We start from the raw sequence: 124728 nt of genomic DNA on the forward strand, positions 1-124728 counted from the left end.
ATTTTTAATCCCAGGTCACCTGACCCCAGAACTTCTGGATGAACCTTTGAAACTCTGGTCAGTTTCACAAAACAAAATGTATTAAAGTTGTATCTGAAACAACAATTACTCTTCTGAATATTGTTTTTACTTTTCTAGACTAGTCATTAGCATCCATAGGTTTAAGCAGGTTTTAAGGAACTGAAAGCTTTTCACTATATTGTAATCATTAAAAAAAATAAGGTTTGGGACTTCCCTGGTGGCGCAGTGGTTAAGAATCTGCCTGCCAATGCAGGGGACACGGGTTCGAGCCCTGGTCCGGGAAGATCCCACATGCCGCAGAGCAACTAAGCCTGTGCGCCACAACTACTGAGCCTGCGCTCTAGAGCCCGCAAGCCATAACTACTGAGCCCGTGTGCCACAACTACTGAGGCCCTCACGCCTAGAGCCCATGCTCCACAACAGGAGAAGCCACCGGAATGAGAAGCCCGCGCACCACAGCGAAGAATAGTCCCTGCTCGCCACAACTAGAGAAAGCCCACGCGTGGCAACAAAGACCCAATGCAGCCAATGAATAAATAAATAAAATTAAAGAAAAAAGTTTACAAGAGAGCTTGCTAGTGAGCAGTAGAGAAAAAATAGAAGTGAACTCTCCCAGGTCAGAGGCTATTCTTTGCACTGTGAGTCCATGTTTGTTTTCATTTTAGTTTCCAGCTTTGAAATTCCCTGTTTTCGCTCTAGTTTTCCTTCTTTTTCTCTGTGCTAATGATTTAATTATGGTTTTGCGTCCATAAAACAATGTCTGAGCATTGTGACAATTTTGCTGCAGTCAGCATTCTTTGTCTGAGTCTGAGTTCCCTGGAAATTAGAGCCTGCGGCAAATTTTACATTCTGAAGTTTTACTGGAAGAATGCAAACCCAGGGAAGCAAGAGTGAAGGGGAACAGGGCATTGAGGCAGGAGGAAGGGGAAGCAGACAGAAGGTGACCTTTGGCTGAGCTGGCCCCCCACACTTCACTAGAAGGCACAGTTGGTTGCTCAGTCATGTAGGAAATTTCCAGAGACCACATTGAATCATTTCTTAGAAGACTCCTTTGGGGAGAGGATGGAGAAAAATCATCCACGGATTCTTTTCCATCCTCTCAGTGGTTGAAATGTTTTTTGATTTGTTTATTGAAGTGTAATTGATGTACAATATTATCTAAGTTACAGGTGTACAGTATAGTGATCCACAATTTTTAAAGCTTATACTCCACTTACAGTTATTATAAAATATTAGCTGTATTCCCTGTGTTGTACAATATATCCTTGTAGCTTATTTTATACATAATAGTGTGTACCTCTTAATCCCCTACCCTTATATTGCCCCTCCCCGCTTCCCTCTCCCCACTGGTAACCAATAGTTTGTTCTCTATAAGATGTGGTATATATACACACACACACACGCACACACATACAATGGAATACTACTCAGCCATCAAAAAGAATGAAATTTTGCCATTTGCAACAATATGGATGGACTTGGAGGGTTTTATGCTAAGTGAAATATGTCAGACAGAGAAAGACAAATACTGTATGATATCACTTATATGTGGAATTTAAAAAATAATGCTAGTGTATACTAACACTAAATATAACAACAAAGAATCAGTGGTTAACACTTACTTCATTGGGTATTAATATCCTGCACTTCCGGGCGTTGTTTGCAGGCTCCTCCTGGCAGCCATGAAGAAACAGCCCTGGCATCTGCCTCCTGTGAGCAGGCACAAGCCAGGGACACCCCCTTTCTGCCCGCAGCCTGCAGCATCTGGGCCCCCTCAAGCCAGTGTGCCTCCGGTGGTTCTGTTGTATCTTGTACCTCCGTGGTGACAGGTAGGGTCCAAGGTGGGAAAGAAGGGGCTGCAGTGCGAGGTTTGAGGCAGGGTGATAACTGGGCTGTACCACGGTGACCTGGGAGACCCGGAGCAGCTATATGATGGGCCCAGCTGGCTGAGCAGGAAGAAAGTGACGACGGCATGGCTTCTGCAGAGGTGGAGACTCATGAGCTTCCCTACCACAATGGTCAAAACGACCTCTCTGTGGCTCCAAAGAAGGTGATTTTCCAGGGGGGTCTTGAGAAAACCGCGGCTGAGCCTAAGAAACTCAGTCTGTCCGAAACATCCTGACACGTCTTGTTGTGCGCATACAGGAGATTTCCCTGGGGTGTATATTTAGAAGTGAACGGCTAATTTAAAAAAACAAAACAAAATTTTGCCATTTGTAAACATGGATGGACTTTGGAGGGCATTATGCTAAGGAAAATAAGTCAGACAGAGAAAGACAAATACTCTATGATATCACTTATATGTGGAACCTAAAAAAATATGACAAACTAGTGAATATAACAAAAAAGAAGCAGACTCACAGTTACAGAGAACAAAGTCGTGGTTACCGGTGGGGAGGAGGGGGAGGGGAATGCAGAAATGGAGGAGGGGGAGGGGCAAGCTACTGGGTGTAAGATAGGCTGCAGGGATGTATTGTACAACACGGGGAAAATAGCCAATAATTTGTAATAACTGTAAATAGAGTGTAACCTTTAAAATTGTATAAAAATAATTTTTTTTAAAAAGAGAAGTGAATGGCTGCATCATTGGGAATGTCTATCTTCAACTGTACCAGGTATTGTCATATTACACTCCGAAATAATTACTTCTTACTGATTTGGTCTCATTCTTTTCCTTTCCTATGTATATGCCTAAAACTCATCTACCGTTTAATAAATTCACCCTGGAGTGAGGGGAATCACTGAATATACCTTCCACAATTTCCCCCTGCTTACAGAAATCTCTTGCCAAACTCAGAGGGAAACTGAAAATATGAATTAAATGATGTCTGTGAGGTATTTTGGACTCGGAGAAGCTGTTTAAATCCACATTAATTTTCAAACCAAAATTTCCCATTGTTTCCAGGAGAGGGCACAAATTCGTTTTATGTTTATTCTTAGTGCTTTTCACCAGCCTCTCTAACCTCACATCACAGGCAAACATGCCCGTCTGCAAGCATACACACCCTAACTCCTATTTCGCACTCACCCAATAGACACACAGCCTCTGCTGTCATTTCAGAGTCTATGATAGGCAGCCTTGAGCAGGCGCCTCACCCGGCTGCAAGATCCAGAGGGTGTGCAGGGGCTTCTTGAGGCTCCCACGGCTGGGAACTGGCCTGGAACAGAGAGGCAGGGAGGGTCTTACCTATTAAATACAGGTGGCTTTAAGTTATAGTTCCTATATTAATTTTCCTCACTTCCTCTGCCATTGGTGTTCCAAGAGTAGTCACATGAATCGTCCCAGGCAATAAGGGAGTGAACAGTCTGTAGAGAGATTTAAAACAATAATAAAACAGACTAAGTTGGTCTGCGTTTACATACTCCCACACTGGCAATTCTATACTATGTCAGATACAATGTGAAATACTCTTCCTCTCTCCAAATCTTTTGTTTGTCTAAATTCTGCAAAAGTTCTGTGGTAACTATTCAACTTTGTAATACGTAAAATTAGCTCATTTTGTCACTTATTGTTCAATAAACATTGTATTCTGCATGGAAGTTAACTCACAGAAGCCTTCGCGTAACTAGACTAATCTACACGAGTTTGTTTGATAGCTTAGTTCCTGATGGTTTGGAATCATTCATGCTTGCTTTGGGCACGTTTCATGTCTCCAGTTCTGGTGGAGTTCTCTGCTTTTGCATTTACACACTAGATTTGAAATAAGAGGCAGTCTTGAGTATAACAGAACTTGAGCTACTTCAGTTCTCTCATTCAATGTAATTATCTCATTTTTCTGCGACCACTTGGAGCTTTAATTTGTGATTAAAATTTTAAAGTGAAACAGTGCAAACTGCAAGGTGGAACATTTTTGTCTGATAAAAATAGAAATTAGTTTATACGTGAAATTTAACAGCATTTGAACAATACCTTTAAAAATTGAAACTGGTGCTTCCCTGGTGGTGCAGTGGTTGAGAGTCCGCCTGCCGATGCAGGGGACACGAGTTCGTGCCCCGGTCCAGGAGGATCCCACATGCCGCGGAGCGGCTGGGCCCGTGAGCCATGGCCGCTGAGCCTGTGCATCTGGAGCCTGTGCTCCGCAACGGGAGAGGCCACAACGGTGAGAGGCCCGCGTACCACAAAAAAACAAAAAAAATGAAATTGATTCCTTTTTAGTTGTCATTTTCCTTATTTGCTGTTTAATTACTATTCACCTGCCATGTTATTAGTTTCTGTGGCAGATTAATATGTAGGTATATTTTCCCCCTCCGTTTGAAAAATAGTAATGTAATTAAAAAGTAGTAATCCATTACTTTTCCCCATTTTTTAATCCTGGAATCCTTTATTTTATTACTTATTTATTTTCATTGGCATGATTATACATACAAAGTTCAATAAAAGAAAAATGTCACGGTGGGTTTTTTTCTGTTCATATTATTTTTCTCATTTTATTACTATTACTGAAAATAAGGTATAAAGGAGGATCTGTAAACCAATGCCATGCTCTGTGTGTCAGATACACAGGGCACACCACTGCCCCCCAGAGCTAAGAGCCAGGGTTGGGGGAGAGCTGCCAGGGGTGGGGGAGAGCTGCCCTGGCTGACAAGGCTTTCCCCTGCCGCTGGGCTGTGAATCTGCCCACAAGGGTGATGGACGTTAACCCTCACTTTTCCCTCAATCTACTTCTTTGATTCAGAGATATATAGTCAACTGAAATGATAACTCCATAAGGACCAGAACTTTGTCTTGTTAGCACTGATCCCAAAGAACAGAGCGGGCAGTCAACACATTCTTGTTAAATGAAGGAAGGAACGTGGTGTCACTTTGCACACATGTGAGTGTGCGCGTGTTGCTGTTTCTGAGCGTTTAGCTTGAGCGTTCCCAGCATAAGATGGGACCCCATCGAGAGCAGACATCGTGTATTTTGCTTCTTTTGCATCCTCCCCATGGCTACCCCCAGCAGTACCAGCGTCTCCACAGTGGCAGACTGACCAATTGACTACAAGGTCAAGACTCAAAACACTAGTCTGAGGAAATTTAAAATGGCCAAGGAGTTAAAATTCAATAAAACAAAATAGCATTTTTTATTCTCTTCTTACCCTCTTTCTGATTTCTTTTGGTAGGGAGGGCTACTCATTAGAAAATAAAATGCTTAACTTATCAAAAGATACTATACCTGATACTAATCTTTGCCAAATTTTAATAATGTATGGCTCATTTATATAACTGATGGAAGGGGGGTGGGGAATACATCTAACTATGTATTAGAATTACCAAAGGTTCTATTCAAAGTAGGAAAAGAGGGAAAATGTAACTTTTAAAGGGTCTGAGCGGCTCAGATAAGATGTTCTTTCATCTAAAGATTACATAATCCAGACTCGGTCTGTAAATAAAGGCTTCAGAGCCCAGAGAACACAAGACTTCTGTCCAGTGTCACAGAAGGGCGAGAGCCAGGACAAGAAGTCAGCAACACTGACTTTTATCCCAGCCTCTTCTTCTATATGACTGAGCTTCTAAAGTACAAGAAAATGGCTCTTTACCTGTTTATTGTATCAACTTGCTTAAAGTAAGATAGGTGCTCCAGAATTATAGCTGTTTATGGTAGCCACTGACTAAACAATGAAAAAGAAACTTATAATGACATCCTTACATTGGCAAATAACAAGACACTGATTAAAGAAGATTTGAGGATACTTTTAAGAACCACTTATTATAGCACATAACATTTACGAAGTAGAATTAATAAATATTTATTGATCATCCACCACGTACATGACCTGAATTATTTCCTATAGAGACTACTGAATGAATAAATAATAGACACACTTGCATAACACTCACCATATGCCAGCCTCTGCTTTAAATGCTTTACGTTCATTAACACATCAATCTTCACAGCAGCCTGCTATTATTATCACCCATTCTACAGATGAGGAAATTGAGACACAGAACTTCACCAAGATCAAGCAGCTAGTAAGTAGATCCTCTATTAATCTGATCACCTGGCACCATAGACTGTACAAACTGTGATCCGCTTCTTGCCTCAAGGGACATAAATATAGGAAAGGTGAAGGGCAGTGCAGATTTAAAGAACAGTTAAGGAAGACTCTGATGTGCCCCAGGCAGTACACAGAGCTGAGGGAATGGTCAATCAGAGCTCTTTGGGTCCAAGTGGCAGAAACTAATAGAAATAGCTTTTAAAGAACGAAATAATGCCATTTGCAGCAACATGGATGCAACTAGAGATTGTCATACTATAAAGTCAGAAAGAGAAAGACAAATACCATATGATATTACTTATATGTGGAATCTAAACTATGACACAAATGAACTTACCTTGAAACAGAAACAGAATCACGGACATAGAGAAAGACTGGTGGTTGCCAAGGGGGAGGGGGCTTGGGGAGGGATGGAGTGAGAGATTGGGGTTAGCAGCTGTAAGCTTTTATATATAGAATGGATAAACAACAAGGTCCTACTGTATAGCACAGAGAACTATATTCAATATGCTATGACAGGGACTTTCCTGGTGGCGCAGTGGTTAAGAATCCGTCTGCCAATGCAGGGGACACGGGTTCGAGCCCTGGTCCAGGAAGATCCCACATGCTGCGGAGCAACTAAGTCCGTGCGCCACAACTACTGAGCCTGCTCTCTAGAGCCCGCAAGCCACAACTACTGAAGCCTTTGCGCCTAGAGCCCGTGCTCCGCAACAAGAGAAGCCACCGCAATGAGAAGCCCGTGCACGGCAACGAAGAGTAGCCCCCGCTCGCAGCAACTAGAGGAAGCCCACGTGCAGCAACGAAGACCCAACACAGCCAAAAATAAATAAAAATAAATAAATTAAAAAAAAACTCTATGACAAACTGTAATGGAAAAGAATATATTTAAAAGAAGAATATACATATATACCTGAATCACTGCTGTACAGCAGTAATTAATACAACATTGTAAATCAACTATACTTCAATTTAAAAAAGAGAAAGGAATAGCTTTTATAAAAAGGAAGAAAGAAAAGGAAATGCTATTTATTCAATACTTGCTGTCCATTCATGTTGTTATGGGCTAAATCTGGGGTCCCTACCCCACCCCAAAATTCATATATTGAAGACTTAACACCAGTACCTCAGAATGTGACTGTGTCTGAAGAGAGGGGCTTTAAAGAGGTAATTAAGGTAAAATGAGGCCATTAGGGTAGGCCTTCATCCAATCTGACTGGTGTCCTTATAAGAAGAGGAGATTCTGACACAGACAGACACAGAGGGAAGACCACATGAAGACACTGGAAGAAGACAGCCAAGGAGAGAGGCTTCCGAAGGAACCAACTCTGCTGACATCTTTAGCTCAGACTTTCTAGGCTCCAGAACCATGAGGAAATAAATTTCTGATGTTTAAGCTAGGTACTTTTTTATGGCAGCCATAGCTAACTAATATAGAAGGATACTGGGTAGCGTATAGAATTGAAGGAAGAGGTACCGGAACCAGTCAAAGCCAGTAACCTCCAGGACTAGATCCAGGGCCTCAACACACACACACACACACACACACACACACACACACACACAATCTCTCTCATCTGTGTTTGACTTCATTCTTTTCTTCTAACTACTTTTCTCTCCCAGCTTCAGAATATAAAAGTGTCAAGGATGGACACACCTGACCCAATTTGGGTTGCGTGTCTAACACTAGACCAATCAGTTAATTCTCCTCTTTCAGTGAGGAGTCTCTGTACACCCCTGGCTGGTCCATATCCTTGAGTCTGGAGCCTCCTCTAGTTCGCTTTCCCCAAAGAGTAAACCTGCTTTCTGCCGGGGTGGGGGAAGGCAGTCATTTGGCTGTGGAGAGAAGGAATTTGGGGATCTGACTGCCCCTTCAAAAGACTTTCCATGAACCTCCTGTTTGCAGCCCTGCCTCCTACCCTCTCTTTCAGAAGATCTGTGCCCCCAATCCCAGGGCCTTTCTGGGGTGCGGCGCCATGAACGGGCTTCCTTCTTAGCAGTTCCCCATCTGCAGATGCCGGGGTTGCCATTTTCTCAGCTCTGCTGGGCTACTCACCATTTACCTGGTCCCTGTTCCTGTTCCCATAGAGCTGACATTGACCCCACCTCTTCCCTCTGTCCTTGTGGACTTGGGCCATTTTAGCTTGCTTGCTGTCATTTTAGTGGCGTTTTGGAAGGGATCAAAGAAAAGTGCATGTTTTTAAACGGCAATGTTTAACCAGAAGTCTATTCTGGGGATTTTCAAATAATCCTCTCTGAACATGCCACAGTGGCTGGCTGCCTTCAGGCTTGGGAGTAGGGGTGGAGGTGGTGGGATAGAGGACAGAGAGGAGGAGGGAAGCGTGGGCAGGCTCTGGACCCCACTCCTGTATCAAGCGGAAAATCTCTGCCTTTTTCTGTTTTATATTTCGGGGCTTCTCAGATTTCATTTGGACAAAAAGCCTTTAACTAAAAATAGAAAACCTTTAAAACCACTGCACAAAACAAGGCCGTCTCCTACATATTTTACAGAGTTGTAATCATAGTGTACACCCAGTTTGGTATTCCAGTTTTGTTTATTTATTTATTTCACATTATATTGCATTATAAACATGTATTCATATTTCTGTAGCTTTTTCATTACCAGTTTCTTAACCCAGTGCCAGGCACGTGATAAATCCTTAGTAAATAGTGATTGAATGAGTGAATGAATGAATGGTAATATTTAATAGCTGCTGTTTCTAATTTTTTCGTTATTGTACTAATAACTTCTGCTGAGTTCATGCATTCATTCACCTAACACGTATTTGTTGAATACCTACTATGTGCCATGCACTGGCGAATGGTGCTGGGAATAAGGCAATGAATAAGATAGACATGGTCCTTTCCACACCAAGCTTACAGTCCAAAAGAGGAACATGGCAAGTGAGTTGACAATCACAGTACAGAAGCATAAACAATATAGCAAACGAAAAGGACTAACCAAAAACTGGAGCACTTAATAGGGGCCACTAACCTAGACTTGAAAGCCTGAGAAGGTTCCCTGGAGGAAGAGACCCAGGAAAATCATTTAAAAAGCAAGCAGGGGCTTCCCTGGTGGCACAGTGGTTGAGAGTCCACCTGCCGATGCAGGGGACACGGGTTCGTGTCCCGGTCCGGGAAGATCCCACATGCCGCGGAGCGGCTGGGCCCGTGAGCCATGGCCGCTGAGCCTGCAAGTCCGGAGCCTGTGCTCTGCAACAGGAGAGGCCACAACAGTGAGAGGCACACGTGCTGCAAAAAAAAAAAAAAAAAAAAAAGCAAACAGGACGTGACAGGTGCAGAAGGGACGATAAATGCTCCATGCAGAGGAAGCAGCAGGTGCATGGCTGGGCACACAGGAGACCATGGCACATCCCAGAACCTGGAAGAGGTTCAAGGTGACGGGAGGGCAGGGTGCACGTAAGTGAAAGCCCAGGGATGAAAGGAAAGGCAGACAGCAGCCAGAGAATGAAAGATCTGATGGACTCCCTGCATTTGGCCTGCATCCCGAGGCATTAAGCACTCTTAGGGTAAAACCCACTTGCTGTTTCAGGGTCATATCTGCAGATCCTGTAGGGCCTATAAGCTGTGATGAGTCTGCAACTCATCCCTAAGAGTAATGGGTACCATTATGGGGACAATATTTTCACTGCAAAACAAAAAAACCCAATATGATGGCAACATGAAGAATGGACACAGGGAAAAGGAAGACCACTTAGGACTAGCAGAGAATATAAGAAAACGGCAATGGGGACGAAGAGAGGTAGATGGGTTGAAGGAACAGGCACAGGTAGAAGCAATAAGCCTTGGTGGCAGAATGTGGGACATAAAGAAGAGAAAAGAGGCTCAGATGACGCCGGATTTCCGGCTTCGGTAACGTGTGGGTTGAGGCGCCATTTATTAAGACAGAGATCACAGGATAGGGGTAACCAATGAGTTCAGTTGGGCACATTGGGATTAAGGTGCCTGAAGAGCCTCCAAGAGGAGCTGTCTGTAAAGTAAGTGGAAATGTAGCTCAGAAGCAGATGCGGATCTGGGTACCCATCCTCAGCACGGAAGTGGTAAGGGGTGTGGAAATGGAGAGGAGCGGTGAGATCCCTCAGGAAGAGACGCGGAGGAGAAGGGAGGAGGCATGTGGTCAGATCCCCAAGGTGTCCTGATAGTTCGGGATGGGCAGAGGGAGATGAGCCTGCTAAGGAGCTGAGAAAGAGCAGCTCGAGGTGTTAGATGAAATCCAAGGAGGTGCTGGTTTATGGAGGCCGAGCGAAGACAGTGCAGGAGGAAGGGTCAGTGTGTCGACGCCATAGGGACTGCAAAATGGCATCAAGAATGTCACTGGTAGCACAGGGAATGATAGTCAATATCCTGAGATAAACCATAATGGAAAAGAATATGAAAAAGAATGTATATGTATGTATAACTGACTCACTGTGCAGCTGTGAGCTTTGTGTGCAGCAGAAATTGACACGATGTTGTAGATCAACTATACTTCAATAAAAAAAAAAAAAAAGGATGTCACTGGTGCACTCAATAAGGCAGTTCCAAGCAGAATGACAGGACAGAAGCCAGGCTGCAGTGGTTCAGAGCATCTGAATTTCAGACAAAGTATTTAGGCAAGACTTTCAAGAAATATGGCTGAAAGGGAGAAGAGAGAGATAAGACCTATCTGGAGGGGAAAAGAAGGTAAAAGAGACAAGCATGTTTGAATGCTACCATTGGCTCCCTATTACTATCTATTTAAAACCAAAACGAACCAACCAACCACCAAGACTCCCTCATCTACTTGCTATTCAGGGCTCTCCAAAGTTTGATTCCAACCAGCTTTATTTGCTACTATCCCCTCACCATCACCCAGTGCTTCAGCCAAATAGGTTAGTTCCCCAAACGAATTGCACAATTCACCACCTCTTTTTCTTGCTTTATATTGTTTCCTCCCCTGAAATGTCCCTGTCACCTGGTCCAACCCTACCCCCCTGTACCGCCTACCCCTGGCTCTCAGGAAAGCCACGATGCTCCACCCTGAGACGCTCCACCCTGAGACTCTCCACAGCTCACACTGCTTGTCCCACACTCAAGTCCCTTCTTTTCTTCTGTCCCTAAGTTGTTTGGATATTTCCCTCAGGCCCCAGCTTGACTATAAATTTCTTGAAAGCATGGGTTGTAGCTTACTTAGCACTTTGTAAGCTCTTTTTTATACAGTAGGGGTTCAACAAATATGAATGAGTAAAAGTTCCAGTGAACTTCATGGAAGTGTTTCTCATACACAGTTGACGCCCTACCAAGAGGTAACCCTCACTCCAATCCTGTTCTGAGCCCCTGCATTTTCATTAAATAGTAACGCCCTGGGCATACACGATGTGCCGGGCATATCATCTGTTTTACTCATCAATCCTATGAGGTGGCCACTATCATCACCCCATGTTATAGATGAGGAAATTAAGGCTCAGAGAGGTTAGGTAACTTGCCCAAAGGTCACACAGCTAGTGAATGGCTGAAGCTAAACTCCAAATTCTGATCTCTTGACCCTTGGAGCTTGTGATCTTATCCAGGACAGCACATTGACCTTGCTGTGTTCTCTCTGCTGACTTGAAGAACGGAGAAAGACAATTTTAAGAAATGTTTTAAAAGTGCTCTCAGTGAGACTTCCGGGAAGATGGCGGAAGAGTAAGACGCGGAGATCACCTTCCTCTCCACAGATACACCAGAAATACATCTACGCGTGGAACAACTCCTACGGAGCACCTACTGAACGCTGGCAGAAGACCTCAGACCTCCCAAAAGGCAAGGAACCCCCCACGTACCTGGTTAGGGCAAAAGAAAAAACTAAACAGAGACAAAAGGATAGGGACGGGTCCTGCACCAGCAGGAGAGAGCTGTGAAGGAGGAAAAGTGTCCACACACTAGGAAGCCCCTTCGCGGGTGGAGACTTCGGGAGGCGGAGTGGGGGAGCTTGGGAGCCGCGGAGGAGAGCACAGCAACAGGGGTGCGGAGGGCAAAGCGGACAGATTCCAGCGCAGAGGATCGGGCCGACCAGCACTCACCAGCCGAGAGGCTTGTCTGCTCGCCCGCTGGGGCGGGCGGGGCTGGGAGCTGAGGCTCCGGCTTTTGTCGGACCGCCGGGAGGGGACTGGGGTTGGCGGCGTGAACACAGCCTGCAGGGCGTTGGTGCGCCGCGGCTGGCCGGGAGAGAGTCCGGGGAGGGGTCTGGACCTGCCGAAGAGGCAAGAGACTTTTACGTCCCTCTTTGTTACCTGGTGCACGAGGAGAGGGGATTAAGAACGCTGCTTGAGAGAGCTCCAGGGACGGGCGCGATCCGCGGCTAAGAGTGCGGAGCCCAGAGACGGACATGGGACGCTAAGGCCGCTGCTGCCGCCGCCAGGAGGCCTGTGTGCGAACACAGGTCACTAGCCACACGCCCTTCCGGGGAGCCTGTGCAGCCCGCCACTGCCAGGGTCCCGGGATCCAGGGACGGCTCCCCCGGGAGAACGCACGGCGCGCCTCAGGCTGCAACGTCATGCCGGCCTCTGCCGCTGCAGGCCCACCCCGCACTCCGTGACCCTCCCTACCCCCCGGCCTGGGTGAGCCAGAGCCTCCGAATCAGCGGCTCCTTTAACCCCGTCCTGTCTGAGCAAAGAACAGACGCCCTCCGGCGACCTACACGCACAGGCGGGGCCAAATCCAAAGCTGAGCCCCTGGGAACTGTGAGAACAAAGAAGAGAAAGGGAAATCTCTCCCAGCAGCCTCAGAAGCAGCGGATTAAAGCTCCACAATCAACTTGATATACCCTGCATCTGTGGAATACCTGAATAGACAACGAATCATCCCAAATTAAGGAGCCCTGTGGATGAAAGGCTCTTGGTGCTGCAGCCAGGAGTCAGTGCTGTGCCTCTGAGGTGGGAGAGCCAACTTCAGGACACTGGTCCACAAGAGGCCTCCCAGCTGCACATAATATCAAACAGCAAAAATCTCCGAGAGATCTCCATCTCAACGCCAGCACCCAGCTTCACTCAACGACCAGCAAGCTACAGTGCTGGACATCCTATGCCAAACAATTAGCAAGACAGGAACACAACCCCACCCATTAGCAGAGAGGCTGCCCAAAATCATAATAAGTCTACAGACACCCCAAAACACACCACCAGACGTGGACCTGCCCACCAGAAAGACAAGATCCAGCCTCATCCACCAGAACACAGGCACTAGTACCCTCCACCAGGAAGCCTACACAACCCACTGAACCAACCTTAGCCACTGGGGACAGACACAAAAAACAACAGGAACTACGAACCTTCAGCCTGCAAAAAAGGAGACCCCAAACACAGTAAGATAAGCAAAATGAAGAGACAGAAAAACACACAGCAGATAAAGGAGCAAGATAAAAACCCACCAGACCTAACAGATGAAGAGGAAATAGGCAGTCTACCTGAAAAAGAATTCAGAATAATGATAGTAAGGTTGATCCGAAATCTTGGAGATAGAATGGACAATAGAATGGACAAATTGCAAGAATCAGTTAACAAGGACCTAGAAGAACTAAAGATGAAACAAGCAACGATGAACAACACAATAAATGAAATTAAAAATACTCTAGATGGGATCAATAGCAGAATAACTGAGGCAGAAGAACGGATAAGTGACCTGGAAGATAAAATAGTGGAAATAACTACTGCAGAGCAGAATAAAGAAAAAAGAATGAAACGAACTGAGGACAGTCTCAGAGACCTCTGGGACAACATTAAATGCACCAACATTCGAATTATAGGGGTTCCAGAAGAAGAAGAGAAAAAGAAAGGGACTGAGAAAATATTTGAAGAGATTATAGTTGAAAACTTCCCTAATATGGGAAAGGAAATAGTTAATCAAGTCCAGGAAGCACAGAGAGTCCCATACAGGATAAATCCAAGGAGAAATACGCCAAGACACATATTAATCAAACTGTCAAAAATTAAATACAAAGAAAACATATTAAAAGCAGCAAGGGAAAAACAACAAATAACACACAAGGGAATCCCCATAAGGTTAACAGCTGATCTTTCAGCAGAAACTCTGCAAGCCAGAAGGGAGTGGCAGGACATATTGAAAGTGTTGAAGGAGAAAAACCTGCAACGAAGATTACTCTACCCAGCAAGGATCTCATTCAGATTTGATGGAGAAATTAAAACCTTTACAGACAAGCAAAAGCTGAGAGAGTTCAGCACCACCAAACCAGCTCTACAACAACTGCTAAAGGAACTTCTCTAGGCAAGAAACACAAAAGAAGGAAAGGACCTACAATAACGAACCCAAAACAATTAAGAAAATGGGAATAGGAACACACATATCGATAATTACCTTAAATGTAAATGGACTAAATGCTCCCACCAAAAGACACAGATTGGCTGAATGGATACAAATCCTTACATCCAAAATTCCAAAGGAGAATTCTTAAATTTCTTCTTGGCTATTTAGTATAGAATAAACTTAAAATGTCATTTCTTCTTAAGAGTAGAAAAATTCTGGAATGTATGAGAGAGTGAGTCTGCTGGACCATCCTGTCTGTATACACATGGTTCAGAGCCAAGGCAGGAAGCACCCTTCCACTCTCACTACCTCTGTTCCAGCCTGTCTACCTCATAGATGCAAGGGACCACACGCCCATGTGAACTGGACTTAGAGAAGGGCCTCAAATCAGGCCTAATGAATTGAGAAGCATGAAATATTTCTGTGCTCTAACTCTATATTCAGCCCATCTTTATACCATCCCTCAAATGAAGTGGCAACTTTAGAAAAGTATTGTTTTTAAAACTAGCAAATTCCAACAAAAGTTACACTGTATGTTTTTGTCAATTTAAAAATCTTTTGCTTTAGTTTTTTGTTGGACATGTAAGGCTATTAACACAGATGTTCTTTATTAGTTCTGTAATTTCAAAATAATCTGCAATATGAAATCAGGACTTCAAATGGTACACCAGAGTCAGAAACCACAAATTAAAGACATTTTGAAAGTATATCTCTTCTTTAGAGACATGGGCAAAAATAAATTTCTCTTTTGTAGTTAGTTCTCAAGATCGTATGGAGAATTCAGTGTACACAAACCTATACTAAGCATCTCATTCAGTCTATAATCTAAGATTTTAAGCTATGTTTTTATTTTTCCATGTAAAAAAAAGTTGAAAACAATTAACTTCTTAAATACTGGTAATCATAGTAGGTTGCACTAGTTGACTCTAAACTGTCATTATTTTAGCTAGCAAAACAGATAGCATCTTTGATCTGATCTGCATTAAAAATTCTCAATTTCAGAAAACTTACCCATTTTCTTTAGCCAGGCTTTTATTCTGGATACCTATCTGTCAATTCTTTAAATCCAAGATTAAATGCCACACCCCCTTACTCATCACTTCAAAGTCCAGAACAAATTCTCTTAAAACTACTTTAGCCTACATTGGCTTCTCTGTTCTTGATACTTCAGAGTTTGTCTCACACAATTTTTCACTCAGTTTCATCCTCCCTATATTTTTCTCTTGTTTCAGAAATGCAGTCTTTTCCTTTAAATTTCTAGCTCTTTGAGGTCAGAGACCCTATCTTATGTCTTCCTTAGTCTCCACAGTGTCTTATACAGTTCTAGACGTATATTAAGTGCTCAATAAAGACTTGAATTTTAAAAAAAAAAAAAAAAGTGCTCTCAGTAACAGTCATATAAAAGATTGTAAAATATGTTACTTTAGAAAGCCCTTTCAGACTGGTAGAAAAGTCCGTGGATTTTGTCATTTTTTCCTTCTTTAAAATTTGGTAATGAGTAAATAGCATAAACAGTAGGAACCTCCAAAAAATAGCCAAGTAGAATATAGTCGGTGAGAAAGCAAGATATTGGAATATTAGAAAGAAGGGAAGTAGCTAGATAGGAGAAATATTCACTTATCTTGGCTTTTATCTGGCAACACTTAATATTTAATAAATTCTGAATGTTCACCTCCCTGGTATGATTCTGAAAACAATTTTTTTATAAAAAATATATTTGTCAGTGAATTTCCTAGGAACATTCTTTGGTGATGACACAAAATTTTGTGGCTTTAGTTTTCCAAACTTGTAAAAATGACTCTTTGCTTACATGATTTTGTTTTTCTAGTAGAGAAACATCAAACATAACAACTTATCACTGCCTGGAATGAGAACCCTGCCCTCATTCCTAGGTAGTGATCCAGAAGTTGGATTGTATTTTCTGTTTTCACCAACATGTTGAGGTCAGCCTTTTCCATTCATCTAGTAACATTACTCATTATTTCTTGACAATAATTATTTAACAACTCATTTGTTTTTCTTTGAGGTACCATTTCTAATTAGATATTCATTATAATAAAATTAAAACGTTGTTCAATTTCTGCTAATGGACTGTGGCATTCTTCATATTAGGAAAAAGCTTCTATCTCTATGGCGTTATAAAGATATTGAGTCCCAGGAATATTCTGAACAAAGTCAGAAACAGCCAGTAATAGTTCCTCCTTTGGCCAGATTCCCAGGAATGTCACTGTGTCTTTTCCCCAAATAATCCATTAGAATGCTGGTTCCTCATCTTTTAAAGATGTGCAGTCCATCCTTGTTTGATGTGAAAGATTTCTCTTTCGGTCTAGCTCCCTTTCTTCTTTCTGACCACCTGTCCTCCATCAAAAAGTGCTTCAGAAACACTTCTAAAAATAAAAGTGAAATTAAAATAGCTGTGTTTTGAGAATTTTTTTCCCCACAAAATTCTAGGTCAGGCTTAGAGAATCAGTTTCGGTCAAGATAATTTTATAACCCTTAGTGAATCCTTTTAGATTCACTAGCATCTAAAATTTTTATAACTGATTTGCTATTTATCCCTGTTCACTTAATGAGAAATTTAGAAGTTGGTCAAAATAATTTTTTTTAAATACAGAATTTTAGTGAGGCACTCAATGTCCCGTGTTTAGCCATGCAGCAGCTGGACTTTATTCTCAGTTCCAGGCCCCAGGGTAGTGGGTGGAGTACATCCCATCACGCAACTGGGTGAGGCCAAGGCAGGGATGAAAATCTGAGGGTGACCTGGAGTGGGTGCAACGTGGCTTACTTTAGCTGTGTCATATCATGTAGAATATGCCACTGCAGTGCCGGCCAAAGGCAGACCAGGATTCAAACCCCAAAGAACCACTCTGTGACCTTGGGAAATTCCTTAACCAACACGAACCCCTGTTTCCTCATGCATAAAATGGAAAAGCTGCTATATCCATCACGGTCCAGTCAGGAGACGAGAAACCGTACCAGTTATCTGAACAGTGAGAATTTAATATCTACACATATATAAAAAAGCTGTTAAGTAGGTATAATGTTGTTAACTAGGAGACTGAAAAGGTAGAAAGAAGACACTAAGAAATCACAGCAGAAGCAACTATGGGGAAACATCCACCTCCCCTAGAGGTGGGGAAGAGAGGAGGAGGGTGCAGGTGGGACCTAGGACCTCTGAGGATAGCGCACGAGGATGGGGCGGGTGTCTCCAAGGGGGTGTGATGAGGCTGCTTCTGCAAGTGAGGGGGGAAGTGCAACCTGGATTCAGACTGCCCCTGGAAGGGATGAATAAGCATTGCTGATGTGAGCCGCACAGGAACAGGAAGTAGATCCCAGCCCCCAGGGGAGGAGCACGTTCCTTCTCCCTCCTGCAGCCTTGTAGTCTCCCTCTGGTTTCCCCATGGGCGGAGCCCAACAAGGAATAGCGGGTAAACAGAACTGTGGTCTGCAGAGTCCCAGACCCTCAAAGCAGAGCAGACAGCGGTAGGTTTAGAACTGAGAGACAAAAGCCAAGTAACTGGCACAAATATCACATATGCAGCACTCACTTCATGCCACGCACAATGCCAAGTGCTTTACACGCATTACCTTATTTATCTTAACAACTTAGTGAAGTATCCCCATTTTACAGATGGGATGTTAGGAGGCTGGGTTTATCTGACTTCGTAACTCCTCTGCTGTACACAACGAGATATTGTCTGGATCGTATCTCAGGAAGCAGAGGTCCCTCCCACGTTACCCTCCCTCCCTGTCCTAATATATTCAATCTTCTCAGAGCTTGCTGGTTCCTGGGGAGAGGCAAGGGGTATGGACAGTCAGAATTTACAGAGGAGCCAGGGGGAGGAATTGGACCCATTTCCATTTCGTGCTTCAGGTGTGCATAATGTGGTCCTGACAATAGGCAGATGGAAAAAGGAAGAGCAAGAGACTCCAAGGAAATTCACCTGGCAGGAAGGAGAAGACCGAACGCATGGCCATCGGTTCACTGGGGAACAGTGGTGCTAGTAAGTGATGCCTTGGCGGCTGGTCTGACCCAAGAGGGTTGCCAGGGTGGAGGGTTCATAGGAAGGTCTGTGAAGCTGGGGTGGAGCTCCTGAGAGAATCTCCAAGGGTAGAAGCTTTCTTCCTTGTGTCTTGAGCTATCACTGTGGCCTGGGGCACTGAGGCAAGAGAGCCATCTCTGGGCTCATCAGGGCTGAACAAAGAGTTCCAGCTTCAGTGAGAGCAGCTGTGATGAGAGGTGGCATCTTCCTGAACTGTGACAGTTTCAGGGAGGAAGGCAGAGGCTTTTGCAGCGCCCATGGCCATGTCACCTCAAACAGCTCTAGAAAAAGAGCCAGTCTCTAGAGAGGATTGTTGAGGTGAGAGCCACAAGGCTGAGCGAAGGACACATTCCATCCGCCTTGGATCAAGCTGCCTGGAGAAAAACTCAGAGATTTGCATGCAGGTGGTTCACTGAGGGGTGTAGTCGACAATAACAGCCATAAAGAAGTGAGGAAAGCGAGCAATTATACTCCAATAAAGGTGTTAAAAAAAAAAAAAGAAGCGAGGAAAGCAAGACTGGGTAGAGAGAGAGACTGAACTGCAATGGAGATGCAGCAGAGGCCTAACTGATTCCATCTGCAGCAGGGCCTGGGACGGCCCTTCAAATCGGGACTGATCTTTTAACTCCCACATAGACCAGCCACTGGGTGCCATCCTTGGGGGAGGGGCTGTAAATCTTGTCCTGTGGGAAATTCCTAGACATGTGCCAATTGGAAGGTGTTAGCAGCTGACAGTCAGCAACTGGGGGAATGAACGCCTTGGTCCTAAATGAGAGATCAAGGAGGCCCACCACAGCATCCCCTGCATATCCATCAATTTTAAAAGTATTTGTTGAATAACTCCTCTAAGTCAGGCACTGTGCTGAGCACCGGAAACACAACAGTGACCAAGACAGACAGATATCCAATTCAAGATATAGGTGCATCTACTAAAGCTTTCTTTGCCTCGATGCCCTCATCTATAAACTGTGGATTATAATAATTCCTAACTCAGGGGATTGTTGTTACGAGCGAGGAAGGTAGCACACACAGAGCCCTGCCTGGTACATAGCAAGCTCTCAATTAGTATTAGATGTTGTTATCATTATGTATAATGCCCACTCTACAGTGTTTGAGGACTGCCGGGAGGACCAGCAGGGCCATCAACTCCACTGCTATACCATCCTTTGCAGGCATGGATTTGCATGAAGAAGAGGACATACCTTAAGGGAGAAAGAGTTGGAACCCTGGGATTGGTCCAAGTGCAATAGTAAGCAACTCCTGCAGAAAAAGTATGGTTCTCAGTAATCTACCCTGTCGACTGATGGCCAGCCCAGCCCCCAGGGAATCACAGTGGGAGAGGACTGCAGGGAAGAGTAAGTGATAACATACAGGGTGGTTTGACTAATCTCTGTGGCCGAATAAGCAGAGTCTAGCCCAGCCAGCAACTCTGGGAGAGGGGATGCTCATCAGGCAATCAACTCAAGCTCAAGTCCATTTCTCCACGTCGGTGCTCCTCAGCTATCTGCCCACCTGTGTCCCTGGACTTGGGCTCTGAACTGGGACTTGAACAGGGCACTGCATCCAGGAATTTCCCTGGGCTCCATTCCCTTGGCTTTATAACCACAAATAGTTGTGTTCCAGCTCCATCCTCTGGCTTACCTGTTGGCTGGGCACGCACCACCTGAGCCCTGTCTGCCAGGTAAGAGGGGCTGAATGGCAAAAATAGGAGTGAAGGGTATTGTCTTCACATGGCGTCCCTGTTGGAGAAGTGAGAAGAGGCACCAGTTTTTAAAGGGTTTGATCCTTTCAGCAACATGCACACCATTTCTGCTGCCCCTGGAGGGCATTGTGCACTGCAGAAGCAACACTGTGCTTTGCATACCTTGGCCTTGGCAGCCACAGAAAACATCACAAGAGGCCACAGCAAAGGGGGAAGAGGTTACAGGTCCTGAGCAATACCCAGAAGAACTCTTTCACAAGTGTACATGGGACTCCTTGCTAAAGTCTCCAGGGACTCCTTAAATAATAGGGGAGGAAGCTGAGGGTCTGGAGTTCTCACAAAGCAGGTGGGGATAAAAACCAGAGAAATTCTAGTTTGTATGCCCTTGTGACCCCCTTTGTCCCTCCCGTCTGCCTCAAGCTGCTATCACCACTCCTGTGTGGCCTGAGGTCTTAAGAGTTACACATGGGTAATTGACATCTGTTGTCTTGTCACTTAACCTCCGTGCTCCCTACTGGTAACCACAGCACAATTTCCCTTAGGGGATCACCAACTCTTCCTCTCTCAGTTCATGAAATAAGGGTGGGGTTGATTGTAGCCTTGGCTCAAGGTATGGGCATGTGACTCAGCCTCACCAATCAGAAAAAATATGATATTTCTTTAGGTCACAATGATTGGTTTGGGGATGGGCACATGATCCAAACAGTCACTAAAACTCAATGACATTTTTACCGGGACTCTTAAGGAAAGGATAATTACTCCTTTCCAACAGACTTGAATGAGGTCTGCTGCTCCTGGAAGCATCTTGTGACCACAAGGGACAGTAATATTTGGAAACTGAGCCAACACGGAGGAGAACAGAGGTGAGAGAGATTGGTTGGGTTCCAGTGATGCCATTGGAGCCCAGATCTCTCTGGGGATCTTTCAGTTATGAGTGTCAGTGTCTCTTGTTTTCGCTTAAGGCTGTTTGGCTTGTTTTTCTCTGTCACTTGTCACCAAGAAAATCAAGACAGATGCAGTCTGTAATATGTGCAGTATAGGATAGGGAACTTCAAAGGCGTCCAATCTCACTTCAGTTTCCGTTTCTCCCTTCGTTTAATCCTCATTTCAACTATGAGAGGTAGGTAGGGGTGATGGTTTTATTGTCCCACTGAAAAGGTGATAAAATTACACCCTTGATATGCTGAATGACTGGCCCAAGGTTTTCTAGCTAGTAGATTACAGAGCTTGGGGTTGGTGACCTTCTGATTTGGGAAACAGGAAATGTCAACAAGATCAGTACACCAAACGAGTGGTGATCGGACCTACTTACTGATAGTAATGTCTTGAGGATACGTTTGGTGCTTTAAATGATGCTTCAAACATTTTCTGTTTACATTCACTAATGTCATTTTTTTATTTTGCCATTGGTCATATTTGCACCTCCAAGTGGCTTCTCATATTAATGGGGACAAAAGAAGTTCCTATAGTAAACGAATTCAATGGAGCAATAAGAACTTATTAAATGCTTCAAAACTGTTCTATCACCTTCCACCTCATTCCCTCAGCTTTTGTGCCCTTGGTTCTCCAGAGCTGCTCACCAAGATGCCCACCTGAGAGAGAGAGAGCAGAGTTGGGCAAGGATTGCCACAAAAATCAGTGCTGGGCATAGGTGACATTTAAACAGCCCTGAATTTCCTATTCCCAAGCATGAGTCACTGCCCCAGCCTGGGAACCCCAGTTGTGAGTGATGCCTAAGGAGATTCAGATAGATAGACAGACTGACTGAATGACTGACCAATGGACAGATTGGTTCCTTCCATTGTGTATCCCAAATTCTCCATGGCCTTACTCTGTCCACCTGCTGAGACGTGAATATCACTTATAGGAAAACTTGGGTGCAGACTTTTGCGCTATGCACTCATTCATTCATTCACGTAACAAATGCTAGTTAGGTACCTACTCTGTGTCCAACACTGGGCTAGACTCTGAGGATACAAAGCCCACAGATAGACAGTTCCTGCCCTCGACAGCTTTACAGCCTCATCGAGAGAGAGCCACAATGATAAGAATAAGTGTTCTAAGGCAATTTAGGTGCGATGATACAAATGTGTACAGTGTACAGTGGAGGAAAATAAAGGAAGGGTCAGTTCCCCCTGAGGCAGGAGAGCCAGAAGAGGCTCACAGATGATTGGTGTATAAACTGAGTCTTGAAAGAGAAGGAGATAGTTGCCAGTCGATGGGGGTGGGTGGAGGTATTCCTGGCAGGGGAAGCAGCAGGAGTTTGCCATTCCAGTTGCATGAGACAGAAAACCTGAGCCCATCTGGTTTAAAGAAGGAGGGAATTTACTAGGGAACTGAGTGAGCAAACAAAAAGGCCAAGGATGGACTCATCAGGCATGGCCGGATTCCGGGCCCAACCACTGTCTCCAGGACTTGTTCTCTATCTGTATCTCATCTGATTTGCTCTGAGATGGCTCCGGAAGTATCAAGATGGTGACAGCAGATCCGACCCTACATCCTCTCAGGTTTCAGCTTCAAAGCAAAAAGACTGCACATCTCACGCTTCTCAGAAATGTCTCCTTCTCCAAAAATGTTTCATGGCAACCCATGGGCTCTGGGGAGGAAGCAATCCTAGGCCCATCCCTGAAGTGAGCGCTGCGGCTAGGGGAGTGTGAAGCTCTGATTTACTGCGGTCTGAGTCACTGCTTTCCCCAGAGAGTCAGGGTGGAGCCGTCCTCATCAGGACAACTTGGACTAAGAGTGGGGAAGGGGCTTCCCTGGTGGTGCAGTGGTTGAGAGCCCGCCTGCAGATGCAGGGGACACGGGTTCGTGCCCCGGTCCGGGAAGATCCCACATGCCGCGGAGCGGCTGGGCCCGTGAGCCATGGCCGCTGAGCCTGCGCGTCCGGAGCCTGCGCGTCCGGAGCCTGTGCTCCGCGATGGGAGAGGTCACAACAGAAAGAGGCCCGTGTACCGCAAAAAAAAAATAAATAGAAAGAAAAAAAGAGTGGGGAAGGACAATCCAGGCACTATGATCACAGGAATGGGGAGCTGACCACGAGCGTCCGTTTCAGCTCTAGTCCTGCCGACCTCCACGGCTCCATGTCATTCTGACCAGGAACCTGGAACCAAGCAATTCAACACCACAGAGTCCCAGGTGACTAGCACCAAGTCACAGTCTCCAAAAGGACCAATTTCTGGTCATCTCTTTTGTAAGCATTGTCTTCTCTGGAGCCCACACTTTGGGAAAGGTTTTTATTTCCTTCCCACCAGAGACCCCCAGCCCCTGGGGGGAGCCAGAGAGCAGCTGCAGTCTGGAGAGACCCCTGGAGTCTCAGGGGAGCCCTGGCTGCCCGCCAGGACCTACCAAGGCCAGGCCACAGGTAGTGCCATGTCAGTTTTCTACTTTTTTTTTTTTTAGTTTTAAAAAAACTAAAGTGAATGAATGTTTTTACTCATGTAAAGATTACTCTATTCAAAGTTAGTGTCTGATTTGATAGGCAAGATTTTATTTGATAGGCAAGATTTTTACTAGTTGACACGAGTAAACTAAATAAATAAACTTAAATAGCCATATGTGGCTAGTGGCTGTCTTACTGAACAGCACAGATCTAGATACTTAGCTAAATTATACCGTGTTTTCATTTACTGTTTCTTAGAATAACATTAAAGACATCATAGTTATGTTTCAAAATTAGCTAATGTAAGGAGCTAGTATCTTGGATAAGTGGAGATCCAACCACAAAAATGTCGAGGAGCAGCAATAATTAGAGACGATCTCCCAATCACCTTCTCATTGTGTCTAATGTTCTCATATTTCCTTTTTTGGAAGCCAAGAAACAAGTCTCTCCTGTTTCTCTAGTGCTTGTTGCAGAGATAAAAAAAAAAAAAAAAAAGTCCAACCACCAGATATTCATCTGAAATACTACCCATCTGGACACTTACTATTCGGCTGTTTGTTTTTGCCCTGAAGTGTCCAGATGACTGCTGATTTTGGTATTTCAAATTTTCCTTGGTGCTAATCTTTTTGAAGGCGGAGAGTTGTTGGCCTGGTATGTTGTTGGTTAAAATCCTTTGGGCTGCCTAAGTTTTCAGACCCACTAGAGCTATCTGATGAGAGGGCAAGCTGGAGGAGGGTTCAACTGAAGTGTAGTTGGGTATAATTATTCTGGATATAATCATGTCGTTTTGTAGCTTTTCTTTCTTTCTTTCTTTCTTTTTTTTCTTTTGCGGTACGCGGGCCTCTCACTGCCGTGGCCTCTCCCGTTGCGGAGTACAGGCTCCGGACGCGCAGGCTCAGCGGCCATGGCTCACGGGCCCAGCTGCTCCGCGGCATGTGGGATCCTCCCGGACCAGGGCACGAACCCGTGTCCCCTGCATCGGCAGGCGGACTCTCAACCACTGCGCCACCAGGGAAGCCCTGTAGCTTTTCTTTTTTCATCGATTTTTCTTGTTTGGTCTTTCTTTTCCTCAGCTACAAGTGTTTTGGTGGTGGTGATGGTATGGGATGGTGTGGTTTGGGCTTTAAGGCAATCCAAGATGTCCTCGATTTGTAGGTGACACAAGCAATCTAGAAGAGATAAGTGTTACAGGATGCCTTCTGTGTATCTAATTCTACACCTTACTGCTGGTAGGTGTCTGTTGTGGGACAAGAGTGAAATACAGGATTTGGAGCCCTAGGCATCTGAAGAAATGCACCTTTACAAAATAGCCCTATATGTATTTTCAATGGAGTTGGACCATATAATGACCTCTCTGCTAAAACTGGGAAGGACACAGGTATGTCCTTGTTTGGGTGTCACAAAGTTGAATTCTTTCTTTTTTTCACACAAAACTATTTTTATTAAATTTCACCTTTTAAATTTTGTACCATCATTGCCAATTCATAATCTGAACTTTTAATTCATATTATTTCTTCTTCTTTTTAAAAAAAATTTTATTGAAGTATAGTTGATTTACAATGTGTTAATTTCTACTGTACAGCAAAGTGACTCAGTTATACATATATAGATTCTTTTTCATATTCTTTTCCATTGTGGTTTATCACAGGATATTGAATATAGGTCCCTGTGCTATACAGTAGGACCTTGTTGCTACAAAGTTAAATTCTTGATATCACAATCTTTACATGGAGGCAGCAGTGAAATGTTTCTTCTGCTCGCACTCCCACCTCTTCCAAGAACTTGAAAATAAAGTTGCCTCTGCATATAAAACCCTAAAATGCACCCATGTGGTAGCCATGGAGTACACCATATAGATGTCCCTTCGGGAGAGAACCTGACGTAAGGACTGTCATTAGTTGTCAGCCTCCAGCTCCTGAGCCAACACAGGTCTCCTCTGACAGGCTCCTTGCTAGAGGTCCTTGTTGCCCTGGCCCAGCTTTTACTCAGGGCTGCACTGTCACCTAAAGTTCCTCCAACCCAATCCCACTTCTTTCCCTAACTCCTTTCACAGGTGCCAGACCTGCACTGCAGTCTGAGGCTCCCTACCTACTCATGCCTCCTTATCCCTTTATCCTCCACAGGTGTTTCCCTCAATATATCTGTGGACATCTAAGTCTGTACTAGTGACTGTCTCTCAGAGGACCCGAACCAACACAATACAAAATGAATGAGATTAATTACTTACAGAACTAAACTTGAAGGACATTCTCAACGGTGAGGATACAAACTGGGTCTGTTCTATTCAACACTATATCTGCAGGGCCTAGTGAAGCAGTTGGCATAAAGCATAAAGTAGCCTCTCAAAAACTTATGAAAGGAAGAGAGGGAGAGAAGAAGGGAAGATTTTGGATGAGCTGAGATTAAAAGTCTAACTAAGCTTTAGTGAATGTTAAAAAAAAAAAACCCGCAGCATTAGAAGGAAAAGCATGTAGACAGGAGAGGATGGTCGGTTTTGAATTTAGAAAAGGGAACGTCAAAGAGTAAAAATTTGTTATTACTTCCTCAGCACTGTCTGGAGAAGATACACACACACACAGATGCATACACACATTCCAACCTGCATCCATCTCTATATATGCATGAATAATAATGTGTAGGAAATAATGGATATATTATACATCTATTCATATACCTATTACCTTGCTCAGAATTCTCAATATATACCAAGAATATACCACAAGGGTCAAAGGAAAATGGAACAAACAAAAAAATCTCCTCGAGATACTGCCAATGGAAACATTACCAATTGAGAAAACGGACAGTCGCCAGCTTCAGGCACAGTCACAGCACTTCTGTTGCTACAACTTCCCATTTGTGCAATTAGTTCCTCACAGCAGGCCAGAGTACTCCTGTCATTAGCGTCTGGCAAACATCGCTCAGTTAAGATGTGGAAATTGCAGTGTCCCTGAGAAAAGGCTCTGGACTCCATCAAGAGCTGTAATCCTATTAAATTCCATCAAACAAGTCTCAGGCTAATTTTTAAAATTAATAACCGTTTAATGTCCACAATAAATATATGTTGATGTTCAAGCATTTTGGCTTTATTTAAATTTACCGAAAGTGATGTTTTCCCACATATATCTTCTTTTGCAATTATCTTAGTGGAAAAATGTGAATGCAGAGTTTGACTTGTTTCTTAGGAAAAATGAAGTTTTTGTTTGGATTATTCAAAAGTGTTTACAAGACAATAAAGTGTTTTTAGAACTCTGAGGGCAAAGGACTCAGGACACATACTTGAAACAGTTTTATTAATATCATGGATTTAGGACTGTGTTCATAGCCATAATTTCATGTTTATTTATATATAAACATATATTCATATACTACAGTATATATAAATCCTTGACATATAATTTTTTATATTTATAAATTCTTTATATATAAAGCTTTTAGAGAAATTCTTAAATTTTAATTTCGTTTAATTTTAGTTAATTCTTAAATTGCAAATTCTCTACAGAAACTCTTAAAAGAAAACCAACTGCAAAATTCACAGAACTCTGAAGAATCTCGTAATGATTCAGTCTCATAGTTTTAATGTCTTTGTTCGCATATAATATTTATTTGGATAATGCCTTTTAGGTAGCTATCTTACCTTTTCAAAAGCAATAACATTTAGCAATCTTGAAACTCATAACAAACCAGACTCAAATTGGAAATACAAATTCTTTTATTCCAGATGTTTAATGAGCAATGAATGTGAATCTTTTCCTTGAGGAACAAATAAAAGGCAATTGAATTGAGGTAGATTTGTTGGTTCTGCCTGTGTTTAGAATCGGTTTCTCCAGACCGTAGTTTAGAAGACCAATGAGTGCAGGAAGTGACTTGTGAATGGAGAACATAGAAAAAGATCCACTACCATTCCTCTCAGGAAATCATGTTCAGTCTGTCACTGCAATAATGTTGGCACTATAAGATCATTATCATTGATTATCTTTATTGGTAACTTTCCCAAAATCGAAGAAGGACTGGAATGAAAACAAACTCTTTAAATCCCTAGATATAATTTCATAGTAGAAGAGGCACATCAGAAAGGACGGGAAACTAAAGGGACACTAGTGTCATCTTTGGTGGCAAAGTTAATGGTGATTTTCTTCTTTCTCTTTTAAAATATTTTCCAGAGTTTATATAATGAGTATGTATTTCCTTTCTACTCAGGGACATTTTTTCTTAAAAAATAAAAAGAACAAGAGATGGTGACCAAAGATGGAAACCCACGCAGCTTAAGAGACAGCTTCAGTTTTCATTCCTTGGTGTTGGTTAGGGTTGGGTGCTGACACCAAATGCTTGCCTCGAGCTTTGAGAATCAGTGAGGAGGACACAGGAAACGCAGGGTCGTCTGGGGCAAAGGGATCTGGGCTAATATGCTCTGGTGCTTTGGCATTTCTTGTTCCAGACTCCTGGTTCCTTGTTAGTGGGCAGTCATGGCGGCATTCCTCTCACCATTGGGGTCCCAGCACTTTCCTCCAAGTAACCCCATCTTCCTTGAAGACAGCTACCATCTTGGCACGACTCATGATTATGAGTAATATTGAGTCTTGGTGAGAGAACCAGATGGGTTAATTGCAAAAAGCACCCATATCTGGATCAATTTATTGAGGTTATTTAATTATGGGAAGTATACCTAACAAACAAAATTAAGATATTTCTTACCTACAGTTAATACTAATCTATCTTATAGACAAAGACTTATCCCCCGAAGTCAACATAATAAAGTAATTCCAAGGTGTTTTGGTTTGATTTGATGGTGTTAATTATACTCTTCACTTCAAGGCCCCCATTATCATCAATGGTCCACACACTGAGGATATTTTAGGATCAAGTTCGTTTTTTTGTTAACACTGGTGCTTACATCTTTTCTCATGGCCAGGTCTCCATAGTATGTGGTAGAATCCTGTGTTCTCAACAGAATCTTTTTCGAATTCTCGGAGGGCCATCTTCACGTGGAAGTTGGGTGTCCAGTTGTTCTGAATCATTCACCTCAGGCTCGCTCTTCCTTTCCCGTAATGTTTGCTTACACGCTGCTTCCAGAGGAAGAAACAGGGTAGCAGAACCTTTTCCTCAATACCAACGATAGAAAAGTCCTGGGAGAGCTCTCTGATTGGACAGTCCTAGGTCACATGCCCCACAGGGCAGGTGAGGCGGGGGCCGGTAGGAGCAGTGAATGGAATCGGTGATCCTTGGTGCACACACAGCTTAAATCCATCCACTCCAGGCACCATCTCCATCTACACTGAACTCATGGGTCCCAAATGAGGCTCTGCTGGATTGGCGTGCAGTATTGATGAAGAGCTTGGGTTTTCCAGTCAACCAGGGTTCAAATCCCAGCATTTCATTTACGTATGGCAGGTTTGGGATTAGCGGTTAACCTCTATAAATCTCAGAATCTTCACCTGTAAAATAGTGATTATCACTCTTACCTTATAGGGTTTTTGGCAGAGTTAAATGAAATATTATTGTAAAGCATTTATATCACAGTTCCTGGTGTATAATAAGTGCTCAGTAAAAGTTAGGGATGATGATTTAACGCGAAGTGCTTCCATTGGACAAAGTTTCATCCCAAACCAGCAAAGGGCTGCTGACTTTTGTCCAGCGTTGGCAGATGAGTGGAGTTGGTTTCATTCAACACACATTACGTTGCCTTGGGACCCTTATACATAAAGACTACCTTGGAGCCGTTTTCCTCAACAGAGACAGGCTAATTGAACTTTGTATATCCCTGTCATGGACATTAATCATACTTGTGCCTGCCATTATTTTTTGAGTAGCTCTTTAATATTTGGGGAAATTTCTACAGCATGCAGACCTTATTCCCCACAAAGAGTTGTGTTCCTAGCCTCTGTTGCAGCTGAGATGCCGGCATGTGACACAGACATTACCATATGCACTTGCATGAGACTGATTCAAGAGATCCATCTGAGCAAAGAGGGTCAGTGATGAGCTTTCATTCTGTAGGTGGCAGCAGAGCTGTCTGGCCTTTGGGGTACTGGTATTGAGAGATTGAATTTCTCGGGGCAGAAATGCATCTGCTGTGCTCACAGGTGTCACAGTGTCGGCAAGTTGAAGTACCTGCGTTTAGTACTTAGCCTTGGTGGCAGTAGTGGCAACAGATTTCTCACGGGGACATTTCTGAAGCAAGGTTTTGGCCACTATTCTGGGAAAAATAGCCTTGGAATAAGTTTCTCCAGTTCTCTTAATGGTAATGTGAACTACCTTGTGTTTTAAAATACATCCCTTATACTGCTTGAATCAGCCAGTGTGGACTCAATTGCTTGTAGCTAAGAAGCCTAACCAGTACAATTTCCCTCCAATGTTCTATTCTCAGGAGGAATAGTATGCTTCCAAACATCAAAAAAATTGAACTAGGGCTTCCCTGGTGGCACAGTGGTTAAGAATCCGCCTGCCAATGCAGGGGACATGGGTTCAAGCCCTGGTCCAGGAATATCCCACATGCCACAGGGCAACTAAGCCCGTGCGCCACAACTACTGAGCCTGGGCTCTAGAGCCAGCGAGCCACAACTACTGAGCCCACGTGCTACAACTACTGAAGCCCGCATGCCTAGAGCCTGTGCTTCACAGCAAGAGAAGCCACCGCAATGAGAAGCCCGTGCACCGCAACGAACAGTAGCCCCAGCTCGCCGCAAATAGAGAAAGGCCGCGCGCAGCAACGAAGACCCAACTCAGCCAAAAATAAATAAATAAAGTTATAAAAAAAATTGAACTTTTTTTTTCGAACTAACTTCTAATTCTAAAAATCCTTGTTCACAAGAGTATCTACTGATAGACCTGTGCACAAGAATTCAAAGACTACAGAGTTCCTAAAAGTTGATAGTATCTGAAAAGCTGAATTCAGAAAAGACACTTCATCAGTAAAGCATTAATATCATAACTCTACACTATTATATTTTCCTAGGTAAAAGAATATGGGGATATTCCAGTTTGATAGTTTTGCAGAATGACAGATGTTATGGAAATGTCACGAACAGTATTGTCACTAAGTTGGGCTGCATAAAAGAATTTCCACACTATTTGCTTTCCAGATACTTTTCATTCCTTTTATACATTTGGAGCATTTATAAATCTAGAGACCCATGTGGTGCAGCTGGAGCAGTGTCACGTTCAAGGAAGCACAGACCACACCTGAGTTCCAGATATGGCTCATGCCTCTAAAAGAACAATGGGAGGGATCCAGGGATAGAGCCCAGCCCGCCATTATGTCCTCTCCCGGCCTCTCCCCCTCAACCTGATGCAGTCCCCTGGATTGTTGCTCAGGTACTTTTCAAGATAGTTGGAAAAATTATCTGAGATTTTGAATGAATCCATACCTGAGATTTACTGTACTGGAAAAGGCCACTTACTTAAAACAGGTTGCAAAGTTTCATAGCAGATATTAAAAAAGTGTTTAGGGTTTTACCTTCAAAAATGAAGCTGAAATTTTTTAAGTTAAATTTATTTTGTATTTAACAAAATTTCATCTATATTTGCAGCTATGTGCCAATTCTCATAATACACAAAGAATGAATCAAATCTGGAATTTTTAGCACAATTTTCCCTACGAAATTACAGTCGAGCAAAATATAAGCATTCTTCCCTTCACCTTTGATTTTCACAACATCATAAAGTAGAATGTTACTTTTGAAAAAGTAGCATAGGGAATCAATTGTTCGCGTGGGCATCTCTTGAATATTTTTGGCATTAAAAATCATTCTTTTTTGGTCAGCGACCTTTAGTTTTTTTCCTTCAGTTGTTCACTGGAGTAATTCATCCAGGTGTTCATTTGTCAAAGAAGTCCATCATTCCTCCACTTCTTTCAATATCACTTGCATCCATCTTACGAGATTCTGCATCTTTTACAAGATCAGTACTGCACCATGGATTAAATGTGCATTGTATTTCTGTTGCACTTTCAGATGTTTACAAGGTTGATGAATTGACCAGTGACTAACCAACAAAGATGTTGACATACTGGGCCCAGCTAGGTGCTAATATTATGCAACAAAGTACTATGAGCGGGGTCTAATTTTATAAGTGGTCAGTTCATTGGTGAGTATTCTTGTATTCCCATGATTTTGAGTCTCTGTGCAACTTGGTTAACTGCAGAGACTGGGTAATATATACTTTGGACAACAAGGATCACTTCACCAAACACTCTGCACTCGCAGGGGTTTGGTTCTCTCCACCTCTCTCCTTTCCTAGTGCCTGGAGTTTTAGCGGCTCCCTACCATTATACCAACGCTGCATCTCTGAAGTCCAGAAATCGGTCTCACAGAAATGGACCTTACACAAACCTTCAGAGTCCACTTGGGTGTGTCTCAATTTTGACACATTAAGCTTCTCAGGACATTTAAGCTTTATAATTTTGGTCAGAACTGTACCAAAATGTTCAATGCAGCTCTATTTACAATAGCCAGGACATGGAAGCAACCTAAGTGTCCATCAACAGATGAATGGATAAAGAAGATGTGGCACATATATACAATGGAATATTACTCAGCCAGAAAAAGAAACGAAATTGAGTTATTCGTAGTGAGGTGGATGGACCTGGAGTCTGTCATACACAGTGAAGTAAGTCAGAAAGAGAAAGACAAATACCATATGCTAACACATATATATGGAATCTAAGAAAAAAAATGTCATGAAGAGCCTAGGGGTAGGATGGGAATAAAGACACAGACCTACTAGAGCATGGACTTGAGGATATGGGGAGGGGGAAGGGTTAGCTGTGACGAAGTGAGAGAGTGGCATGAACATATATACACTACCAAACGTAAGGTACATAGCTAGTGGGAAGCAGCCGCATAGCACAGGGAGATCAGCTAGGTGGTTTGTGACCACCTAGAGGGGTGGGATAGGGAGGGTGGGAGGGAGGGAGACGCAAGAGGGAAGAGATATGGGAACATATGTATATGTATAACTGATTCACTTTGTTGTAAAGCAGAAACTAACACACCATTGTAAAGCAATTATACTCCAATAAAGATGTTAAAAAAAAAAGAACTGTAGTTCCAAGTTAAATATGCGTTTCTAAGAGCAAATAACAATGTCTTAGTAAATTTTAAAAATCACATGGTAACATCAGTGTCTTTCTACATGTCTCAACAACAGAACTATCAGTGTTGGAACCCTAACTTTTTAGTGAGGATATAAACGCAGTTATCAGTCTGTAAATTAAGAAAAGAGTTGTTGCATATTTATGTCCAAATAGTTTTCTATCCATTTAGTCATATTTCACACTTTGTTTTTTAATTTTAAATTTTGAAAACTTAGTTTTGAAGAATGAAGTATTTTCTGGCTATGATCACTTCAAATCATTACCAGAAAGTGAATTAAGCAATATTTTCACTTCATAATTTAAAACTATGACTTTTTAATAAAATATCATCTAAAATACGTATGCTGTTGGACAGCATATTCTTGAAATGTGTGCAAAATAAACAATCATTTATTTTCCTATTTGCTCTTTTAAAACAATTTTATTGGGTTGAGGGTGTAGGTTTCAGCATATAATGTAGTTTGCCAAGTTCTGTAATCCTTTTTTTTTTTTTTTAAGTCATATAGGGTGTGGTGCCTTCAGAAAATTTTTAACAAGTTGTAATTCTTGGTGTTTTTTTCCTTCGCATTTTCAAAAATAGTAAGAAAATCTAAACCCCACAAGGAAATTCTGGTTCCTACTATTGACTCCTGGATTCCCCTCCTCTAAAAAGTAAGATTATTCTCTGCCGCCATTCTCTGTCGCTTATTTCCTTGCCTGGAGTATTTATGTTCTTAACACTGTAGGCTCATTATTAGAAATGAAGTCTTGGGACTTCTCTGGTGGCACAGCGGTTAAGAATCTGCCGGCCAATGCAGGGGACACGGGTTCGAGCCCTGGCCCAGGAAGATACCACATGCCGTGGAGTAACTAAGCCTGTGTGCCACAACTACTGAAGCCCACGTGCCTAGAGCCCGTGCTCCGCAACAAGAGAAGGCACCGCAATGAGAAGCCCCCGCTCCCCAACGAAGAGTAGCCCCCGCCGGCCGCAACTAGAGAAAGTCTGCATGCGCCCAGCAATGAAGACCCAATGCAGCCAAGAATAAAAGAATTAATTAATTAATTTAAAAAAAGAAAAAAATGAAGTCTTGATAAGGATTATTTTAAGGCTTAATTTTTTTGCTTAGAATGGTGAAAATACTTTCGGAGGAACAACACCAATGAGGCATCTGAGTTCAGCTATATCCCCTTGTGGTGATGTGGTCATTGAAAAACCCAATGACTCCATTCCATTCTTGTTTTTCTTTTATTAATCCCTGGTTATTGGGAAGCACTTAGCAAAATAAATATTTTAAATTATTTTTAATTAAAATTAATTAAAAGTAATAAAGAAAGCCTTGATTCCATAAGACTGCAATTGTTCTTAGAAAAACAAATTCTCTGTACATCTCAACTAATCAATACTACAGAAAAAGGCATCGTTGGAAAAGATCTTTGAAGAAGAGAGAGGCGCCAGCAAAGAAGCGCTATTCTCAGGACGTAACATGGAGTGGTGAGAGCTGAAGATCCGGAGTTTGTCTCCGTTATTTGTCACGGTAATGACAAGTCACTCACTAATCACACGTCTGAAAACTCACTTCTACACCGCCCCCCGCCTCCCGGACAGAACCTATCTCCCTGTTCTCACACACCAGTAAAAGCAAAAAGAATCTACTGAGATTCTGTGTGTGTAAAGTAAGAGAATTAGAGGAGGAGTTAAAATATAGTAGAATCTCTCTTCTATTTTCTCTTTTCTTTCTTTGGATCCAGATGTCGGAAGGAGGAACCCTCTTTTCCAGCAATCGGCAAGCGCGAATACTTTTTATTTGAAAGCAACTAGAGAAAAACACTCCCCAAAGCAAACCAAACCAAGGCTACCCCCCTCCAACCCCCCTCCCACCCCATCATCTGTGGATCAGGGCGCCAGGTCCCATTTGGGTACCACGCGGCAGGGGATTCCCTTTCATCCTTCTCTCCACAGCCCCTGCCCGAGGGATGTGAGCGGGGTGCGGGTCCCGGGGTGCCAGCGAGGAGCCGCCCGCCACCCCGCCCGCCCCTAGAGAGGAGGCGGCTCCCGCCTGGGAGCCGCCCCCTCTCGCCGCCAGAGAACAAACGGGATATTCAGCAGTGGCCTGTGGCTGCCAGAGCAACTCCTCAGGGGAAATTAAGCGGCGAGGCAGACTGCACCGTAATCGCCTCTAGAAAAGCGCCCGGCCCCGCCTGCCGTGCACGCCCGGCTACCTGGGCTGCCCCGCGGCGGCGCGTGCGAGAGAGCGGGAGAGGGCTCGCCGGCGTGCGGGGCGCGCCGGGGCGAGAGTCCGGGCCGGTGCAGAGCGCGCGGTGCTCCGGGGTGCGCGCCGGGGTGGGGCGAGCCCCGAGCGTCTCCACCGGCCATGAGGGGCGCGGGCGCCTGGGCCCCGCTCTGCCTGCTGCTGGCCGCCGCCGCCCAGCACTCGCGGCCGCAGCCCCCGGAGAGGTAACGCGACCCCCGCCCGCGCTCCCTCCCTTCCGCCCTCTCTTTCCCTCGCCCACGGCTTGGCTTTACCCACTCCGCTTCGGGGCGCCGGGGGACCCACACGCCACCAGGACCCCGGGATGGCGCCCGTCCTCGGGGCTCCTTCCGGCGCCCCCCAGCTCCGCCCGCCCCACGGCCCCGCAGCTGGCCGGCCACCACCTTTCCTCTCCCCGAAAGTTCAGGCGGGCGCTGGGAAGCACTGGGACCCAAAGGTGTGGACTTTGCTTTACTCCTGTTTTCTTCCCCGGAGAGGCTTTGCCCAGAGACAGAAGCCTAGGGAAAAACGCGAGTTGCCCGGCGCCCGGGGAGCGGCTCTTGGCAAGTTTAACTCTTCAACCTCTGAGCTGCCAGATGGCTCCAGGACCTGGGCCGGGAGACCCGCCCTATGGCCAACTTTGCCTTCTCCTTTTCAATGGAAGGTTCTGCCAATGGCCAACGATTTTCAAACAAAGAGAGAATTAGGCATCTCTCCAAATCCAGGAAATTAAAACTTTTTCATATTAACCAATTACTTGTCTAGCTTTAAAACCATGCACTTCACGGAGCCTAGCTCTCACTCTCTCTCTCTCTCTCTCTCTCTCTCTCTCGCCCCCCCCCCCCAGCAGTTAAAATTTCCATTTACGATTTTCCTGTAAGATCTTACCACTTACGTGGAGGACTTGACTGCATATGGATGGATGGATAGATTGATCTTGTTACTATGGTGGAGACAGATGGCAGCTGGACTGAATGTTTTAGGAGGCTAGAATTTATTCTAAGAGCTAACAAGTATTTCAAATCCCGTCTATGATGCAGGCAGTCAATTGTCAGTATTCACTTTATCCATATTAATAGACTGCATCTTTCTGAAATTGACATTAAATTGGTAGACAGTGTTTCAAATTTCTTTTCTTCTTTTATTTTCCCAGACCTGTTTTCACATGTGGCGGCATTCTTACTGGAGAGTCTGGCTTTATTGGCAGCGAAGGTTTTCCTGGAGTGTACCCTCCAAATAGCAAATGTACCTGGAAAATCACAGTAAGCATTTTTTAAGAGGGTATTCTCCAAAAGTGAATACCGGAAACAGTGGAAGAGCTGCTGCTTTTTTCCTCTGCTGTCAGAATTTCGGTTGGGGGCAAATGTCTGTAATAGTGAAATGTTGGATTTATCTCTACTATTTGGGAGATTTTTAGGATCTTCCCCATTTTGTTTACATTTTCAGACTTTATTTGGGAGATTTTTAATAGAACTAGTGGTGCCCTGCATTAACAGTTAGAAAGGGCTCGAGATAATGCTTCCAGGGATAAATTATTAAAGCAGATGTGTGTCTGAAAACCCAGTCTGACTCAGCTGAGTTTCATGGATTCAAAATTAAGACTATCTTCAGGCAAAGGCCCATCATAGAGACTTCTTGAAGCTATTCGTTGCCTGTGCCTTTCATAAATGTCTCCCAGTGGCGGATAGAAGATCAAAGGTAGTACTCACCTCTGACTACTTTATAACCATTAGGGGGAAGAAAAGGGGAAAGAAAAAGAAAAAAACAATCCCACTTAATGTCTCTGGCTTAAAACCACCACTAAAGGCAATCTAAGAGTAGAGAATAACAATAACTTAGGGGAGAAAAAGCCTAAAAACTAACAAAATGCCCAGGTTGGTTACTAATGGCATAGATTATGCTGAGTCAAGGTAAGAAATCAGATTTAGAGACAGCCAGCCTTAAAAAAATAAGTCCGGATTTAGTCAGCTAGAGTGAGTCATCTTTCCAAGTGAGCATAGTAGTGACCATTATCTTCTTCATTTTTTTCAATTTTGGGAAGTTGTTTGGTACTTGAACACATTAGTTCACTGAAAGCTTCATTCAGTCAGATTGTACCACCCATGAATTAATGATTTTTAAAAGTAGGTACCTCTTATTGAGCACTTACTGGGTGCCAGGCACTGTGCCAAGTAGGTAACAAGCATAATCTCACTGAATCTTTGAAATCACTGTGAGGAAGTATGATTATCCCCGTTTTATAGATGAAGAAGCTGAGGTCTAGAACAATCATGTAAACTGACTTGATCAAGCATTGGGTAAGTCCAACTTTCTATGAAGTAAAGCCTATTTTGCAGTGAGGCCTTCCCACCAAGAAGGTCATTTGACAGGCAGATATGAGGGGGTCTCCTTCTTTAAATAAAAGTCAGTTCCTATATGCATTGATGCTCTCCTGTAAAATATCGGCTATCTAATGAATTGGTACAGATTTCATTATGTTATTGCAACACATGGGGCCAGGAGAGGATGGTCATGAAAACTAGCTCTGCAATATTGATATTAGCATAAATGTGAAATAAGGCTCTGAAACAAACATGTAACTTGGTTTTTATGTTATAGTTGTGTTTCAGTTATGATTACATGGCTGTAAGTTAAAAATGACCCAAGGAAATTAGTGACTGAGAGGCACCATGTGCCTAGCAAGTAGACTCCATGGTTAGCCCAGTGTTTTGGGTCTTCGGGGCAATGTTAGTTCTGGAGGTGCGGAAGGGTGTCCAGTGAAAGTTGTCCTTGGTAAAGGAGGGGTGTGCCCTCGCAGAGGCCTGACTACCTTATTTTTATGTGTGGGAAAGAGGAAGTGTAACGGATGCTCCTTATGGGTACAATGTCAAGGTGAGGCATGCTGGCTCTCATTCCATCACTCGTAAGCCGTGTGATGGATTTATCTTTAAACCTCAGGACTGTTGTGAAGATAACATGAGATGGTATGTATAAAGCTCTTTGGCTGAGTGTCTGCGTTACAAGAAGTGCTCACTAAACGTTAGCTACCACCGTTACCGTGTTGCTAGTATTGACTCATCCTTTCTTCTGACTGGTAGGCAATATGGCAGATCACTGCCACCCCCTTAGTATATGGGCTAAGCTGGGCTTGGCATCAGCTTTAAAGCAGCTCAGACTTTGATGGAACAATAGACTTTGTTATGTGTATCCAGGAAGCACTTATTTCTGTGCTTGGGTTCTCCTGTAATCTTACAGGAGAGATTCTGTGTGCGTTAGGACTAGGTTGGCTCCTAGTAACAGAGATGCAAAGTAACAGTCGCTCAACCAGAAGCTTGGTTCTCTCCCATGTAAAGGAATCTGGAGGTAGGCAATCCAAGATTGGTGTGGCAGCCTCAAATCATTAGGCACTCAGTCTCTGCTTAGATGTGTGCTCAAGTTCCAGCCATCAGGTTCATGGTTTAGCCAACAAAAAGGAAGAGAGGAAGGGCACAGATCCTCCCTTTAAGGACATTGTGCAGAATTACCTGCACCTTGCTGTTTACATTGCACTGGTTAGTTATTAGTTACATGGCCACTTCTAGCTGCAGGGAAGCCCTGAAATGAATTCTTCATGTCAGGAATCCACGTGCTCCGCTAAAATTCAAGAGTCTTCTTTTGAATAAAAGTCTTCTATCAACTGTGGAAAGAAGGGAAAACAAGCAAACAACAAGCAGTCTCTGTGACATATTTACTTGTGGTTTGCCCAGGCTGCCTGAACTAATGCTCAAAAGTTGAGTAAAAAAGTTGAGCAAATGCCAGCCTTTTTGAAAAATATATATTTTTAGAAAGCATAGGTAATGCACAAGAAAGGACTGCACAATTTGCTTTTCTAGTGAAAAGCTTTATAGTTTTTACTCTTAGCCATTTGATTCTGTTTCAAGGGACTGCCTCTTTTATGTTTGCATATGAGTAGCCCCAAGAACTTCCAGAGGAGCCCAGTACATTCTCCTGGTTATAATTACAGCCTCAGCAGAATGTTCCCAAAGGCCTTGGATGCTCTCAAGATCTCAGTTTCAAAATATCTTCATTTCTTTGTATTTCACAAGGAAAAGCACTGAATCATTGGAAAAAATATTCCCAGTTCTTCTTCATGGTCCTCTGGTGTGTCAGAGTAGAAGAAGGGAGCTCCCTAGCTTCTATATATCCTTGGGTTGATAAAAGAAGGACTGTGGTAGCACTAAAGCTTGTAGAAGCTGGTAGCCCTAAGGTCTGTCATTCATTCAGCAAATGTGTGTTGGGTCTTGGGTACTACTGGAGTTTTGGTGAACAAGGCAGCCAAGCTCCTTGCCCTCATGCAGCTAGCATCTTAGTTTGGAGAGACAGGCAGTTAATATTTAAACAAACAAGTAAACAAGAAAATATTACATAGTGATAACTGAATTATAAAAATAAAATAGATACCACTTCATATCCATCAGGATGGCTACTATTGAAAAAACAGAAAATAATAAGTGTTGGCAAAGATGTGAAGACACTGGAACCCTCATGCATTGCTGGTAGGAGTGTAACATGGTGCAGCTGCTGTGGAAAACAATAGGATACTTTCTCAAGGAATTAAACTTAGAATTACCATATTACCCAGAAATCCCACTTCAGGGTATATACCCCAAAGAAGTTAAAGCTGGGATTTGAACAGATATTTATACATCCATATTCATGGCAGCATTATTCACAATAGCCAAAAGGTGGAAGCAACCCAAGTATCTATCCACAGATGAATGGACAAACACAATATGGTATACAAACGAACATTACTCAGCTTTAAAAAGTAAGGAAATTCTGACACATGCCACAACGTGGGTGGACCTTGAAGACATTATGCTAAGTGAAATAAGCCAGTGACAAAAGAACAAATATTGTGTGATTCTGCTTACATGAGGCACCGACAGTAATCAAAATCATAGAGACAGGAAGTAGAATGGTAGTTTCCACGGGCTGGGGGAGTAGAGGAATGAGAGTTAGTATTTAATGGATACAGAGTTTCAGTTGGGAAAGATGAGAAGGTTCTGGAGATGGATGGTGGTGATCGTTGCACAACTTAATGCCACTGACCCATACACTTCAAAATGGTGAAAAGGGTACATTTTATGTTATGTATATTTTACCACAACAAAAATTTTTTTAAAATAAAATGAAACAGAGCAGTGGAATATTAGATAATAACCATATTCCAATTCCAAAAGGGCAAATCTGTAGAGACAGAGAGTAGATTAGTGGTTGCCTGGGGCAGGGGATAGGTATGGAGATTAACGGTTAATGGTCATGAGGGATCTCAAAGGTGGAAATGACCTATGGTGATGGTTGTACAACCTGGTATAGTTACTAAAAGTTATTTAATTGTGCCGTTAAAATGGGTGAGTTTTATAATATGTTAAATATACCTCAAGAAATATGTAGAAAAAACCAACAAACATAACACAGTGGTGGGATAGAAGTAGCTATGGATGGGGTGGTTGGGAATGGCCACTCTGAGGAAGTGACATTTGAGCTGAGGCCTGAGTGATAAGGATCCAGCCATGTGAAAGTCTGGGGAAGAGCATTTTAGGCAGAGGGACCAGTGGGTGCAAAGGCCCTGAGGTACAGACAAGCTTGATTTGTCTGAGGAACAGCCAGGAGGTCACTGTGGCTGGAACAGAATGAGTTAGTGGGACGATGGGAGAAGTAAAAAAGGTGAGCAGGGGCCTGTAGGCCATGGTGAAGAAGAGTGGGAAGCCACTGGAGAATCTTAGGCAAAGGAGTGAGATGTTCTGATTTTAAAAGATCATTCTGGCTGCTGTGTGGAAGATGAATTGTAGGGCATTAAGAGTGGAAACAGGGAGACCGATTAGGAAGCTGTGTGGCCTCCAGGAGAGAGAAGATGGTAGAATGGACAAGAGGGATAACCAAGGAGATGAAGAAATGTGGACTCTTCTCCCTAAAGCAGTTGTCTTAGTAGTTCTGAATGCAGCTAGGGTGGAGTGGCACCGGCCAAGAGGCCCAACGCACCAGGCTCTGGACCCTTGTTTGACATCTGCTCCAGACAGGGCTGTGCTCTGGTGTGGCCTCATCCAAGGCAGTCCATTAAAGGCTTTCTGGAAACCAGTGGATCCAGTCCATTTTCCAGCTCCTGCAGTCAGTAAACCAAGAGTAGAATTCTCACTGGCTATTCAACATCATAGAGACCCCTCAAGACGGAAGAGTCTCAGAGTAGCCCCCAAACTCAAGTTCCCATAGCTAGAAAGATCCTGCTTCTCACCACTCATCTGCTTTGCAGTCCATTCTTCCAGATTGGAGATGTGTCTCAGCAAGGTGGCTTTCACCACCAAATCCTCTTCATCAAACTCTATCTTATCAGTGGGGGCGTGGAGGTGGGAAAAGCCTAATGTTAACGTCTGTATACTTTGAGAAAGGTGAAGGCTAGTGGTCACAAGCAAACTTTCTAGCCATTTGTATTGGACTTTCTGAGATGGAAGTACAGCTTGCAGATTGGAAATTTAGATTTGCCCTTAAATTATAGGACTTTAAAATTTTCCTTGCTATTTCTTGGACGGTTGCACTGTCTAAATACACTATCAACATTGGCTATTTAAATTTAAACTAATTAAAATTAAGTTAAAAATTAAAACTCCAGTTCCTCAGTCACCCTGGCCATATTTCAGATGCTCAATGGCCACATGTAGATGGCAGCCACCATATTGGACAGTATATAATATGAATATTTCCATCATCACAAAAAGTTCCTTTGGACAGTGCTGTTCTAGAAAAATTTCGAGGTTAATTTTACTCATGTGAAGATACGTTGAGGAGGCACGTGCTCCGTGCTGCTTAGTTGTACTTCTGCTTTGCAAACGAGGAAGCTGATGCTTGTTCTGTGTAGTGCCAAAGCTGTGACTGGAACTCAAGCCTCTTGACTCAACTATATCTTTCTGGCCACCAACTCTTGGTGACCTCAACTACGCTTAGGTTTTACTAATTAATTTTGCTGAGTGTGTTCTAAAAAACGTATGGCTAGAGTTCAAATCAGAGAATTAAGAAACTTAAATATTTTGTTACTAATGATGGAGTTGAGGGTTTCTTAGTTTCTCATAAGAGTTGAGGTTCAGGACTGTAACCTAAGGGGCATCTGCATAAAATACCAAGTCTGCATACATGGCGGGTGGGTAGGACTTAAGTATGATTTGACAGCTAAGGGAAGTATAATTTTTGGAAAATGGTGGCTGGTCTTCTAAGCAGGCTTGGAAGGACAACATGACTGGGTTGAGGCAAAAGTCACCCAAAGTGATTGAACAATGAGAACTGCGCCTGTACCAAGCCCAGCAACAAGAAATGAAACTCCAAGTATTGACATACCACCACCCGGACCGCTCTATCACAGTGGGGCTCCCCTGCTGGGTACATGTGCCCAAAGGGGCAAGACTGTGCAGGAGACAGTAAGAGACCTCTGAGATCCCTAAAACAAGTCAGGGAGAGTGGACCAGTGTCAAAGAGCACAGCCGGTGGGATGTGGTGTCAAAGAGCACAGCCGGTGGGATGTGGTGTCAAAGAGCACAGCCGGTGGGATGTGGGACTGCTACACTGGCAAGGCACGTTTACCAAGAGCCCACGAAGCACGGCTGTAGGTGCTGGAGATACACAGATGAACACCTGGGAGATATGAGCATGGGAGGCTGCCTGGGATGACGCATTCCCCAGGCTCTGGGTGGGAAGGGAAATAAAACCCAACAGGCACCTTGCTTTCTTGGGTCCACCAGCACAAAGATCACCATTCTATTAACGGTTTCCTTATAAATTCATTGCAAACTTGGCATGTCACCCAATCCTTCGGTTCCTTGATCTTTTCATCGATAACTTGTTCATTTTATAATCCCAGTAGAATTGGAGATTCATATTGATAATTTGACACAATTTAAAAAAGAAAAAGAAAAGAGGCTTTAGTAGCAAAATAATACCTTGTGAAAGCAACTCTATTCCGAGTTTGACTTGGGCTGCATATGGTATGGCCAACTAAGTGGAACCAGCTGAAACTTGGTTTATAGCAGCTATGCAAATTAGAGGAAACTTGAAGCCTAGAACATTCTGGGAACTCTCCTCGAATAGGTATGTAGGAATTGTTATTTTAAATTGGTTCCCAAAGTTAACAACTAAATATTGCATCTGAATTGCTGTTGTTATCTAACAGAAACAGCAGTTGGTATGCAGATGTCAGTGAAAATGATTTTGTTCTTAGATTTAAAGGTAGGCATAATTTACAAAACAGTTTTTAAAAATGAGATTATTCATGTATGTGGTCTTATTGTTATAAAACATTATCGGAATTACAAGGTATTTGTTTATGATTTATATCTCTTTTTTATTTCCAAAAAAAAGTTTGAAGGTACTGAAATTAGAGAGCAGATTATTGAAGGTTTCAGTTATTATTTTGAGCAGAAATCTGGCTTGGGAAAAAAACCAGCAAACATTTGAGCAGTTTAAAATTTGGTGCTTCCTTTAACTCTGAAGTAAATAATGTGGGCTGATCAGAAAGTCACAGACTTATGCCAGAAATGGAAGGAGAATTATAGCAATGAATAGAGTCAGTCCTATTTAAGCCGAAAGTATGTGGCAAAGTTTTCCTTATTTAGCTAATTCATGCAGAGGAAAAAGGCATAAATTGTCATATGTAGAACATCTTCAGATTCCCCAGGTAATACACGTACTGTCATTTTGCTAACTACCTTATTTTTTCTATGCAACTGGAATTAAATATACTCGTTATTATACAGGTCGCAGATCTAAAATAATAACAAATGGTTACTTCATCTGCATCCAATTCTGTGATGTCGGTGGATACATGTTAGTATGTCCATTTCACAAATGGCAAAAGTGAGGTCTAAAGAACTTGTATCTTGCCTCATATCCCTGCAAATGGTTTGAAAAGCCTAGCACATTTTCTGACTCGGTGACACAGATGCACTATTATGCACTTATTTAACAAATAAACATTCGCTTAATGCTTATTGTGCATCCGATATGTACTGAGCATTGGGCTGGGCCCCAGGGCTAAAAGGTCAAGGCATAGTTTCTATGCTTACGGAGTTTATAATCTGGTAGGGAGTAGTTAGATAAGAAAATCAGTAGCAATTACGTTGTGTAAATAATTATGCTACTCACTGTAAGTAGTTTTAAGTATTGATAATGTGGAATAAGGCTGATAGACATTTTAAAAATTATTGAAGTTCTTAGATTATTTAAATGAAAACAATTATTACCTCATGCGAAGAGTAAAAGATGTTATGACCCACTTTACATCTGTGCTGCTCTAAGACTTGAGAAATGGTTATATGTCCTTTGTTTGACAGCACAGGGCTGTTTTACAACACATGCCTTGGTATTTCCAAATACACCTAATAAACAATTGCGTAAAGGCATTCCTTACCATGGGGTGATTTTGTTACTTATGTGTGTTAAAGTCATCATACTGAATCCATCCTCCAAAAGCCTGATTAAGTTTAAATGGCATTCACATTTACTTTAGAGAAATGATAGATTGAAAATGTGATTGGGGTTTACATTTTCCCACTAACCTTCATATGGCTTCATGAAAAGCAAGTCAGCAGTGGTGGGGCATGGAATTGCATGAAAATTGAAACATATAGTGATGTTCTATTTAGATTGGGGCTAGGTATATAATTTGAGAAAACAAATAGTGAATTTAGACAGGAACTCAACATTTAAGTCGCTTAATCATACCTAAGGGTATGGCAAGGGGTTCTAAAATTACTGTAACTGTTATTTGCCTGGTATAACCACAGCAGGACAGATAGCGGAATGGAATTTTGGCCTTAAACACATATTTCCTGGCTTTAAAATACATGTAAGATTTAGAATTATATAGCGATTTAAATTCCAGTCAACTATGGGGTTTGTTTTAATGTACCTATACATTTGTTAGACTAGGCTTCGTTACTTCAGCTGCCTGAATAGTAATTTAACCCAATGCTTGACTTAATATCATTCATATCTAATTCCTTAGTAAAGATGAGTGCAATTAACAGAGAATGTCTGCATACCCAAACTTGAGCACTCTATGAATGGGAAAAGAACACGATAGCTACATGCTGTCTGTTTTTTAATTAGGAGAGAATAATTCAGAAACTTTGCGATTCTTATGACACTTAAACTGTCCCAGTTAGGTTTCAATTGATAAAATACTGGAAGCATTAAAACATTTTCCATGCTGCCTTCAGTCCTTCTGAGAAGCAGGGGGAATATAAATCCTAAATAAATAAGCAAGTAGGTGATGATTTCCCACTGGGGCCTCAGCCCAATTCTTCTAAATTTGTTTAGTTTCCTGCTTGCTTTTAAGGGCTTCTGTTGCTTGTTTTGTTTTGTTTTTCTTTGCTGTCTCACATGGAAATCAAATATGTTTTTATTGATTGAAAACATGATGTTTTATTAATGTGCTTATTTGTACTGCTTGTATTTTTAGGCCTGGTTGAAGGCAGATGCCTTAGAAAGGGCTTAATGAGTAGAGAAGAAAATGAGAGACCATGAAAATGAAGTCCTCTTTGGGTATTTCTTTTTTCTGAAAGAGATTCTCTTTAATAATATATTAATGACAAAAAGTAATTTTTACTGAAACATCACTATAGTAATAGAGCACAAAGATAACACATTTAAAACCCCTCTATTAAAGAGCTGTATAATGAGAAAGCATTTAACAGAGGTAAAACACCCAGAAATGGTTTTAAAGATTGTATTATTAAAAAGACTGATGGAATTAGTTTCACACTCCTATTCCAGAGTTCAATTTATGATATGAAATTATAGGCAAATTTGAATTGTTCCATAAAATTTGCAGATTCCTTGCAATCTATCAGGTATTGACGAAAAAAAAAGAAAAAGAGAGTGGTTTCATTGCTTGGTTGCTCTATGCTGGAGACCAGAGAAGCATTTACAGGGCCCCTAATTCTAAGGCTTTCTCTCTCTTTTTTTTTTTTTTCACATTGTCCTGCTTTTAGAGTTTGGAAAGTGTTCCGGTGGTTAGCTGCTGCACAGTCAAGTTTTATCTGCATGGATCATTATTCCTTGAGCCTATGAAAAACGTAATCACTAAAACACCCCTGCACATTATAATTTAGCAGCCTTATTGAGAGTGGCAATGGCGCTTTGGGGGTACTCTTGAATTTCTTACTCTAGGGACTTGGGAGAATAGAAGTGTTTTCTTCAGATATAAGAGTCAAGGTGGCAAGTCTCTGTAAAACCAATATAAATATCTAAAAATAAATGGAACCACCACAGAGACGTGGGGAGTTGCAATTAAAGCTGCACAAGCCCTGCCACTAAATATCACCTCTCTTTCACCACCTCAGCCCCAAGACACTCCTGGACATGAAATATAATAAAATAGTGTTTCCCAAAGTGCAGAGGGAGGGAGAGACCTTTTCGTCACAGATGGGCTGTTCTGTGGACCAAGCTGGTAAGAAGCACAGGGAAGCCAGTGGAGATTGGATTGCTGCTCACCGCTCCTAGAAGTGAATTGATAGTGTTACGGACTAGGGTTCTTGACCTTCCTTAATCGATAGAAATTGATAAGAGGCCAGACAAGAAATTCAGGCCGTGCTTTATCGGGGCCCCTGCTGCAGCAGGGGGGGAGCGAAAACAAGGAACGGGTTCCCTTGCTCATTTCTGGGGAGGGGCAGCAAGCTGGTTCCTTATATGGGGTGAGGATAAGGGTGTGTCCAGGGGTCGGCTGGAGGTGTGGCTTAGGTGGCTTGCCCACCCTTTTGGTGGAGTTGAGTGCAGGTGACGTGCACATTATCCCTGTTTTTGCTCCGGGCTCTTCAGAAGTGGCAGTTGGATTTTTGATCTCTTTGTATCTTGTTGTCCATAATTTGCCCCAACTGGGCATGCACACAGTTATTTTTAGTCCCTTATAGTTTCTTTATATTGTGTTGATTGAGGAGACATTTTTCCAGGTGCAAGCACTGCAGCAGAGGGTCCCTGGTCCCAGCCTGTCTCAGTAAGGGTCTGATAGAAGTCTGATATAGACTTTCTAAAAGCCCTGGGCTATGATTGACCTTCTGGGAAGAAATCATAATTCATTACAACTATTTTTAAAGTACCTTTCAGAGATCAGATGCTGGGTTGGGCAGGGAGACTGTAATGTTTGGAAAACCATGTCCCAAAATAGGGCTTGGTGTGGCAAGGAGGCTTTCATTAGTCTGGGAGATGTCCCGGAAAAGATCACAGTAGCACAGGGTAACAAGGTTCACGGTGGAGTGTTGTAAGTATGGCATCACTCAGTGACTAGTAGAAAGGGCATTGGCGAGTCATACTGAAATATTTTTCAGCTATTTACTAGGAATGTGATGCACTTTCTAGAACTTTCCAAAGTTGGTTATCATGGCCAGACCTGCGTTGTAAAGGTAGCGTGAGGATTGAAGGAGGTGGTAGATGAGAGGCCCTTGGCACGGCGCTTGATGCAAGAAAGTAGTCAATAAATTTTTTTTTTCAACCTCTCTTCCAGGACTGTAATAAGCCATAAAAGGGTGGTGTTTGTGTAGAACTTGTCTGCAAGCCAACGCATTTCAAGCTGGATGGTAATCCCTTTGGGGCATGGCTAGCGCCTATGGGTATTGGAAATACCCATTCCTACTCACTATGTCCTTTCTTCACTTAAAATATGGTCTTTCATAAGACTTTGTCCACAGAAGTGCTTCCAAACCTTCCCTGATTCTCCTCAAGCTAAGCACCTCTCACCCAGCACCAACTGAGAATGCCCCTTAACTTCTAAGACTAGGGTGTTTAGAGGCAGAGAAAGGATTGCCAGTTAAGAATTGCAAATAATTTTCTGTCTTTAGAGATGGGGATTTTAATTTGCTTTTGGAGGCTCAAATCATCAGAATAGTCCCCACTAGTTATACAAATTAAGTAACGAATTTATTCATTAATTCCTAATAGAGATACCCCATGATATATTATTGATAGTTAAGAGTGCAGTTTCTGGAGCCAGACTGCCTGGGTTCAAACACCAGCTCTCCTATTATGGTGGTGAATTCCCAAAGATGACCCCTAAATAACCTCACCTCCTGGTATTCACGCCTTTTTCTAGTACCCCCAAACATTGAATCTTGGCTGGCCCTATGAAAAAATAGAATGAGACAGAAGTGATACTACATGACTTCTGGGGTTGGGGCATGAGAAATCTTAAAGCTTTTGCCTTAGTCTCTTAAAACATGAACTCTGGGGGAATCTAGCTGCCATAAAAGGACTGCCATGCTATGAGGAAGCCCAAGCTAGCCTTGTACCGAGGCTTCATGGAGAGAGAGAGAAAGATGCTCAGACAGCCCCCAGCTGTTCCAGTATTCCCAGCTGGGGTGCCAGACATATGAGTGAGAAAGTCATCTTGGAGGACCAGCCCCAGTTAAGCCTTCAGACAACTTAAGCCCTAGCTGAGAACTGATAGTAATTGCATGAGATAATTCAAGCAAGAATCACCCAGCTGAGACCAGTCAAGTCACAAAACCATAAGAAGTAAGAGTACATTGTTGTTTTAAGCCACCAAATTTTGGGGTTGTTTGTTATGCAGCAGTAGATTACCAAAACAGTTACTTACTAGCTGTATGACCTTGACCTTGAGTTACATACTAGCTGTATGACCTTGAGATGAGTTTCCTCATCTATAAAATATGGCTAATAATACTCTCTACCTCATAGGATCATCTTGGGCATTAAATTAGTTATTGCATGTACAGTATTAAAAACCGTGCTTAGCACATGGTAAGTACTTGAAGAAAAAGTATTATTCATCCATGAAATATTTATTGAATGCTTAATATGTGTCAGGCCTTGTTTTATACTCTGGAGATATAATAGTGAAGGTTCTCGTACTGATGGTGTTTACTCTCTATGGGGGGAAGAGAGACAATAAAACAGATCACAAATAGTAGGGTAGGAATAAGTACCATGAAGACAATAAAACAAGGTGATGTAATAGAGACTGAGGCTGACGATGTGACATTTGAACTGAAACCTGGATGATGCAAAGCATCTCCCCACTGATGGTTCCTGAAGAAACTGTGAGGTCATCACTGCTCTGAATGCAGATGACTAGGTATGTGGCATTAAGCAACTTCTGACATTTCTTGTCCATTACGAGTACAAAACGTCTTCTGGATGATTACGAGTGAAAAGGCCTTGCTCGTGAATTAAGGTTAACTCCTGTGGACAGGGTAGTGGATTTGGTTTGCTTCTTTGCTTCTTTATATTTGGTTTGTTTGGCTTTTACTTTTGAAAGGTGCCTTGGGATGTGGACAGGGGAAGAGCTGAAGGGTCAGTTTTTGTGCGTAATGTTGTCTTGGGTCCCAGGTGACACGGAGTGATGCAGAGTTGGGAGGAAGGTGTTGTCCTCATCCTGGCTCACAAGTCTCTGCAACTTGGGAGCGTGCAGAATCTTAGGAGCATCAGAAAATAACACCCTTGAAACAGATAGCTGCTTCCTCTTCATCGGCCCGTTCAGGGGACTTGGTGGGCACATCCGTCACCAGGAACATGCTATTTATCCATTCATCTGTGAATGGACACTTGGGTTATTTCCACTTCTGGGCAAGTTGAATAACGCTGCTGTGAACACTGGTGTTCCTGTGTCTGTCTGAGTCCCTGCTTTCAATCCCTTTGGGCATACAGCTAGGAGTGGAATTGCTGGATCATGTGGTAATTCTCTGCTTTATGAGGAGCCACCAAACTGCTTTCCAGCAGTAAGAGAGCAAAGACATGTGAACGCTATCACTAGGGAGCCAGACAGCTTTGTGGGCCTGTGTAGACATCCCTTGGAGATACTCCAAAACAACCGAGATTTTAGGGGGGATTCTGGTACAGTCATCAAGCTAATAGGAACTTGCACCATTGTTCTTTAGGGATTACAACTAGGCATTTATTGTGTGGGGGATACATATATGTGGTAGAAAAAAAATTTTTTTTACTGCAAGGCAATTATCAAGAGCCATACATGTACCCTAGGAATTGCCCAATATACTTGTTTTAATTATTATATTATAATTGTGATTTATAATTTTAATGAACTTGCTTTATTATTCTCCATAAGTCTTATATATATTTATCCCTATAAATCTGAGCAATGCATATATTGTTTTATTACTCTCTATAAATCTTAGCTATTTATATATCTGAAAATAATGAAACTATATTTCTTAGTAGAGAAATAAATCATAGAATTATTAAGTCAGAAAGGAATTACCAGAAAGCATTCCTGACTGTCTATCCCCCAGTGCAGGCTGGAATCTACTTCCTCTGTGTTCCCATAGCATCCAGGGAGTATCTTTATTGCAACACTGATCACTGATCATCTGTTTACTAATCTGTCTCCTCTACTAAACTGAAAAGCTCTTGAGGACAAGACCCTTATTTTAGTTTTCTGTTCTAGTAGCTAACATAGTGCTTGACACAGGCAATAGTAGCTGATGAAAGAATGAATGTATAAATGAATGAATGTTCAAATGAATGAGTGAATGAATGAATAGATCAATGACTACACCTCCTTTTAGGCAGAACAGCACAGAAGCTATAGATCTCTGCAGAAGAGTATCAATTTATTGCCAAAGATCTCTAGGGAAGGAGACTTATTCTGAAAATGTTTGTAATCTGCAGAATGCTACCGTTAAAAGAGATGTTCCCTTCCTGCATCCTCCTTGCTTCTAGTTGTGTGCCATATGTGTGCTGTTTGCACCTCCCCCTGCGTTTGTGCATTACCAGTCACCTTATGGTTGTACTGGGTGACCACCAGTCAGTCAGCATAACATCAGTGACATGAACAGAACAACACACCCTGTGGATTTAATGTCGATTTCTCCATATTTACTTTCCAATATGGGTGAACATTCTTAGATGCATCATTGTGTGAAGTTCTTCTTCTGTGCCTTCTGTTCCACTGCACAGTGTCACTATAAATACGCATTACGCTTCTCATATACGCAAAAGTACAGTGCTGCAATATTAATGTTGACTTTGTAAGCTGTTAGTTTTATGTATAAAACCATTCGGGGTTGGAATTTGTAAATAGTTAAGTAGAGAAATAGATAAAACAGTTAATATGAATTAAGAGTGTGTTCTTTTTTTTTGAATTTTATTTTATTAAAAACATTTTTTTATACAGCAGGTTCTTACTAGTTATCCATTTTATACATATTAGTGTATATATGTCAATCCCAATCTCCCAGTTCATCCCACCACCAAGAGTGTGTTCTGTTAGCTACTTCACTTTGGTAAAAACGTTATATTCTTTTAAAGCCAACACATCCTTATAAAAATGTAAGTGATAGAAGGCTGAATGAAAGAGATTCGATTATAACATAATTCTCACATTTGTAGAATTGCTTGGTTGAATGAGCATTTATAACATTGAATAATATCACCTTAAGTATTATATTTAAGTTTAGGTATTTCATTCCATTTAGCCAATAAATCTTTTGAAAAAAAAAAGTCATTTGGGGGCAATTCTTCACATCTTGTGAGGATGAATTAACAGTAAAATTGTCATCCTGTTGATGAGGACACTTCCCTCTGGCTGAGTAGTGATTTTCACACTTCCCCAAGATATGTATTCAGTGATCCTGAGGGGGATCACTGAAGGGGGCTTTTATGAGGGAAACAGACATGGTAGCTTCTGTTGCAAAGCCAGGCAACAAGAGGCAAGATTTTTCTTCCCACTTAGTGTTATTCTGTGAGCTGTGATGAAGACACAAGATGGAGCACCTATGAGGGATGCAACAAGAAAGGATGTTGGTATGGGAATCAATGAAATTATTTTATTTGATTTAGGCAAAAAGTATTTACTGAGCACCTAGCATGTTCTAGGCAGTGTTTGGGCACCAGGGATATGTCAATGAACCGGGCAGACAGAGATTCTTGCCCTCAAGGAGCTTTGCATGCCTTGCATGTGCTGGGAGCAGCGAAGAAGCCTGTGGAGTGAACAAAGGGGAAGGGAGCAGACGCTGAGGTCAGACAGGGAAGGGTGGGGTAGATCCTATAAGGCCTGGAGACCAGTGTGTGCGAGATAGAGAGCCTGTCAGTCAGGGTCTCCATGGAAAACAGCTTGCTTGAAATAGCATGTTGGGGATGGGGTGTTGTTTACAGAGAAGCTGTTTAAAAAGGGTAGGGAAGCCTAGAGGAGAGAGATATTACTAGAACCCAGGAGTCAACCCAAGGGGACCTCACAGAGAAGGAGCCAGGGAAGTTAATATCCTGACCTAATTCTCTTCCGTGTTTTCCGTTTCCTGTTGGGGCTTCCCACGGCCACAGCACCCGAAGACAGTGGTTGATGCATTGATCCAGGTTAACCACCCAGTAAGGGGAGTAGGATGGAGATGGGAGGAGAATGGATCCAGAGGGACAAATGGAAGACATTGGGCACAGGAAGCCTGTATCAGCAGTCTCCAGAGAAACAGGACCAGTAAGACATGGATATACATATACACACATGCATATATACATACAAACATATACACCTGTGCATATAATGTACATATATGTATACATATAAACACATATACATATGTATATAAAATATATACACACATATACATACATACATATATAAAGAGATTTGTTTCAAGGAATTGGCTTATGCAATTATGGAGGCTGGCCAATCGGAAATCTGTAGGTCAGGTCACTTGGCTGGATTCTGCCAGTCGGGAGCTGAGATGCTGCAGTCTTGAGGCAGAACTCCTTCTTCCTCAGGGAAAGGTTTTGCTCTTAAGGCCATTCAGCTGATTTGATGACGCCTACCCACATTATCAAGACAGCCTTCTTAGTGAGCTGATTGTAGATGTGAACACATCTATGAAGTACCTTCATGGCCACACCTAGGTTAGTGGTCGCTTGAATCATTAGGTGCTACAGCCCAGCCAAGTTGACACGTGAAACTCACCATCCAGCACCACATCAGGGTTCTGGGCCTGGAGTGACATCATGTGACTTGTGCTTGTAAAGGATCACCTGGATGCTGTGTTGAGAATAGAGCACAGGCTGCTGGGGTGGAAGAGGGGAGCCTAGGTAGGAGGGTCTTTCTGTAATTTAGGTGAGAGGAGATGATGGCTTGGACCAGCCATGGAGGAGGTGAGGGCCGGTCAGTGTCTGGAGATACTTTAAAGTAGAGCCAATAAGAATTGTCGATGGACAAAATGTGGGGTGAAAGAGAAACAGAGACAAGAGAAACAGACAAAATGTGGGGTGGAAGAGAAACAGAGGAGCCAAGGATGGCTTCAGAATTCTTGGCCTGAGCAAACCGGAAGGAGGAGATGAAGGTGGCACAGAAGCTGGGGTGGAGCGGATTTGCCGGGGTGAGCAGGGGTTCCGTTATGACATGTTAAGCTGGGGTGTACATCAGACCCCACAGCAAAATGTCCTTCCAGATACCGCTTAACCAGCAGAGAGGACAGGCGGCAGGTAACAGATTGCTTCCTATTCTTGATCCAGTGCCTCGGAAAAAGTAATGAAAATGTTACAAACTTGATCAAATGGCAGCAGTGAGCCCCGTCTTTAAAGCGTGAGGTTCAAGGAGCTGCTGCAGTATAGGACTATGCTCAGGTGTGCCGGCGGCTGAAGATAAAGGTGCTCATGAAGCTTTTGAAATGAAGAAGGTATATAGTAAAAAACAAAAAAATCACTTCACTTCACTGTTAATGTCTATAAAGACATTTCTTCTGCTTCAAATGACCTGGTGTATTATAGCAATAAATCCTATTTCTTGCCTACCCTAAACCTATTATTCAGAGCCATAACGTCACTATTTTACATTGAAAATTAGGAATTGGAATCTAGAGTTTGAACTGGGGTACCAAGTGTTTGGTTGCTGAGACTTTGGCATATTCCCAACACCGGATGTTTTCCTTCACCTTTCAGAGAAATAAATCAATAACTTAACATTGGGCATATTTTCAAGCTACACCCAAATGCTGCAGCAGAAAGTGAAAAAATACTTTCTAGAGCTAAGTATTATCAAGACAGAATCAGGAACCCATTCATTGCTCTTGCCCAAATTGAAACAGTCAGCTTTCTAGGCCTTGAGTGTGATAAATCCATCAGTCTTAACATTTTACAGAATGCTGCCATGTGTAATGAGAAATCACCGTTATTCCGGGTCCTAATTTGATTTGACTCTCCAGAACTTTCTGACAAAGCCAGCAAACACTTGATGCCATTCTTGACATCCTATGATGCTTAGGATTTTCTAACTTTTAGAGACAAGAATAAAAATAAAACTGACTGCCTCTGGTACTATTACCAAATGTATTGGCACACTCTAGAATCATCCCTCTTGTTATTGTGAAAATACTATTAATTGTAAGATAGTAAATGAATTAAATTTTAGACTTTTAAAAACAGGCCTAGAGTTGACAAACTGTGTACATTGCCTGTATCTGTTAAATGGTCCTTGGAGGCCAAAAGTTTGAGAAACACTATTCAAGACAGTGCTCTCCTTAAGAGCAGAAGCCACAGTTATGGTTGTCCTTTCCTTAGAGCCCAGCAGGTGACCTGACACATAGTAGGTCCTTGATAAATATTTGATTAATTTATTGAAAAAAATTGGATAGCCTTCCTAGAAGAAACAAAAGAATTATCATTGTTCCCTTGTGTTTTTTGTCCTGCCTGCAAGGAACTTGCATTCGTTTGGGAAGAGTTTACAGCCATTGCATTCCTGTGTTTTACTGATGAGTTATCGTCAACACATTCTGCTGCACTTTCCTCACACGTTTCAGTTACTTTTCTGAGCAGAGACAAAGAACCACAAGTCACAACCCTCTACAACAATTCAGCTTTAGCTCCCTTGGGAAACTGTCAAATTAACCACTAATATTTTCTGTTTTTACTCACTTATGAAATGGCTGTTACTTCAGATTAAGAATACAGTTGATATTAATGCTACTGAACTGAACTTGGGTCCACTTGCCTGCCCACTGTGCAGCAAAGCCAATCTGATGACACTGGTTTGTAGTGAAGGAAAGTACAGTGTTTATTTGTGGGGCACCAAGCAAGGAGAATGGGCAGCTCATGTTCAAAAGACCCAAACTCCCTGATGGCTTTCAGGGAAGGGTTTTTAAAGGCAACATTTGGGATAAGGGTTGCAGATCATGGACTTTCTTCTGATTGGTTGGTGGCGTGGTAACAGGGTGATGTTTTTGGAATCTTAACCATCAACCTTGTGGTTCCAGCCATTCTGGGGTCTACAAGCTTGTGGTCAGCATGTAGTCACTATTTTCCCCTTTAGTGTGGGTCTTAGTTTCTGCAGAACAACTGGAAGATATGCATCACAATGTTATGTCTATCCCTTGAGGAGGAACTAGGACTCTGTTTTATCACTGAACTATTGTTTAGGCTATCGCTACTTTTCTTGCTTAACTGCTTTTCCTTTGTTTCTGAATTCCACCACTTCTCTAATTAGTAACTGGTTGAGTCTGTGCTTTGGAACTAAAGGAAGGCCCAAGAGACTAAAGCCTTTCTCTGCACACAAGAAACAGGGGACACGGAGGGGGGTGGCTTTTGTACCTCTGTGGGCTCCACAGGGTCCTGCTCGGTTTCACTCCCCGCTTTTCTTTGATACTCTTCAATCCTGAGGGGAACAGGGGCGGGACAAGAACGGAAGTAAAGTTTTGGATAGAGAGGTTAATCGTAAACTTGGCAGGGTAACTCAGTTTTAGGGAGACTGGGTTTCATTAACAGGACAGCATAAATTAGATATGGCTTGTAGTAAGTTGTGAGATTTTTATACTGGATCATGGGGCAATGGACTATGACTAGACTTTATAGCAATTTGTTGTTCAGGTTCATATCAATTTCAAAATTCCTCAGTAGCAGGTTTCAAGTTTGCACAGTGTTGTGGATGGCACTTAACTAGTGGCTGTGTTATGATACATAATACTTGTAATTTTAGCCAACATTTACTGAGCCTTAAGTAAGCAGCAAGCACTGTTCTAAACTCAGTAGATTGAAAGATATTTGTTCGTACCATCTGCATGACATTGTGTATTTCTGCTTATTTTAGTTTTGGAGGGTTTTTTTAAGGTATACTTTACATAGAGTGAAAGGCACAAATTTAATATTTATAATTCAATGTATTTGACAAATGCATCCACCTGTGTAACTGACACCTCCTCCATTTCCAGTACCCAGAACCTTCGCTCTCACTCCTTCCCAGACAATTCAACATCCCTCCACGGTACAAGTACCATAGATTAGTTTCTCTTGTCCTAGAACTTCATAAAAGTGGAATAATTTGGAAAGCACTCTTTTTTCTTGAGTTTACTCGGCATAATGTTCTTGGATTTATCAATACTGTTGTGTCAGTAGTTTGTTTCTTTTATTGCTAAATATTATTCCATTGTAGGAGTACACCACGGTTTGTTTACCCATTCTCCTGCTGATGGACATTTGGGCTATTATGAATAAAGCTGCTGTGAACTTTTTGTGAAGGGCTTTTCAATGCATATGTGTTTCTTTTCTCTTGTGTAGCTACCTAGCAGTAGAATTCATGAGTCATGGGATAGGTACACATGTAACTTCATAGGAAACTGCCAGATCAGTTTCCAAAGTGGTGACCCTTTTACACTCCCACCAGCAATGGCAGAAAGTTCTGTGTGCTCCACATTCTAGCATTTGATATCATCATCAATCTTTCATTTTATTTATTTATTATTATTTTTTTAAACAACTTTATTGGAGTATAATTGCTTTAAAATGGTGTGTTAGTTTCTGCTGTATAATAAAGTGAATCAGCTATACATAAACATATATTCCCATATCTCCTCCCTCTTGCATCTCCCTCCCACCCTCCCTATCCCACCCCTCTAGGTGGACACAAAGCACTGAGCTGATCTCCCTGTGCCATGCAACTACTTTGCACTAGCTATCTGTTTTACATTTGGTAGTGTATATATGTCCATACCACTCTGTCACTTGGTCCCAGCTTACCCTTCCCCCTCCCTGCATCCTCAAGTCCATTCTCTATGTCTGCATCTTTATTCCTGTCCTGCCCCTGTGTTCATAAGAACCTTTTTTTTTTTTAGATTCCATATATATGTGTTAGCATGCAGTATTTGTTTTTCTCTTTCTGACTTACTTCACTCTGTATGACAGTCTCTAGCTCGATCCACCTCACTACAAATAACTCAATTTCGTTTCATTTTATGGCTGACTAATATTCCATTGGATATATATGCCACAACTTCTTTATCCATTCATCTGTTGGTGGACACTTAGGTTGCTTCCATATCCTGGCTATTATAAATAGAGCTGCAATGAACATTGTGAAACATAACTCTTTTTGAATTATGGTTTTCTCAGGGTATATGCCCAGTAGTGGGATTGCTGGGTCGTATGGTAGTTCTATTTTTAGGTTTTTAAGGAACCTCCATACTGTTCTCCATAGTGGCTGTATCAATTAACATTCCCACCAACAGTGCAAGAGGGTTCCCTTTTCTCCACACCCTCTCCAGCATTTATTGTTTGTAGATTTTTTGATGATGGCCATTCTGACTGGTGTGAGGTGATACCTCATTGTAGTTTTGATTTGCATTATTCTAATGATTAGTGATGTTGAGCATCCTTTCATGTGCTTGTTGGCAATCTGTATATCTTCTTTGGAGAAATGTCTATTTAGGTCTTCTGCCCATTTTTGGATTGGGTTGTTTGTTTTTTGATATTAAGCTACATGAGCTGCTATATATTTTGGAGATTAATCCTCTGTCAGTTGCTTCATTTGAAAATAATTTCTCCCATTCTGAGGGTTGTCTTTTTGACTTGTTTATAGTTTCCTTTGCTGTGAAAAAGCTTTTAAGTTTCATTAGATCCCATTTGTTTATTTTTGTTTCCATTTCCATTTCTCTGGGAGGTGGGTCAAAAAGAATCTTGCTGTGATTTATGTAACAGAGTGTTCTGCCTGTGTTTTCCTCTAAGAGTTTTATAGTGTCTGGTCTTACAATTAGGTCTTTAATCCATTTTGAGTTTCTTTTTGTGTATGGTGTTAGGGAGTGTTCTAATTTCATTCTTTTACATGTAGCTGTCGAGTTTCCCCAGCACCACTAATTGAAGAGACTGTCTTTTCTCCATTGTATATTCTTGCCTCCTTTATCAAAAATAAGGTGACCATATGTGTGTGGGTTTATCTATGGGCTTTCTATCCTGTTCCATTGATCTATATTTCTGTTTTTGTGCCAGTATCATACTGTCTTGATTACTGTAGCTTTGTAGTATAGTCTGAAGTCAGGGAGCCTGATTCCTCCAGCTCTGTTTTTCTTTCTCAAGATTGCTTTGGCTCTTCGGGGTCTTTTGTGTTTCCATACAAATTGTGAAATTTTTGTTCTAGTTCTGTGAAATATGCCATTGGTAGTTTGATAGGGATTGCATTGAATCTGTAGATTGCTTTGGGTAGTAGAGTCATTTTCACAATGTTGATTCTTCCAATCCAAGAACATGGTATATCTCTGCATCTTTTTGTATATCCTCTTTGATTTCTTTCATCAGTGTCTTATAGTTTTCTGCGTACAGGTCTTTAATCTCCTTAGGTAAGTTTATTCCTAGGTATTTTATTCTTTTTGTTGCAATGGTAAGTGGGAGTTTCCTTAATTTCTCTTTCAGATTTTTCATCATTAGTGTATAGGAATGCAAGAGATTTCTGTGCATTAACTTTGTATCCTGCAACTTTACCAAATTCATTGATTAGCTCTAGTAGTTTTCTGGTGGCATCTTTAGGATTCTCTCTGTATAGTATCATGTCATCTGCAAACAGTGACAATTTTACTTCTTCTTTTCCAATTTGTATTCCTTTTATTTCTTTTTCTTCTCTGATTGCTGTGGCTAGGACTTATAAAACTATTTTGAATAATAGTGGTGAGAGTGGACATCCTTGTCTTTTTCCTGATCTTAGAGGAAATGCTTTCAGTTTTTCACCATTGAGAATGATGTTTGCTGTGGGTTTGTCATATATGGCCTTTATTATGTTGAGGTAGGTTCCCTCTATGCCCACTTTTGGGAGAGTTTTTATCATAAATGGCTGTTGAATATTGTCAAAAGCTTTTCTGCATGTATTGCGATGATCATATGGTTTTTATTCTTCAATTTGTTAATGTGGTGTATCACATTGATTGATTTGCATATATTGAAGAATCCTTGCATTCCTGGGATAAACTCCACTTGATCATGGTTTATGATCCTTTTAATGTGTTGTTGGATTCTGTTTGCTAGTATTTTGTTGAGGATTTTTGCATCTATATTCATCAGTGATATTGGTGTGTAATTTTCTTTTTTTGTAGTATCTTTGTGTGGTTTGGGTATCAGCGTGATGGTAGCCTCATAGAATGAGTTTGGGAGTGTTCCTCCCTCTGCTATATTTTGGAAGAGTTTGAGAAGGATAGGTGTTAGCTCTTCTCTAAATGTTGGATAGAATTCGCCTGTGAATCCATCTGGTCCTGGGCTTTTGTTTGTTGGAAGATTTTTAATCACATTTTCAATTTCAGTGCTTGAGATTGGTCTGTTTATGTTTTCTATTTCTTCCTGGTTCAGTCTTGGGAGGTTGTGGTTTTCTAAGAATTTGTCCATTTCTTCCAGGTTGTCAATTTTACTGGCAAATAGTTGTTTGTAGTAATCTCTCATGATACTTTGTATTTCTACAGTGTCAGTTGCTACTTCTCCTTTTTCATTTCTAATTCTATTGATTTGAGTCTTCTCCCTTTTTTTCTTGATGAGTCTGGCTAGTGGTTTATCAATTTTGTTTATCTTCTCAAAGAACCAGCTTTTAGTTTTATTGATCTTAGCTATCATTTCCTTCATTTCTTTTTCATTTATTTCTGATCTGATCTTTATGATTTCTTTCCTTCTGCTAACCTTGGGGTTTTTTTCTTCTTCTTTCTCTAATTGCTTTAGGTGTAAGGTTAGGTTGTTTATTTGAGATGTTTCTTGAGGTAGGATTGTATTGCTATAGACTTCCCCCTTAGCACTGCTTTTGCTGCATCCCATAGGTTTGGGTCGTCCTGTTTTCATTGTCATTTGTTTCTACGTATTTTTTTATTTCCTCTTTGATTTCTTCAGTGATCTCTTGGTTATTTAGTAGGGTATTGTTTAGCCTCCATGTGTTTGTAATTTTTACATATTTTCTCCTGTAATTGATATCTAGTCTCATAGCATTGTGGTCAGAAAAGATACTTGATACAACTTCAATTTTCTTAAATTTACCAAGGCTTGATTTGTGACCCAAGATATGATCTATCCTGCAGAATGTTCCATGAGCATTGGAGAAGAAAGTGTATTCTTTTGCTTTTGGATGGAATGTCCTATAAATATCAATTAAGGCCATCTTGTTTAATGTGTGATTTAAAGCGTCTGTTTCCTTATTTATTTTCATTTTGGATGATTTGTCCATTGGTGAAAGTGAGTCATTAAATCCCCTACTATGATTTTGTTACTGTCTATTTCCCCTTTTATGGCTCTTAGCATTTGCCTTAAGTATTGAGGTGCTCCTATATTGAGTGCATACATATTTACAATTGTTATATCTTCTTCTTGGATTGTTATGTAGTGTCCTTCTTTGTCTCTTGTAATAGTCTTTATTTTAAAGTCTATTTTGTCTGATATGAGAATTGCTACTTCAGCTTTCTTTTGATTTCCATTTGCATGGAATATCTTTTTCCATCCCCTCACTTTCAGTCTGTATGTGTCCCTAGGTGTGAAGTGGGTCTCTTGTAGACAGCATATATACGGGTCTTGTTTTTGTATCCATTCAGCCAGTCTGTCTCTTTTGGTAGGCACATTTAATGCATTTACATTTAAGGTAGTTATCGATATGTGTGTTCCTTTTACCACTTTCTTAATTGTTTTAGGTTTGTTATTGTAGGTCTTTTCCTTCTCTTGTGTTTCCTGCCTAGAGAAGTTCCTTTAGCATTTGTTGTAAAGCTGGTTTGGTGGTGCTGAATTCTCTTATCCTTTGTTTATCTGTAAAGGTTTTAATTTCTCCATCAAATCTGAATGAGATCCTTGCTGGGTAGAGTAATCTTGGTTGTAGGTTTTCTCTTTCATCACTTTAAATATGTCCTGCCACTCCCTTCTGGCTTGCAGAGTTTCTGCTAAAAGATCAGCTGTTAACCTTATGGGGATTCCCTTGTGTGTTATTTGTTACTCTTCCCTTGCTGCTTTTAATATTTTTTCTTTGTATTTAATTTTTGATAGTTTGATTAATATGTGTCTTGGCATGTTTCTCCTTGGATTTATCCTGTATGGGACTCTCTGCGCTTCCTGGACTTGACTGACTGTTTCCTTTCCCATATTAGGGAAGTTTTCAACTATAATCTCTTTGAATATTTTCTCCCCTTTCTTTTTCTCTTCTTCTTCTGGGACACCTATAATTCGAATGTTGATACTTTTAATGTTGTCCCAGAGGTCTCTAAGACTGTCCTCAATTCTTTTCATTCTTTTTTCTTTATTCTGCTCTGCGGTAGTTATTTCCTCTATTTTATCTTCCACGTCACTTATGCGTTCTTCTGCCTCAGTTATTGTGCTACTGATTCCTTCTAGAGAATTTTTAATTTCATTTATTGTGTTGTTCATCATTGTTTTTTGCTCTTTAGTTCTTCTTCGTCCTTGTTAAATGTTTGTTGTATTTTTTCCATTCCATTTCCAAGATTTTGGATCATCTTCACCATCATTACTCTGAATTCTTTTTCAGGTAGACTGCCTATTTCTTCTTCATTTGTTTGGTCTGGTGGGTTTTTACCTTGCTCCTTCCTCTGCTGTGTGTTTCTCTGTCTTCTCATTTTGCTTAACTCACTGTGTTTGAGGTCTCCTTTTCACAGGGTGCAGGTTCATAGTTCCTGTTGTTTTTGGTGTCTGCCCCCAGTGGGTAAGGTTGGTTCAGCAGGTTGTGTAGGTTTCCCGGTGGAGGGAACTCGTGCCTGTGTTCTGATGGATGAGGCTGGATCTTGTCTTTCTGGTGGCAGGGCTGCGTCTGGTGGTGTGTTTTGGGGTGTCTGTGAACTTATTATGATTTTAGGCAGCCTCTCTGCTAATGGGTGGGGTTGTGTTCCTGTCTTGCTTGTTGTTTGACATAGGGTGTCCAGAACTGTAGCTTGCTCGTCGTTGTGTGGAACTGGGTCTTAGCATTGAGATGGAGATCTCTGACAGGGCTTTCACCGCTTTATATTACATGAGGCCAGGAGGTCTCTGGTGGACCAATTTCCTGAACTCGACTCTCCCACCTCAGAGGCTCAGGCCTGACACCTGGAGCACCAAGACTCTGTCAGCCACACGGCATTTGAACCCATATTGAATCTCTAGTCCAGGATCTTTTGGAGTGAAAACGTGATGAGCTCTGGAGCAGCACCAACACACCACTGAGGTGCGCACCATAGAGAAAACTTAGATGATCATCAATCTTTCTAATCTTAGTTATTCTGGAGGATGTATAGTAATGTCGCATTGTGATTTTAGTTTGCATTTCCCTGATGACTAATGAGGTTGAAAGCTTTTCATGTGCATATTGGTCTTTCTTTATGAAATGCCTGTTCAAGTCTTGTGCCCATGTTTCTTATTGGATTATTTGTATTTTATCATTAAGTTATAGGAGTTCTCTGTTTATTCTGAATATAAGTTATTTGTTAGATATACGTATTGCAAATATTTTCTTACCATCTGTGGTTTATCTACTCATTTTATGAGTTTCTTTGGATGCCCAGAAATTTAAAATTTTTTGAAGTCCATTTATCAGTTTTTAGTCTTGTAGTTAGTGCTTTCTTGCTACCCAGGGTTGTAAAGATACTCTTCTATATTTTCTTCTAAAAGTTTGTAGGTTTAGCTTTTGCACTTATGTCTATGATCCATCTCAAATTAATTTGTGTATGGTGTGAGGTGGGAGTCAAGCTTCATATTTTTCTGTGTGGGTTTCCAGTTTTCCCAACATGTTTTGTAGAAATTGTTGCGGTTTGAGAAATTAAGGTGAGAAACGAGTGTTCTTAACAATGCATTCTTTGAAGGATACTGTTGTCAACTCACAGTTCTTTTGTGGAGAGTAACTTCATCAAACAAACTTGTTAGGGGTGCCTTGCCCCTCCCTCTTGGCATGAAATGGATGTGTGAAACCAGACTTTGCGGTGTGACTCAGATGCTCATCTTTATTACAAGTTAAGTTTTGATGCTTTTCTTTCTATTTGTAATTTGAAATTAGGGTTGACAATTAAAAAAAAATGGGCAAAAGATCTGAATGGACATTTCACCAAAGAAGATATATGAATAGCCAATAAGCACATGAAGAGATGTTCAGCATCATTAGTCATTAGGGAAATGCAGCCCCAAACCACAGTGAGATACCACTTCACCTCCACTAGGATGACTATCATCAAAAAACAGAATAATAACAAGTGTTGTTGAAGATGTGGCGAAATTGTAACTTTTGTACACTGATGGTAAGAATGTAAAATAGTGCAGCCACTTTAGAAAACAGATTCTTTTAAAGTTAGACATTTACTATATGATCCAGCAATTGCACTCTCAGGTGCAAGAAAAATGAAAACACACATCCACATAAAATTTTGCACAAATATGTTCATAAAAGCATTGTTAACAATAGCCAAAAAGTAAGTACATCTCAAATATCCATCAACCAATGCGTGGATAAATAATATGTGTTATGTCATACAATGGAATATTACTTACCCATAAAAAGGAATGAAGTACTAATTTATGCTACAACATGGATGAACTTCAAAGACGCTATGCTAAGTGAGAGAAGCCAGATGCAGAAGACCACAAGTTATATAATTCCATTGATATGAAATATCTGGAAAAAAGCAAACCTATAGAGATTAGTGGTTGTCTGAGGCTGGGCATGAGAATGAGGAATGATTGAATGGGCTTGAGGAGTGATGGAAGTGTTCAAAAATCGGATTGTGAGGGAGTTTCCTGGCGGTCCAGTGGTTAGGATTTGGCGCTTTCACTGCTGTGGCCCGGGTTCAATCCCTGGTCTGGGAACTGAGATCCCGCAAGCCATGTGGCACGGCCAGAAAAATTTTTTTAATTAAATTAAAAAGTAAAATAAGATTTATATATAAAAAAATTGGATTGTGATGACGGCTGCCCAACTGTAAAAATTTACTAAAAATCATTGAAATGTACACTTAAAATGAATGAGTTGTATGGTTTATAAGTTTTACCTCAGTGAAGTTTTTTTTTTTTTTTTAAAGTGTTTTAGGATTGGAACATTTTGGCCTGAATGGGGTCTGAGATATTAAGGAAACACCAAGACCCTACCTGACACTTGTGGCCAAGTGGGGAATGATACAAGCAGAACTGCCGTGTCTGGCATTATAGGACTTTGGTTTTAAGAATCACTTTCTTGGACTTCCCTGGCGGTCCAGTGGCTAGGACTCCACGCTTCCACTGCAGGGGGTGCGGGTTTGATCCCTGGTCAGGGAACTAAGATCCAGCATGCCACACGGCCAAAAAAAAGATCATTTTCTTGAATTGAAAACCCACAAGATAACACCTCCCCTCAACATCAGCCCACACTCTAGGGCAGCCAGGGGCTTTGAGGAAAGGGTGCTTGGTGACACTTGGGTCTTCTCATTTTATGAATAAGCCTAAGGTTTGCAGTTGAAGAAACAAGAACAGACAGGGGACAGCATGGAGGTGGAGGAGAACACCATGCCAGGCCACGTTTGAACGTAATGATCCCTGCCCTGCCGTGACTTTTCAAGCCGTCTGTGCCAGTTACAAGCAGTCTGATCTAGTGCGTTTGTTCTGAGCCTCTCTCCAATGTTGTTCTTCCCATCCACGAGTGTCTTCTTTTTATGATTTTTCCTAAATGTGTTGTCACAGAACATTTAATTTAAATGTCACACCACGTGAGCAGAAGGGTTCAGTGTCTTTTCTCCTGCTGACTAAACTCTCCTTTGGGAATCCTGAGGTTTTTCTTAAACAGCACGTTAGTTTATCCATTTTTCTTTTGTTTTTAATTTCATTTACGTTTTTTGGAAAGTTTCCTTGGGGGTTGGGGATCTGAGGGGAGGAGAATTTATAAGCAGAGTTAGCTAGGTTGTTGGTCTTGGGAAGACAGGTGTGGAAATAATGGAGGTGCCGCCTTTGTTTACACTGCTCACCGCCGTCCCCAGGATGTGCCCTTTGGGTTGTGGCTTCTGGCATCTCTGAGCCCCACACACACCCTCTTTCTCTCTTACCCTCTCCTTATGGCTCCGCATTTGGGAGGCATCTGGCTACAGTAAGAGTCATCTCTGGCCTCAGATTGTGTTTTCTCTTGTAAAAGTTTTCCACGTCCTCTTTCCTGACAGAACTACACCTTTTTTTTTTTTTTTAATTGGAGTATAGTTGCTTTACACTGCTGTGTCAGTTTCTGCTGTACAGCAAAGTGAATCAGCTGTACATATAACCCCTCTTTTTTGGACTTCCTTCCCATTTGGGTCATTACAGAGCACTGAGTAGAGTTCCCTGTGCTATACAGTAGTTTCTCATTAGTTATCTATTTTACACATGGTATCCATCGTGTGTATATGTCATCTCAATCTCCCAGTTCATCCCATCCCCTTTCCCCCTTGGTATCCATACATTTGTTCTCTATGTCTAGAACTACACCTTTTAAACTCGTTCCCCTCCCTCCAGCCATCGTTCCAGCTGCCTTTTGATACTGAAACATATACCTCTAATATCTTAAACTTGCCAAAAGCAAACTTATTACACCCTCTGTCCCTCCACCCTGCTTTGCTCTAAAACAAAACAACACAAAACCTTTCTCTCCTTCTCACGGTCCTTCTAATGTGGATGGTGCCTGCGGGGATTGAAGCCTCAAGGTCATCTTTAGGGAAGCTTCTCCTCCCTGCCATCCCCCCTCTCGTCCCCACCACCTTAAGTGAACCCAGCTTTCCACTGCAGATGCTCACTGTGAAATTAAAACAACAACAAAATGTCATTTTTTTGCCTACCAGATTGACATGTCTTGACAGCATCTGTGTAGTTGAGGGCGTGAAACGTGGGACTGTGAATTAATTCAGCGTTTCCCGGGTCTGGTCTGTAATCATCTAAAATGCCCATACTCCTTGACTTAGCAAATCCATTTCTAGGAATTCATCCTACAGAAATATTCCCTTACGCACAAGAAGCCTTATATTATTGTGATTATAATAGCATTATTTATAGTAATGAAAAATTAGAAACATACTGAAAGCAGAAAAATATGTAATTGTTTCTGTAAATTATGGTACAGGCATACATTAGAATAAAGCCATTAAAAAATGGTAACGTAGCTGTCTTTTAGTTCTTTTGAGTCTTCCATAGCAGGGGTCCCCAAACCCTGGGCCATGGACAGGTACCGGTCCGCGGCCTGTTAGGACCCGGGCCGCACAGCAGGAGGTGAGCTGTGGGCGAGCGAGTGAAGCTCCATCTGCCGCTCCCCATCGCTCGCGTCACCGCCTGAACCATCCCCCACCTCCTCCCCTCCCTGGTCCGTGGAAGAACTGTCTTCCATGAAACCGGTCCCTGGTGCCAAAAAGATTGGGGACCACTACTCCGTAGCATCTAGCATAATTCTTGGTATTTGATAAGTGCTTAATAGAATCTGGCTTTTCTTTTTTAAATGTACTCTTGTACATAATTTTATAATGTTATACCTAACATACTCTTAAAGTAACCTAAGACTATAGTGTCATATCATTCTTATTACTTCTTAATAAAAATCACCTTAGTGACCTCTGGTTAAGCATGGTAGATTAAACACATGTGCTTATATCTGCCCCCTCTCAAGATCCCACCAAAATTACAGTAAGGAAATTTAAAAATTTAAACCCACAAAGACAAAGGGAACTGGAATGGTACTAACAGTACGTGAGAGATACCAACAAAATTTTGGAGGATAAGAAAGCAGATGGCCAACGGTAACTGAATTAGCAAAGGAGAGAGAATGAAATCGTGACTTTCAGAGGGGAGGGGGCGCTGCCACCGCGGAGCAAGCTGATTTGTGCCACGGAATCCCTGCCACGGAACTGGAGGCACCAGGTTTCCTGGAAGGCAGTGGAGCAGGGGAGGTTAAATTGGAGTTATGTTTGAAAGCCTTTTAAGAGCAGTTAACCTCTCAGGTTCCCTCCCCGACTCCCAGCAGCAGGGCGGCTGCCTCCCTTCCCTGTTGCCCTCCATCATGGCAGGGCTTCTTCTCTGGGAACCAGAGAGGTTCTGGACTTGGGAACTGCAGGTCCAGCAGAAGGGGCCAGGCTGTTGGGGAGGTCCTCCCAATCCCCTTTCCTTCTGCTTCTCTCATGAAAGCTGCAGCAAAGCCTTTACCCCTCGGACAAGACATTGAAGGATCTCAGCGAAAATGAACAGCCCCAAGGGAAGGACCTCCAGACACTGACTTCTGGGAGACCCCGGGAAAAAGCCAGTCTGTCCCCAGTCACGCTGTGGTGACTAGCCCTGCCACAGAGCTTCCCATCTGCCTCACCTCAGTCGAGGGTTCCTAGACATTTGAGGAAAGGCTCTTACCTGAAAGAGTGGAGCCCAAACAGACAGAAACCAAAAAACTCCAAGGAAACAGAGACAATGCAGAGAGCAGAAGAAAATTTCAAAATGAATATTGTTCTCCTCAGAGAGATCAAAAAGGATATTGTTCACGTAAAATAAAAGCAGGATGCTTAAAAAAAAAAAGAAAAAATAAGTTAAACACTCTCAGAAATTAATAATTCGGTAGAAATGAAAAATTAATTTCAATTAATTTTTAAATTGATGGAGGGCTGGAAGAGAAACTTGAAGAAGACACTCAGAAAGCAAAATATTAGAGAGAAAAGGTAAGAAAATTAGAGGATCCAGGAAGCCCCGTCTGACTAGGGAGAGTTCTAGAAAAATAGAACAGAGAATACGAAAGGGAGGGAATTATCAAAGAAATAATACTCAGCACAATGAATGAAAAAGATGAACACCAAGGCACATCTTTATTAAACTTAGATGAGAAAATCCTGCAAGCTTCTGGAGGGGGCGGAAATCACGTAGAAAGGGAAAGGAACATTAGTTTATTGGAAGCTAGAAGTCAGTGGAACAATGCCTTTAAAATTCTAATGAAAATTATTTTTAGGCTATAATGCTATACCCTGCCAAACTGTCAGACAAATGTGAGCACAGAATTAAGGCGTTATTTTTTTGTTTCTTTGTTTGTTTTGTTTTGTTTTTTTGGCCACACCATGCGGCTTGTGGAATTTTAGTTCCTTGACCAGGGATCGAACCCAGGCCCTCGGCAGTGAGAGCGCTGAGCCCTAACCACTGGTCCACCAGGGAATTCCCAACACGTTTTTAGAAATGGAAGATCTGAAACTCTTTATCTCTGTATACCCTTTGTAAGAAAACTACAAGAGGATGAGCTCCAGAAAAATGAAGGAATAAAGCAAGCAAGAAAGAAGACATAGGAGCCCCGTGGGGATTTCCCGAGTTAATGGCTAAGCAAAATCCCAGCCTAACAGCTGTGCAGCAGGACTTGAGAGTAACCAGACCAGACCAGAGAGATAGAGGGCTGGAGGGTGGAAGCCTCCAGAATCAATATTTCAAAGAGGAAAATGGAACTGATAAAACACCTGTGGCTGACGATTACTGAGAGGGGTTTGAGTGACAAGCACGTGGAAAACAAAGGAAGCTTAAAGAACAAGGCAATAAATTAGCCCTAAGAAAAACAAAAAAATTGTGCAAGAAATGTAACAACTTAGTTCAACAGTGAATAATATTTATGTGGTCGTAGTACTGGAAATCCTAAATATTGATTTAACCAGAATTTTCATGGGGGAAGAGGGAAAATAGTAGTAAGTTAAGCGATAGAGATTTAAAAGCATAAATCAAGAAATAAGCAATTATACCCCAATAAAGATGTTAAAAAAAAAGAAAAAAGAAATAGAAGCACAAGCATTTTATTAAGAAGCAAGGAGGTAAATGCCAGATAAAACAGTCGAAAGAGTTAAATTGGTTATCCCTGAGGAATCAGGGATGGGAAGAGGGGCAGGGCTGTTATTTTCCGTTAAAGCCTTATAGTGCTATTTTAAATTATAAACTATGATTTTTTTGCATAAACGAATTAGGTTTCAAAACAATTTGAGTTCCTTCTTGTAACAACCTAATGAGGCCACACGAACCCTGTTTCTTACTCCTTCAGGAGAACATTGGATGCTCACATTCGCATCTGTTCTGCTTGGAATGTGTTTATTACCTTCCTGTGACTTCTCTTATCCCAGAAGGGAAAGGCTTTCTCTTTCATTCCTAGTAAAATAGTAGAATTTTGTGTTCCAGGGCCATTACAGATTTTTCAGATGATATTACAGATTACAAAAGGATTTTCTTGAAAATATCATTTCAGATTTTTTTCTTAAGTCATCACATAGAAATCAGTGCTATCCTATAAAAGCTTTCAAAAAAATTACACCCACGTGTCATTAAGGAGAAAACACGGGTTCTGTATGACCCAAAGGCCCCTGGCTAGCAAAAGACAACCCTGGCTTCTATGTCTGTTACCCTGAAGCCTAGCTGTCAGATGACACAGACCAGTGGCTTAGGGTAGGGATGCTTTTTCTCTATGAATCTCCACCAATCATGTTTATCCCATTCTGGATTAACTCATGCTGACAGCTTCTGGGGAATTGAAAATATATCCTAAAATGACTTAAGTACTTTGTTCTATTCTTTGAAGGTGAAGAAATTGGCTAGATTTAATTCTATGACCTATCTGCAGTCTTTTATCATGAAACACAGCTAAGAAAAAGCAATGACTATCCTTTCTTTAAAAAAGTTATAATCCATCCTATGCAGATTGAGAGATTATAGCAAACCAGACTGCTTGGGATGGGTGGTGTTTTTACAGTCTTCTTCTCTCACATGTCTTAATGGAGGCCTAACTTGATCCAGGGAGGCACTGCCAGGTTCTGTGTCACAGGGACCCTGGGAGTTTATGTTTTCCCCACCTGGATATGTGTCACTGTGCCAACTGCTATTATTTATGGCATAGATGGCATATGGCATAGATGGCATATGGCATAGATGGCATATGGCATAGATGGCATATGGCATAGATGGCATATGGCATGATAAATGGCATAGAAAGTCCCCAAACTGTTCGCAGATCTGAGACTAAAATGAAGATAGAAAACTCTTCCCCAACTCCATCCTCACCTTCCCTGCATTTTTTTGATGCCTGGACTCCAGCTGCCTGTGGGTTCAGACTCAGATGAATCAGAATGGAGCAGTCCTGCCCCTGAAAGGTTCACAGCCCACCTGGAGACAGAGCACACACCCCAGACCCTGTGGGCCCCTGTGGGCCCCATAGATGCTCAGGGATCTACCGAAAGAGAGGGGAGAACAGTAGAACAGTGGGCTCTGGGAGCGGAAAGAGGGAAGATAACACCCCCCTGAGTGTGGACATTGGTCAAGCAGTGGGAGGCTGGTTGGTTCCTAGAGAAGGTGCATTTGGCCCAGACTTTGAAATCGGGGTGGCAGTCGACAGACTGAGATGGGGAGAGAAGATTCCAGGCAGAGGTTATGCATGTGATCTCATAGAGGTGGGAATGGAAAGGGGCTGACTGTTTTCGAGGATGGGGAGATTCGAGCCCAAGATACAAAGGGCTGGGTAAAGATGAGACCAGAATGTCAGAGGGGTGGGCCTCACACGGCATTACTGTAAGGAGTTTGGACTTCATTCTGCAGGTTACAGGAAGCTATTTTTTCATTCTTTTATCCATTCAGCAGCTCTTCATTTACTCAACCTATGGTTTTTACTGGGGCAGCTTCTAATTTTAGAGGAGGGACCCAGATGCCCTGCGGCCAGTATAGTCAGGCGTCCTCATTTGTCCTGGACAGTTCCGATGTGCACCTGTCATTCAGGGCATCTCATGTGATTTAACATTTGTCATGGATTTTTTATTATTTTAAAAGAAATATTACTCCTGAGAGTTGCTTTAAAATAATGCAAGATGGGTTTGGTAGAGCTTCCCTTTGTGCTTCCATCTTCTGCCGTGGTCTTGTCTAGAAGGGCATCGTACACTGATGCAGTAGGCAGAGTTCTCTCTTCAGCATGTGGTTAAATGTGAAAGACAACCAGTGCAAACCTGTCTCCTTTTTCCCAACACAGCTAAGACCTTTCAAGGACAGCATTCAAGACACCCACTAATCACGTGAAATAGCTTGGGCTTTAGCCACTAGGTTCAGCCACTCCTTCCACTCTTGGGTGGTAGAGGGATGAGTGTTTGATGCTTCTGGTCCCAGAAGCCAGGTGGCACCAGTGCTGTGACCAGTGAGACACACAAAGCCACCAGGCTACCAGTTGGCTGGTTCAATGGACAACATGGGAAGTATAGGTTCATTGTACGTGAAATATATGCTGGGGAAAGGAGGCTGAGCTGTCCTGCTGTAAAACAGCCTGAGTGTTCTTGCTAGAGTGGTTTCGTTATTTATGGCTTGGTATAAATCTACAGCTCTTTATTTTATAAATCAATATTTTATTGTATGGTAGTGCTTTTTTATTTTATTGTTGGGTAATGCCTTTTTATTTTGCAGTAAACCCTTTCAAGAACAAATAGCTAAAAAGACAGCTCACGTGTAGTGAAAAATTAAGTAGTGAATTTCCAGTTCTCAGGAAAAGTGATGACGAATGCATAACTCGCCCAGAAGATTTGTCATCACTAACATCTACAGTAGGGTCCTAGTGATACCATGAGCCACAGGAAAAGCAGAAGAGGCACATCTGTGAAAAGATGTGAGCAGTATGGAGGTGCCTTAAAAAACTGAAAATAGAGCTACCATATGATCCTGCAATCCCATTCCTGGGCGTATATCCGGAGAAAACCATAATTTGAAAAGATGCATGCACCCCAATGTTCACTGCAGCACTGTTGACAATAGCCAAGCCATGGAAGCAACCTAAATGTCTGTCCACAGAGGAGTGGATAAAGAAGATGTGGTACATATATACAATGGGATAATACTCGGCCATAAAAAAGGATGATGTATAGCCATTTTCAGCAACATGGATGGGCCTAGAGATTATCCTAAGTGAAGTAAGTCAGAGAAAGGCAAATACCACATGATATCACTTATATGTAGAATCTTAAAAAAAAAAAGATACAAATGAACTTATAAACAAAACAGAAATAGATCCACAGACACAGAAAACAAACTAATGGTTACCAAAGGGGAAGGGGGAGAGGGATAAATTAGGAGTTTGGGATTAACATACACACACTACTATATATAAAATAGGCAAACAACAAGAACCTACTGTATAGCACAGGGAACTATAGTCAATATTTTGTAATAACTTATAATGGAAAAGAATCTGAAAAAGAATGGATATATGTATATGTATAACTGAATCACTTTGCTGTACACCTGAAACTAACACAACATTGTAAATCAGTTATACTTCAATAAAAAGTAAAAATAAAATGACTTCATTCAGAGTTTTAAAAAAAAACGAATACTCTACATTTTTAAAAATTTCTATATGTTATTTATATATATATATATTTTAACATCTTTATTGGAGTATAATTGCTTTACAATGGTGTGTTAGTTTCTGCTTTGAAACAAAGTGAATCAGCTATACAGAATGCTCTACATTTAAACCTGACTTTTTCTCCTCCCGCAGGCAAAACCTAAACGAGTAGCTTTTAGCCCAACTGCCTGTCTCCCCATCCTGGCTGGACTTTCCTCAGAGTTCCTGTTGCCCTGGGTGCTGCTTTGTTGTGCCTTCACATTTTTCCCGTCTGCATTTTCCCGTGGCAGACTTGAGTGGCCCTGCGGGAGCCACCTTCTCCTCTCTGGTTTTTCCTAAGCCTTCACCCTCAGGCTTAGGATGCATGACCGCTTCTTGCTCATTTCGCAGCCAGGTCTTCCATCAGAAGACCCATTTCTTTTCCCATCTCGAGCAGTACCCATGGCTGCTGACTGTCTTCTCACCTTCGCTGCCCAGCCACAGATAAAGGCGTCAGGGGTCATGACGGTGGTGCCGGAAGAGCCAGTTAGACTTTGCAGGAGCCAATGAATTTACAGCACGTACCTCGGTGATGCCTCTGAATTCACTCTTTTCTGACTGCTTCAAATCGTCTGTCACCTCCTCTCCTATTCACACAGCCTGAGACCGTGTCCGCTTCTTGGTGGCCATATTTCAATGCTGATTCATATGGAACTTATAGGCACCAAAAAACAACAAAGAACAAAAAACAACACAGTTGCCTGTCACCGAGCTGCTGGGTCAGGACAACTGGCACGTGTCACTATCCATGTGTCAATCAGGATAATGAACCCAAAGTGTAAAGCTGTACCAAACAACCCCCCAAATCTCAATGGCCTGACACAACAAACGGTTATTTCTTTTATAAATTTACTCATTTTATTTATGTTTGGCTGCATTGGGTCTTCGTTGCTGCACACGGGCTTTCTCTAGTTGCGGCGAGCGGGGGCTACTCTTCATTGCGGTGTACGGGCTTCTCACTGCGGTGGCTTCTCTTGTTGCGGAGCACGGGCTCTAGGTGCGTGGGCTCAGTAGTTGTGACACGTGGGCTCAGTAGTTGTAGCTCTTGAGCTCTAGAGCCCAGGCTCAGTAGTTACGGCACACAGGCTTAGTTGCTCTGCGGCATGTAGGATCTTCCCAGACCAGGGCTCGAACCCGTGTCCTCTGCATTTGCTGGCGGATTCTTAACCACTGCGTCACCAGGGAAGCCTTTATTTTTTTTCTTTATTTTATTCAGGTGTAGTTGATTTACAATGTTGTGTTAATTTCTGCTGTATAGCAAAGTGATTCAGTTATACATATATATACGTTCTCTTTCGTTTTCTTTTCCATTATGGTTTATCACAGGCTATTGAATATAGTTCCCTGTGCTATACAATCCATCATTCCCCCACCCCACCTCCCCCTTGGCAACCACAAGTCTGTTCTCTATGTTTGTGAGTCTGAACGAAGGGTAATTTCTTGCTAATGTCACAGTCCAGTGCAGTTGGATGGCTGTCCCGGGCAACTCTCCTTTGAGCATTAGCTCCTGTGTGCCTGTGCCATCTCCTAGAACCTTCCTGTTTCCTCCCTTGAGTCCCCTCCTTAGAGCAAACAGAGAACTCTGAAAGGATTGCACAGAGGACTTTTATGGCTCGGCCTGGACGGGGGTACCTCACTTCACCTGCATCCCACTGACCAGGACCCAGGCACCTGGCCCCAACCTAAGTGCAGTGCAGGCTGGAGCATGTCAACTTCCTGTGTGCCTGGGGAAAGGAACCGAGATCAGTGAGCATCTCCTCAGCTTCTGCCACGGTCAGGCCATGGGAAACACAGTCGGGTAGAAGTCAGGACACCTGGGCTCTGCCGCCGACTTGCTGGGTGGCTGTAAGTCATCATAACCACCCTGAGCTGTTTCTTCCTTTTCAGAAGGGTGCCACTACTGCTTGCCTCATACCTGTTAGTTAGTTTACATTGTTACATAAACTTATGTGCTAGTAATAGGAGTTGTGGTCTGCACTGTTTTTTTAAAATTAAGATTATAAGGATTCCAGTCATTTGTTCAATAACTACCTTTTGAACTCCTGTAATAGCTAAGCATTGAACTAGCTGTGGGCAACCTCTGGTCTCTGGATGGTACATTCTGGTGAAGAGACAGATGATACATAATCTGTAAAGAAATAACACGGTTATACGGTCAACATGATCTAAAGCAACTGAAGGGCTCGGGAGAGACCCCTCTGGAAAGGTGACACTTGAGCTGACAGTTAAATAATGAGGTAGGTAGAGGCAGACTTGGGAATATCGGGGAGGAGAGTGTGCCGAGCAGAGGGGCCAGACTGTGCCGAGCAGAGGGGCCAGACTGTGCAAAGGCCCTGAGGTGGAGAACCAGCTTGCAGGCTTCCTTGAACAGCCAGATTGTTGCGTGACAAGGAAAGATGAGGTCAGAGAGATAGTCAGGGGCCATATCATACAGGACCTTAAACCTCTTATTGCTTCAGTTTCCTTACCTGTAAGTTGCAAAACTGGGCTAATATCAACTTCATAGGGTTGCTGTAATTAAGTGGAATAATATATGTCAAGGGCTTAGAAAAATACCGGCACCTTTTATACACTACTTAAGTGTGTGATTATAGGTACAGTCAGGATTTTATTCCTGCCATGCTGGGAAAGCTTTGGACAGTTTTCAGCAGAGGAGTGTAACCTCATCTCCACTGGTTCTCATGGGCTGGGCTTGAGGTAGTTGGGGGTTTCCACCCTCCTTCCAGACATAAGGATGTAACAGGGTTTTTTTTTGGTAAAAACCCTAACCAAAAAAAATATATATATTTTTTCAAAACATCACGTTATTTCCATGAATCAAAATGTATGTCTTATTTTCCTAATGTTTGTAAGATTCCATCTTTAAAAAGAGGAGTATTTAAATAGACACAGATGATGGGAATTCCCTGGTGGTCCAGTGGTTAGGATGCCTCACTTCCATTGCAGGGGCCACAGGTTCAATCCCTAGTCGGGGAACTAAGATCCAAGCAACGCGGCACTGCCAAGAAAAATAAAATAAATAAATAGAAGAGACACATGAATAAGATCTTGAAGCTTCTGATTTATCCCCCTCTTCAAGCCTAGCCAAATATTTGTGCGTAATTTGTACATACATTTCTCTGGATTACATTTGGAGATGTAAGTGAGTTGACACAGGGCTGCCATGCCTCTTGAACTTGCTGTAAATAAAATGTGGCATTTTAGAACATGCTTTCTGAAAGGTCTGTTTGTGGAAGAAGAAAATCTAAGAACATTAAAACAAGGGCTTTTTAAAAAAATCAGACAGGCTGCAGAAACAGATCTTTTTGCTCAAATTAGTAAATGCTGCGTTGGGGGAAGAAAAGATACAGACACACAGGAGCGTTCCCTCTTCTCCCGAAATCTATTCCTCCACACAAAAGCAGCTGGCTTCTATGTGCATTTTTTTTTTTTTTGCAACTGATAGAAATAGATTTACTTTAATAATTTCAAGTTGAATATATACATTGATAGCCAATAACACAATTTTAAGTCCTCTGTCATCCGCTCGGTTATTTATTTATTTTTACATTAATTAATTTATTTATTTCGGGCTACGGTGGGTCTTCACTGCTGCATGCAGGCTTTCTGCAGCTGTGGCAAGCGGGGGCTACTTTTTAGTTGCGGTGCACGGGCTCCTCACTGCTGTGGCTTCTCTTTCTTGCCTTTGCTCATAGTATCCTGAAAATGCAAATGACCAGCTCAGAATGCAATTCCCCATTCATTCTCTGGCAGCAACCCTGGCATTGGCATCCAGCGACTTGGCATACTTGCCTGTGACCATAAGGACACCCCGCGGGCTGTGGGGTGAGCTGAGGTCACTGTTGCAGTGCTGGGCTTTGGCCCACACAGGACTCGGCTACTGACAGGGAAAATCACAAGCCAAGAATGATTTTTGTACAGGCAGGTAATGAATCCCTTGGTCAATAGAATCTCAACAACTTGGTAGCCTTGTCTAATTTGCTACCCCCAAAAAAGTACCTTACTTGAGTTTCTGCATTGTTAGCATTTACGGGAGATTTGAGATATAAAGTTTCCCCAAAGATATGTCTTCTATTTTTGGTAAAGAATGACGTAGAAAGGAGAGGGGCCTTCTGGAGTTTTGCTGCTTGGTGGGATATGAAATTAAAACCCAAGAGGCAGAGCCACCCAGAAGGTGCCTCGTCCAGGATTTGTGCAAAGAAGCCGGTGGCCATTTAGCTCTTGATGGATTCATTCATTTAATAAATCTTTATTATGCACCTCTACTTGGGGCCATGTGCTGTCCAGAAGATGGGGATGCAACAGTGAACAAGGCGGGGGGTGGGGATCCTTACCTTCTAGAGCTCCATCTTTCAGGGAAAACGGACGCAAAAACATAACTATGTATTTTGCATGGATACATATATATAAAAGTATTTTGCATGGCACAGAAGAAAACTCACTCAATTTGTGACAGTGGTTGCTTCTGAGAAAGGAGGGAGAATGAGGCTATGAATGAGGACAAAGGAAAACTCATTTTATCTGAAATTATGTATTTACTTTTTAAAGGAGACGTTAAAAAATGTGTTGACAGAATGTTAACAATAATCAATTCTGGCTGGTTGGTACCCAGGTGTGTGTTATATTACTCTCTGTTTCGTTCTATATTTTTTTACATCCCTAACAAAGAAAAATCAAGGGTACAGACCATAGATTCTTCAAGTGGAAGGTCATCTTCAGAGAATATGCTTTCCAAAGTCCTTTAGAATCATAATCCAGGAACTCTTAGCAAAGTTCACCTCACAGAGCATCAGACAGTCTTGGTTCCTTATATAAATATGAAGAACAGCTGTTGTGTTACAGCAAAAGGGTTTGATGCAGTGTGCATCTCACTTGCAGTAGAATTTCTCTTTGGCCTTCAGTGTGAGATGGCATTCGCCTGTGGTTCCAATAGACCCACAATGGGTACAGATCTCCCCTGAAACCATCCTTCCAAAGAGTTTTTGTCCGGGTTGTTGGGTTTTGTGTTGAAAGTTATACAATGTAACCCATTTTCTGCTTCTGATATATTTGTGTCTCATTCTCAGAGAAATTTCAACTTTTCATTGCATCGAGACCAAATAAAGAATGTTGGAGAAGGAAAGATTTATCCCATTGGGAATGAGTATCCAAGGCTTGGATTCCATTTCAACAGCCTGACCACAGTCACCCAGTTTTCTCAGTGTCACGGAACTATGATGAATGAAATGAAACAAGGCTATGATGCCCCATGTCCCTCCTTGTTGCAGTCGTCCAAAGACTCTAGGACAGTCTCCCTCCTTTCTTGTAAATTTTAGCCCCTGGCTCATGGTCACTGTCTTCAGCACCTTCCTTGTCATCATTCGCAGTAATTTCAATATCTACGCGGATGATCCCCTTGGGTCCTTAGCTTCGTCTCCTCCATCGCTCCTCAGCCACCCACTTCCACTGTCATTGTCCTTGCCTCTACCATGATCTAGGTTGTTACTGCCCTCACCCTACTGAGTCCTGATTTCTATGCTTATAACCCAACTTGGATTCCACGGTCCACCGTTATGGTCATTCTCCTGCCTACGTCCTCTCCCCCACCATAGTCCTCACTTGGCAAACACCCCTCCACCTCGCAACCTCCCCACCCAGCACTGCTTAAATCCAGCTCCAGCCGCTCTGCACCTCCACCCAGGGAGCTGAACGTGGCTGGGGAGAAAAAGAACGCAACCATGCAGAGAGGACTCACTTTTTCTTTCCTTTTGAATGAAGTATAGTTGATGTACAAGATTATATAAGTTACAGGAGTACAACACAGTGATTCACAATTTTTAAAGGTTACACTCCATTTATAGTTATTATAAATTATTAGCTACATTCTCTGTGTTGTACACTCTATCCTGTGGCTTGTTTATTTTGCACATAATAGTTTGTACCTCTTACTCCCCTACCCCTATCTTGCCCTTCCTCTCTGCCCTCTCCCCACTGTGGTTTACTCTCTATATCTGTGAGCCTGTTTCATTTTGTTCACTGCTTTGTTGTACTTTTTAGATTCCACATATAAGTGATATCATACAGTATCTGTCTTTCTCTGTCTGACTTACTTCACTTAGCCTATTACCCTCCAAGTCCATCCATGTTGTTGCAAATAGCAACATTTCATTCTTTTTTTATGGCTGAGTAGTATTCCATTGTATTTATCTTCTTTATCCATTCATCTGTTGATGGACACTTAGGTTGCTTCCATATCTTGGCAATTGTAGATAATGCTGTTAAGAGCATTGGGGTGCATGTATCTTTGAATTAGTGTTTAGTTTTTTCAGATATACACCCAGGAGTGGAATTGCTGGGTCATATAGTAGAAAGGACTCACTTTTTTTTTTTTTTTTTTTTGCGGTACGCGGGCCTCTCACTGTTGTGGCCTTTCCCGTTGCGGAGCACAGGCTCCGGACGTGCAGGCTCAGCGGCCATGGCTCACGGGCCCAGCCGCTCGGCATGTGGGATCTTCCCGGACCAGGGCACGAACCCACGTCCCCTGCGTCGGCAGGTGGACTCTCAACCACTGCGCCACCAGGGAAGCCCGTGGTATCACATTTTGATCATTTTCTGATCATGGGATAAATAGAGATTGTATGCAACAAAGCAGAACAAAAAAACAAGGCATTCTACAACAGCTCTCTCCGTGAGCATGCTTAAAAATTTAATTGCATTTTTTGCTATCAGCTTCTTAGACTGTGGCTTTAGAGCTTCTGATATTCACACTTAAGATAAGCTTCCAGCAATTAGAATGCAACCATGTCAAAGCCAAAATATCCCTCTTCTTGTGACTACTCTGTTACAGCTTCTACATTGGGTGTGTATGTGGCAAAAAAGGCAAATAACACTGAAACACTTCTTCTTATTATAGGAAAAAAAATTCATGGCATTTACCAGCATGGGGAAGCCATATTTATAAGAAAGCATCTGTTGATCTTTGAGTCTGAGATAGTCTAAGATGAAGCAGTCAGTGTTGCTTGTGTTTTTTTTTTCTTTAATCACTGACCTTTGTCATCTGTAAGCTTTTATGGAATGAAATTCTTATTCTATTGAGTATGAAACAAAGCTGATCAAGACTTTAAACAGCTTGGATGAAGAAATTAAAATAGTGTGAACTGGGAAAGAAATGGGGCTTTCGTAAGAATCCTGCCAAATGCTTTTGTAGCCATTTTCTCTACCTATTCGGGGAACAAGGAGGGAGGAGGAGATTATGGTGAGGAAAGTCTTATGAGAAAGTGAAAACATATCTTTTTCATCAGTGTATTGTGTTTCAAGGCTGCCTGTTATACAAAGTTTTCACCTGGAAAACAAATAAAAACTCAGCGACTTTGAAAAGAGATGATTCACCAATTAATTAATATAATCATTGTAGATATTTGATCTGGATTCTTCAGGACCCAAAGTGGATTATCTGTAAATTAACTGCACAATTGCCAAATCACCCCTTCAGTTTGAACTTCATAGAAACATTCTGTATATTGAGATCGTCCTATTGTATTATTCGTGAAAAATGACATTTCAAATGTTGCTTTGCCAAGCACTATCTCTGAGTGCCATGGTGCTTTGAAATATGCGGATGTGCGCTAAGGTCCAATCAGGACTGGTATTCTTTGTCAGCAATGACTTATCAATTAATAAGACTGAGGCAGTATTTTGCAGCTTTGTTGAGACAGACTCCCTAGGAATAAGCTCCTGTACCCCAGAGAATCGTGGAATTTGTCAAAAGAGAACAAATGCTTATCTTTCACTAGGAATGCATTATGGTGGAAAATCTTTTCTGGCCTAGTTCAGAGTTGAGGGAAGAAAAAGCACCATTTTGGGTATTAAACTTTTATCTGCTTATTTTAGTAATTGGCTAGATGTGACGATTTCAGATGTTTTCATGACACGGTTTTCCACTTGGCCCTTTTCTTGGCAGGTCCCCGAGGGAAAAGTAGTAGTTCTTAATTTCCGATTCATAGACCTGGAGAGTGACAACCTGTGTCGCTATGACTTTGTGGACGTGTACAACGGCCACTCCAATGGCCAACGCATTGGGCGCTTCTGCGGCACGTTCCGGCCCGGAGCTCTTGTGTCCAGTGGCAACAAGATGATGGTGCAGATGATTTCCGATGCCAACACAGCTGGGAATGGCTTCATGGCCATGTTCTCTGCCGCTGAACCAAATGAAAGAGGTATCGTTTCCACATAACAGCAATAATAAGGGCTCACAGTTGTTGAATGCCTCCTGTGTGTCAGGCACTGTTCTAGGCACTTTATATGGATTTACTCATTTAATCTAAAGTTTAAGAGCAATTCTTCTCAGACAGAGAGCTAATAAATACCACCAAACCATCAAGAGACCATTAAAAAGTCAGTCTTGAGTCTTCCTTGGTGGTCTACTGGTTAAGACTTCGCCTTCCAATGCAGGCAGTGCAGGTTCAATCCCTGGTTGGGGAGCTAAGATCCCACATGCATTGCGGCCAAAAAACCAAAACATAAAACAGATGCAATGTAGTAACAAATTTAATAAAGACTTTAAAAATGGTCCACATCAAAAAAAAAATCAGTCTTGCCAAGGGGGAGGAAGGGTGGGGGAGGGATGGACTGGGAGTTTGGGGTTAGTAGTTGCAAACTATTACATATAGAATGGATAAACAACAAGGTCCTACTGTATAGCACAGGGAACTATATTCAATATTCTGAGATAAACCATAAAAAAAATCAGTCTTTTTTAAAGCCATATATATTCTTATAAAAATTCAAATGTAGAAATTCATGGAGTAAAAATGTGAAGCCTGCATACAGATATACACATACAGCTATAGAAACATTTCATCCCATTGTAGTCCCCTCTTAGAAATAGCCGTGGCTGGTAGTTCCCATGCCATCTATATGCACTTACTGATATGTATGTACTTTTGCAATAGTTTTTAAAATATGTAAGTAGTATCATACATTCATATTGTTTCACAACTTTTTCTTTACACTTCATACTACGAGTTGGGATCGTTCCGTGTCAGTACATGTGCGCTCCCAAGGGTAGAAACCTCTACCCTTGGAAGACAACCACAGTGGTCAACATCTGTTAAACTTACAGCCTTCCGCCTGCAGGCACTCCTAATCTTTTCTTGCTTTGGGCTACAGTGCAACATCGCTGGTTTGAGAGAGCAGCCAGAACTTTTGGGAGGAAATCCCAAAGAAGAATTGAGGCACAAAAAATTTAGGTGTAATCCAGCTAAATCTTTGGCTAATGGCTAAACTCTGCATATATGAGGGAGAACTCAATTGGCCTGGTACAAAAGCATCATCTGGAGGTTGAAAAAAAGAGATTACAACTGCTGCCCACTACCAGGGCAACAGACTTTGAGCTTGGGTCTAGCCAAGTTGAATGCCTGCTAGAACAAAAGTCACTTTTTATAGGAACACAACAGAATCTAGAGACTTTATAATGTATCATTCATAATGTCCAGTATCCAATCATGTGATGAAACCAGGAAAGTGTGTCCATATTCAAGAAAAAAACCAGTCCATAAAAACTGACCCCAAAATAACCCAGAAGTTACAGTTAGCAGACAAGCACTTTAAAAGCAGCTATTATAAATGTTTAAGGATTTAAAGGGAAATATATGTGTAAAAAATAAACAGATTGAGAATCTCATAAAAGAAACTATATCAAAAAAGAAAATGGTAATACTAGAGCTGAAAGATACAGAACATGTAATTTTTTTTTGCGGTACGCGGGCCTCTCACTGTTGTGGCCTCTCCCGTTGCGGAGCACAGGCTCCGGACGCGCAGGCTCAGCGGCCATGGCTCACGGGCCCAGCCGCTCCGCGGCATGTGGGATCTTCCCGGACTGGGGTACGAACCCGTGTCCCCTGCATCGGCAGGCGGATTCTCAACCACTGCGCCACCAGGGAAGCCCCGAACATGTAATTTTTTAATTTACCTGATGGGCTTACAAGCAGATTGGAGGTGGTAGAAGAAAAAGGCAGTGGATTTGAATAGAAATGATCCAACCTGAAGAACCAGGAGGAAAAAGATGAAAGAAAGAGAGCCTCGGAGACCAGTGAGACAATGTCAAGCGGTCTAACACATGTGTAATTTGTGTCCCAAAAGAAAAAGAGAGTGATAATAATGCAGAAAAAATATCTCAAGAAATGATGGCTTGAGGCCACCCAAATTTCGTGAAGAACATCAATTTATAGAGCCAAGAAGATCAGCAAATCCCAAATAAGATAAATAAAAATGAAGCCAAACCTAGGCACATCATAATTAAATTACAGAAGTCGAAAGATAAAGAGAAAAATCTTAAAATCAATTAGATAAAACCCAAATTACATACAGAAGAACAATGGTATGAAGGATGGCTTTCTTTTAATCAGAAACAATGGAGGCCAGGAGGCAGTGGAACAGCATTATTAAAGTGCTGGAATAAAAGTATCAACCCAGCATTCTACAGCTAGTCTTCAAAAATGAAAGTAAGTCAGAAAGAGGAAAACAAATACCGTATGCTAACACATATATATGGAATCTAAAAAAAAAAAAGGTTCTGAAGAACCTAGGGGCAGGACAGGAATAAAGACGCAGATGTAGAGAATGGACTTGAGGACACAGGGATGGGGAAGGGTGAGCTGGGACGAAGTGAGAGAGTGGCATGGACATGTATACACTACCAAATGTAAAATAGGTACCTAGTGGGAAGCGGCTGCATAGCACAGGCAGATCAGCTCGGTGCTCTGTGACCACCTAGAGGGGTGGGATAGGGAGGGAGGGAGGGAGGGAGGGAGACGCAAGAGGGAGGAGATATGGGGATGTATGTATATGTATAGCTGATTCACTTTGTTATACAGCAGAAACTAATGCACCATTGTAATTATACTCCAATAAAGATGTTAAAAAAATAGAATAATAGTAATGGTAAAAAAAAATGAAAATGAAATAAAGACATTTTCAGATAAACACCTGCATCACAAGAAGTATTTAAGGAAGTTTCTCAAGTTGAAGGGAAGTGGCCCCACAGGGTAACTCAAAGGTAATGGAAGGATTGAAGGCCACTGGAAATGGTAAATATAGAAGGCTATATTCTATTTTCTTCTCTAATTTCTTTACATGTGTCTGTTCAAAACAAAGCAAACAAAAAACTTTACCACTCTATTGTGGCAAGCGTAATGTATGACATAATATATATGACAACAATTGAACAAAGGATGGAGGAGCAAATGGAAATATACAGTACGTGAAGAAATACACTGTTAACTCTAAATACGCTGTCCTTGGAGAACCCATTAAAACTGCAGTCCTTGGAGAACCCATTAAAAATGCACATATTTTAGCTAAAAGCCAGAAGATTAAAATAGAATACCAGAATTATTGAACAGCCCAAAGAAGGCAGGAAAGGAAGTGCAGATGGAACAAGAGAAAGGTGTGACAAATAGAACAAAATAGTAATTGGCACACTGTCCAAACATGTCAGTAAATACATTAAAGGTAGAGGATTAAATACTCTAATTAGAAGACAGTAATTATTAGAATGGGTTCAAAAGCAGAGCCCAACCATAATTGTCTAAAAGAAAGCACTAGAAATACAAAGACAAAATAGGTTCAACATAAAAGGATGGAAAAATACGTACCATGCAAACTTCATTAAAATCAAAACTAATGCTTATAAAAGGCAATGTTACAAAGATGAATAGGCAACCTACAGAACAGGAGGAAATATTTGCCAAACTACCTCATAAAGGATTTGTATTCAAAATATATAAAGAACTCAACAGTACAAAGATAAAGATCCCCATGAATATAAAAATGGGCAAATACTTGAACAGATACTTTCCAGAAGAAGATATATGAATGACTCATAAGTACATGAACAACTGTTCAGTGTCATTACTTAACTGGGAAATGCAAATTAAAACCACAATGAGATACCACTGTGGTTTTACATACCAGCCGGGTTGGCTAAAATAACTGACCGCACTAAATGGTGGCAAGGATGAGATGCAACCAAAGTGCTCATCCCTTGAGATGTAAAAAATGCTACAACCGCTTGGGGAAAAAATTTTGGTAGTTTCTTATGAAGTTAAACATCTACATCTACTCTTGGCCCAGCAATTGCATTCCTGGATATTTATGCAAGAGAAATGAAAATACATGTCCCCAAAGAGATTTATACAAAAATGTTCATAGCAGCGTTATTCGCAGAAGCCCAGACTGGAAGCAAGCCAAATGAATATCAGCAGGAGAATACGTGAACAAACTCTGGTTTCCACACCCCAGAATACTACTTAGCAACGTCAGGGAACAAACTACTAATCCACACAGCAACATGAATGTATCTCGGAAATTGTACTAAGCAAGAGAAGTCAGACGCAGAAGAGGACACACCGTATAATTCCATGTATATGAAGCTCTAGAATAAAACTAATATAAGGTGAAATTTTTTAGAAAAATGGCGCGAAGAGCCAGCAGACTGACTGACAAGGGATACAGGAATTTTGTGGGAAATGATTCTATTATAATCATAGGAGTGTGGCTCACACGGGCAGATTCATTTTTCAAATTTTTACAGCTAAGACTTGTGCATTTCAGAGTATTGAATTTACCTCCCCCAAACCTGTAAAATGATAATAATAATAATAATAATGCAGGTGGTGAGCATTGGGTAGTGATGTTGATAGAATAGTAAAATGATGATAATTGTTGAAATTGGATGATGCATACATAGAGATTCATTACATTGTTCTGTTTACTTTGTATATGCTTGAAATTTTCCATGAATTAAAAGTTACAGATGGACTTCCCTGGTGGTGCAGTGGTTAAGAATCCGCCTGCCAATGCAGGGGACACGGGTTCGAGCCCTGGTCCGGGAAGATCCCACATGCCGCAGAGCAACTAAGCCCGTGCACCACAACTACTGAGCCTGAGCTCTAGAGCCCGTGCGCCACAACTACTGAGCCCATGTGCCACAACTACTGAAGCCCTCATGCCTAGAGCCTGTGCTCCGCAACAAGAGTAGCGCAATGAGAAGCCTGCGCACCGCAACGAAGAGTAGCCCCCGTTCGCCACAACTAGAGAAAGCCCCTGTGCACCAACGAGGACCCAACACAGCCAAAAATAAATAAATATATATATATTTTTAAAAAGTTACAGAAATTACTTCAGGCTCAATTTTTATAACACATTGTCTTAAATTTAGAGACTTCTTTTAAGAATGATTAGCTTCTGTGTCACAGAAATATTTTTAGTAAAGTATATTAATTCCTTTCAGTGTTTGTTAGTTAAGTCCCAGTAAAATTAAATGTAAAACTTGTATTAAAATGTCTTTCTAAAATTATTTCTGTGAACCTTTTTGTAGTCGGTTCACCAAAAAGTTCATTTGGTTTTTTCCATAAGATGCTACAGGAAAAACCCAAACGAACTTTTTGGCCAACCCAATACATATGCATAGAGATTGGTCTGAAATGATGTTTGTCACATGTTCATTGTGGTTAGTGGGATTTGAGGTAATCTTACCCCGAATTTAATTTTAATTTTTTTCCCCCCACCAGTGAAGAAACAGCTTTACTAGGAGTCTAGGCGTATTTGGGAAACCCAGTTCAGTCCCAGAGAAGTGAGGCTAATATCGGCACAGAGCAGGAACCTAACACTGCAGAATTTTCTCTTGAAGACCAAGTGTGAAACTAAACCTCCATCTTAATATCCTAACAATCAGAAGTGCTGCTGAGTTTAGCTGTGGTGAAACTTCTGGAAGCTCCTAGTGAAATAATGAGACTTGTGCATAAAGGGAGACCCTCCAGCACTGCTGAGTCTGAGCTCTACATGAGGTTATGGGTCTGGGGTGGGAGGAATAGAGGAAAAGGTAAGGGGATGGTCTCATCCCCACACAAGGCCATCTCAGTGTGCAGGTAAGGGAGGAACCATGGGTCTGGGGACAGAGGGCAGCAGAGGGACACTGGCTGACGAAGCACAGTCCCTGTCATAACGCACAGGGCCTGTGCTGTCTGGTGTGAGGGCACCTCCAGCAGGTCCCGGCAACACCCGGTGGCACCCCGTCCTGAGGCGCCTGGGAGAGAGCCTTCCTGGTTCTGTTCTGAGTTCATTCAGGGCAGAACTGCTCATGCCTGGCGGCAAGTCCAGGGTCATGGTTAGCTGCGCGGGATGGAGCGGCCCCCCTGTGACACCTATACCTGTTAGTCCGGGAGACTTCTCTGGAGCAGTCACTTTCTCAGACCAAGAGGGAGCTTGCCTAACACAGGCCCAATCCAGAAATCACTCCCACCTTCTTTAATGCTTTTCTGTATTGCTGAAAATTTATAAACATGTATTGTTTTTACAAACAAAATTATTCTTAAAAATTGTGAAATGTATAGTATAAAAAGTTTTCTAGGAATGAGAGTTGTCTACAACAGCTAATTCAGATTTTGTCCATGGACATGGACAAAAATATTATTAGTAAATAATACCCCTGCCTTGAGAGTTCTAATGAGCCTGCATGATTTCTGAACGAGTGCATGCCCAAATGTTTTGTCTCGTCCAAAAAAATGGGAAAAAGGAAGGAAGCTATCGCCCTGATTTCACTCCTTTTCTCTCTTGTGCTGATATGATATGTCATGTAACCTAGAGATCATTGTGTGTGTGTGTGTGTGTGTGTGTGTGTGTGTGTGTGTGTGTGTGTGTTAGGGAGGGGGGTGGGTTTAGAGGAAACTAACCATTTTTTTAAGAGAAAATTTAAAAGCATCTGTCATTGTCTTTATTATAGTATCAATATTCCAAATTCCTAATTTCCCCATGGTTGCATTGCCATAAACTTGGATTTTCTTTTTTCATTTTTAATAACTTCAGGGGATCAGTATTGTGGAGGACTCCTTGAAAGACCTTCCGGCTCTTTTAAAACCCCCAACTGGCCAGACCGTGATTACCCTGCAGGAGTTACTTGTGTGTGGCACATTGTAGCCCCAAAGAATCAGGTAAGATTCCCTGAAAACATGAAGAAAGTATGCATGTGTGAATTCGTGTGAACTGTTAAAGATACAGGGTAAAAAAAAAAAAAAAAATACAGGGTGAGGAAGACCCCCTGGACACAGTATTTCTTCATGCAAAGGCCCAGGTTAAAATTGCCTTTGTGCCATTTGACTTGCAAAGTCACGGATTTAATTTCCTATTATAGAACTGTAATTTTCAAAACAGGTTTTGAAATACAGATGGTCTGCAAATTCCACATGAGATTGTTTAACCCTGTGGAAGATGTTGTAAGCATGGGGTTATAAGCAGCAGTGACTAACCATGGGAGCATAACAAATCCCCAAGTACATGTGCACTTCAGGTTACCATTTGCTCACAGAGCATTATGTCCTGAAAATGGCCCTCTTAGAGACCAAATCAGAAACAGCCTGAATGCTTCACTTCAACAAAGCCAATGCAAGCATACCACATCATCTTTTCTAAGAACATCTTTTCTAAGAATGGTCTGATGAGAAAACTGGTGGTGTGTGTTTTTTTCTCTTTTTGGTTGCTGTTTAAAATAAAATTTGTGTAGTTCCCCACAAATAACTTTATTCATTGCTCTAAAACAATCAACAGAGAAGTTTTCCATTGTTTATTAGTATGTGGTTATATGAATTTTTACCCTTTTTGGGGACCACTTTCAGATATTAATCACAGGGTTGAACTTAGCATGAGAATAGACCAAGCTTACATTGTGGAATTCTGAAAATAACTTTTAAAAAAATTGTTATTATTACAAAACATTACAGACTTAAAACACTGTATGGTGAGCATTATAATACTGTTAAAAAAACTTTTCTAAATTGATCTTTTGTATTGCTTACACAAATATTATTTGACATATATTCATTTCTTTAGTGGAAAATTATTCAGGTAAATATAACCTGCAAGTTAGTGATTTGAGTACACACACACACACACACACACACACACACACTTCACACACTTTGATCATAATCCTAAAATTCAGTTTTATTTTTAAGATGAAAAATATGTTCATTTATTTGATAATGAAAGATTCTATAGATCTATTAAACATTTTATAGTTTAAAATAAATTTAAAAATTAAATTTCTCAAACGTTTAAGCCATTATGTAATTCTTGAGATAGTATTGATCATTTTTCTCTCTGTGTCATTTGTAAATATGTTAGATTAAATAATTTGAATTTAATTATACTCACAGATTACAATTTAGCATCTTTTTCCCATTGTTTTTCTCTTGGATTATTTAAATTTGGGTTTTATCTTTTTATATGACTTTTGGCTTCAGCCAGCTGAGTTTTTAATCATGGTTGTAGTGTCTGAAATCACTGGAAACTGTCCAAATGAGAAAAATAATATGAGAAAGTTAAGTCCTAAGTAATTTCTATGTAAATCTATGGGCATTTTCTTCTATTAAAGACTTACTTTTTTAAAAATTATAACTTTCCCCTTTACCCTCCTATTTATTTACTTATTTTTATTTTCTCTTCAAAAGTTCTGTGACTATTTTCTAAGTAGAAAAAGTTCAGCCAATTTTTTAATAACCTAGAACACATTTTATTACTAACCGCTAAGGAGTTACAGGACCCAAAGAGGAAATATTTTAATATAATTTAAAGCAGTGTTAAGTATGAATAAGCAATTATTCACCCATCACTGGTGCTGACTTTTTAAAAGTGGATAAATATGTGGATAAGTGGCAATGATGTTCAAAGCCACATTTTACCTCTGTGTCTCTCTGTGGTACCATTGCTGTTATCACCTTCACCCACATTACTGTGTCTAAGTCTTTGCTAGCTAACAACTAGTAACAGTGTGCCTGTCCTAACAGGAGTTAATGCCTATTATATTCCATAAGCAGCAAGGAGGGTTGCCTGCCCACCTGCCATCCAGCAAGAGTGGGGACCAGCTCTCTGGGTGCCATGGGTATTTATGAACCCAGTGAGACTTCCTCTGACTCACAGGTTGGAGGGAGTCTTGAAAAATCTGCTTATGAGGGGAATGATTGCTCTTACATCAAAACTTCTTATTGATTCGAATAATTTAGGACACTATTACTGGTACCAGTGCAAAAAAAAATTAAGAAATACTTCAGAAATCTAACACTGACTTTGTGTATCCATGCTTCTATGCAACCTCTTCAAAAATCAACCAGATCACCAAGTAGACTGTGTCTGGCAGGCACAGTTTTCAAACATACTTCCAGAAGACATCATAGTCAGTTCCCACTTCCCTGAACCTCTGGTCCTAAAGAATCTGACTTCTTTACATGTGTTGGGAATGTGAGTCTCCTTTTCTTGAAAGGGGAACTGTTGTGTCTACCCATCTCACACACCCCAACACACACTACTATAGGGGACATTGTAGATAATATTTTCATTTCTATTAGTTTTCCTCTAGAGAAGAATGAAGTTGGTGTATAGCCCTGCTTCCCACTCCAACACAAGCCCAATTTAAGTCTTAACATAGGTTTCTGGGGTTATATAGTGTTTTTATACTTTCTTAGCTGTAAGTGAACAGAGTTCCCACGTTTAAGATCCTAATTAGGATTGATCTGGGCTTGAGATGGTCTTTTGGAATGATTAAAAATGAAAGCAAAAGAATACCACAATTTTGATAACTAATAAGTATGTAAACACAGAAAAAATTCAAACACGGTGAATACATTTTTTTAAGAAGGAAAATCGTGGTACCCTACAAATCTGGGGAGAGGAAGAATTCTGTTTGAGGTTGCTCTGCACTGCTCCTCTGACACTTCTAACGTTGTGCTTTCACTAAAGCTTATAGAATTAAAGTTTGAGAAGTTTGATGTTGAGCGTGATAACTACTGCCGGTACGATTATGTGGCCGTGTTTAACGGCGGAGAGATCAATGACGCTGAAAGAATTGGGAAGTATTGTGGCGACAGCCCCCCTGCGTGAGTAGCACCTGTTTTATTTCATTAATATTTTAGGAGCTCTAAACTCGTTTCTTATTAAATTGCCCAATTATATTGTATTTGCTGGAAGATTTTGTGGTGGTGTTTTGTTCTCAAATTCTTGGGTTCCATGGCAGTGGAGTCCCGTACCTCATCAACACAAAGAGTAGCCAACCCAGAGAGCGAGGCAACATTAGCAAGAGTGTAGAGAGGGCTCGGCAGCCAAACAGATAAACCGAAGTGGAGCTGGTGATGCCCCTGGGGCAGATGCTGAGCCAGAGACCTGACCTGGATACCTCACTGCCCTGCAAGCGGGGAGCTGAAGCATCAGAGTGGAATGAGGAAAATTCTGAGCAAAAACTAGGGAGCTGATTATTGGGAATCCAGACGAGGAAACCCGGAAGCTTATGACAGATCCAGGTGATTTTACCTGTCCTGGACTTTGGGGGCTTTATGCCGCCTCGCATCGTTGCTCAAATTCTTGCTGAGTGAGCCTGAAAGGTACTGTGTATTTATCACCAAATATTTATGGAGCTAAGAGCTCTGCCACTTACTAGATGCATGACACTGGGCAAGGTACTTAACTCCTCTGTGCTGTATTTTGGTGCAACACATGACTGTTCTGGTGCAAGATATTTCACACCGTCACATACGGTACTAGGAAAAGTGGCAATGACATCACTACAGCTGCCGGCAAAGCCACCACTGTGCCAGTTAAATAGCCTTTCTTATTCTGTTGCTTCAACAGAACTAGAATATCTGCATCACTTGATCTTACACGCATTTCTGTGATTTCCCATAGACACATCTGAGTTAAAGCAAGGTACTTTCCGGTTTAAATTCATTTACATTTATTATGTTTGATAATAGTAAGCATGTTTGATGTGGATTTTACAGTCCAGCTGTAAAATGTACATGGCATTGCTAGGGGAGGGGTCAAAACTAAGACAGTTTTGAAGGAGAAGGAACCGGCAGGAGGATTTGACCAACCATGGTGGAGCCAGGTCAGAAAGCTGTTGTAATTAAGACAGTGTGGTTTTAACAGAGAGGCAGCAAAATTGACTAATGAAAACACCAAAGAGAGGCCAGAAACATATCCACATGTCTCTGCAGATGAGACATATCCCAGAGACGCACGGATCAGCAGGTAAAGGATGACCCTATTGAAGAACGAGGCAGGGACAACTTTTGCTTCTATGGTAAAAATGAATTGTATTCATATCTAACAGCACACAAACGTCAATTACAGATGGACTGGGAACTGAAATGAGAATTTCTGCTCATCAAAATACACCTTAAAGAGAGGGAAAAGAGAAGACACAAAACGGAAACAGATATTTGTAAAATACTTGATATATTTGACAAAGACCTAGGTCTAGGTTCCAAAACATATCAAGAAATCCTTAAAAATTATTAAGGAAAAGATAACAACTCAGAAAAAATGGACAAAAGACATGAAAAGGCATTCCCCAAAGAAGAAAGTTGCACAGTGAATAAATCTTTGACAAGAATGTAAACTGGTACAATCACTTTGGAAATCAGTTTGGCAGTATCTAATAAAATTGAAAATAAGGACCTCCCTAGTAGCACAGTGGTTAAGAATCCACCTGCCAATGCAGGGGACACGGGTTTGATCCCTGGTCCGGGAAGATTCCACATGCCGCGAGCAACTAAGCCCATGAGCCACAACTACTGAGCCGGTGAGCCACAACTACTGAAGGCCGCGCGCCTAGAGCCTGTGCTCCGCAACAAGAGAAGCCGCCAGAGTGAGAAGCCCGCGCACCGCAACAAAGAGTAGCCCCCACTGGACACAACTAGAGAAAGCCTGTGTGCAGCAACAAAGACCCAACACAGCCAAAAATAAATAAACAATTTTTTAAAAAACTTTTATTTATTTTATTTTTGGCTGCGTTGGGTCTTCATTTCTGTGCGAGGGCTTTTCTCTAGTTGGGGCAAGCAGGGGCCACTCTTCATTGCAGTGCGCAGGCCTCTCACTATTGCGGCCTCTCTTGTTGTGGAGCACAGGCTCCAGACGCGCAGGCTCAGTAGTTGTGGTTCACGGGCCTAGTTGCTCCGCGGCATGTGGGATCTTCCCAGACCAGGGCTTGAACCCGTGTCCCCTGCATTGGCAGGCAGATTCTCAACCACTGTACCACCAGGGAAGCCCAATAAACAATTTTTTAAAAACATTTGAAAATGAGCTTGTATCCTCTGACCTGCTATAGAGCATATACCCTACTCTTCTCATGGACAGTTTTGTCCCTGTGCATCACAAGACATATACAAGAATGTTCTCATTAATATTATTTGTACTGGGGGGAGAGTAAACAGCACAATGTTTATCAACAAGAGAATAGTTCGATTCTGTTATAGTTCACGCTGTACAGCCCTGAGCACAGTGGATGACTCTCACAGTTATAATGTTGAGGGTGAAAAAAATAACAGAAAAAGACACACTATACTCTTTCATTTATATCAAGTTTAAAAAAATTGCAAACCTATAGAATATATGGTTTCCCGATGCATATGTATGAGTAAATCTGTAGACAAAAGGAAAGGAGAAGCACAAAACTCAGGGCGGGTGGGGGCAATGGGGATATCACTTCAGCATCCCTGTGCCTGGTTCAAATCAGTATCGATACCACTGGATTCAGTTCAGAAACATTTACTATATATACCCCAACTGTGTGGCAGACACGATGCTAGGGACCTCGAACACAAAGATAAAATAAAAGATACAGAGGTAAGTAGTGGGAAGGACCAAAACAAGGCAGATAGGTAAACTGGCAACGGAATGTCCTGGTGGATTTCTGACAAGGAGTCCTTTGGTCCAGTCGGGACAAGTGGTGGGAGGTCAGGGGAGGTTTGGGAAAAGAGATGATGCCTGTTGAAGCTGAGTCTTGAAGCAAGAGTGAGAGTTAGAGGCAGAACTTAGGACAGACTCGTTCCAAGCAGAGGGGACTCCGTTCTTGAAGATCCACAGGGGAGACACGTGCTATTCTGGAGCCTGAACCTTGAGTGGGCGCCCAGAGAGCAAGGAGGCGGAGAGTGGAGCTGGGTTCCACGTCCTGCAGACCTGGGGACTCTCGAAGTGCAGTTAGGGGAAGTGACAGGACCGGTGCTTCTAGAATGCCCGCCATAGACAAGAGGAGCAGGGAGCTGGCAAGGAGGCTGTAGCAGTGGTCCCGGTAAAGCTGAGGTGATAGGGAAGGGTGGTAGAGATGAAGAGGAGGTGGATCAAGGAATATTTACGAGGCAAAATTGGCAGGACTTGGTGGTTGGTTGGCTGTAGTGATTGATGAAGAGGTAGGCTGTGGATGACAAAGCAGAGACAGCTCACATAGCCGGCTCTATAAGACACCGGTCAGCATCCTCAGTCCATCCTGGGATTTGCCAGTGGGGAGTGGGTCCAAGTGAGATGCCCCCTTGCCTTCCTAGCGATTCGTAACATTAATGTGCAGATGCAGCACTCTGCCCTCAGTACATTTGTGGCACTGTGACTCTGTCGCATTCACACTAACGCTCAGTAGCAGCGTAACTCAGTAGTGGCGTATCTTTGTTACTAAAATACTCTTCCTTGAGAAAATTCAGCTTCTAATATCGTGCTTCCAAGATGAGTTCATAGAAAAGGCAGTGAATGATCACTATGATTATAACACCATGCCTAGAAGGCTGACCTGGTTGGATCTTAAGGTTTTCTTTGCTGCTTATAAGAAGTGCTTTTTGTAATTCTATCATCTAAACAAGATTAACGTGTCTTATTTGTACTTGTAGTTGAGAACTGTGTTTCCTGCACACTGTATTTATTCAATGGAATGTGTTTTCAAAAGCAAGACAAAATATTTCTGTTCCAGGCTTGATTCTTAGAAGCATTATTTAAATGACCTTGGTCACTTTTGTGACTGGAACTCTAAATGTGGGTCACAGAGCTTGCTCTTGGGTTTGTCTCGTCCCTTGGCTAAGAAGGCAATAACCTTCAGGACAGAAAAGAACCCTGCAGTTTTTCTAACTGGTTGGGTCAAGTCCAGATCTACCTTCCCCTCCACCCACTCCACTCAAAATAGCTGACAGGTTGCCTCATTACTTACTATCCGTGAGGGCTAAGAAGTGATTCAGCTGAGACGACGACTCAAAAAAAGGAGTTTAGTCAAACCACCAATTAACTCAATTAAATAAATTTTCCACTTCTGAGTTAAATAGTTTTAAAATAGAATTAGCCAAACAGCATTTTTAAACCATTGTTTAAATAACAATAGCAAGATTAAATGAAACTACCGTCTTGTATAATATAGTTATCCCCTGAGATTTAACAGAGCTTCTGAGCCTCAGTTATTATCGCCACTAAACCTTTAGTACCAGCACGCCCCTAAAATTGCTTTAAAATTAGAATTCTTAATGATGTCTTTCATGACCACCAAAACAAAGTAATCACTTTCTCTTTCTCCTTCACAGCATTTTGCTACCCAGATTATAAACAGAAAGGTTTCCATTTCAGGCACGCATAAGAACTCTCATTAACAATGAAATGAAAGTCCCATTAAACCCTGCATGGCTTTCTTATCCCTAGGTGACCAACCCACTGAGGTGATCCCTTTGGTGGTGTCTTCACAGGGTGTGGGAATTTGTTCAACCGAAGTTCTCCATCTGATTCCCCAGGGCCAGCATCCCTAGCTCCCCAGGCCAGCTGGAACCCAGAGTCTTAGTTCAAAGAAGCTGTGTGGTTGCCAAGTCAGGCCAAACCCTGCGGTGCTTGTGAGGAACCAGCTGCAGCTTCAGTGTTTACCTTGGTCCCAACGTCTACCAGCGTCTCTAAAGGCACTTGGTCCTTTCAAATGCTGACTCTCCTTGGCCTTGGCAAATCACTCGAACTCTCCGATCTTCACTTGCCTATTCCATGAAGAGGGGATAATAACAGGGTTGTTGTGAAGACAGAATTCAACAGTTTTCATAAAGCACGTGCCTAACTGAGCAAACGTTCAGTAAATGTTAGCTATTCGCATTAATACTGAGCAGATTAAGACCATCATCTTTTCAAGTATTTCAGCTTTTCAGTTTAAACAAAGAATAACCTATCGTCAGAAATTGATGGAAAGTTAGAAAATTCTACATTTCAGAGAGGTGTCACCTAAATTTTTAAATATATATACAATTACATCTCTTTTTCTTTTAGGCCAATTGTATCTGAGAGAAATGAACTTCTCATTCAGTTTTTATCAGACTTAAGTTTAACTGCAGATGGATTTATCGGTCACTACAAATTCAGGCCAAAGAAATTGCCGGCAACTACAGCACCACCTGTTACCACCACCTTTCCTGTGACTACAAGTAAGTTTTTCTCGTTTGAAGTTTGTACACAAACTTGAGGAGTATAACAAAAATTCTTCTGAAGTAGAAAAAAAAAATTAAATAAGAGGAAAATACTTGAGACTAAAATAAGTTAAATAAGATGAAAACTTATGGAAGAGAATAATATGATTCCATGAATTAAAGAAAAGTGTAAGGTGTAAGAATGCTTCTAAGCTAATAATTTTAAAATGTTACCTAAGAAAATTATGGTCACTTAAAAATGCTAGGAATCCTGTTTTGGCACAGATCACATGACAAGCCTACTTTTTCCTGGCACTTATAAAATTATGTGTTTTTTTTTTTTATTACATAGAACTGTAGTGTTTTAGGTTAAAGTTTCAGGGCCCTGATACCTGCCTGTTTTCACATCTGCCAGTATTTGGACTCTTTTGGGATGGGGTATGCTCCAAATTGTGTCATACAAAATGTATTATTTTTTCAAATTGGAGTAAATCAAACAAAAATATTTGAGGTATTAGAGAAGCCAGTCGGGAAACTCTGGTATTATCTAAGAAATGGAGGGGCAAGTGTGGGTCCTTGTATCTTGTCTCTGTACCCTGTCAGCTCCACCCACCAGGATTTCAGGCCTGAGATTTCAAAATCTAAATACAGGGAGGAGAAAAAAAGGGGGAAGGAAGGATCTAAGGTTAATATATGAAATAGGCTGAGATAAACCCAGCTTTACTGCCCACCATTTTCTGCAGGTACCCTGAGCAGGGCTGTCCTGAGTACAGGCACTTCTAGAAGGGCTGATTTTTCTGAGCACTCCACAGTGTGCCACCTTGTGGCCTGCAGGTGTATTGCCGCACGTTACAGCAATATTTCTCCAGCCCATCTCAGTGGACCCTGGTCTCCTATTCTTTCCAGTGAATTATCTGTCTGCATTCATGTGGTTCCCCAGCTTTTATCTTGTGGTTCCCCAGCTTTTATCTCCAGTCCTAAACTTTCTCTGAAATTGCAAACATGAATTTGTAATTTTCTCCTGGAGTTTTGCAACTGCTAGACATTTAAATTAAAACATATCAAATGTAACTCATTTCTATCACATTATTTTCTGTCTCAGTTCTGCTTCTCCACCTGTTTTCCCAAGCATGGTCCACAGAAACTGTAGCCACACTCTTAGGGTCCCCTTCCTCTGTCTTAATTCCCCACTGAATGCCCCATACACACACACACACACACACACACACACACACACACACAGAGCAGACTGTGTCCTTCTCCCACTTAAATTAATTGTCTACACCTGTGCCATCCAATACAGTGGCCACTGTTGAACACTTGAAATGTGACGAGTGCTACTAAAGATCTGAATTTTAATTTAATTACAATTTAAAAGCCTCCGTGGCCAGTGGCTACCATATTGGATGGCACAAGGGCCAACCCCCTTCGCACTTTGTACCTAGCCTCTCTTGCTAGGTTCATCTTTAGGCCCTACCACCTCACTCCTGATGCTCTGAGTAGTTGGGGTTTTATCCTAAGTGCAGGGGAAGCTGTTGGTGGATTTAAGGAAAGTTCAGGGTTAGATTCACACTTTACGAAGATCACTCTGTGAGGCCCCAGTGAGGTGAATGGACTGTAGGGGTCAGGAGGGTCAGCATGTTCTTGGGGTTGTCCAGGGGAGCTGCACCAGACAGAACTACAGAGACGGTCAAGAGACACTGACAGTTCCGCAGGCCAGAGACCTTGGGAGATACTGACAGGGCTCAGCGGTTACTTGGACTAGGGCAATCCAGAAGCATGCCTCCCGGGTCCCTGGCTTGCACAACTCAGAGGAACGATGTTACCATTCATAGAAGTAGAGTCATAGGTGGAGGGGTAGATTCATAAGTTAAGCTGTGCCCTTGTGGGGTTAGAGGTGTCTGTGAGACAAGCAAATGGAGCCGTTATGTAGATAGTAAGGTCTACGGGCCTCCAGGCCCGAAGAGAGATTTAAGCAAGAGATTTAAATTGGAGTCTTCAACATGGTTGACCCCATGGGGGAGAGGTTACGGGGGAAAGGAGAAGAAGGGCTGGAATTAAATCTCTAGAAACTCCAGGTCTTTAAAGAGGGAGGATCTGCTGGCAGAGAAGAATGAAAAAAGCAGCTAAGGGGCAGCGGCGGACGTGGGGGGAACCCAGGTGTCTTGGGGGCCGGGGAAGAGAGTGTTTTGAGAAGGGGGTAGTCAGAAGAGCCAAGTGTTGATGAGGCTTCAAACAACGTCAGGACTAAAATGTTACCATGTGATTTCATGACGTGGAGGCTACTGGACACCCTGGCAAGGGTTATGAGTGGAGCTGTGCAGGCAGAAGCCAGATGGGGGTGAGGGGCGTGTGGAGCAAGGCGAGGAAACTCAGTCCAGCAACTCAGTGCACAGGTTCAAGCCTAAGGGAGGGTGTGAACGTGGTAAAGCCAATGAGAAGTAGCTGGCAGAGCAGGAGAACAGAAGGGCAGAGTGAAGGAATAAACTGTAGAGGAAATTTCCACAAAGATGAGCGGGTCTGGCCTTCGGAGGACGCACAGAAGGACAGACCTTAGACCAGACGTGGGCAGCCTCCTCTCTCAGGGGAGGAAAGAAGAGAGGGGGGCAGATAAAGACCGCTCGGAGGTCTGGTGGGGCTTCGAGGACATTTTCTTCTATGATCTCTGTTTTCCCCAGAAAATAGGCAAGGTCACCTGCTGAGAATGAGACGGAAGGGAGGTGGGAGCCCCGGGGGGTTGGGAGAATCCGAAAAACAGCTGTGGAAATTGGAGACAGCTTGTCACTTGGACGAGGGTCCATTTGTGTCCTCAGCTGTCTACGTGCAAGCACAGAAGGAGAAGCAGAGGCTCCTTCAGGCTTCCTAAGGGTTGGAGGGCAGAGGGGAAAGGGAGTTTAACATATTGTCAAGAAAGTGGGATAGCAGACCATGGAAATTAAGTGGAGTAGCTAAGGAAGTAGAGACGGGCCAGGATGGTGCAGTGGGAAGAATGCGAGGGGTCAATGTGTTGAACCTCTAAAGACAGAAAGCAAGTACTCGTGAGAGTCTGAGAGTAACTAAATAAGCTTGAAGGAGAGGAGGCTACACTGGCTGACAGGGTGTCCACACTTGGGAGATTGGTGATGAGACTTCAGCAGGACCTGGAAGCCTGGGACTGAGGGGCGGAGACGGAGCAGAGAACGTCTCTGGGAAGGATGGGGCCGTGGCGGCGCCGAGAGGGATCGTCCCCGAGGAGGGAGGACCCACCGGCACGCCGCGGGAGCACATGGAGAGGAGGGCTGAGAACCAGGTGCCGTGCTGGGGAGTGCAGGGCAGCAGAGAGGACGGGAGCATGGCGAGGGTCAGGGTGGGACAGCTGATGGCTGAAAGGCAAGAGAGCGGGGATGTCCCGAAGGGAGAGAAGGGGCCGTGTAGGACACCCACCCAACCTCCAGACTAGCATTCCGAGGCCGAGAAGGAGCTGGTTTCCAGTGGCCCACGTGAAAAGATGCTCTTTCATCAGACAGGGAGAACCACTAACGCCACTACCTTTTGACTCAGTGAATGAGGTAAATTCAGGTCCCCAACTCCTAGAACAATAGTCCCTCTAAATGCTTTCTGAGCTCTTTCTCCATATATATGCTATTGTGTTTATTTTACCATTAAACTGTGTGTATTTTAACATTAAATTGTATATATTTTAATACTATAATCCACTTTGGATCCTTTTTGGAGTTAAGTAGGGGTACACATTAAGAGTAAACTCACAAGGAGGAGATATGGGGATATATGTATACGTATAACTGATTCACTTTGTTATAAAGCAGAAACTAACACACCATTGTAAAGCAATTATACTCCAGTAAAGATGTAAAAAAAAAAGAGTAACTTCACAGAAAAGTTAGCAGAACATATCAGCAGGGCAATATCACAGTTGTAAATTCTTACCCACCAAGTAGTGTTCTGTGACAGCTTTGTTTAGTTCTTCCTAGCATGTTGCCACATATAAGTGAATCATTAGGAAATATTTTGGAAACATTTTTAATGAGGATTATTTTCATTTCATTTCGTTTCGTTTCATCATAGTACAGTTTCTCAACCTTGGCACTATTTACATTTTTGGCCAGATCATTCTTTGCTGTTGGGCGCTGTCCTGTTCACTGTAGGAAGCCTAGCAGCATCTCTGGTTATATACCCGCTAGATGCCAGTGGCATCCCCTAGCTGTGACCACCAAAAATATTTCCAGGCATTACCAAATGTCACCTAGTAGGCAAAATCACCCCTGACTGAGAACCACTGTGGTTACCTGTTTAGTTGTACTTTCAAATTTGTCTACTTCTCAGTTCTTAAGATCCTTCTAGGCAATGAATAATCCTTACTAATAATCCTTACAGGCTCAAAATAAATGTTTAGTGATTGGTTGCATCTAATTACGGCTATAACACACCTTACCACAGGAGCAGTGTTCCCAGAAACCTGTACTGCTCCCATTTGGGCGACTGTGTATTTCAGGTGCACCAAGAAAGTACCCTCCACCCTCAGGGGGAGACCCATTGGATTCCTTTCGGAAAATGAGGAGTTAACCTACATCTCCTGTGTTCATATTTGTTGTACTGGGTTTTTCTAAGCAGGGCACATGAGACTGTATCTATTTTTAGTTACAGCATTAGTTATATATAAAGGAAGAAGAGAATAGGGCTAAATTTGGGTTATCTTTGATCTCAGGTTTAAAACTCCGCAGAGGGTATTGAGTTACCCTGAAGAAATTAGAGCAGGAGTTGGTAGCATGAAGAGTTGCCTTTGCATGCTTTTTAATTATTTCATTGCAATGACAGACTGGTGGCTCAGGGAAATATATGGGAATTTTAAATTGGTAGATTCAGATCTAAACACCAATTATACTTGAATTCATTTTCCTGAATCTTATGTCTTTCTTCTCTGAATGAAGGTTTAAAACCCACCGTGGCCCTGTGTCAGCAGAAGTGTAGACGGTCGGGGACTCTGGAAAGCAATTATTGCTTGAGTAACTTTGGTAAGAAATAAAACCCAGCCTTTCCTCTTTAATCAGAAACCTGAAACCGCATGCTTAATCTCAAAGGAACTGCCGTGAATGTGATGGTAAAGGGTCAGTTACACTCTTCATTTACCCAAGAAAATATTTTCTTACACACTAGGGTATGTTGACTTGTGCCTTTTGAAGTGTTAGATTTCACACCTGAGAAAAATTCATGTACAGAAAATATACATTTTCCACGTAAACTTAATAATTTGACTCCTGGTACGTGATACTACCGCTCTGTGTCTTCTGGCTGGCTCTGTATTCCTGAAAAAACCTGTATCCCTTCTTTCTCACATAGTTTTCACGCACTGAGTATTTTTTCACACATCTGTAATTCAACTGAAGTTAATTAGAAACATGTCCAAGCTGGCCTCTCTCCAAAGAAATTCAAGTATTTCCTCTGTAGTGTCCTTCCAAAGTACTAAATTCAAACTTGGAAATCTGAAATCCATTTGGAAACTCTTATAAACTGGAACCTGAGGAGATATTACCTAATGACTTAGAATTTCTAAGAGTTTTTTCCAATTAAAAAAAAAATTGCACTTTCTGTGAAAACCACTTAAGAGCAAAAGATCCCAAGTTTAATTTATGTTGGTTATGTTTAAAAGGAACATAGAAGAGAAGTCTTATCAGGAAAAGAAAGTTGGTACAGCCTTTAAATAGGTTACCCAGAACAAAGGGCCTCCCAGATGAGGCTTTGCTTGCTTTTTCTTATGCCTTCAAGTGGTAACTGCAGCCCAGACGGACTATGTTGCAGAGAAGGTATGAAGGCACTAAAGAATCTAGGGCCCTAAATCTAACTGGAGTTTGCAGCCGAAATTCAAATAATGGCATGAAAATGAAAACCAGTAGCATGAGGTGTCATTGCTCCCACACCCAGTGTCGTCTTCTGTAGGAGGTGCTTAAGGAAATCTCCCTTCCTGTCCTCAGAGCCCCCTGATTTCACTCGGCTACTGACTGACGTTTTGCAGTAAGCACTCATGACCGAAAGTCAAAGTAAGGCATGAGAAGAATTCTGATGTTATGAGCTTTGCGTACCACATAAGCAGTGTGTTCTCACTTTATCCTGAAAGGGTCATATCAGCCAAGTCCAAAGCTCGATCTATTCCACTGTGACTCACTTCCATGGCAAAATGACCCAATACTATCACCAGTGGCCCATTGGTTTCCTACCAGCATTGGTAACACTCCTTTAGGGGCAGGTTTTGATTGTCACGATAACTGCCGGGTGCTGCTGGTTTTCTGGGTAGAGACAGGATTCATCAGAAAGTCATTCAATGCAAGTCCTGCCTCACCTGGAATGTTCACTGCCCCCACCCCCCAGAATGCCAAAAGCACGCCTTTGAGAAACACAGCATCTTTCTTTCTGTGGGTCAGAAGTAGGACTCTTCTCTGAGTGTCACATAGTAAAAAGAGAGAGTGACATAATGAAAAGCAACTGAATTTTGCTAGAGTTTTTTTTTTTTAAGCAAGAAAATGTCTTAAGCTATACCTCAGTTCTATACTTTGACTTGTTAAATGCGTTAAACAGGATGGATAAAAAAGAGAATGTGAAAGACCCAGAAAAACACAGATATTTAGTGATCATTAGAGGGAGATGGGGATCTATGGATGAATCAAAGTTCAAGGAGAGAGCACCTGATATCCACTGAGAGAAGACAAATAAGGGATGAAGTGGGGGGTTGGTCTAAGGAACAAAAATAATTCTGGTTTTTGCTAACCCTGATTACCTTCACTGCTTTTATGATACTCTTTCTTGAAAGGGGCTTTTATTTTCTGACCCCCATCTTCCCTCTTCCTTCCCCCCACCTCCATCCCAACCTGCTGCTTCTAATTCTCTTTAGTTTCCTCCAGCACCTGCAATTGGTCATTTGCTGTAGAAGCCTGGGAGAAGGCTTAAGGGAGTGGATATTTGTAAGACCGATTCTTCATTTAATAAATACGTGTTTTATAAAAAAAAAGTTCAAGGAGAGAGGCCAGCTGAAGAGAGGAACCAGGGGGAGACACAGAAAGGTAGGCGCTCACCCACACAGACACAAGGACTCAGACCTTTGTGGCTCAAACCCCCATCATGCAGCCTCTTAGTATGGTGTTACCTCTAAAGGTACAAGGTCCTGTTGAGTATTCACAGGTAGAGGCGCATGAGCCCATCCCTTATTTGGTAACTGATCCACACGTTGGATAAAACATTGGAACGAGCCCTCGTCTCAGCAACTGACTGCAATTCGGCAGATATTTTGGTGTTCCTACTCAGTGTCAACGCCTAACAGCTGCGGTAACATAACAGCTCCACGACTCCTTTTGTTCAACCTGAATTTTGGTGACAACTGGACAGAATCAAATTCAATGGCTCTATTAGGACCTTCTTTCTTACATTAAAATGTTTCCCATCTGACACTTAGAGAAATGTACAATTACGTTCAGTTCTGCCTTCACTCTTGCCTTCACTGTCCCATTATTTCAAAAATGTTTTCTTTTGCAGTCTTGGCCGGGACTGTTATCACCACCATCCCTCGAGGTGGGAGTCTGCACGCCACGGTCTCAATCATCAACATCTATAAAGAAGGAAATCTGGCAATTCAGCAGGCCGGCAAGAACATGAGTGCCAAGGTCGTCGTGGTCTGTAAGCAGTGCCCACTCCTCAGGAGAGGTGAGTCAGAGAAAAACCTCAGTCTTTCTTCCAGGGGAGCTCAGGAGCAGAGAAGGGGATGGGAGAGCCTCTCTGAGAAAATCATGGATCTTTCCATGCCATGGCTGGAAAGATAAAGTCAGGGCGAATGTATTGCCCACTTGTGGTTTCGAAGGAGGGCCTTTGGAGTCCGCCAGAATTGGGCTCCAATCCCAGTTCCGGTCACTTGTGGAAGAAGACGAGATAATGGAAATGATCAATGATTCCAAGAAACGTCTGAAGTTGGATCAGTAGGGAACAGACAGAGAAGGAGCACATCAGGAGAAAGAGATTTTGAAGTATTGCACTTAAGGTGCCACTACTGTGTGTAGAGGAAGATATCCATCAAGGAACAGGAAATTCAGAGCTGGAGTTCAGAAGAGAGGTATCTATGGGCTAGAATGAAAGATTTGGGATTCATTTGTAGATATAGGATTATTAAATCCATAGATGGAGATGAGTTTATTAAGAAATTTTGGAAAAAGAAAAGCTACTTCAGAGCCAAAGGTACATGATTTTTTTTTTTTTTAAACAGGTTCTTTAACTTATAAAAGTAATGTATGCTCTATGGGTTTTTTTGTTTTTGCGGTACGCGGGCCTCTCACTGTTGTGGCCTCTCCCGTTGCGGAGCACAGGCTCCGGACGCGCAGGCTCAGCGGCCATGGCTCACGGGCCCCGCCGCTCCGCGGCATGTGGGATCCTCCCGGACCAGGGCACGAACCCGTGTCCCCTGCATCGGCACGCGGACTCTCAACCACTGCGCCACCAGGGAAGCCCCTGCTCTATGGTTTTTAAAAAGTTTAAATAAGTAGAGAAGGATATAAAATAAAAAGTGAAGCCCTTTCCCTTTCACCAGAGGCACAATGAACAGCTCCTTCCACACGGTTCTATCCATATCAAGCCTGCACATACACACGTAGAAAGAGGGATCATGCTACATATGTTCTACTGAAACTTTTCCCCCACATGATGTATATGTGGACAGCTTTCCATCAACAGCACGTATAGGTCTCTTTCTCGGCATGGCAATAATGCCTGGCATTCCACTGTGTGCTATGCCATGATTTCTCTATCCAATATCAGCTCATTCCTTTCCTCAGTCTTGTTACACACCTCTACTACAAGTGAAACAAACCAAACCTCTGCCACACACACACAGAAATATAGCATATCCACTTCAAGAAAGCTTTACTATGAATTCAGACTGTTGAGAAGAGTCGGAAGGTGAGCAGCCTCACACTGACTCTTTAGAGGGAATAGCAAAGACTCTGTAGAAGGTAACACTTCTTTCCAGAACTGCCCAGAACAGCAAATAGTGCACATCTAGACACAGTCAAATCTCGATGCTAGCAGTCCAGGCTTTCGGTGGCATCTACCTGCTCATCCTACCAAGCCTTCACAGGCTCAAGACCACTATGATGCCAGTGTAGGCACAGAGGAAGGCCTATGCAAGAGAAAAAGAAACACATATTTCTCTTATGACACACGGGGGAGAGGGAGAATAAAGGGGGTGGTAAGACACACTTCCTTTATGACATTTTTCTGAAGCAGTATAAATCTTCAGAGTTGAATCCTACATAGCTCAGCTTGGGCCCCAGTCTAGGCCTACCTTAGCCAGAAACACTGATATATAAAAAACAGTATAACAGAATAAAGTACTTTTTAGGACTTATCTTTTTGCAAGGGACTATAAGAATGGAAAGAAGTATATGATCCAACCATGCCCTCAAAAAACTTACATAGTATAAATGTTGGAGATGTTAATAAAAAGTCCAAGACAACAACCACAGAAGACGATGGATCGTTAGCTGACAAATGCCTGGGGAGATCCAGAAGCCTTGTGACACCAGGAGAGGCCACCTGAAGCCCCTTGAGGAAGGAGAGCCTTTCACAGCAACAGTGTATTGTTCATAGCAGACACTCAGTAAATACGTCAGACCTTCCGCAGAGCTGGACGTGACCAGATCGAATCATTCCATCCACATTCCTACTGTTAGCAGAGCTGGAAGATGCTATTCAGTTACATTTAGATTTTTTTCCCAATGAGAGTCTTAAACCAGATTTTATCCTAGATAGGATAAATGTCTAATTATACCATTTACAGAGCATTTACCTAGAGGTGAGTTATAGTCGAAGTTGTTTCAAACCAACACACAGAGAGAAAAAAATTAATCTTATATTCTCTTTTAGGTCTAAACTACATTATTATGGGCCAAGTGGGTGAAGATGGGAGAGGCAAAATCATGCCCAACAGCTTTATCATGATGTTCAAGACCAAGAATCAGAAGCTCCTGGACGCCTTGAAGAACAAGCAATGTTAACAGTGAACTGTGTCCATTTAAGCTGCGTTCTGTCACTGCCTTTGAAGGATCTATTTTTTTCTCAGTAGGAAAAGAAAATTTATAACCTGAAATATTGAGCATTCAGAGAGATTTACTCTTCACATGATGTAGGTCGGAGAGCTCCGGTGTCACTGATGGAAGTTCTGTTGCCTGCACAGAAGAGAGCCGATTGGAAACCTGCAGACTTAGTGAGGTGATAAGAAACTAAATGTATCAAGCGTTGACAGTTTGGAAGCAGTTTATTTATACATCTCTGTAAAAGGATATTTTAGAAATGAGTTGTGTGAAGATGTAAAAAAGAGATTTTATACGTGCAATATTTATAGTGATATTTGTTTTACCTTCAAGCATTTGCTCTGAGTTGTTATATTCTTCTCCTGCATTTTTAAAATCAATGCTTAATAAAATATTTTTAAATGATTATATAACAGCCATTAGACTTGCTTTTATAGAAAGTGGGACACTGTAAAAAGAATATTCCCTGCTATTTACACATAAGGTTGTCCTTGTATCAGTTTATACTTTGCTAAAAGAACATTCCAAGAACCGCAGGGACTAGATGGACTCAGTAATGTAAACAGACTATAATTCTTCTCTGCAGAACCAGAGAATGTTAGAGCTAGAATCGTGTCCCTCAGGAATCTCATTCAGGTCCTTCATTTTGTGATAGAAATGGAAGCTCAGGTATATTTAGTGACTTGTGCAGAGCACACATCTCCCAAGAGACAGAACAGGCAATCTAGCTCAATTTATATAACTAGACTAAAAAGTTAAAAGCCAAAGATTATCAGACTGGATTAGAAAAACAAAATACAACAATATACTATTTGAAAGAGACACCTAAAGCATAAGGACACAAAGAAGTTGAAAAGAAAAGGATAGAAGAACATAAATATATCAGGCAAATATTAACCAAAACAAGACTGAAGTGGCTTTATTCATATTAGGGAAAAAAATAGACTTTAAGGTATTTCTCAAGATGAAGAGGGTTACAAGGAGATAAAACAATTCTAAAATTTGCATGCAGCTAATAACATGCAAAGATATATCACTAAAATATTTTATCCTTCAATATAATATAGGCTTCAAAATATATAACTAAGTCTGGCATAGTGTAAATGGAAATTGACAAGTTCACCATCATAGTGGGAGATTTTAACACACTTCTCACAGTAATTGGCAGATTTAAAAGAAACAAAAAAAGATATAATTTTTTAATAACATCTTTATTGGAGTATAATTGCTTTACAATGGTGTGTTAGTTTCTGCTTTATAACAAAGTGAATCAGCTATGCATATACATATATCCCCATATCTCTTCCCTCTTGCATCTCTCTCCCTCCCACCCTCCCTATCCCACCATTCTATGTGGTCACAAAGCACCGAGCTGAAAAGATATAGATTTGAACCACACAGTTAGCTAGATTTACCTGATGGACATAAACAGAACCAAAAGCTCTTTTTTTTTTTTTGGCCATACCACGTGGCTTGTGGGATCTTAATTCCCGACCAGGGATCAAACCTGGGCCCTTGTCAGTGAGAGCACAGAGTCCTAACCACTGGACCGCCAGGGAATTCCCCAAAAGCTCATTTTTAATCTCAGTATGGAACAACTTCACAACTTGACCACTTACTGCACCATGAAACAAATCCCATTTAAAGAACTAGTGTCGCACAGACATCCTTCTCCAGCAACAATGAATAATTAGAAATTAATAGCACAAAGTACACAATAACTAAAAAAATAAGAAAAAAAACCCTGATGTTGGAAATTGAGAAATGTACTTTTCAGTAACTCGTGATCAAAAGGAAACTGTCATGGAAAATAGAAAATATTAAAAACTGAATAATAGAAACACTGAATTTTAAAATGTGTGGAATGCAATTTATAACCTTCAATGTTTATATTCTAAAAGAAAGGGTGAAAAATATTTTGTGACTGATACAAATTATGGAGGTTAGTAAAAGAACAACAGAATACACTTCTAAAAATTGGAGGAAATAAACATACAAGCAGAAATTGAGTAAAATAGAATCATAAATAGAGACAATTAACAAAATAAAAAATTGGTTCTCTCAAATGACTCATATAATTGACAAAACTGACAAGATTAAGCAAGAAAAAACGTTAAAAAGGACAAGAAAATGATTTAGGCATGAAAAGGGACCTTACAACAGATGTTAACGCACTCTCAAAAAGCAGTTATGAGGATATTATGAGCCATTTATGTCAGAAGATTTGGAAACTTAGACAAAGTGGACAAATTCATGGCCAGGGGGTGAGGACTTATCACTTGGACTCAAATGGAAATAGAATACCTAAATAGTCTTATAATCATTAAAGAAATTCAATCCTTTTTTTTTTTGGTGGTACGCGGCCCTTTCATTGTTGTGGCCTCTCCCGTTGCGGAGCACAGGCTCCGGACGCGCAGGCTCAGTGGCCATGGCTCACGGGCCCAGCTGCTCCGCGGCATGTGGGATCTTCCCGGACCGGGGCACGAACCCGTGTCCCCTGCATCGGCAGGCGGACTCTCAACGACTGTGCCACCAGGGAAGCCCAGAAATTCAATCCTAATTTTAAAACTTTCTTCAGATAAAACCCCAGGTCCAGACAGTTTTACTTAGAAGGTCTACCAACATCTAAGGGACAAACACCGCCAATCTAACATATACTATTCCAGAGTATAAACAAAGAAGTAACACTCAGCAATTCTTTTTATGAGAGTAATATAATCTTAACATCAAAACTTCAGCAGACAACAGGATCTAAAACCACTAGTCTGATTTTACTTCTGAACATAGGTGCAAAAACCCTAAACTAAATATTATCCCCAAAAATCCAGCAAACCAACCAAATAGGTGACAATCAAGTTGGGTTTATCCCAGCAATACTTGATTAATTTAACATTAGAAAATCAACGATCACACTTCACTGCATTAATAGAACTGCAATGCCAACTAGGGAGTCTTAGGGGCAGCTAAACATCCAGACTTAACAGTTTCACAGGCCTCCCTTGGTACCAATATCCTCAGAAAGATACTGTATAGCACAGGGACCAGAGCTTAATGGCACAATGTCACACTTTCTTCTCCGGGAGTCTTTGCAGCCATCTGGCAGCAGTTCCTACCAGCTATCCATGAGCTGTTTTCTTTGCCTCCCTAGATAAAGTCTCAGATGCCAGGAGACAAGATTCATGCCAGATGAAGGTCGCATCTCCACAGAAGCCAGTTATCTCTTGTAACAACTCCATAAGCCCAGCTCCCAGACGCCTCATAGATGACACATCTGTTTATGAGTTACACACTCAGGAAAGCCCAGAGCTCTGGCTCCCCTATCGGGTATTTATAGTTCGCTTATACTGGATTGGATTCCTCCCAATCCAAAGCAATTTACCAATCAGGGATCATTTTTACCAGAAACAAGTTTGTCTAGCAACATAGTTGACATACTGTATTATCAGATTACTAGGTAAACTAAGCTAGAGTTAAGCAAAGATCATCTTTTAATGGGGAAAGGTTCTGTTAAGCCCTATTCACAGTAGATTAAAGAAGAAAAATAATTTGATCTTAGTAAAGCAGAAGTACTTGATATAATTCAACATTTACTCATGACAAAAATAAACCCTGAGCAAACTATGAATAGAAGGGAACTTCCTTAAATTGAGAAGAAAACTTGCAGCAAATCTTATATTTAATGGTAAAGTGTTGAAAGCATTTCCTTTAAGATCAGTGATAAGACAGGAATGCTTGAAATCACATTTCTATTAAAAATTGTACTGGAGGGTCTGGTCAGTGTAGTAAGTTAAGAAAAAGAAAAAATGATATTGGAAAGGAAGAAACAAGACTATTATGCAAAGATGATATGATTATCCAAATAGAAAACCAGAAGCAACATGCAGGTGATTAGAATTAATAGTTTCACAAGTTTGTCTCTTAGCCCTGGCCCAAAACAAGATATAAATACTATTTTATAATTTATAATTAAGCATCTTGAGTTAAGTACATGAGGCTCATTATTCACACGCTAACAGCCTCTTTTTAACATAGAAACTATGGGGGTATACATGGATGTACAGAATTAGGGATTCAGATGGGGCAGCTCTGGGACATACATAGAAGTTTTTCTGAGGGATTTTAAAGTTATTATGTAAAATTCTGACTTTGTTTTTGTAATTTGCTTCTTCCCTAAGTCAACAATTAGGTTTAAAAAGGCTAAAATTTAATTAGATATAAATTTGAAACAGTATCTTTTGCTTGAAGGATGTCCCTGTGGCATTCTGATACCAACATTAAATTAGATTTAAACAGTGAGGGTTTTTTTAACATCCGTATTTGAGTATAGTTGCTTTACAATGGTGTGTTAGTTTCTGCTTTAAACAGTGAGTTTTGAAGTATAGAAACCTATAAAGAAAAATTACAAGCTTAATGTACGACTTTATAAAACTGATTAGAATCACATCAGATTGGAAGAGTGAGGGGGAAGAGGGTGGAAGAGTAAGACGCGGAGATCACCTTCCTCCCCACAGATACACCAGAAACACATCTACACGTGGAACAATTCCTACAGAACACCTACTGAACGCTGGCAGAAGACCTCAGACCTCCCAAAAGGCAAGAAACTCCCCACGTACCTGGGTAGGGCAAAAGAAAAAAGAATAAACAGAGACAAAAGAATAGGGACGGGACCTGCACCACTGGGAGGGAGCCGTGAAGGAGGAAGGGTTTCCACACACTAGAAGCCCCTTCATGGGCGGAGACTGCGGGTGGCGGAGCGGGGAAGCTTCGGAGCCGCGGAGGAGAGCACAGCAACAGGGGTGCGGCGGGCAAAGCGGGTAGATTCCCGCACAGAGGATCAGGGCCAACCAGCACTCACCAGTCCGAGAGGCTTGTCTGCTCACCCGCCGGGGCGGGCCGGGCTGGGAGCTGAGGCTCTGGCTTCGGTCGGAGCGCAGGGGGAGGACTGGCGGCGTGAACACAGTCTGAACGGGTTAGTGCACCACGGCTAGCCAGGAGGGAGTCCGGGAAAAAGTGTGGACCTACCGAAGAGGCAAGAGACTTTTTCTTCCCTCTTTGTTTCCTGGTGCGCGAGGAGAGGGGATTAAGATGGCTGCTTAAAGGCGCTCCATAGACGGGCGCGAGCCGCGGCTAACAGCGCGGACCCCAGAGACGGGCATGAGACGCTAAGGCTGCTGCTGCCGCCTCCAAGAAGCCTGTGTGCGAGCACAGGTCACTCTCCACACCTCCCTTCCGGGGAGCCTGTGCAGCCTGCCACTGCCAGGGTCCCAGGATCCAGGGACAACTTCCCCGGGAGAACGCACGGCGCGCCTCAGGCTGGTGCAACGTCACGCTGTCCTCTGCCGCTGCAGGCCCGCCCCGCACTCTGTGCCCCCCCCCACCCCGGCCTGAGTGAGTCAGAGCTGCCGAATCAGCTCCTTTAACCCCGTCCTGTCTCAGCGAAGAACAGACACCCTACGGCGACCTACACGCAGAGGGGGGGCCAAATCCAAAGCTGAACCCCGGGAGCTGTGCGAACAAAGAAGAGAAAGGGAAATCTCTCCCAGCAGCCTCAGAAGCAGCGGATAAAATCTCCACAATCAGCTTGATGTACCCTGCATCTGTGGAATACCTGAATATACAACGAATCATACCAAATTGAGGAGGTGGACTTTGAGGGCAAGATTTATTATTTTTTCCACTTTTCCTCTTTTTGTGAGCATGCATGTGTATGCTTCTGTGTGAGATTTTGTCTGTATAGCTTTGCTTTCACCATTTGTCCTAGGGTTCTATCTGTCCGTTTTTTTTTTTTTTACTTTTTAAAAAAATTTTTTAAATAACTTTTATTTTAATAACTTTATTTTATTTTACCTTACTTTATATTCTTTTCTTTTATCCTTTTTCTTTCTTTCTTTCTCCTTTTTCTCACTTTTATCCTGAGCCATGTGGATGAAAGGCTTTTGGTGCTGCAGCCAGGAGTCAGTGCTGTGCCTCTGAGGTGGGAGAGCCAACTTCAGGACACTGGTCCACAAGAGACCTCCCAGCTCCAAGTAATATCAAACTGCGAAAATCTCCCAGAGATCTCCATCTCAACACCAACACCCAGCTTCACTCAACGACCAACAAGCTACAGTGCTGGACACCCTATGCCAAACAACTAGCAAGACAGGAACACAACCCCATGATTAGCAGAGAGGCTGCCTAAAATCATAATAAGTCCACAGACACCCCAAAACACACCACCAGACGTGGACCTGCCCACCAGAAAGACAAGATCCAGCCTCATCCACCAGAACACAGGCACTAGTCCCCTCCACCAGGAAGCCTACACAGTCCACTGAACCAACTTTAGCCACTGGGGACAGACACCAAAACAATGGGAACTACGAACCTGCGGCCTGCAAAAAGGAGACCCCAAACACAGTAAGATAAGCAAAATGAGAAGACAGAAAAACACACAGCAGGTGAAGGAGCAAGATAAAAACCCACCAGACCTAACAAATGAAGAGGAAATAGGCAGTCTACCTGTAAAAGAATTCAGAATAATGATAGTAAAGATGATCCAAAATCTTGGAAATAGAATAGAGAAAATGCAAGAAACATTTAACAAGCACCTAGAAGAACTAAAGATGAAACAAGCAATGATGAACAACACAATAAATGAAATTAAAAATACTCTAGAAGGGATCAATAGCAGAATAACTGAGGCAGAAGAACGGATAAGTGACCTGGAAGATAAAGTAGTGGAAATAACTACTGCAGAGCAGAATAAAGAAAAAAGAATGAAAAGAACTGAGGACAGTCTCAGAAACCTCTGGGACAACATTAAAATCACCACCATTCGAATTATAGGGGTTCCAGAAGAAGAAGAGAAAAAGAAAGGGACTGAGAAAATATTTGAAGGGATTATAGTTGAAAACTTCCCTAATATGGGAAAGGAAATAGTTAATCAAGTCCAGGAAGCACAGAGAGTCCCATACAGGATAAATCCAAGGAGAAACACGCCAAGACACATATTAATCAAACTGTCAAAAATTAAATACAAAGAAAAATATTAAAATCAGCAAGGGAAAATCAACAAATAACACACAAAGGAATCCCCATAAGGTTAACAGCTGATCTTTCAGCAGAAAATCTGCAAGCCAGAAGGGACTGGCAGGACATATTTAAAGTGATGAAGGAGAAAAACCTACAACCAAGATTACTCTACCCAGCAAAAATCTCATTCAGATTTGATGGAGAAATTAAAACCTTTACAGACAAGCAAAAGCTGAGAGATTTCAGCACCACCAAACCAGCTTTACAACAAATGCTAAAGGATCTTCTCTAGGCAAGAAACATAAGAGAAGGAAAAGACCTATAATAACAAACCCAAAACAATTAAGAAAATGGGAATAGGAATATACATATCGATAATTACCTTAAATGTAAATGGACTAAATGCTCCCACCAAAAGACACAGATTGGCTGAATGGATACAAAAGCAAGACCCATATATATGCTACCTACAAGAGACACACTTCAGACCTAGAGACACATACAGACTGAAAGTGAGGGGATGGAAAAAGATATTCCATGCAAATGGAAACCAAAAGAAAGCTGGAGTAGCAATTCTCAAATCAGACAAAATAGATTTTAAAATACAGACTATTAGAAGAGACAAAGAAGGACACTACATAATGATGAAGGGATCAATCCAAGAAGACAAAACAATTGTAAATATTTATGCACCCAACATAGGAGCACCTCAATATTTAAGGCAAATACTAACAGCCATAAAAGGGGAAATCGACAGTAACATATTCATGGTAGGGGACTTTAACACCCCACTTTCACCAATGGACAGATCATCCAAAGTGAAAATAAATAAGGAAACACAAGCTTTAAATGATACATGAAACAAGATGGACTTAATTGATATTTATAGGACATTCCATCCAAAAACAACAAAATACACATTTTTCTCTAGTGCTCATGGAACATTCTCCAGGATAGATCATATCTTGGGTCACAAATCAAGCCTTGGTAAATTTAAGAAAATTGAAATTTTATTAAGTATCTTTTCCAACCACAACGCTATGAGACTAGATATCAATAACAGGAAAAGATCTGTAAAAAAAATAGAAACACATGGAGGCTAAACAATACACTACTTAATAATGAAGTGATCACTGAAGAAATCAGAGGAAATCAAAAAGTACCTAGAAACAAATGACAGTGGAGACACGATGACCCCAAACCTATGGGATGCCACAAAAGTAGTTCTAAGAGGGAAGTTTATAGCAATACAATCCTACCCTAAGAAACAGGAAACATCTCGAATAAACAACCTAACCTTGCACCTAAAGCAATTAGAGAAAGAAGAACAAAGAAACCCCAAAGTTAGCAGAAGGAAAGAAATCATAAAGATCAGATCAGAAATAAATGAAAAAGAAATGAAGGAAATGATAGCTAAGATCAATAAAACTAAAAGCTGGTTCTGTAAGAAGATAAACAAAATTGATAAACCATTAGCCAGACTCATCAAGAAAAAAAGGGAGAAGACTCAAATCAATAGAATTAGAAATGAAAAAGGAGAAGTAACAACTGACACTGCAGAAATACAAAGGATCATGAGAGATTACTACAAGCAACTCTATGCGAATAAAATGGACAACCTGGAAGAAATGGACAAATTCTTAGAAATGCACAACCTGCCAAGACTGAATCAGGAAGAAATAGAAAATATGAACAGACCAATCACAAGCACTGAAATTGAAACTGTGATTAAAAATCTTCCAACAAACAAAAGCCCAGACCAGATGGCTTCACAGGCGAATTCTATCCAACATTTAGAGAAGAGCTAACACCTATCCTTCTCAAACTCTTCCAAAATATAGCAGAGGGAGGAACACTCCCAAACTCATTCTACGAGGCCACCATCACCCTGATACCAAAACCAGACAAAGATGTCACAAAGAAAGAAAACTACAAACATCACTGATGAACATAGATGCAAAAATCCTCAACAGAATACTAGCAAACAGAATCCAACAGCACATTAAAATGATCACACACCATGATCAAGTGGGGTTTATTCCAGGAATGCAAGGATTTTTCAATATACACAAATCAATCAATGTGATACACCATATTAACCAACTGAAGGATAAAAACTATATGGGCATCTCAATAGATGCAGAGAAAACTTTCGTCAAAATTCAACACCCATATATGATAAAAACCCTCCAGAAAGTAGGCATAGAGGAAACTTTCCTCAACATAATAAAGGCCATATATGACAAACCCACAGCCAACATCGTCCTCAATGGTGAAAAACTGAAAGCATTTCCACTAAGATCAGGAACAAGACAAGATTGCCCACTCTCACCATGCTTATTCAACATAGCTTTGGAAGTTTTAGCCATAGCAATCAGAGAAGAAAAGGAAATAAAAGGAATCCAAATCGGAAAAGAAGAAGTAAAGCTGTCACTGTTCGCAGATAACATGATACTATACATAGAGAATCCTAAAGATGCTACCAGAAAACTACTAGAGCTAATCAATGAATTTGGTAAAGTAGCAGGATACAAAATTAATGCACAGAAATCTCTTGCATTCCTATACACTAATGATGAAAAATCTGAAAGTGAAATCAAGAAAACACTCCCATTTACCATTGCAACAAAAAGAATAAAGTATCTAGGAATAAACCTACCTAAGGAGACAGAGACCTGTATGCAGAAAATTATAAGACACTGATGAAAGAAATTAAACTAATGATACAAATAGATGGAGAGATATACCATGTTCTTGGATTGGAAGAATCAACATTGTGAAAATGACCATACTACCCAAAGCAATCTACAGATTCAATGCAATCCCTATCAAACTACCAATGGCATTTTTCACAGAACTAGAACAAAAAAATTCACAATTTGTATGGAAACACAAAAGACCCCGAATAGCCAAAGCAATCTTGTGAATGAAAAACGGAGCTGGAGGAATCAGGCTCTGTGACTTCAGACTATACTACAAAGCTACAGTAATCAAGACAGTGTGGTACTGGCACAAAAACAGAAATATAGATCAATGGAACAGGATAGAAAGCCCAGAAATAAACCCACGCACATATGGTCACCTTATCTTTGATAAAGGAGGCAGGAATGTACAGTGCAGAAAGGACAGCCTCTTCAATAAGTGGTGGTTGGAAAACTGGACAGGTACATGTAAATGTATGAGATTAGATTACTTCCTAACACCATACACAAAAATAAGCTCAAAATGGATTAAAGACCTAAATGTAAGGCCAGAAACTATCAAACTCTTAGAGGAAAACATAGGCAGAACACTCTATGACATAAATCACAGCAAGATCCTTTTTGACCCACCTCCTAGAGAAATGCAAATAAAAACAAAAATAAACAAAAGGGACCTAATGAAACTTCAAAGCTTTTGCACAGCAAAAGAAACCATAAACAAGACCATAAGACAGCCCTCAAAATGGGAGAAAATATTTGGAAATGAAGCAACTGACAAAGGATTAATCTGCAAAATTTACAAGCAGCTCATGCAGCTCAATAACAAAAAAACAAACAACCCGATCGAAAAATGGGCAGAAGACCTAAATAGACATTTCTCCAAAGAAGATATACAGACTGCCAACAAACACATGAAAGAATGCTCAACATCATTAATCATTAGAGAAATGCAAATTAAAACTACAATGAGATATCATCTAACACCAGTCAGAATGGCCATCATCAAAAAATCTAGAAACAATGAATGCTGGAGAGGGTGTGGAGAAAATGGAACACTCTTGCACTGCTGGTGAGAATGTGAATTGGTACAGCCACTATGGAGAACAGTATGGAGGTTCCTTAAAAAACTACAAATAGAACTGCCATATGACCCAGCAATCCCACTACTGGGTATATACCCTGAGAAAACCATAATTCAAAAAGAGACATGGGGCTTCCCTGGTGGCGCAGTGGTTGAGAGTCCGCCTGCTGATGCAGGGGATGCGGATTCGTGCCCCGGTCCGGGAGGATCCCACGTGCCGCAGAGCGGCTGGGCCTGTGGGCCATAGCCGCTGAACTGCGCGTCCGGAGCCTGTGCTCCGTGGTGGGAGAGGCCACAACAGTGAGAGGCCCGCGTACCACAAAAAGGATCATGTACCAAAATGTTCATTGCAGCTCCATTTACAATAGCCAGGACATGGAAACAACCTAAGTGTCCATCATCGAATGACTGGATAAAGAAGATGTGGCACATATACACAATGGAATATTACTCACCCATAAAAAGAAACGAAATTCAGCTATTTGTAATGAGGTGGATGGACCTAGAGTCTGTCATACAGAGTGAAGTAAGTCAGAAAGAGAAAGACAAATACCGTATGCTAACACATATATATGGAATTTAAGAAAAAAAATATCATGAAGAACCTAGGGGTAAGACAGGAATAAAGACACAGACCTACTAGAGAATGGACTTGAGGATTTGGGGTGGGGGAAGTGTAAGCTGTGACAAAGTGAGAGAGTGGCATGGACATATATACACTTCCAGAAGTAAAATAGATAGCTAGTGGGAAGCAGCCGCATAGCACAGGGAGATCAGCTCCGTGCTTTGTGACCACCTAGAGGGGTGGGATAGAGAGGGTGGGAGGGAGGGAGACGTAAGAGGGAAGAGATATGGGAACATATGTATATGTATAACTGATTCATTTGCTATAAAGCAGAAACTAACACACCATTGTAAAGCAATTATACTCCAATAAAGATGTAAAAAAGATTTTAAAAATATAAAGCTGATTAATTTATCTCACGAACAAGAAATTTATATTATTAGTAACATAATACAATGAAGAGCCTCCTGGATGATGAGGAGAAAGACTTGGATTCTCCTTCACAGTGCAGCATTGGGGAACCTTAGTTTCCTTATCTATAAAATGATAAAGTTGAATTGGATTCTTTCTGAGATCCTGTATAGGTCTTCAACTGTTTCCAGATTCTTGAATAACCAAACTGATCAAAATATAAAGTAGCACAGAAATGAAATTAACCACTTTCTCCATTCTAAACCCTTGGTCCCTCCATGGCCTGGCTGTTTATTTTCTAAGACTGACTCTTGATTTTTTATTTATGTTTACTACCCCACTGTGCATCCTTTCCCTCTGTCTCTTGCTCATCTCACTGGTCTCTGCTTCTGACCTTGGTCATAAACTTAAAGTCTTTAATAAACTAGTCATTTAGAAAATAGGGACTGGACATCTTAAGTTCTATTCTCTGACCAAGATGAAACTATAGTGAGAAATTCATTCAAAAAACCAAAGTGTTTGGATCTATCTTTCCCAACACAAATAATAAATGGAGCTCAAGATCCCAAGTCAGTCATTGTACAACCTGGACAAATTACTTAATATGTCAGTTTTCTTTCCTATGAAATAAGAAAACTGAAGTAGGTGATGTAAGTTTTCTTCCAATCCAATTTGATGGAATAAGACTTAGAGATTGCAATTGTTAGAAGGGTATCTGACTGGATATCATTTCCAGGATATTTACACAAATAGATAATGGCTAAATTTTCATTTAACAAATTTGTGTCATTTAATATCAACAACATACTTAAGCTGAGGATACAGAGAATAAAAGAACTGCCCCTTCTTATGCTTTGTTTAGTTTTGTACCTTAAAAAAAAAGAAAAAACCCTCTGTGTTAAAATAAGCAATGTGCTTGCTATTTCTACTGAAATATAAAATGGGGGAAATGAGTTTTAAAATATGGAGTTGAATCATCTCCCAAATTAATTTAATTTCTGAATGAGTTAATGAGGTGGCTAGTAGATTTTCTTCCTCAAAACCCTTTTCAAATGGCACCTGATAGTTTTACTATCTTAGAATAATTTTATCTAAAACTGAAGGGATTGATCAAATAGTCTTACTAATGGAGAAAGAGAGAGAGAAACGTCTAGATTGCTGGTAGCAGAATGAAGAAACCTGTCATTATCTGGCTGAAACAGTTCTTTTTGGAAACATACATTTACCTCCTACCCAACCATGCTGCTTTGCCTCTTGTACTACTGTAATTTAATTTACATCAGAAACCATGTCTCTTAAAGATGGTTATTTTAAACCATGTAACTAACACATAAAATTTTTCCTACTTTTGAGTTCTATATTTGAAGCACGTATTTCAAACTGGAGGCAGGGGGAGTAGGAAAAGAAAAAAGTAGTGTGAAATGACCAAATGAAGAGAAACACTGTCACTGGCAATTCTTCTAAATATCTCTTCAAGAAACACAACATATTTACCCACAGGGCAGTGATGCCAGAAAGCTAACAAATTTACTTACAAATGTGAAATCCACAGCAGTCATTGCCCTTCGTACTATTAATATTTTCTTAGTGTAATTTTGAATAATTAGATTCCCTACAGTCTATAACCTCGGCCTATTTGTTATTTTATAAATGTATTTTCCGAGGAAAAGAAAAATTTCAATATCAATGCAATTCCAATCAAAATCACCACAAGGTTTTTTTGGTAGAAATTGACGGCCAGATTCCAAAATTTATATGAAATAGCAAAGAATCTAGAATTGCTAACATAAATTTTGAAAAATACAAAATTCTTCACCCTGGCATTTACTACCATAATTCACGTGACTGTGTTATGTTACTAATGGGCTACTGACTTGCATATTCAAGCACTGTTTTCTTCTGGAGTGGTAATAAATCATAAAATTCAACTGTTATTTTCTTCTTTCTTTCTTTCTTTCCTTCTTTTCATTGAGGTATTGTTGATTTACAATATTGTGTTAGCCTCAGGTGTACAACATAGTGATTCAGTATTTTTTTTATTATATTCCATTATAGATTATTAAGCGATATTGAATATAATTCCCTGTGCTATACAGTAAATCCTTGTTGCTTATTTTATGCATAGTAGTCTTTATCTGTTAATCCCATACTCCTAATTTGTCCCTCCCTCATCCATCTCCCCTTTGGCAACCGTAAGTTTGTTTTCTATGTCTACGAGTTTTGTATATAGATGTTTTTTTCTATATTCCACATATAAGTGATATCATATAGTGTTTGTCTTTCTCTGACTTATTTCATTAAGAATAACATTCTCTAGGTCCATCCATAATGCTGCAAATGGTGGTATTTCATTCTTTTTTATGGCTGAGTAATATTCCAATATATTTGTATATATGTGTATATATACAGATATATGTATATATACACACACGTGGTATATATATACCACATCTTTTTTTAAAAACTTCTTTATTGCAGTATAATTGCTTTACATTGGTGTGTTACTTTCTACTGTATAACAAAGTGAATAAGCTATACATATACATATAACCCCATATCCCCTCCCTCTTGTGTCTCCCTCCCACCCTCCCTATCCCACCCCTCTAGGTGGTCACAAAGCACAGAGCTGATCTCCCCATGCGATGCAGCTGCTTCTCAGTAGCTATCTATTTTACATTTGGTAGTGTATATATGTCAATGCTACTCTCTCACTTCCCCCAGCTTACCCTTCCCCCTCCCCGTGTCCTCAAGTCCATTCTCTATGTCTCCATCTTTATTCCTGTCCTGCCCCTAGGTTCATCAGAACCTTTATTTTTCTTTCAATTATATATATATATACACATATATATGTTAGCATATGGCATTTGTTTTTCTCTTTCTGACTTACTTCACTCTGTATGACAGACTCTAGGTCCATCCACTACAAATAACTCAATTTCATTTCTTTTTATGGCTGAGTAATATTCCATTGTATATATGTGTCACATCTTCTTTACCCATTCATCTGTCGATGGACACTTAGGTTGCTTCCATGTCCTGGCTTTTGTAAATAGAGCTGCAATGAACATAGTGGGATTGCTGGGTCATATGGTAGTTCTATTTTTAGTTTTTAAAGGAAGCTCCATACTGTTCTCCATAGTGGCTGTATCAGTTTACATTCCCACCAACAATGCAAGAGGGTTCCCTTTTCTCCACACCCTCTCCAGCATTTATTGTTTCTAGATTTTTTGATGATGGCCATTCTGACTGGTGTGAGGTGATAGCTCATTGTAGTTTTGCTTTGCATTTCTCTAATGATTAGTGACGTTGAGCATTCTTTCATGTGCTTGTTGGCAATCTGTATATCTTCTTTGGAGAAATGTCTATTTAGGTCTTCTGCCCATTTTTAGATTGGGTTTTTTTTTCTGATATTGAGCTTCATGAGCTGCTTGTAAATTATGGAGATTAATCCTTTGTCCGTTGATTCATTTGCAAATATTTTCTCCCATTCTGAGGGTTGTCTTTTCATCTTGTTTATGGTTTCCTTTGCTGTGCAAAATCTTTTAAGTTTCATTAGGTCCCATTTGTTTATTTTTGTTTTTAGTTCCATTACTCTAGGAGGTGGATCAAAACAGATCTTGCTGTGATTTATGTCAAAGACTGTTCTTCCTATGTTTTCCTCTAAGAGTTTCAGAGTGTCTGGCCTTACATTTAGGTCTTTAATCCATTTTGAGTTTATTTTTGTGTCTGGTGTCAGGAAGTGTTCTAATTTCATTCTTTTACATGTAGCAGTCCAGTTTTCCCAGCACCACTTATTGAAGAGGCTGTCTTTTCTCCATTGTATATTCTTGCCTCCTTTATCAAAGATAAGGTGACCACATGTGTGTGGGTTTATCTCTGGGCTTTCTATCCTGTTCCATTGATCTATATTTGTTTTTGTGCCAGTACCACACTGTCTTGATTACTGTAGCTTTGTAGTATAGTCTGAAGTCACAGAGCCTGATTCCTCCAGCTCTGTTTTTCATTCTCAAGATTGCTTTGGCTATTCGGGGTCTTTTGTGTTTCCATACAAATTGTGAAATTTTTTGTTCTAGTTCTGTGAAAAATGCCATTGGTAGTTTGATAGGGATTGCATTGAATCTGTAGATTGCTTTGGGTAGTATGGTCATTTTCACAATGTTGATTCTTCCAATCCAAGAACATGGTATTATCTTCCCATCTGTTTGTATCATCATTAATTTCTTTCATCAGTGTCTTATAGTCTTCTGCATACAGGTCTTTTGTCTGCTAAGGTAAGTTTATTCCTAGGTATTTTATTCTTTTTGTTGCAATGGTAAATGGGAGTGCTTCCTTAATTTCTCTTTCAGATTTTTCATCATTAGTGTATAGGAATGCAAGAGATTTCTGTGTATTAATTTTGTATCCTGCTACTTTACCTAATTCATTGATTAGCTCTAGTAGTTTTCTGGTAGCATCTTTAGGAGTCTCTATGTATAGTATCATGTCTCCTGCAAACAGTGACAGTTTTACTTCTTCTTCTCTGATTTGGATTCCTTTTATTTCTTTTTCCTCTCTGATTGCTGTGGCTAAAACTTCCAAAACTATGTTGAATAATAGTGGTGAGAGTGGGTAACCTTGTCTTGTTCTTGATTTTAGAGGAAATGGTTTCGGTTTTTCACCATTGAGAATGATGTTGGCTGTGGGTTTGTCAGCTATGGCCTTTATTACGTTGAGGTGAGTTCCCTCTATGCCTGCTTTCTGGAGGGGTTTTATCATAAATGGGTGTTGAATTTTGATGAAAGCTTTCTCTGCATTTATTGAGCAGACCATATGGTTTTTATCCTTCAGTTGGTTAATATGGTGTATCACATTGATTGATTTGCATATATTAAAGAATCCTTGCATTCCTGGAATAAATCCCACTTGATCATGGTGTATGATCCTTTTAATGTGCTGTTGGATTCTGTTTGCTAGTATTTTGTTGAGGATTTTTGCATCTATGTTCATCAGTGATATTGGCCTATAGTTTTCTTTTTGTGTGACATCTTTGTCTGGTTTTGGTATCAGGGTGATGGTGGCCTCATAGAATGAGTTTGGGAGTGTTCCTCCCTCTGCTATATTTTGGAAGAGTTTGAGAAGGATAGGTGTTAGCTCTTCTCTAAATGTTGGATAGAATTCGCCTGTGAAGCCATCTGGTCCTGGGCTTTTGTTTGTTGGAAGCTTTTTATCACAGTTTCAATTTCAGTGCTTGTGATTGGTCTGTTTATATTTTCTGTTTGTTCCTGGTTCAGTCTCGGAAGGTTGTGCTTTTCCAAGAATTTGTCCATTTCTTCCAGGTTGTCCGTTTTATTGGCATAGAGTTGCTTGTAGTAATCTCTCATGATCCTTTGCATTTCTGCAGTGTCAGTTACTTCTTTTTCATTTCTAATTCTGTTGATTTGGGTCTTCTCCCTTCTTTTCTTGATGAGTCTGGCTAGTGGTTTATCAGTTTTGTTTATCTTCTCAAAGAACCAGCTTTTAGTTTTATTGATCTTAGCTATCGTTTCCTTCATTTCTTTTTCATTTATTTCTGATCTGATCTTTATGATTTCTTTCCTTCTGCTAACTTTGGGGTTTTTTTGTTCTTCTAATTGCTTTACGTGTAAGATTAGGTTATTTATTTGAGATGTTTCTTGAGGTAGGATTGTATTGCTATAAACTTCCCTCTTAGAACTGCTTTTGCTGCATCCCGTAGGTTTTGGGTCATTGTGTCTCCATTGTCATTTGTTTCTAGGTATGTTTTGATTTCCTCTTTGATTTCTTCAGTGATCTCTTGGTTATTTAGTAGCGTATTGTTTAGCCTCCATGTGTTTGTATTTCTTACAGTTTTTTTTCCTGTAATTGAAATCTAGTCTCACAGCATTGTGGTCAGAAAAGATACTTGATATGATTTCAATTTTCTGAAATTTACCAAGACTTGATGTGTAACCCAAGATATGACCTATCCTGGAGAATGTTCCGTGAACACTTGAGAAGAAAGTGTATTGTGTTATTTTTGGATGGAATGTCCTATAAATATCAATTAAGTCCATCTTGTTTAATGTGTTATTTAAAGCTTGTGTTTCCTTATTTATTTTCATTTTGGATGATCTGTCCATTGGTGAAAGTGGGGTGTTAAAGTCCCCTACTATGATTGCATTACTGTCGATTTCCCCTTTATGGCTGTTAGCATTTGCCTTAAGTATTGAGGTTCTCCTATGTTGGGTGCATAAATGTTTACAATTGTTATATCTTCTTCTTGGATCGATCCCTTGATCATTATGAAGTGTCCTTCTTTGTCTCTTTTAATAGTCTTTATTTTAAAGTCTATTTTGTCTGATATGGGAATTGCTACTCTAGCCTTCTTCTTAGTTCTTTATTTTAGTATGTTGTACCATTATGTAGTTTTGTCAGGTTTACTGAAGCATAATTTCCATACATTAAAATTCACCCTTTTAAAAGTATAGTTTGATGAGTTGTGCAATCAATCTTCTCTTCCCACCAGATCCTGGTAACCAATGATCTGATTTTGGTTTCTATAGTTTTGTCTTTTCTAGGATGTCATATTAATGGAATCACACAGTGTGTAGCCTTTTGTGATGAGTGTCCTAACTTGGCATAGTACTTTTAAGATTCATCTGTGTTACTGCATATATTTCACTAGTTTGTTCCTGTGTCAACTTGGATAGGCTGAATTATGTTTCCCAGAATTCTCTCCCATGTATGCTTCTAGGTAGGGTGGGCACAAGACACATTTCAGTGTGATATTTGGTGGGGAGAAATGGAGCAGCAGCCATTTGGCGTTTTTTTGCAGGCACTTTCATAGTTTACACATGTTGAAACTTATCTGCTGGTGAAGGTCAGCAGCCAGGACTCTAATCATTCCACCTTTCCTTGGCTTGCCCTTCAGTTTCTCTAATTCTGGACCAAGTGTGTTTAGCAACGTGGCAAAGGGTAACTTCTCCCACAGGATTCCCACACCATCAAGGTTGGAGACAGTGACAAGTGACAAGGGTCTCAGACCATCCTCATGGGTTCCAGCTTATCCGCATTTCTTCCCCCTGACACCTATTTTCCTCTTCCAACAGCCAACCTGGTGAACTTCAAGCTCCAGTATTAGATGCAAAAACAACAGCCTCAGAGACTGCTTAACCAACTCCAACAATTGTGTAATGTCAAATCCCTGTAAACAAATCACTGTACACACAAACATATGTGACTGCCAATATCCTAGTAGTTCTGCTTCTCTGACTGAACTCTGACTGATACGATTCCTTTTTATCACTGAGTAGATTTCCACTGTATGGATGTACGATTTACTTACCCATTCACCAGTTCATGGGCATTTGGTTGTTTTCAATTTGGGATCATGAATAAAGCTGCTATAAACACTCACATACAGGTCTTTGTATAGTCATATTATT

At 41.4% G+C, this 124728-nt stretch overlaps 1 protein-coding gene across 1 annotated transcript; it reads left to right on the forward strand.

Annotated features, from left to right (window-relative positions):
- Positions 1–34654: 34654 nt before the first annotated feature.
- PCOLCE2 (procollagen C-endopeptidase enhancer 2) lies at positions 34655–105944 on the forward strand. The gene is made up of 9 exons (XM_060149156.1): positions 34655–34929; positions 35877–35985; positions 80194–80449; positions 87099–87223; positions 90024–90160; positions 95331–95485; positions 100396–100479; positions 102989–103156; positions 105365–105944. Exons 1-9 carry the CDS (start codon positions 34847–34849, stop codon positions 105493–105495), a joined length of 1248 nt encoding a protein of 415 aa, XP_060005139.1. The 5' UTR covers positions 34655–34846; the 3' UTR covers positions 105496–105944.
- Positions 105945–124728: the final 18784 nt, after the last annotated feature.

The sequence above is a fragment of the Lagenorhynchus albirostris genome, chromosome 5 (assembly GCF_949774975.1).
Source record: "Lagenorhynchus albirostris chromosome 5, mLagAlb1.1, whole genome shotgun sequence".
NCBI classification, from domain to species: Eukaryota; Metazoa; Chordata; class Mammalia; order Artiodactyla; family Delphinidae; genus Lagenorhynchus; species Lagenorhynchus albirostris.

Excerpts from the sequence above, each read along its gene's own strand:
- PCOLCE2 (XM_060149156.1), top strand. The coding sequence starts at position 34,847 with ATGAGGGGCGCGGGCGCCTGGGCCCCGCTCTGCCTGCTGCTGGCCGCC. Across the intron at positions 80,450-87,098 it reads CGCTGAACCAAATGAAAGAG|GGGATCAGTATTGTGGAGGA; the intron begins GTATCGTTTCCA and ends TAATAACTTCAG. Across the intron at positions 90,161-95,330 it reads TGTGGCGACAGCCCCCCTGC|GCCAATTGTATCTGAGAGAA; the intron begins GTGAGTAGCACC and ends TTTTTCTTTTAG.